Raw genomic sequence first — 144,179 nt, 5'->3', positions numbered from 1 at the left:
TAACAGAAGGATAAACTACAATAACAGATCATCTAAAATCTGTTCTTAGATAAGTGATGATAGAAATGGAGAAAATCTGAGATAATTAGATAATTCTGTCTCAACGCTAATTGTGCCATTCAATTTTCTTCTCTATGCGAAGGACTTTTATATATGGCACTTTGAAATAGCAATATTTTTAAGGCAATACCTGAATTAAGTATACATTTCTAGGCCAAACACTGCACAGTTTATTGAACTCAATATACTGTTCAGCAAGTATTCATAGCGTGAGAAACTACTGCCGCATTTGTCTGGGAGCTTAGTGCTTGGAGGGATCTTCTAAAACAGGGAGTCCAGTTGTCTGCTGTTGCAGGCAGCCTTGCCCTATTATCCCTTTATCAGACTTGTCAAGCTTCATCTTAAAACCGATTAGGCCTCTTGCAGCCACTGTTTCTGCCTGGAAGTCTGCTCCAGAACATTGCTTTATTCATGCGTAGAAATAATAGTCTAACTCCAGTCTAAAGTTTTACGTGGCTGGTTCACAGCCATGTGTTTTTGTACCAGCATTATCCTGTTGCTTAAACAGTTCTTTCCCTTTCTTTGTATTTCTTTCCAATGTTTTTACACAAAAATTATTATATGTCCTCCCAGACTTTGTTCAATAAAATAAGCTTAGCTATTTTAGTCTTCTCTCATAAGATAGTTTTAGATTCCCAGCATCTTTGTCTGTATCCCCTCTAACATATATTCATTTTTCCTGAACATGGGGGGCCATGATGATGTGCTTTGTTCTGGAAGAGCCTCATCCAGGCAGTGCCTCACACAGTGGCATTCGTGCACAGGGCTTTTGTGAGAGATTTCTGCAGGGCATGCAAGCTTTTGGCAACTAGGCCCATCATCCCAAGCATGCACAGTGCAGCCCAGCTCAGCTGAGTGTCCTATGTCATTACCTCCCTTCTGCTGAGGAAGCAAGCTGGAAGCAAAAAAAATAGAAAAATAATTAAAAAAATAAATTAAAAGAACTGGGACTAAAGGGGAAATTCAGCTCCAAGCATCTTCCCTTAGACAGGCCATGTCAGACAATCCTTCAAGCAGTGTGAGTATAGGCTCTATAATTTCGGAATTTGTCGAGCTATAACAAGAGGGTATTTTTTTCTTTATTAAATGTTTCCATAACCCTGTTCTATAAATACAGTCATAAAATACTAGGTGCAGCCAGTCCTATATGCTTGATAGGACTTGGAGTTCTTCCAGTTTGGCCAGATAATGTCTGATGCCAACGTTTTCCTAGGTAATTTTGAGGCACGTGCATTGAGTAAGCAGTAACAAATATAACAAGGGGTCTCAGATCCATGCTACCCAGTGCAGAATGAAGCATTCATTCTGAAATATTTTTAAATTAGGACATTTTAGGCTGACTAATGTTATTTAAAGGAGAAAGCTGGATCTGAATTGTACCCAAACCTACTCTAACCAGTGAGTTTCTTGGAATTGGGAAAATGCTTTTCTATATTTGTTGGATTCTGAGCCTGTGATAAAATGGAAATAGAGTGGAACTCTTGCCCATGAATGGTATTTAGAAGGACACCTTAGGTTCCTGTGTAAGAGATGCTCTAAGGGTATAAACAGCTACTGCTGTTTTGCACTTAATTATCATTTCACCTATTCCAGTTAATATCCATTGATTTATCTGGAGTAATCTCTCGCTTACACTAGTGGACAGTAAGAATATAGACATATAGGAAAGGCTCCAAAAAGCATTTGGACAAAACAAAATGCAAATAGTGTATTTCGTTTAGTTCAGTGTTTTTTTCAAGTTAATGTGGCTTTGTCTAAAGCAACCATCAGTATAAGGTGATATCCACAGCCATTCTAGTCCTTGACTGTATTTTCTGTTCCATTTATGTACCAAGTTCCAGTTTTGCTGTGTTTCTTTCTTGAATTGTTTTGCTACTCTATAAAAGTCAGTGAAGTGTTAAAAAGATAAAACCGTCCAGATTCTGAAGCTCATGACAACTAAATAGATCAACCTGGTTTTTAAAAACATAGATACTGAGCCAGTCAATCTGTTCTGTCACCTTGCTTTGCTGAATGAACACTGCTTTGCATGTGTGAGGCTATACTGCCTAAAAGGCAAACTGTACAGAGGACAGGTATATAGCTGCATCTTCCTCTGACACTTTTTGAGGAAAGTATATAAAAGGAAGGTCTGCACAGAACAAATGACAGACTCAGAGAAACATTGACAGCCTGGGAAAAATCACATATTCCCTACTAGTTTCCAAATTTTTTGTTTAATCTTTATTATTTATCTCCCATTGTCCGATACAGTATAATGAAGATGAGTTCAAGTATTTATCACAACCAGATTTTTCTGTAGGCTGTACCTAGTGAGAGATGTGATTACCTCAGTATGTTGCAGACCGTATGGAGATAAGGAGTTTCACAGAGCACCTTCTTGCTTATCCGCCCAAGGAAAGTCCCTCAGGAGAAGGGATTTCTTCAGTAAGAGGCACATAAATAACTACTAGTCCAGAAAAATTCTGCTGTCGATCCTGTAGTTTTGTTTTGGGATTAGGTGTTCTTCTTGAGATTTCCCCCTCATTTTCCATCTCCCTGATTTCTGAAGTCCTCTTCCTTTTGCCTGTCCCTAGCCTCTCCATCTTTCTCCTGGGATAAGAAGGTAAAAACAAACTTCTTGTGTCCATTCTATGTCCCTGCTTCGCAGAAGGAGAAAGTGCAGAACAAGAGAAGAGTTGCTGCCCTTCACTGTAGTTCCTTGAGGAAAGAGCTAAATGCTCTTAATTGTCATAGAGCTTCTACTGTTGCTAATGCTGGGACAGACATCTCAGCTGACATGTATGAGGCTCATGTTCAGTACTTGATCAGTAAAAGATCTTAATTAAATCACAAGCAGGCTTGTGCCTTAAAGGTCCATAAATAGAAATAAAAATATAAATAAGTCTTTGCAGACAGGACAGGTTGTATTCATAAGCTTGTTTATCCAGACATGTTCAATTTTAGGCCAAAAGACTTTTTATTCTATGGAGTGCAACACATAAGCATTATCCTTAATAAAACCTCCTTTCTGTTCTGCTGGTTTTATACAATCAAATTTTATATTTCTCAACTGATTTCTGCTGAACAATTAGTACTGGTGGAGTGGTTTGTTTTTTGCAAGTCCAAGAGTGAAACCAGGCACTTGGGGGCCTTTTGGTTCTCTCTTCTTCTTCTTGTCCATAAAGTGAGAGAAGACGTCCTACCTACTGCATGTTCCTATGGGGAAATGGAGATAAAATTAGTATACTTCCAAAAATACACATTTTACCTGAAAATAACTTTGAAACTGAAGGTGTTTTCAGGACTTGCCCTTCACTTTTTTATTTTTAGAATTAGTGGAAAATACCAAACTATGTCATTTAGGCTGACGGTTATTCTATTTCCTGAACTGGAGATAATGAAACAGTAGCAGGTGTTTATAGAACCTCTTCTGCAAGCTCATTATAATATATGCAATAATTAGCTCTCCTGGGAATGTACTTCCCAGCAGCCTGCACAAGTGACTCACACTGACTTCAGTGGGAGCTCCATGCAGGGAACTGGGTCCCTTTATATAATCATGGGAAAGAAAAACACTGTCATCTTTACTTAAGGAAGGCAACTTGAATCCGTAGATATAGCTGGCTATTTTTATGTCATCCTCCCATTTTACTCACTGCCATTGAATTCTGCCTACTCTTAATGTTCTCTGAGAGACTCTTTCCTCCCACATCCCCCGTGGTGTTTCATTTCCTCAGGCATCAAGGCCCATGTTTTTCCTTTTAGGCACATCAGCCCTGCTGATGATAGTATCACCCCAGAGGTATGAAAACAGAACTGGTTCCTCTGGCTCTGAGAGAGTCCCCTTGTCTCCTGAAGTCATCCCAGTAAAAGGTATTAGTTCAGAGTTTTCTCCTCCTCTTGCCTACTCCTGCTATACATTACTGCAGCTGCAATAGTTTCAGCAGATCAAATCCTGGCATATGTTGGTGTGAGAGAGCTGACTGCTGCTCTGTGTTTTGTTTAAGCCTTAGCTGTCATGCTGGCACAGTGCAGTTTGTGAGCCTGACATTTCGTGCATTGTATAAGCTACAGATGAGTCACAGAGTCAAAGATTCATGGGAATCTTTCCAGTAACTTCAATGGGCTTTGACTCAAGCCTCCAGCACCCTCGACTGAAACAGATGGTGTGTCTGCAGAAAAGCAGGCAGCCTGATGGACATCATTTATGGCTGTATGGTGTCATTGACACTGATTTACACCAGTTGTTAGTGAAACAGTACTCCATACACATGCAAAGCCTTTCCTGAGAGATGCTGCACCAAGTCCAGTCCCATCACACCTTTATTCTGTCGTTCCATCCCTGACAGTGGGGGCTGTACATGACAAAGCAGCAGTAGTTAGATGTGGCGTAACCCATTTCTATTATAATCTTCTCTCTTAAGTGTTGGGAACTGCGATTGGTTTATTCCCTAAAGCATGGGGCTTTTTGACCTTTTCACATTTTAGCATTTATTTTTAAAACAATCATCTTGGAGGGGATGAGAGAAAAATGGAAATGCTAACATTGATTTCAAGGGCACTACAGTAAAAGTCTGTTCACCCACAACACAACCTTTCTGAAGTCATCCTGTGGTAGAGGGCAGGAGCCTAAATGCATACTTTGGGGTACTGGAAAACCTTCAACAGTTGTGAAAGTACCACCAGATATTTCCTCTCTGTGTAGAAGTAAAATGACTCCTGTTATTAAGATCTCATCCTAAGAGCTGACAGAAGGTAAATTACATAGCAATCTCTTTTGTACCTCTGAAGCATGAAAGTAGGGTACATCCTGTAAAGATCTATATCTCTAGGCAGTCTACAGATACAGTTGCTGATTATTTCTGAAGAGACTTGCCATTATCATTTCCTTTTTGCTGTCTTATTCTAATTGTTTCTTTTCCAGTAAAATTCTTGAAAGGGTGATAAATTTCAGCACCTCTTAGTCTGGATGGTTGAGGGTTCCCCTCGTTCTGGCTTTGTCTGCTGGAGCCACTGACCCCCAGGCCAAAATGATAGCAAGATCTTAGAAAGAAGAACTCAGAATATTTTTATTCCTACCACCTGGCAAGGATCAGAAAGCTCTTCTATTCTGCCTTCTAAACTGTGGTGTTGTAGATAATTTATTGAGCTTGTAATTATTAGTGAGAATGAAACTGTGGAACTTCCAGTCCAAAAGCAGCTGTTGGTCAAGATGTGGAATGCAAGAGTGAAAATGTAAATCTTTTAAGTTTCTGAAAGTGAATGGAGGTATCAAACTAAAACTCGCTGTGGTACTGAGCACCGAAAAGCGAGTTCTAGTTTAATGGAATGTTCATTGTGAGAAACCACTTTCATACAGTTTCTTTTCTGCTTAAAACAACCACTTGCACCATGAAGTCTCTCACTGCTCACACTCCATCAGGCTCATGTTTTAGTTTTCCTCCTGGGGCAAAGATTAGAGGAGAATCCTTCTTGTCAAGAATATAAGCTTAATATCCAAATCAACAGACTCCATGACTCATGATCTTTCTCCTCTGGTCAGGCCAGCTGCTGACAACAGCTTCCTCCCCTCTGTTTACAACCTCCTCCATGGCAGCTAAGAGCACGGACCGTTCATGTTTCAGCCCACTGTCATGCTGATGATGAAAGAAGAGGAAAAACTATTTGTATGTCTCTAATAAACTGTGAGATGTGATGAAAAAATTCAAGATTTAAGTCACCATCAGCTTTAGAAAGAGAAATCTTAACAGAATCTGATGTACTTCTAATATTTAAAAGAAATCAGATAACTTTTACCTTTACTCTCCAAAATATTAATAAATTGCTTATTATTTGGGGGGATTGAAACAGTTAGCTGTTTTTATTGGCTTTGGATTATTTTTACTGTCTAGAACTATTTAGAAATGGAGTTTGCAACAAGTATCACATTTATTTATTTATTTTTCTTAGGGAAACCAAGGAAATTGAACAGAAAAGATTGGTTTTGAACAATACATAAGACATGTCTATGTGCATATATGCTGTCAGGTATATTGTATACATGATAATGATGTACTGAATTGCATCAGGTTCTTCCCTTCATCTATTACAAATTGGTCTTGGTACCTCATGGGAATACTTCCTTCTTGAGTAGTACCATGTTTTGCCAATTACTGAAGTTTCGGGATTTCTCATACATTGCTTCAAATCTGGTTTATTGCTTCAGATCTAAAAAATTACATTTCCTATGATACTCATCTGAAACCTCAATTTAAAAAATGCTCCACATGCAAATCTACTTGCAGATAGTCAGGAAATGTCAGTGGTGTTATACACACCACTGGGCAAACAGAGAGAGGAGGAAAAGAGTTACACTTTCTGAACTCACCCCTCTCGTTTCAAAAATGGTCGTGGGGGATTTCTTCAGAAATACGCTCTTATCTCAAGGCACAGTTTACTTATAGTGGGTGGTAGAGGTTGGCTATATATATGTTCCTTGTTCCTGCTTTAGAGTGTAAGACTGTTTCTCCTGCTTCCTCTTGTGACTGAAAAAAAAGCTGGCTCCCTCACAGTCCAAGCCAGCATTCCCATTAGTAGAAATAAAGAGTGAAAAAGAAGGTTGTTATCCACTTGTTCCTGTTCAGTGACACAAAATGAGTTAGTGGTTAACGTGCAGATGTGCATAGTACAGAAACATGATGGCCAGAAGAAAATTACACAATAAGCTCTACTGAGCTGTTGGAGACCTGTTGCTTGCCAGCAGAGCAGACCCTTGGTAGCCCTTGAGCGGAGCTCTGCTGCGGCTTTCCTCTCTGCAGGAGACATTACACTGCTCGTCCTTTCTTTTGCTGTCTTTTGACACTGCATTTGTAAAAGGACTTCAGTACCCAACTTCAGCAAGGACAAGTGAGCCATGCTCTGTATGAAAAAAAATCACAAAAGCGCCATTTCTTTCCTTGCTGAAGAGTACTTATTTTATCCAACATCTAAGCAGTAATTAAGGCATGTAAAGATCCACCTGCCAAATTGTTAAGTTTCTTGTGGCTCTTGCAGGGGGAACAAATGCAGCTGAGACCTTTGCAACCTACCTGTTTCTGCACACGTGTCTCATGGGTAACTGAAAGCAGTCTGACTGTCAGCCGGCAGAACTGCTACTGCTGAAGAGTACAGCAAGAACTTTGGCATGCAGAAACCTGAAGTGCCTGGAAGGTGCCCTTCCATGTCATGCTCACAGATTGACTGTCTCTGTTGTATGAGTTAAAAGACCTACTGAATCCAACCAGGGACAGAGCACTGTACTTCTCAATTTGGGCACCCCTACCTAAGACCAGACAAATAATGGTCTCTTTAGCCCCTGTGACCTGTTCAGACCCTCCAGACTTCCTCTCCAGCTTCGCTACACTTTCTCACAGAACTCCACCTAAGTAATACTCTGGAGCTATGTTTACAGGTATAACATATCACACATGCGAAAGCATCATCTTCTCAGCATTTCAATTCTTCGTTCATATTTTCTCAGCATTTGTGATTCTTTTTCTGTCTGTGTTGTAACATATGGTAGAAAGCTTGAAGAAGCTTTCTCCTGTTTTTCACTTGAACCATGGCCCTTGTGTGCTTTCACCAGAATAGAGAAACACTGATTTCTAATGGCCTAACATTTGTCTGGTTGAGAGGAGACAGAAGGCAACTCTTAGGAGCATGTGGTGGATTTCATGTATATTGAGGCAGTCTGCATGATGATTTCAATTGCTGTTCACACACGAGTCATGCATAGAAGCTATTCATTTTAGGTGCAGGTCATGTTCGCCTAATGCATGACAAGTTACATATGGTGCCATAGGTCATATATCATGATACTTTCCTCTTTTGTAACTACATGTACAATATTTTTAGTTCCAGTACATCTTGCAAAGAGATTCTTTTATAAAGCAGGAGTATAAAACTTTAGTCACTTCATACATAATGGAAATTGAGTGATTATAGGAATCAGGTTATTATTCTACTTCCTTAAATGTTGTAACTACATAACTGCATTGGTAGTGATCAGTCCATGTTCATTAGTTTAATAGTATAAGCTACCATGAGTATTTAACCAGGGTTTTTTTCTGAGGTCTTTGTTATTTGATTTATCATTGCTCAGGCTGTTAGGCATAACACTTTTAATAGTATCATCTCTTCTGCAATAAGTAAAATCTGAAGAGTTGGTAGCCCACGGTAAATAAAAGTGGAGTCCAAGGCCTGCAGACAAAGCAAATACTTCCCATGGAATACAGGAAGAGAAGAAGGAGTCTTAAGCTTTAATAAAATAGATGTACTCCTCACAGTGTACTCCATGCTGAAGAATGAAAGCTCACTGATAACACTGGAGTGCTTGCTTTCATTGCAGCACTAATTCAAATAAACTGCTATCCAAGCAAGCTCATCTTGAGTTAGCTTGTCAAGTGTGAGTGTCAACACAGTAAGACTCTAGAGCTGCACAGAATTACACTGCAGAGTAGCTAAGATTGTACCCTCACGTTACAAACATGTGATGACAAATCTGTCTTAAAATATTCCTCTCTCTCTCCCTGCTACAGCTGATTCAACTGTTTGTGTGATTGGACTCTAAATGGTGGCTCTTCAGAAGCTCCAGATTGTTCAGCATCTAAGAGACTTCCCTTCTGGGGCTGACAGCAGCAAGCAAACACAGGGACTCACATTTGATCAGCTCCCGCTCTCTGCCCAAGTGAAATGAAGTGAATGACTTCCTGTTTAGCTGGCACACAGAAAAGCAGAATTGTGCCCATTACTCATACTGGGCTTAAAGGAAAAATTCACAGTCAAAGGTCATCATATCTCATCAACCATCTTCTAGAAACTCTGATTGATAAAATCTTGTGCTCACTCTTTCATCCTTGTTTCATTTTTTTCCTTTATACTGTATAATATAGCAATCTCCAGGAGAGGTTGCACCATTACAGGCTTGCAGCTCTAGAGCTGGTGTTTATTGCTTCATTCACTGAAAACTGATTTGTGATTATCTTCTTTTTTTCACTAAAATACTACGATGTTATTCCTCCTTGTTAGGGGATATATTAAATTGTTCAAGGGGATATATTAAAATGTTTACTGTAGTGAAGGTTTAATGAACAGAAAATTTTATACTTCAAAATGGCTTTCCTACTGCCTAGATTTCCTCTCAGTATCTTAGCAGGGTCTTTGTCTTTGTTTCTGCTTTATTCTTCCTCCTTGGGACCTCAGTTAGTAGTTCACTCCAAGCTGCTGTTGTTAGCCAGGTCTAGATTAAAACCTTCAGGGGTTTTGACTTAGATGGCAAGATTAACTGCCTGCCTGAGCAACTTCTGTGGACTCCTTGGCCACCATGGTTTCAGATGACCCAGGCAGGGTTCCCATATTATTGACCCAATAAGCTGTGAAAGTTCAGTCTAACACATTAAAGTACAGCATGATTTATCAGTGGCCCTGCTTGCGCAATTACATTTAACAGTCCTATAGCACCTCCGCTGGCAAGAAGTTACTGAGCAAAATCAGGAGCCAACCTTCTTGACAAAATGTGTCTGATTTCTTTTCTTCAATGTCCCAAAGAATTTTAACCCCTCTTGTAAATAGATGTTATCCTTTTTTACTTTGAACAACTAATTGATTTTTAAATGACAAAATTTCTCACACCAGTTAGTGCATACTTTTTTGTTTGTTTGAGTGCAAAATGCTACCTTTTCTTGCTTTTTTTTTTTTTTTTTCTTTTGAAGTTATACCTGCAGAATATCCTATTTCATGGACCAGGCTGTCAATTGGAAGTAAATGTGTTTGTAAAACAAACCCTAAAATCTGCTGAGTTTATAACAGAAGCATGGTACCAACATAAACAGTTCTATCAGAGCACATGAAACAACTGTAATAACCTTGAGTTCTTCACGACAGAAAGTAGCAACAGTTTATGAAGCATTTAGATTAGTTTGTTTCCCTTTTGAATGAAATGTAGGTCTCCTTCCTCTCTACTAATAACAAAAAATAATGGGACTGGACATGAGGCAGTTGCTCTAGACAGTCTCAGGATCAGGACAGTCATCTACAGGGAGCCAGTCTATGGCTTTTGCCTGTACAGAATAAATGTATCACAGGGTGTTTGATTTCAACTAAATTGAAAATTCAGAATTGAAAACTCCAAACAACTATGAAAGGCAGCAAAAACCTAATTAGGTGGTTTCTGTTTTGCAAAAACAAACTTGCAGACTTCATGTAGTATCAATGAAGACACCCAACACTGTTACCCACAGAGCAACAGAAAGTAAAAGAGATCAAAGACAAATATTTAATTGTGTTCAGACAGGGATGCTAAATCTCTCAAGAACAGAATGTATAATACTGCTCACAAGTATTTCTGTTCTCTGAAAAGAAATCAAATGTTATACTCAGCTCTTATACTTTCATTCCAAAAATAATTACGAAAGTTTTTATATTAAAAACTACTACTTAAATATTTGTCAGCCTGTAGAATGAGTAGTTTACAACCAAGAGTTTAAAAAACCCCCACAGATTGACAAACTCTCTAAGCCTCTGTTGTTAGTGTAGAACAAATTTGATAATATCAGTAAATGTCAAACTCTTTCACAAGCTTGCTTTTAAAAGCCAGAGTTCCTAACTTTGGGGACAAAACATTGTTCTTTTGAATCCCAAAACAGTTCTTTCTGTCTTCTCCATGATGAATGAGGAATGAGTGGACACGTCTTCCCTGTGGCAGTTGTCACGGAGGTTAGGTCAGTGGTTAGGGCTGTGATTTTGGAACTTATTTTACTTTCTAAAATGTTTACTGTATTCTACCCTGCTCATTAGTTAGAGAAGCTTGGAGCAGATGTGACTCACCACCTGTATGGTCTTGCATGAAGATATGGGATTTCAGAATTTTTCAGTGGTTGATCTCCAGTTACTACTAAGGGATGGCAAGAAAAAGTTTTCCTGGAAACTGTGATCATCTGAAGACAAGGAAGATAGACTCGGATCTTATAGTGACTCATGTTCCCTCTGAAACAGACATGAAGCAATCTATGAGGACCTTCGTCCCGCACCAACTAAGACACAAATGCCAGTATAGCATGAGCAGGCCACTTTTTAAATGACATTAAAAGCAGCATATGTTATCAGCATTGCATGATTTACACTATCTGGATGTTGTCTTTTGGCTGAAGTTACCACTTTTCCTCAGCCACAGTGGACAAAGGAATTGAATCAGTCACCCTCTGTTCAAGTGAAAATGAAGTTCATTGTCCTTCAGAGGACCTCAGAATTGAAACTTTCTTGATTAAAAAGTCCTCCCAATCGAGGCAGTAGCACAGGACCTGTAACAGCACCCTGTTCTCTGTAGAGGCAGTAATGGCATATCAGCTGATGTCTTAAGACCAAAAGGGAAATTGCAGTCAATGTCATTAGTAGCTGTTTTCACTGGGAGCAGGAAGTAAGGAGTAGTCAAAGATGTATTATTTTCCTCTGCATGTAACTTTTATCTGAGTAACTGGAGCCTAAGGTGGCATGTTCTTGCATGTATGTGCTTGCTGTGGATGGAAAAGCTGCTGACACTTCCATCTCCTTGAAATCAATAACATGGCTCCCACTGCCTTCAGGGGGAACAGAGGCCAAAGCTGCAAATCCTATCGGGTAATTGTAAATGAAACAAAGAGTTGCAGTATGCAGTAAAACCCCATATGGCCGTGATTCAGGAAAGCACTCAGTGTTCTTTGTCAGGGAAGTAAATCATGTAGCAGCAGGAGACATTTTCAATGCTTTAAATGCTCCTCAGGAAAACTGCACACAGTTTTGATTGTGTGCATTTATGTACTCCATACCTTCATGGAATTTTTCCACCTTTGAGGATTTTGTTCCTCCTTTTTCTATGTTCCAGTGTCCATTTGTTTCCACAGCTGATCACTGAAACCCCAAAAAGGCAACAGCTGTGAATGTATAACCAGATCGCCCAGCTAATTAGTGGTTTTAAATGGACTTGGGTTTTCCCCCTGCTCCTCCTTCTTGTAATTCCTGTGTCGATGACACTGTTAATAAATTCTTAATGAGGGAGAATATTATATAAATGTTGGGTAAGCTAGGTCTCCTTTTATATTCAAAGCATAGCAAACAATTAAAATGTAACATGGGTAGAATCATAACTTCATTTAACTCATCTCAACCTACCCATTCTGCTCTGAAATGAATATATCCTGCTTTACATTTGATGTGTCCTGTTGTGTTAAATGTACCATATTGTACATGTACCAAAAGTGGCAAATTCTGTGGGTGCTCAGAGTTGTTATCAGAGCCAGATGCTGCACGCTTGCAAGACATGCCTCCACACAGCTCCTCTAGTTAGAAGAAAAAGAAATGTGTAAAATGATCCCACTTGTCCTTTCGAAACAGGTTTCTAATCCATTTCCTTGCAAAGAAACCATTGAAAATGCAATTTTCCCATTAAAGTTGATAATCTATTACTCATTTTTTCTGTAACATTTCCTGATTTATTCATGGTGTGATCATAATTAATGAGGGAATAGCAGTGCAATCTGTAAGGAAGTTTTAAAATTAGTTGGAAACCATTACTTTTAAAAACTGTTATTAGTGATCACTTCTCAACATTAATTATTGAAGCATACTGATTTTTTTCCAAGGATTTCCCCCCTAGATTGTGGGGGTTTTGTTAAGAATGCAATTTTTAAAGATGGAGTGTTATATTTAAGAATCACTGGCCAGGGGTTGAAATCTTCTGAAAGCCTTCCTCTGATAACCTTCTGTGAAGAAGTTCTGGTAAGGAGGGAAAAAAAAAAAATCCAAACAAAAAATGGAAACCCTGAAGATTTTTAAAGCACAACTAAATGTTTGACAGTTTGAAGTATAAATGAACCTAATTTCTTCAGTAATGTGGAATTTTTAAGGAAATATATATTTATGGTAAATTCTTATTTTTTGGAAAATTGGTGTGTGTCATCAGCTATCTTTCTGGTGGAAAAGTTTTGCTATATTGTGTGTGATACTAGCTGGCCTCAGAATACAGATAATTATTTAGCTCCTGCTTATTGCTGGGGGAGGACAGCTATGTAAGCTTCTGCTTATCATATCAGGGCCCCACAAGCCATGAATCAGTCTCCCTATAGAAAATAATGGCATTTGATTTTGAATTCTTAATGGTTTTGAAAATGCTAAATATTAGTTTATTTTTTAGTCTTCTGTTTTCTGCGAGTTTAACACTTTCATTTTCCATGCTTTGATCTGCAACTCTGAGGATATGCGTAATTTTTAAAGGGGAAGTGAAGTTTCTGCGTTGACCACATAAATGCAAGAGCTGGGCTTTTATGAAAGATAATCTAATATTATGAAACTAGTGATGAATCCATCAGAATTGGCATGGCTGAGAGGACAGCCTCAGAGTATGAGAAGTACCAGCTACTAATGAATGGACTGAAGGGAAGATAAATAATTCTGAACTCTGGCATTGCATCCCAACAGCCAAGCACCTGCATCCACAGTTCAGCTTAATTGTTCCTTTTCCTTGCAGGCACCAAGCAGATATTTTCCTCCATGCACCCTTTTAAACACAATTGGCTTGACTATATTGCTGGGCAGAGATTTAGATTATTTACCTAAAGTCAGTCTATCTGATGATTTCTATCCACTTACCACCTGTACCCTCCCCGAAACTTCTCTTTTTATGGTCTTTTAGATAAAGATTTGGTATTCATGTGTCTCTAACTCTAAGGTTATATTTTCTTTAAATATGCTGTTGGTGTGACAATGTGCTGAGTTTATGCATAACAAAGGTACATGTGCTTCTGACCTATATGCAGGGACCAGAGTCGTGGATCAGAAAGTAGAGCTTTTCCTTTCTTTTGGAAGTGATATCAGCTGTTTTCATTGCAAATGTTGGAGTGGTGCCTTTGCAACTCACTAGGTAAGCCTTGCCAATCTATTAGGTAAGTTGTTTAGCATGGACTTTGATTAACTTTTGTTCAAATTTAACTTTCTCTTGGAAAACCTAGCTATTTGTTTTCTGTTGTTGCTAAAGTTGTGGCTAATATCTTGAGATCTACATTATAAAAATGAATAAATAAATGATGGCATTGATATGGATTTTTGTTTGGCATCAGCAAGCTATATTCATGACTACCAACAGCTGAAGCAGCCAGATGTGTGTGTACGTGCGTGGTTTTTCAACCACATAGGCTTTTGCACAATAAATCCATTAGTGCTGATTGCTTCCCTTTCTCTAAAAGGCCCTGCTTTTTCACTTCATTTTGCTATCTCTAACTCTAATTCAGCAAATAGCTTTTAGTAAAATCCTAAAGAGTAGGACATTCGTGAATTATATAATTTAATGCATTAGTCACAAAATAGCAGATGAACTTGTTAAGGGTGAGTCATGGCTTTACTGCCTGCATCTTCTAGATGTAAAATGGATCTTTGTGGCTTTTTTTTCTTCTTTTTTTTTGCCTCTAACCTTCTTTATTCTGTCCTGAATGATAGATGCCTCATCTGTTTTATGGCTAGGAAGACATACTGCATGAAAAAGGCACCTGCTTTCTCCCTGGGTTTATTCTGCATTTTTAACTGTATTTGCTCATTACTATCTGTGAAACCTCACCCTTTTTTTTTCTGAATAGGACATAAATATGACTTCAATATACATTATGTTTAACGCAAGGGGAGTCTTTCTTGGCATTTTTCACCAGGTCTCAGTGTTCCGTGCACACCTTGCAAAGCAGGGAGAGCACCCCTGGAGTCGGGAGGGTCCGGCTGCCGCTGGCATCGTGTCAGAGCAGAGTCGGGGACGGGAGGCATGTGTGGTATGGTCTCTGGGTAGCAGAACGTCCTCCTCTCTTGAAGGCATAATTTCAGTTTCCAAATTATAAGTCGTTTTATGAGGGTTTATCACCCTGGGCTTGAAACGGACCCTGCAACTTAAAAGTCAACCTTTTCTCACAACAATTTGCATGCTACTTTGGAGTGTGGCAACTGAAGGCAGCTAGAAGAAGAAGCGATTCTCCCATGACCCCAACTATTTATTTCGTACATTTGCGAATGTGTTTGTACATTTCTCAGCACCCAAAGCTGCACATTGTGACTAAGCTGTTACAACACCTCCGTGCTAGCAGAAGAAGAGGTCTTCCTTCCTCTCCGTGTCCCTCCCACTGCCCAGTCCCCAGCTCTCCCTTCTGCCCACTGCTACTCACGGGAGCGGCCAGGGAGCTGGGGCAGACCGGTGGCTTGGCAGCACAGGGCCAGAAGAGGAGGAAGGAAGGGAAAGCTGGGGTGGGACAGAAGATGCCGTCCCCTTTTGATGGTTCTGAGATATAAGGCATGTAGCTTCACCCAAAGTTTCACATTTCCCATCCCATGGGTGGTTAATCGATACACGTTTCACATTGCCACACAATACAGAAAAACATTTTTTGAAGGCTTGAGAAATGAAACTGGGTTAAAATGAGAATTGAAGGCATGTGATAGGTTTCTCCTCAAGAAAGAAGTCACAGTTTCTCCTCAAGATGCCAGCCTTTTTACAGTCTCCCCAAATATACTCTAAAGCAAGAGACAACGTAGCTTCTTCATGGAGTGGGTCCAAGACATCCCTCAAGAAAAGGTCTGTGAGTCAAGCTCTTACTCATTTCCACGGACATGCCAAGGAGTCTGTTTTTTAAGGCATATACCTTCCAGGCAAATAATGCTATTGGAAATAATTGTAGTGATGCAGGTCTCTCTTCAAAACAAGCCAGCATTTGTTAGTTTACTGGACATAGCTGGCAGTGTCCTTTGATTAGAGGGCTGAGTCAAAATTCAGATTATGCCCACAGGTGCAGGAGTAGCTATGCAACAGGCTTTGCTTTTCCCAGGAAACATCTTGCTGCTTTCTCTTCCTCTGTGTGCCTCTTCCTATGCATTTTTGCCCACTATGTTATGTCCTTTTAAAACTTTAATTACTGAAGTCACTCCTCGGTTATCAGACCTGTTATCTCCACCATGGTGCTTTTTCTTCAGGAAAACAGCCCACGCAGCTCTTGACAGATCATTTCATACCAGCCTGCCTTGAGTACTCTGCCCACATTTTACTTTCTACAGTCAAGGCTAGTGATTAACTATTTTCCCACCTCTCCCCTGTCCAGTGGCACACAGGAAGCTAGAGAAGTGCAAACGTAGTTCATAAAAATAATACCTAAAGCCCCTCATTCCACACTGAGAATTTGTGTAGGGGTACAAAAAAGTTGCCCAAGGGCTCTTGAAGTTTTGCATAAAGCAACAAGTTAAATATTTCTAGTTCATATGTGCAAATGGGACAATATTTGAAGAGTCTGCAGCTGATCACCTGCATCCTTGAAGACCAGAGCCTGGTGTCCTGGGGGAAAGAATGTTGCCCCTTGTGCTTACATACACTTTATGGACTTTGTGAGGACTTTGTAAAAAGGCTGATTCTGTTAATGGTTAGCCCAGTCAAAAACAAGACTGAGGAAACTGTTAATGATGTATTTCCCTGAGAGTGCAGCTAGAGCAATTTGTAAAATGATGCATGATATCCACATGCATACGCAGACATACCCCGAGGAGAAGCGAGCAGAGTATCATAAGCAGCGTGCAAGGCTTCCTGACTCACTGCACCAATAATACAGTCGGGGAGCATTGTTTGGAATGGTTTCTTCCAAAAAACAGTGTTATCTAAGGACAAAATTCACTCCAGTCACAGTAGGTTTGATTTCATCTTTGCCTGCCCACACTTAGAGTGAGAGCAGTAACTTGTGCCAGAGTGTTCTTGACTCAGGATCATCCAGGTCCCTGCATGCTATTGTGTTGACTGGACACATTTGTTATGAAAACACTAAATCATATAGAGTACAGGCAAAGAAGAGAACTGGTTTGCGGCCCTATGGCATTCAGTCATTATCCCCATTTCAGCCCCACCTCTGGAGAAGACGGTCGCTTTGCTTACGGCCACTGCCTAAGTGCCAGTGGCTGCATACTAATGCCCACTTTGTTCCCTGCCTTTGCCTCAGAGGGGCAGATCAGGTTCTCACAGACGACCCCACTATCTCTGCCATGTTTGTCCTAGCCCTGCCACAGCCTGTACGTTACGTCAATATTTCTGCTAATTAGCAGGGCACAGTTTTGAGAGACCTCTGAACCACCATGGGCATCCTCTTCTGCAGGCCGGGGAAGGGCTGCCACTCTCCCCCATCTTTCACCTCCTGTCTTTGGGCCTCACTCAGCAACAGCAGCTGATGGTCTGTTCAAAGGGAGCTTTCACATCTGTCTTTAACCAGTGACCACTTTGGTCCCAGTGCTTTGGGTTTCCAGGAGCTAGAAATGCAAGTGCATGTGTAATGCTTCTTCCCTTCTGTGGCATCTTCTCCCTTTGCTGAAAATATCTGCATGTTCTCCTCATACTATAGCCACGGAGTACAGCAGACTTATGGAAAGCAGTTCCCCTTGTAATTTTAAAAATGCTTTTAGAGCCTCATTTTTGTTTCCAAAGGAGAATCACTTGGCTTCCAAAGTATATTTTTAAAGCAATGTGACTTCTGTGACCATCCTTCATCCACTGGATTTATATAAATAGTCTTAGTAAAAAAAAAATACAAGAAGGATTACTAATATGATGCAGATCATCATCTTAAAAGGTATCTGTCTCTTCCTCTCTCTTCTGTTACAGACTCTGGATTTGCTGAGTAGTTTCCCTTTGCATCAAAACGACTCAGTACTGCTTCTTGGCTTTCTGCCACTTTTCATTGCTTAACTCCTTTTGATAATTAGCAGCTCTTCTGTTTATTAGGTTTGTATCAGCTTAATGAGGCATCTCCACTGGGTGCTGTTAAATCTGTCTCTCTTGAGCAGCACTCCTCACTCTTAGTAACTAGTTTCTCCTGTCTCTGCAATTCCATTCAGTGAAATCCCAAGCATCTCAGCCTGAAGCGTAGCACGCAGTCAGTGTTACAACATGCAATAGTGCAGGGAAGAGGAATATCCTAGTCAGAGGTCGACCCCACAGCCCACTGCTTCCATGTGTAAGGCCAGGTCCCGCAGGGGCTCCTATGCAGGTAAATGGCCGTCCTGGCCCCTGTGGGCCTTGCACATCCCTGGGGATCTGCAGCACGGCAGCACATGAGTGAGCCCCAGGCTGACATAAACCTTTGGAAGAGAAGCAACATAAAAGCATCAACTTCTTTGTAAATTATTTGCATAACAAAGTTAGAAAGTTACTGAGTATCAGAGTGACTGAAGGAGGTGATATGGGCTTTGTTGGGGCAAGGCAGCACAGCCTGGAGAATTATTTTTGCTGCCTCTCATGCTCTGTTTGGACTGTTAGGCTGAGCGTACTTAGTCTGTTGTGTACACAGCTGCTGTGGGAATACATATGTAAATATTCACTAAAATAAGTTAATATTCACTAAAATAGATATACCAGCTTTGATAAATGCACCTCTTCTCAGTGAACCTGACCAGTTGGCATAAATTAGTCCAGATACTAAAAGCAGAGATTTCTCCTTTTGTGTGTACAGTAGATGCCAGTAAACTTGTCACCTTTGCCATGATAGTGATATCTATACCATAAGTAGACTATAGGCTAGCACACTGCCTGCACTGTGGAGATGGAGGAAAGGAGGGTTTTCCTCAGGACAGACTTAAAAATGAGAATTCAATCCTTAAACAAGACAAAGGTGGACTTGGATTTATTCAGTAACGCTTCAGAGGCTAGACTGCCTGGGACCCCCACTTATCTGCCATGGGAAAACAAGGGGCTGTGGGAGTCACGGCCCGAGTCATGTTACCAAGTGTGTAGCTGTCACACAGGCAAAGTTCCCGCAGTCCCCGGGGCTCTGCAGCTCCTCACTCCTCTCCTTCTCTAAGGCTCAGTGTTACAAAGCGACAGAGCAACTCTGGCCACACAGAAATCTCTCAGCTTCCATGGAAATTAACTGAAGTGGAAAGTGCTAAACACTTTCCAAAGAGTTACTTGACACTCTGCAAGCTGAAGCTGTAGCAGTCTGTCATTTATTTATCTTTCATTTGCATGTTGGCCATCTTGCTGAATGGAAGCTGGTACATACTTACAGTAAGGCTTCTCTGAATCACTCCAGCATTAAGATGTGGTGATGACACCTCGGTCTAAATGAAGGTGCACCTCTGTAATGGGCATATGGTCTGCAAAGCCCAACGCACTCTTTATCGTTCTGAAAGGCTGGGCCCAAGCCATCACACGTTGCTCCTTTTCTGGGGGCTGTCAAATAAAGGTGCTCAAGAAGTGATAAGCTAGAATTTGCAATAAAATCTGACAAATGGAGAAAGGAGGTGAAAAAGAACAAGCAAACCTAATTACCTGCATATCATAATTGGTCATTGGCATTCTTATGTTCCCTCCAGACAACCGAATCCTTTTAGAAGAGTAGATGTAAGGCTTATGATATCTGATGCTCGCCACAAACTGGAAAGTTTGGAAACTGAATCTCAGGACCTGTGCTTACTGAAGTCTGACTAATGCTTTGTGTCTTTGTTACATTTACTTGATCCACGGTTCAAATTACAGCCCAGAAACTGACCACATAATGCGATAAAAGAGAAGTTTATCTGTATCAGACATAACCTTTGCCCCTCTTGTGCCCAGTCTCTCTCTGGGTGAATTGGCATAGCTTGACAGGACATGAATGAAAAAGGGTAAAAACTATTTCTGAAACTTTTACCCATCCAAGAGCCATCTTTGCTCACTTACCCTAGTTCTGCTTTCCTTTTATTTACTACCAACTTTTGTGAAAGGGTTTTCTTTTTACTCACGTTTCAGGGAGATTTTTTTCATAGACCGTCTTTAAGTAAACTCACTAGCAGGCAAGTGCAGAGCAGAAATAACATGTATGATTCAGCCGACGAGTCACATGCGACAAATAATGAATTATGGATAGTAGAACTCCAGAGAGAAGTCACAAGGCCAGTGCGGCATTTAAATCCTGTTTACAACTTCAAATGAGGGCGCTTAGATTCAGTTCTTTGCATATTTGCCTACAAATTAGCAACCTTTCAGGTTTCCACAAGCCAGAAAGCAATGTCACTGATTTCCCTTTGCTAGTTCTTGTTCTCCATACCTTGCTTTCCAGCCTATTAAAAAACCCCAGAAAAATAAGAGAAATAGGAAGACATAAGTAACAAAGAATCAATAAAGGTCCTTTAGCTGAAACTTTAAAAAGAGCAACCATTGGTCAATGCACGCTGCAGAGCTGCCAGGAGTTGCCACCTTTGATGAAAGACGGCACAGAGAAGAAGCAACAGATGCCTGTGAGGGGCAAACTGCGGCAGCACCTCCCTCCCCACACTCCCCCTCAGCCCCGTAGCTGAATGAGGCATGACAGAGGTCCTGTTTATGCTGTACATGTAGTGTGGTTAAATGCATGGCTTTACTTTCCAAAAGCCTCAGTTGGTATTTCTCACAAGTGTTACAATCACACATACTAAATTCATACGTGGGCATGGGTAGAAGAGACACAAAGCATTTGTTGCAGAAGAGTCTGAGGCTTGAAATAAAAGTACCACCACAGAATGAGTTATACACCCACATTGGGACCAAGGTTTCATCTTTTATATATAGCAATCAGTCAAAATACGTAGCTGTTTTCTTTGCACCTTCTGGCACAGAAATTGGTGTGATATTGGTCTCACACAATCCTTCCTTTCAGGGTCATGCTGCTCAATGTCTGCTCTGCGCATACCAACCTCTGCCGCTCTGGCACCAGGGGCAAAGCTGTCTGATGCAGCAAAGCAAAAGCAGGGAGGCAAAACCAGCTGACATTGTGCTTGGACTGTGCTGTGTCCCTTGTGATTGTTACCTCCTCTGCAGATCGCCTATCAAGCCAAACTCTTTGCCATCCCTTCCTCCCAGTCCCTTCACTTCCAGCTGGCTCCACAGCCTGTTCTTCCACTTGTTCTTTGTCCATGGTTTATCACCTTCAGCCTTTGTTTCCCACTGTATTTCCTTTCCTCCCCCAGATAAAATTGTGATGGTCTGTTGTTTCCTTGCTCCTTCTCCTTTTTACTGGTGGACCTATTTGCGGTGTAAACCCCTTGGAGCAAAGACTGCCTTACTGTGAGTTTGTGCAGTGCCCACCGCACAAACAACCCGCTGCAATCTCAGCCCTTTTGCTGTTGCTTAGTGAGCCCATCCCCTGCTTAAGGACAGCACTGCCCCCCCTCCCACATGGATGTAACGAGGTGATTTTGACCCCTGCTGCAGACGCTGTCTCTGAAGGCCCAGCTGAAATCACGGCTGATATGGGAACTGCTTGATGATGAGCATCTTCTTCAAGCAGTAAGTAATTCTGTAGCAACTCCCTTAAGCCTTCACCTCTCTCTTTTATCCCACCTCTGCTTTTCCACAGCTCCATGGCCTTTCTATGCTATACCTGCAACAGCCAGTGGAGCCAGGTGCTCTCTGTTTCCTCTCCCAAGCCTTTACCGGCTCAGTGGCAGCCCCAGGCATAATTTCCTCACACTCCTAGGGTTGGTGATGCAGAAGTGGCATGGGAGGAGCAGGGACGAGCCACCCTGTTTCTCACCAGCGAGCAGAGCTGTCCCAGGCTGGTGGCCTTTCTCTGCTTGGGCTTGTGAAGCTGTTGCCTGCTGCCTCCTCCCCTGCCCGAGGTGAGGGAGCTGCCTGCCTCCTCTGACAGCCCCAGCTGGCCTGGCCTGCCCCAGCAGCGCTGGGAGACACGGGCTGGCAGCGCCTTCCCCAGCCCCTGCGAGCTGCAGGGCCAGCTCTGCCTCTCGCCACCCGGCACGGCGTGCTGGTGTCGGCTGCTGCCCATCGCCCGTCTGCAGGCTTTTGGGGCAAGACACAGGCTCGAGTGAGACTTCCCAGGCTTGGCTCTGCAGCCCTATGTCAGCCGGTGATGAGGAGATTTCGAGGCTGCCCCAGGGCTGAGGAGGCTTCGAGTCTCACTGTAGGGAGCAGAGCAGGGTCTCATTCGCTCAGGCTTGGGAAGACGAAGCAGAGCACTTGAAATTCCCAGGTGTTCGGTGTCCATTAAAATCAACCAAGATACTGTTTTCCTGCTAATACTCTGCTAATGTGCTGGGTTTTGTGGGGTCTTACAGCAAAGAAACATGCTGGCGATGAGTCTGTGAGAAGTGAGCCCAGAAGGCTGATGCTGATGCAGAAAAGGCAGTAGGATGCCTCCTTCCCTGAGACCCTTTACAAAGCACCTTCCAGTCCTTTGCAGGGACATAACACCGGCTTGTCATCCTGCCCCTGTAAGCAGCTGCCTGGCTCTTGATGTTACCCTGGGATCTCTGTCACTTCTCCTTCTCCTCCCTCCGTGTAGGGCGATCGGGGGATTTTGAGGGGCTAATGGAACCTATGTTTGCAAAAGCAGCTCCACCTACCCCTTGCTCCAGACTAGCCAGCTACCAGAGATAACAAAGTTGTCCCCTTGCTGCTGTAAGAAGTAATGTGAGCCCTATGCCTGTCTTGCACCTCTGCTGCACAGTTGATTTCAACAATTCTGTACCTTCGCAGGGCAGAGAGCCTGGTCACTGAGCTGCCTTCACAACCTGCTTTAAGCCCTGGCTCAGAGCAGCCAGCCACCCATCAAGGCGCCTGCTTGCAGAAAAGCTGTTGGAAAGCGAGGCTGAGTACTGCTCAGAGAGGCAGGCATTGCTGTAAGCAAACCATGCTTTATTTGTAGCATTTACTTTTACTCACGACATGACGTCACTCAGCCTGCGGCCTTATTGGGTACTTTAGGAAAATGAACACTTTTGGTCAGTACCAGCCAGCTGATCCATTCCTATTTGGAGGCAAATTTTGTGCTGGAAAATGTGCGCTCAGTTAGCTTACAGAAAGGAAACAAAGGCAAAGCTTTTCTCTATTACACAGAATGATTTTATTGTTTAAAATGGTGCAATTATAATTTGCCCGATTCATTAGCTCTCTGTAAAAGTCATACACCTTCAGAGACAACGATCTTTACATTTAAATTCTGTTTCTAACTGACTTGGTTTGACCTGTTTTGCTAGAAATAGTAATCCTGCTCATGAATACCATCTGCCCATTCAGACTGCTCGTGTACCAAATAATATCTTCAAGGCTGGAGCTTACGGCTTTAACTATCACATGATACACAGTCCCATGCCTCTTAATCAGAGCATCAAGTGATTTATTCAATGTGCTTTTTTATTTCCTGCCATGGCCTGCCCTCTCAGGAGTTTCCAAGAGCTTGAGGCAGCCAGAATTCGCTCCCAGGGCTGTCTCCATTCTGACTGGCAATGCTTTTATGAGCAGGAGCCCTTTCTGCTTTAGCTTGCTGTGTTTGTTTCTCTCCTTGCAAACTTCCCACGTAGCGGTGAACATTGTCATGTGGAGCATGTAATTCCACAATGAATGCAGGAAGATCTCCCCTGCTTCCAGAAATTGCAACCTGCTTTAAGGAAGGAGGTTCTTTATTCGCACCACACCTGGCACAATGGGACCCTGAATGGGCTAGCCTTCAGGCAGTACTGCAGCGTAACTGTTAATAGACTGACAAGACTGAATGAGTAAAACTACTTGGTGTTTCCATGTCACATTGCTTTGGAAAAGCTCAGCTTGTAATATATTTGGGAACTGGCATTTTTGTATTGACATGGCCGTGACCTGAAAATGGCATCTCATAGGCGAGCCATGTGTCAATCGGCATGCCACTGAACACTTACCCCGAGCTTGCTTGCGAGATGAGCAGCCACCATGATTTAGCTGCATACAGAACATTCATTTAGTCAAATTTTCTGCTGGAATTGTAACTAGACCTGGCTACCCAAAACTTGATCCAGTCACCAGACTTTAAATCCAGCATTTTTCATACCAAAGGTGCTCCTGACCTGTAGCAGCTCTATTGAAGGAACAATTCAAAGATCTATTCAGAGAAAAATTTGGCTAGCAATGGAGGAATATTACAGAAAGCAGCAAAAATCCAAATTGTTGGGTCCCTAATTTTAAATATTTGCTTTGTGTAGGACAGTGTGCAGTGACCTCTTATTTCAAATCAGCTGCAGTTAAGGTTTATACACCAGGCCCACATTTTACATGAAATTGCTGTTTGATAACGGTGCAGACTCACTGTGCATACAGCAAGGGACCAGGCAGGGAGGGACAAGAGGGGACCCTGCACGGTGGTGTACATTTCTTTTTAAGTCTGTGAGCCAAACCTTGGAGGGCAAGGGCGTGTAGTAAAGTTAGAGCACTAACCCCAATTCAGCCTCCTTCTAGGCATCGAGGGTAGACAATGTCCAGGGAGGAGGATATGATGCCATGTTCCTACGGGAAACATACATCTCCAAACACTTGGCAGGTCTTGGCTTGACTGATCAGATTAATAACAGGCAATGACATTGCACTATACTGATTCCAAAGAGTTTCTGGACAGCTATATAAACTACGTTTCCCTAGTGTTGATCACAACCTAGCTTGTCTTCATCACCTCTTGATGACGTTCCCACCAACTAACTCTCCTGGAACATCTGTGCTGCAGTCAGAGCACAAGAGGCTTTCCTTTTCTCTTGGATCACTAACGTACAGATTTCTGCCTTTTCTTTCTGTGTTATAGGCCTGCCTTTTAAAACCAAAGTGGCTTTTTGTGAAAACTTTGCTTGTGAAATCAAGGACCTTGCCACATCAAAGACCTGACATTGTGGACAGAGTCCTTGAAAGCATTTTTTTTGCATCTTAAAAGTTCTTACAATCCTGTAAACTAAGGAAGCAAGTCATTCACTCTTTCCTAGGGCAAATAGAGACCAAGGCTACTGAGGAAAATTTTGAAAAGCTGCACATTGATCTGACTTGTAGCCTGCGGCTAGAATCACAAGACCATCCTTCTTCCCATTTTAGTAATAAAAATCAGCAACTAAAAGCAGAATCAAATGAGACAAAATTGTCTCTCTTTCATTGGAAAGTGATTAAATATTAAGATTGGGGATGTGGGTTGCTGTTTGTTTTTATGTTAGTTCAGGGTAAAGGTAAGGAAGGGAACTTTCTTTACATCTCCTTTCAAAAAGGGTATCTCCCTGAATGTACGTGCACAATTTGATTCTGGCCATTTTATTGAAATGACAGCCTCCATATGTGACTGAGTTGCGTTGTATTTCTCTTACAGTCCTACGAGCAGAGTATAGGAGCTGTTATACTCTACACAGGGTCGGGAGGAAGGCTGTTGCGAGAGCAGTGGAGCATACAGCAGAGGATACCACCCACCCCCCAGCCTTTCTTGACTCTTAAATGACATTCTGCATTTACGTGCTTTAGGTGGAACATCACACTGGCGCTGAAGAAGTGGAGCCCTCCAGGGTGAGTCATTTGTGTACCCTGTGATTGTGGTTTTGTTTATCAGCCTGCCAAGATAAAGATTGGCATCCTTTGAAGGATGACTGAAAAACGCTGTATGTTGCAGCTAAATCAGCATTAGCTGTATGCATTAGTATTACCTTCTAATTTTTGTAATCTTCCTCATCCATCTTTTAGAGATTTTGTGTTAACAGAAACAGACATCTAGCTTTTTTAAAGGGCCTAGCATTTGCTATCATTGGCCAGGACAGCATTAGTGCCACTGAGGTGACACTTCTTGTGACAACCAAAGTATTAGAGCATGATTTCCTGAGTGTGTTCAGTACGAGTAGGATGTGTTAAAGCAGCTGGTATGCAGAGTGGATGCCACAGGGGAGAGCCACTGGTCTCCGGTATTGCCTTGTGAAAAATACATATTCGAGAACTGACCTGGTAAGCCAGCACTAGCGTAAGCAAAACTGACCTTGCTTATGCACTGTAAAGACGTTATTCCAGATGCAAGGGTCTTCCATCTGTCTCCACGGTGTTCATATCAATTCTGTCTGTAGTCACAGTGACTTGGACACCAGTCCCACCTACCTGAAGCAGAAGCTTCTTTTAAGTTTTCAAACAGGAGCCCTGTTGTACAATGGGAGAGCATGGAGTACTATTATAACCTGCTGGGCTACTCCACTCGGTTCCCCAGTGCCAGATCCAGTTTAAACTCCTTTTCTCAGAAGAGAGATGAAGGTGAATGATCAGCTTGCATTTCCTGCTGGTCATGAATAGCTGAGAGATAACTCTGTTGATTTTAGGGCACGTCAGAACTGTGTAGGGAGAGCCAGAGACTCAAAGATGGCTCCCGAAGTTCATGATGTTGTTGTCAGACACCTCTGAGCAGCAGCCTGAAGGGATGGCTCCATTCTCCACCTGAAACAGCTCTTTGCAACCTCTTTTAGATCCAGACTCTGACCATAAATTGACGTTCCTAGGTCCCAAAATGAAGAACAGCAACTGCAGAACTGCTGGATGAAGAAATGAGTGACTGTGACCCCACTGGGAGTTTGGCACTACTGCACCACAGCTCTGCCAGTTTGAAAAGGAGCACGGTGGTGGCTACCTGGGAACTTCTGTTTTCCCCTTGCCAATATCACTCCGAGGGTGGCTTGTGGCTGGGAGGCCTGCAGCTGGACTGCTGCAGCATTTGGAGGCAGAGTCAAATGGTACAGCAGCACTCCTGGGAAATGTGGGTAGATGAGCTCCCCAAGAAATCTCAACAGGAACTCAAACCATCTGTTTGATCCTCTCCCCCACCAAGCCCTGGAGAACCATAACTGACACCGATCTGTGGTGATGCAGACGTTAGAGGGCTGTTGTGGAAAGGGCTGGGAGGTGAGGGTCACATGACTGGGCACGATGCATACAATAATAGTCCATATAGTTCTCTTTTCACTGAACTACACTGGAGCTATTGTTACCGTCTTGCTGAGCATCTGACTGAACATATACAACAAACATTGATGAGAATTAATTTTGACCGCTTGTGTAACCACATATAACTTTACTCGTGTTTTCAACTAACTCTCTTACCAGTAGAAAGTGTTGAAGAAAATTGTTAAATAAATTTCTATAACCAATAATTGACATCTGATACCTAGTTTTCCTCAAGAAAGGAGCTGGAATGCACGAGCTAAGTAAAAGTTATTTAGAGATATGTTCACAAAAAGTGTAATGCCACTGTCAGGAAATCAGTACAGAGAGAATCCAGCAGCTTCTCAGGTACTGGTAATTGTATAATGTGGTATTTGTAATGAATGCATTTAAAGGCAAATATTAATGAACTCTTTTGATAAAAGATCACCTTTATTTTTCAGTCACAACATAGACTTGCAAACAGTGTAAACCAAAACTATTTGTAAGTGAAATTAATGTGCTTGTGGGAAAACTAAGCATTTTCTGTAATAAAGATAGCCAACAAAATACCTAGTGGAATAAAAGCTGATGAGCTATGTGATATTTTGTACTTCATTAATGTTTTGATAGATAATCATAGCTTCATTCTAAATGAATAATATGCACTTTGTTTTCTATTTGTTGCCAGAGTAAAACACTTCCAAAAAAATCCCCAATATCGTGGGCTGTGAAGTATGCACAGTGCTAAGCTGAGCTAACAAGAACATCCTGCAACTAAAAAGAGAAAGAACAGTCTTCTGTGCATCAGGAATAACAAAAGGAGTGAGAGCTATGATCGTTACATTAAGCCGTGCAGCCATTTACTAAGTGCTAATCAATGGAGACAGATTTAGAAGCAAACATAAGTCATTTCCAGTAACAGAGGTAAGCAGAGGGCTCGGAAATAGCATAGCAACAAACCTGCTCTGCCTGGAGGAAGCCATTTCCATCACTCGGGCTCCATTGCCGTCAGCTGTGACACACGTGGGCCGTGGAAATGGTACCATTTAGGTGCTGAGTGCGTGCAGCATTTAGTTTTTTCTGTTCCCAAATTACACATACTTGCAATCCTGTCTGAGCAAAAGCATCTGTTTAAAATTATACTCATGGTAAGATTTATGTCCTACCCGGAATGGAGTCAGCAAGTGACAAGCTGACTTTGTACAGCATGAATATAGACTTGAAAGCCTGACACTCTCACTCTCTGCCAGAAGAGCATTTCCAGACTTTAAGGTGCTGCAGACTTCTGGACCTTCATCAGGTGGTTGTGCTTGTCTCCCAGTATGTTGGGCACACCCTCAGGGGGAGCAGGATCTGAACTCTACCCTGGCTTTGGAACTCTGCACTCCTCAGCGTGTGGTTCCTCTGCCCATAATAGTGACCTGCCTGTCAGAGGACACCCCCCTTCCCACCCCGGTACAACTGCATGGGCCCTGGCACTTCCCAGTGGCCTAATTACACCCTGTACTAGACCTCAAACCCTGTAAATGCTCTGGTTTCCCATTCCATAGGCAAATGATAGCTCAAGAAGTTAGAGGAAAATAGGCTTGCACAAGCTTCTGACAGACCTGTGCATAGTTTAGACCACACCTGACACACACAGCTCTAGATTACCCTCACAACCTACTTCATCCTCGTGAATCTGGGTTTTCCTTGGTTTGTATCAGTCCTTTAGTGAGCCCAGGGCAGTTCCTTCCTTGTTCAGTTTAAGGCAGTTTCCTTGGCTGCTTCTATCATCAGTAGGGAGAGAAGGAGAGGGGCATTTTCAGGGTCCAGTTCACCTCACTTATGCAGCATACCCATCTTCGGATGGACTGATTTGTCTTCTGGAGGTTCCTATCTCTCCCCACTGGCCATATAAGAATTTTGTTTTAGACTGCATGTCTAATTTATTGGGGGGAGAAGTTAGATGAGAGGAAATCTCAAGCCTCATCTGCCTATTGCAGATGTCCAACTTCAAAGCAAAACTCTAAAGAGCCATCAAAAATGTTATGAATGCCCAGGCAGATGTACAAACAGATTTTCTAATCATCTCATGACATGGAGATACTACAGCACCGATGCAGGAGTTGTTTTAAGCTTCTGTGTCACACAGAAAATGCCACTATAGTATTTCATAGCCTCCTGTGCCAGGTTTTGTCTCCTTGAGATTGAGAAGCAGCTTTCTCTTGATATAAGAAAAGGAAGGACTTTTACATCTGGAGAATTTCCAAGAGCTTGCCAAAATTGAGAAGTCAAATTAAATAGTGATTACATGTTTTCGGCAGCTTTGCACCGGCGGTGATCTGTATCTTCTTCCTTCATACAAGCTGCTCCTTGCACAGAGATTGCCTGAATTACCCCTCAGATGACTGTAAATTTGTAATAAAACCTCTGAAGTTAAGGTGCTGTAGGTCTGGTGACCATAAGTGCAGACTCAAGCACAATACAGCTGTGCTTAGCTGGCACCTGCGCTGTTCAGAGATTGTATGGTAAACTTTGCCTTCATGGTGAGGCTTAAGAGACTGACATGCAGACTGAAATCAAAACGGATGGCACTTGCAGATGTATGTCCCTCTCCTCCCCTGTGTTGGCATAGTCCTTGTGACTATGCCATCAAACAGGTCAGCAAGCTGATCTGGTTGAAAACTTGCCCTAGAAAAATAGCAGATTGTTTTTCAGCTGGGTCAGTGGGCTGATCCAGCTGACTGCAAGATCAGACAAGCATGAGCACTCCCCTTCCATCACCTGAGCTTAGTGAAATTGTGCCTGAGATGTAGCTGTGACTATGCAGAAAGTAAAAAATGAATGTGTCCAGTAAAGATTTGAGGCAAATCCCAAGACCACATTGTAGCGACAGGAGAAACCATAAAGGTAATTCATTATATTAAAACTAATGGGTAAATTGGCATGGTGATATGTGGCAGACAAGCTCAGAGAATCAGTCTAAACCATCAATTCTTCATGAGAAACACAAATATTACACTGACAGCTCATCTCAGTGCTCAGGGAGGTGCACTGAGAGTTAGTGACTTCTCATTTCTAGCTGTGCTTTTGGCACTTGGCTGCTGCCGGTATGTTCACAGCGCAAAGGCAGATCACTGTCTTAAAGGGTTTGTGGCTCTGGATCTATTCCCATTTAGCTGAAGCCAGCACACCAGTGTCAGCCATAAGAAAGCTGGTGCCTATGCAGTTGGGATCACCTACATTTAATTTTGATCAAGTAATTTTGTGGTTTTTAACAAATATAATTTATTTATTGTGACTAGAATAAGGGAATCCTGGCTTTGCTGCTCTTGCAGTTGGAAATTCAAAAGGAAACATCTAAAATTGCAAGCTCAGAGATGTATGTGCAGATTTTAAATTATGTGATTTGATCACCCTTTTCCTTTTATAATGTGCTTAGAGAAATAACATCAGTTGCAGACCAGAAAGTTTTTTTAAAAAATCAGCTCAGATTTGCTCATTGAAAGTTGACTTGGCAGAACAAGACAGAGTTTTGAGTTCTTCACACAGTAGTCTCAGTTCATGACTGTGGCCTTAAGGCTGAAGAGTTCCCTTTTTATATGCCTATATACAACACTCAAGCAAACACAGTGGAATAGCATATTGCACAGCTTTTAGCCTCTTGCACCACTTAGCACAATCTTTTTATCTATCTGCATTGTTTACTCATCCTCTCGCACCACTAACAGTAAAAGCCTGCACGAGTTTCTTGTCTGTCTTTCTCTTCCATTTTTGTTTCTCCAGCAGCACTGCAGACACAGTAGCAAAACCAACTCAAAGAAAAACAAACCAAAGCAACTTTCAAATTCCAAACCTCTGCAGAACAGGCTGCTTGTGTGAAGCTGAAAAGGAGCCAGAGCATACCAGCAAGGAAGCTGTGATTGCATCCAGCAGCCTGACAGAAACTCCGAGGCTTCACTGCAGCAGTTTGTGCAGATGCAGCAGCATCCCTCTGACCGGGTCCGTGTCGAATGCTAGCAGAGGAGTCCCCAGAAGGAGGATGCTCATGTCATTCTGTGTCACTGCCCCCTTGCTTTTTAGTTGCAACTCTCTGAGGAAACCAGGTATGCTCTACAGGTTTTTAAACAGTTTTTATTCCTTATGATGATGCCTAATTTCCAAGGGAAGAGTAAGCTGCGTGGAAATGGGGAAGATTAGTGAGAGAAAGAAAGGTCCCCAAGGAGGGTCATTCCTCTCACCACGGAGTGGTGGTAGTCAGGTTTCTTGTGGGTGGGCGTGCAGGAAAATCAGCCTGAGTGGAGGTGTCCAGGGCATTTTCCTGGGGTGCAGGTTGGCAGGGAGGTTTCTGGCGAGGTCTGGCACGAGGGCTCGGGGGTGAGTAGCATCTGTCACACATGTTTTGGTGCTTGTCTGGGGACTGACCGGGACTGGGGACTGATATTTGTGTTTTGGTATCTGTACAACAGCTTGTGTGTCAGGTCAGCAGGCAGGGGAGCGCTACTGGCCAGTGGGGGAGAAGGTTTAGGATGGTGTGTGCTGGGTTGGGGAAACACTGACGATCATAGCAAACCCATTTGCACCAGTGTGACTCTGGGGTGACTGCTGAAAGCGATAGAGTGATGCTGACAAAACTGTGAACAGGATTTGGCCTTATAATGCAAAAATGAGAAGGTTTGGCAGAGGGCCTGGAGGGATGCTGGGAGCTAGTCTCTGAATGTATAAATGCATGTGTTTCTAAAAAAGTCTGTTCTGGTTGCTGGATAGATGTCTGAAGCCCTACTAGCACGCATCACCTTTCATAGGAGACAAAGAGGCTGTTGCCTTTCAGACAGCCTCCCCACTCAATTATTCAGTGCAACTAAATAACTACAGAGCTTCACTGAGTTACACAAAATTGTAAAACTGGCTCACTCCCTTGCCATGAAATCAATGCTATTTTCCCTTTCTGAATGCAACATTATAGCATCAAATGGGTGGCTTGGAGCAATGCTCAAGACACTCGGAGAAGGAACAGAAAACAGTAAGGCGAGCATGGAGGGGAGCTGACATAACACTGTCAGGAAGGTTCAGACCAAAGCACAGACTGCTGCTGGTTGTGGGGAAACGACAGCGACTAAAATAGAGCATGCTTTGTGTCCCGTTGTGTCTTCAGAGCTAGTGTCTGTCCAAAAATGCTAATCTGGAGACAACACCCCCTAAAGAAAAGCAGAAAAGCACAAAGGCTGGGTGTTGTTACAGTGCCTACTTCACGTGCCAGGTTTATTCCAAAGCAGGCGATGCAAACGCCGTCCGTGCTGGCTCTCTTGCACCCTTATGCTTGCTCAGCATTGTCATCATTCTTCTTGTCAGATCCCCCCACTGTGCCAGCGCTGAAGCTGGTATACATACCAGCAGGGAACCAAATGCCTCTAGGTGTTCTTTCTCTGGAGCTGTTGGTCTGGGGGAAGCAGTTTTTATCCCCATTAGAGCAGCCCTAAGGAAACATCCCATTTGCAGTGCTGACGTGGGCTCCCATATCACCGTGACGGGTGGGGAACAGGCACCAAACCAGCCCCTTGCCTCCCCCTGACACCCTGCCAGCCCCTCCTGCATGGGGGGAGCAGTAGCCACGAGCCCCCCCAGCGCCAGAGGAGTATCTGAGAGCAGCCCTGTGACCGCTCAGCGTCTGCCTTACCCGCAGCCAAGGGGCAACCCCAATACTCCTTAGCATTCCATGCCTGGAGGTGGGTTACTGCTTCTGAAGGTGGAGACATCCAATGCTCTAATCAGAAAACAAAACAAAACAAAACAAAACAAAACAAAAAAAAAAAAAAACAAAAAAAAACAACAACAACAAAAAAAGTGTTTGCAAACATTTACTTTTCCTGAATTACCTTTCCTTTTCCAGCAAAGACAATTCATGAAGAAATTCATGGATGGACTGGAAACAAAACTATTAGATTGCTAATCAGAAAGCACAGGGAGAAGTGCAGTACGAGTCTCATGCAGGAGCAGAAACATTTTAAGCAGATTGGTTTGTTTGTTGTTATGTAGAGTTAATATATTTGTAAAAGTCATGTTCAGCTTGCCAGAAAGTTATGATGTTTATCTCACAGTCTACTCATAGTGTTGTGATTAACAATTTTGTGTTGTTGGTCTGGCTTATCTATTTTTGTTTAAAAAAGCCCCAACAACTGATATGAATAGAGTGACATAATTTTTTTGATGAAAGACAAAGTTTTGCTGCTAAATCTTTCTAATGTTACATTGACTATAATGAAATTAATCAAATTTAGAAAGGCCCAGCTTTAATAATAATAACAACAACAACAAAAAAAAAAACAACAAAAAAAAACCCAGAACAGATTATCACAACAAATGCTTTATGTTTATATTTTGATATCTGACCTGAAGTGACCGAAGTCACAGAAATATTGAACAAGTTGGTAGAAACTATAATATATAAGGTAATTAACAGGTGCCATAATGAGGAAAATCAGTATAGATTTTGTAGAAAAATATCTCACAGGTCTACTGGAGATTTCTGGGAGGAAGGAGGAGAGGACAGTCACCAGTGATGTCTCAGAAATCTGTCCATGGGCTTGTGTTGTTTGACATAGAATTTATCTGGAAAAAGAAGTGTAGTTTGAGGTGAGAGATTTTCTTGATGGTAAGCTACTCTAGGTAGCAAAAATGAAAGTCAGCTGGGAAAAGGAGTTCAAACTATGAGTTATTGGGTTAAAATGGCAGAAAAAAAAAAAAAAAATCGATGTTGATGGCAGCAAAGGAATATACCCCAGTCAAAACAATCCTAACTTTGCATGCAGAGAGAGAAGTGCTGAAGAGAGAAGTCCCAGTACTTGGGTAGAAGAGTTACTGACTCAATTCAAGAACACACCCTTTGCTTGATTATTTACGGTAGAACAGGGATGAGTCTCTAGACATTGTTACAGACACATGGCAATGTGTAAGTGTAAGAGACTATGATCTGGTGTAACTCATATATTTGAGAGCCATGAGAAGTGCAAATTAAAGCTCAAAGTCCTGTATATAGGGTTTTATACCATTTGAATTTCTCATTAGGCTTCTTTCTCTCTTTGTAGTGGGAATTATTCTAGCTTCAATCATTCCTACATAATTTGATTTCAATCGAGTTTTGTTACATCATCCAAACTCACTTCACTAAAGGCAATTTAATTCTAGTTCAGCATACATTGCAACTAGTGATTTACCTCAACTGTTTTTGAGTAAATTTTAAACTGGATTGATTCCTTCTAAATGAGAAAGCCAAGGCTGGTCAAAGCAGACTCACTGATTCAAAACTTATAAGGCAAGTCTTTTTTAATTCTTTCATCTAGATTAGACATTGGACAAATTGGCTAGCTGGCTACCTGCTCTTCAATTCTGGAAATGGGAACCTGAACCATCAGTAAATGCAACCTTACGTCAGTGTTTGCTGACCAGGAATTACTGCAATGAAAAGTCAGGTGTCACTGGGAATCAATCTCCACTTGTAGCAGGCAAGCCTAAACAAGGATTGCAAACGATAAGTGAAGGCTTCCTCTGTGCTTTAAGCTCCTCTTGGAAGCATTTAATTCCACCGTTGCTTTCTACCCACTGAACGATGTTTTCCTTTTCTCTCTGTCTTTCTATACCACTGTAGTCAACTAGTCAAACATGAAGAATGCAGACATGAAATGTGACCGGCCTGGATTTTTTTGTCCTTGAGTTTATTCAACAGCTATCTCCTCCAACATTGATCTGGAAACGCATCTATTCACAGACTTTCTCCTCATGATATAGATACACCCACATCTAAACAAGTATGGTCTTTTAATGAATCCCTCAAATCATTCATTGATTCCCTAAGCAGAAAACTATTTCACTATTTTACTCACTCTTTCAGGTTTTTTTACAGTAGCACGGGAAAAAAATAGAGTAATTTGCTTCCTTGGGAAAACAGACTGTTATTCATTACCTGCTGAAAGACTGCTCATCTCAGCTGACAAAGATGCCCTTTCCATAAACCTCTCAGATTTAAGATTGTGATTTCAAGACAGCTCGCATATTATACGTATTACTCCACAGTTTTTATTATTGACTTTATCAGGCCATTAAAACATAGGCAGATTTTCCCAGACAGGTAAATACTCATTGGAAAGGAGAGAGAGAGAATGAGACATTAGAAATGGCCCACAAAACCTAGGCCTTGCATTATCTTTGTAATGCTTTCAGCTGAAACTTTGATGATGAGAGTGGATGGAGCCTTATGAAAAATGTGTAGTGGGTACTTAAGAAGTTCTGGGAATGGACAGTGGCTAATTGACCCCTAAAATGTTGGAAACATTGATCTAAATCCAGTGTCTGAGAATGTTAATATCACATACTGAAGAATTTGAGTACCAATGTGACCTCTGCAGGTCACAGTGCTGTGGGCTTGTTCTACTGTTCAGGAGAACAGTAGAGAAATACTACTCATATTCTTGTTTCTTGCTTCTTTTCCGTAACAAGCTAATAATCTTCTTCATGTATGCAGAAGGGAGAGAATTGTAGTAGAAATTCAGGCATAATTCTGCTGAAAAGCTTTATAGATTTCAAGTGAGATTCAGATATATTTTGTAGGATAGAGGGAGTTATCAGTGAACCAATGTTGATACGAAGAATCAGGCTTGATTTAAAGTTGTTCTGGCATGAACTGGTGTCAATCTACTTACTTTCATGGAGCTGCTGCAAATTTATATTGATGTAAATGAATTCAGAATGCATAGTACTTTACTAAAATACTCAGATTTAAAACTGAACAACAAAAATTTAAAACTGAACTGCTGTCATATCTGTAGCAGGGGCTTTAATTACTATAATTAAAGAAAATCTGCATGAGCTGAAAGATAGGTTGCAATTTGAAACATTCAAGTGAGAAGGACATTACCGTTCTGATAAAATCTTTAATTATACCTACATACATTTCTCAACAACTTTTTTAGCCCAAACAGTTTATAATCTTTTTTTTTAGGACACATGACAACTGCTTCAGTTCAGTTCAATTTAGGCTATGGCTAACTTCCCTTCCAAAGATTTTAATAGGCACCTTGCAAAATTCACTCAGATGTTTGTATGCAGTGGCCTATTCTCATCTGAGAACTCCTAGTTTCAGTAAAATGTATCTTATCAACCTGAAATGCTCATATTCTTTACACTTTAAAAGCTAATATTCCAAGGGTGAGTTGATGTACTATTGGCCATTGACTGAATTGTCACTGCTGCTGTTTCGGTTCTGCCATACAATCACGCAAGGAAAAGTACAGACTGCTTAGCTTCACAGGTCTCCTTAATAAAACCATAGGCTGCTTGTAAACGTCAAGCACCGTGTTGGCTCTGCCCTACTTCTGCTGCCCAGGAAAACTGGGCAGCAGCACAGGGACCACCAAAGGGCCTTGGAGTTATTGGCAGGCAGGAGTTTCTTGGGAGACACCAGTAGAAACCTGTGTCTTCCTGCCCGCTGCAGCGTTGAGGAGGGACACATACATGTAGTCATCCTTTGGCAGCTGGAAGATCTGAAAGAAAGATGAAATGGGGCTATCTCTTCTATTTGGTAAACAGGAAGCCCTGTCTCAGAGGTAAAAGACTTCTCTTTCTTCTTGGGTGCAGGAAGTGGAGCAGCTTCACGCAAGCATTAGGGAGTTCACTTCAGGGCAAGGACTCCCAAGCCCAGGGTTGGGAATCTTGGCTCACTTTCCTCTCCAGTAGCTGAAGTGTCAGCTGGGATAGGCTGGACCAAATTCTGCTATGTTCTCCAGGAGTTTAAAAAAAACTGGCTTAAAAGTAGGATTTAGTCTGCCTGAATTAGCAACTAACTGGCATCTAAGCTCCAGGGCAAGGAGAGAACCAGTTTTCCCAAAGTCCCTAAATCTTCTGTGGCCACTGAAAAGATCTGGGTGGCCCTTGAAGGCCACTTGTCTCTCTGAGCTGAGATCTGGCCTTTCCAAGGGTGGGCACCTAACCGGGGGCAGAGCGGCACGTCGGGCTCCTTGCCCTTCCTGGTTTTAGTGAGATACCAGGACTTTTTTTTTTTTTTTTTTTGTCAGGGATTTAAGACATTTTCAAGTGCAGAAGAGTTGTCTGTGGGCCTAACTTCCAGAGAAAGGCACTGCCTCGGGGCCTGCACTGCCGGCCCTTGCAGGCTGTCACTCTCTTGGTTTGGACCAGAGGTCCATTTAGCCAGGCACCCATCCGACAGGGACAGGTTGCTTCCTATTGATAAGATGAGGAGCAGCATGAACCACAGCCAAAAGCAGGTGCTGAGGAAAAAAAATAAGAAACACGGCCCTAAACAGATACCATGGGAAAGAGTACAAGAAGCAGAGCATGCAGGCAGATGGAAGTTTGTATCTGCAAAAGATTTAACTGCTGTTACCTCGTGTGTATCTAAACTTACTTTGGCAGGTGGGTCCTGGGATCCTGCTGTCTGAAGCATTCCCAAGATCTGGCTCTGTCCATCCGTGTAATCTTTGCAGGCAGCCTGACTTAAGTTTTACAAACTCAGTATGCCACTGAGGTAGCCAGTGGGCCCTGGACGGTAACTAGAAGTGCAGTCACAGAGTTGAAGCAAGTCCTCACTGGGAAAGGCTGCAGAAGTCAGGGAGCAGGAGGCCAGTGCACCAGGGAGGGGCGTAAGGACGTGAGAAGGATGCACAAAGGTAAGGACACTTGTGCGCCCGGTGTACCTTCTTCTGATTTCAAGAATCAGGAAATCTATGGCAAACCTGGGCGTGCATGAATATATGAAGCGTGTGCTCGTTAACGTCACCTGTAGCATATTGCTGCCACTTTCAAAAAATGATTGAGTGCCCTGGCCGTGCGAGGTGAATTCCTGGAGAGGGTGCGAGCAGTGACACGGCGTCAGGGCACATCATCGACTTATTTGCACGCGTGAACCGGCTCTGGCAGGGAGCTGACTGAGCAGCGTTCGGGGCAACCCTTTCTTCCAGGCACCTCAGCCAAGTGCCAAAAGCCAGCCCCGCGGCCGCAAATCCGCTCCAAGAATTTACTCAGCGCAAATCCCAAAGCAGAGCGCAAACCCTCCCGCAAAGCCCTTCATGTCGAGAGCCCTTCGTCGGGACACCGGCCACGACAGGCAGCGCCGGGTCCCTGCTCCGGCAGCGCCGGCGCTGATGCCGGCGCGTGTACGGTACAGGGTGATGTAGGGGTGTGTGACACATATGTTAAGAGCGGTTTTAAATTTTGACGTTCGCGAACGTCACGTTAACGCCGGACGGGTGGCAGCGGCCTGAAACCGGCTGAACCGTTAGGTGGGGATCGCCTGCCCGGTGGGCTCCGGAGCAGGAGCTGTCGGTAAGCAGGCCGGCCGGCCGGCAGACCGGCCATGTAGCACCCACCGGGGGCCGGCGCTGCCGCGACCCGACCCCGGGAGCAAGCGGAGCCGCCGGCCCCGGCCCCGGCCCCGCGGGGCCTCCGGCGGCGCCCGCCCGCCCGGGCCGCTGGGGGCGGGGCCCGGCGGGGGCGTGGCCAGGCGGAGGCGGTGCCCGGCTGGGGTGGGTGGGGCCCCGCGCGCCCCCGCCCAGAGCGATTCCCCCCCCTCCCGACCCCCCCCCCGTCCCGACCCTCCTCCCGCTCGCCCAGGCGGCGGCGTCGATTGGCTGAGGGGCGCGCGCGTGACACCCGCCCCGCGCGCCGGCGGGAGCGGAGGAGGCAGGTGGGCGGGGCGAGAGGCGGGCACTGCGTTGCCGGGGTGACGGGGGGCGGGCGGCGCGGCGGGGCCGGGCCGGGCCGGGCCCTCCCGCCATGGGCTGCCGGGCCGCTGTCAGCGGGATAAGAGCGGAGCGGGCGGCCGGGTCCGGCGGGGCGAGGAGCTGGTAAGGGTGGGGCGAGTGGGTATCGCTGTCTTCGGCTCTCGGTTTGCGGGGCCGGGTGGGCGGCAGGCGGCTCGGCGGGCACAGGCCCCGCTGCGGGTGTCGGCGAGGGGGCGGCCCACCCGAGGCCGGCGACGGTGGGGGCCGCGGTGCGTGGGCTGGGCCGGGGCGGGCTGTCACTCGGCGCCTGCCGCCTCCGTGGCGTGGAGGCGCCCGCTGGATGCCGCTGGCGGCTGAGGGCAGCCTGGCGGGCGCCGGCGCGGGAGGCGGAAGCAGCGGCCGCCGGTGGCGCAGGCGGGGCCCTGCCCGCCCCGGGGCTGCCCGGGCCGGGGGCCGCCGGAGGGGTACGCGCGCGCTCGGGGCCCCGCGTGTTTCGCGTGGTCAGGCGCCGGGGCTGGTTCCCTGCGTGTGGTGAGTTGGAACGAGGCGGTTTGTGGCCCCTTCCTCGCGTGTGGCCGCCGCCTCTGCCGAAAGGCGACGTTTGAGGCTCCGCGGGTGCGCCCGGGTGGTGTGCGTGGGGCGGTTTTCCGTGCCCCGCCCCCGTGTCACCGGGGTGCCGTGGGCTGTGCCCTACGGCGGGCTGCGCTTTGCGACGTGTTTGTGCAAAGCCGGAGCACAAAGCCTCGCTGTCCATGAGGCGTTTGTTGAAGATAAGAGATAACAAATGAAGAAAAGCAAATGAGGGCAGTTCACGGGAACGTGATAACAACAGCCGCTGCGCTTCAGCACCTGAACTGTGCTTTTTTAAATTTTAAATCTATTACGAGGAGCGGACACAGGAGCAGTGAGAACTCTTCTAGATAGTCTCTCAGCGTGGGAAAGAATGTGTGAACATACTTTAAGGAGGGGAAAAAAATAATCTAAGAATTGGACATTACCTGGTATCCCCAAATGAACTAAAGAGCTGCTTTTTGCTTGCTTATACAGTGAGAGAGAAGGCAGGAAAAGCAGGTGCATCACGGGAGGTGAGAATAAAACTTCATGTGTCAAAGAGAACAGAGCAATTGGAAGAAATTCAGAAAGAGGATCAGATGACTCAGTGTGGTGGCCTAGGAGCTGGAAAAGCATATAATATTGTTATAAGTGGGAACTGGCTAGAGAAGAAAGTCTGGATGGGAGACATTTTCTTTTCCTTTTTAGTTGTGCTACATGAATCATAAGCCTTCAGTATAAGGATCTAGAGAAACTTGGAGTTAGTGACAAAAGCTTGTCTCACTAACAGAATTGTACGGTTACCTGTGAGGTGGTGGGACAATCTTTGGCAGAAAAACCAGCAAGGAGATTTGTTTGAGTCATGTGTATCATGATCTTAGGCTAGGTATCAGAACAGAGATGTCTGGAGCACTTAACCCTTCCTGAAGGAGGGATCAGAATTTGCTCGCTTGGACAAGAGACCATGTCTGCATGGAGCTTTTATTACAACGGGGCGGCAGCGTGGTAAGGAGTCAGGAAAATACTCTTGAGTCTCCTTTTTGCCTTTAACTGTAGGCTCACAGACTAACAGTGCAAAGAAGAAAGTGTCCTCTTGGATACCTTAGAAAAAACTGTGGTTTAGTGGCTCTTAGTCTCTGGTGGATGTTTAAAGTAGAGTAAATGAAGAATGAGAATGCTTTCATGGATTTTCATAGATGAGGAAAAAAAAAAGTGTATTTTAATTTTACTTTTCTTTCTTCCTCATTGTACTTTGGACAGAGAATCTTACAAGCTAAGAACAAGTAGCTTTCAATGGCTTACTTCTAAAACCAAAGTTAATAGTAGGTGAGGTCTCAGGAAGTCAGTTGTCACTTGGTTTGTAACACTGTATACTGTCTCTTAAAAGGAGCTTTTTTTCATGTCACTCCCTTTTTGCTTTCCTTCTTTCCTTCCCCCATTAGTTTTTTTACTGTACTTGGACAGCTTTGCATTAAAAAAGTTTAATTGTAAGAAGTTGTTCTGTTAGGTTAGTAACTATTTAATTAAGATTCATCTTAATTGCTTCTTTTGCTTCCTCCTTTCTCTTAGTCCCTGGTAATTTTTTTCATGTGCCTCTATCTCAGTTTTTAGTGAAGTTTAAGACAATAAGAAAAGAGACTGTAAGCATCTTAAACAGTAGTGTAGGATCTGCTCCAAAGTTACTTAATATGTAAACATTAGAAAAGAACACCTATGTTAATACTTACTAAAAGTTGCTGCTTTTATATGGTTCTCTTTACAGTTAAGTTCAAAGAGCATAAGCAAATACTATGAAATATGAACAAACACTTCAGGAAGCTATCAGTTCTGTATTTTTATTGTCAGTGATTTATTTAATAAGGCCATGTGTGTCCTTATTAATATACAGTTGTACCCACTTGCAGATTGTGCAGGGATCTAATTTCATTTGTATTTGAAGAATTTTGCCATTGTCATGGTCGTCTCTTTTCAAATAAGATAATGTTGCACGCAGAGGAATTCTGAATAAAAGCTGGTTTTGATACTTGTCTTTTGCGGTCAGAAGGGAGCAGAGGGAATGTAAGGTGAGATGATTATTTTGTAAGAGGATTCTGTCGCACCAGGAAGCTCTTGCTGTCCAGATCATGCTTGCTTGTCCTCTGAGGGCAAATTTAAGTGCTTTGGAGTGAACAGCCATCATCAACAAGACCTCACTACTGTCAACTTTATTCCTTTTTGAGGAGATAGCAGTTTCTGTGGGCTTCCTTAGTGAAGAACTGTAGTAGCTCTTCCTGAGATGTCACTACTTCATATTGTTGATTCAACTTGATGGTCATCTTTTCTCATGTTTGTTGGAAAACTGGATTATAATCTTGGAAAAGGATTGTAATAGGCTCTGGAGGGAGGGCCCTATGTATATATGTATGGGATTACTTTGTCTCTTGCTTTCCTTTCCAGTTTGGAAATGGTTGTGAGAATGTCAGTTACTCTGGCAAATTATTGCTTGATGAAGACTCATAAGCCTGTAGATAGTATCAAGTTACTGAGCTGGCATCATCAGAGCTATCAGCTCCTGCTATAGCACTGATCTGGAGATGATATACCTGTTTTTAGACTGGGACAAGATCAAGTAGAAGAGATCTGTGGTTACTTCTGTCACCTGGACTGATTTGTCTGAGCTGGCTAAGCTGATGGAACAGCTTGTTACTGCTGAAGGGGGAGATCTCCTGTCTGCTTTCTTCCCTTTGCTGGCAGTAACAACTGTCTGATCCCTCAACGTGGCAATTCAACAACAACAACAAAATCCAGCTGAAAAAAGTAGTTTTCTGCAGGCCAGTGGAGATGAGTCACATAGAGAAGGAATTGGACGAGCACAGTACTGGAGGAAGAAGGGAAGAGTTGCTGGGGAGGAAGGGAAAAACCTTTTTGCTAGTTGAGAGTTGTCAGGTGGGCTGAGCTGCCTTGTTTAACTGTACCCTAGCTGCTCCTCAGGAGGTGGGGGCTTTTGCTTAGACTCAACAGGGTGTCTGCTTCAGCTGTCGTGGTCATTTGAAAAGAACTAATAAAGCAGCATGGTATGCACTAGATCCAGATTTTCTTTCCCTCTGTTTGGATTCAGGCCTTGCAGTTGAACAAATGTCTTTCTGTGACTTGTTGAAATTAGTGCGTGGGAATATCTTGTGTCCAGATAAAGCACTCTGTACAGAAGTGATATTGGAATGCATGAAGGGGAAGGAGAAGATGATGCTATATGCAATCTTGAGGTTTTTCTTGCTGTAAGCTATTAGCTGTTCATGGTTCATATGTGCAGCCTGGGGTCTGATTAATATCCCCTTTTTTCTGGTAAGTCAGTTTTTTTGGTGATAACTATTACAGTAGAAATGTGAGTCTTGCTAGTGTGATTTTTAGGTAACTGTGCTATGCTCCGTATGAAGATACATCTTAAATCTGATTGCTGAATGTGAAAGCGAGACAGAACAAAACCAAAAAATTAATGAGTTTATGTATGTTGAAGAAGGGAGAGGTATGTAATACTGTGATCAGTGTAGTGAAGTCCTGTGATACTGCTATGTTTTGGTACCTGTAACTGCTGAAACTTCTATTGTATCTTTGTTCCGGATATTTCTCTTAAATTCCACTAGCTTCTTTTAGTCACCACTGCACTTCATATTCTGTAGCTGAGGTATTTTGTGGTTTTGGTCTCTTACAGAAGAGCCGGACTTCCACTCTTCTGCTTTTCTGACTTATTTTAGTCTTCTTCACTCCCATAAATAACTCAGTACTGCCTGCTGTTACTGTGAGCGGGATTTTGCAGTGGCCACACAGTGGACGAGCACTGAAAGGGTTTTCTTCTGCACTCCTGAGCTTGTGTAGTCCACTGCAGGCATCTGGGGCTTGCCCTGTGACACTTGTGTGCTTGGGGTTTTTGAGCTGTGTGGAGCAGAGTCACTGTGATAATTACTCTTACATTGTGAAAGAGATTTTCTGTGCTTTCTGGATAATTTGTAAGGTGGAAAGCGGAGGGCAGAAGTGATGAATGGTGATTTGCGAAAGATGTGGAAGAGGAGTGCCTGTTAGACTGTGTCTGTGTCAGCAGTTGAGCAAGCATCTCACAATCTGGGCTAATCCTCACGTTTATGCATTCTTTGCCCTCTCTTCCCGCACCCAGCGAGTTGAGCTCCTTGACTTCAGTTAAAAGCATCGCCATGCTCCATGAAAAAGTATGAGAGCATGAAGTACTAAATGTGAGGTGGGAGGAGAGAGTTCCTGGTTCTTTAGACTTCTGACTAGAGAAAGACCTTGCTGCTTTTCCAAGAGGAAACTGGGAAGATGAAATATCAGAAGGAATTAATGTCAGGTAGTGCCAAATGCAAGGCTTCATTGGAAGCATTAAAACTAATACTCAGTTTTATTTTGGCAAACGCCTGACTTCACCGATTCCTCTTGAGTATGGTGGAGGCATTTACTGAAGATTTGTGTTCTTGGGGGAGATAAATCGCAAAAAGCATCTAACTAGATCTGTTGACCCCAGTAAGCAACTGATTTGGTTAGATTTTAGTGTATTAACTAAAAAAATGAGGAATGAGTAACAGAAACAGTAATCTGAAGGGTTATGTCTTAATTCTGGAAAAGAGTCAATTAGTAGGGAAAATACTTAAGATTTAAGAGAATGTTCCTGATAGTTCATAATTGTATTGCAGAAATTGATAGAAGTTCAGCAATATACTTTCATTATAATAGTTCAAGAGTTGAAATTTGTCCAGTTTTGATTCAGTAATTCAAACAGACACTGAAGTAGTCTTAAAATTAACCAAAAAGTCCAAGTCTTTCATCTTCCTATTCTCTTTCTGCTAGAAGGCAAGAGAGTTCAACAATCCTAATTTCAAAGAATTGAGAGCAAATATTTTTATGACTTGCTGAAGTAAAGACAAAACAGAAGCCCCAAAGTGTAAAATTGTGTATGCTACCCGAGGTACATATTTATCTTTATTACTTTCATCTTTCAATTACAAGTGGAGATTTGAGTCACTCAAGAGTGTGTAGTTTCATTCTTGGTTTGTGTGTTTCAATTAACAAAAGGTCAGAGGAATGCAGAATTTCCTTTGTGTGCTTGGATATATAGGTAAAATGTTGTGTGTGGGGTGTTTTCAACTCCAGAAGGTACTCCTAAATAATATAGGACCATTTTTAGAAGCCTAAATTACTTCATTTAGAAAGCCAGTTTGATTACTGGAGTCCTGCTATATCCCTAGCATTTGCAGAAAAAATGATATGTTGCTTGGTTACTGGAAATACTATTTGGCTATGTATGTAGCCTTCGTCTGGCACACTTCATTCGTCTTCCCAACTATCTCTCAGCAGTGTAAAATCTTGCTCGTGTGTGCATGTGTGATAGACATCTATAGTTTGGGTACTTCTTAGGCATAAAGTTTGGATGTGTTTTGCGTTGTGGGTGGATTTAGTTTTTTTCCCAGTGCTTCAGGTTTTTCTTAAATATTTGTCTATCTAGGAGTAGGTATACTGGAGAACTTTATACTCTTAGTCATTAGTATGTGAAATTAAGTATAATTATTGATTATACTGGAGTGTATACTGCTTGACTAATAGAGTGCTGTTTAAACTTCAAGAATAAAATAAAAATCCTAGTTGTTCCTTATTTGCGTTGCTACTGGAGAAAAGCTACCTGAAGTGAGATGTTACATGAGTCATTTTGCCTGCAGTTCTCTTGATTGTTGACTGGGTCTTCCGGGGCGAGTTCAGTGCAGGAGGGGTCAGTACAGCTGGAAGAAATATCTGCCTTGTAAAGCCTGAGAGAAGTACAGGACCTCTTTCCCTAAAGCAACAAAAGCTGTTTGCCCTTTGTAAAGAAGTTGGCAGGCTGACCTCAACAGGAATAACCGTGTATGAAACTGATATTTAGGTATTTTTTTTTTTATTCAATACCACCTTCAGAGTTGCTACCCGCTGTCTAATCTGCATCTGAGTGCTAATAGAAAACTTGGATTTCACTGACCAGTTTTAAAGTCCCAGAAGCAGAATTAGTCTTCTGCCCATTAATGACCTCTTTCTTTACACTCCGATAATTGATCTTCCCCTCTTATTTAATTGCTTTTAGTGGGTACTTTAGACACAATGTCAAAATTTATCTTAAGCCTTTTACTTCGTAGTTTTATTCCTCTAACTACTAAGCTTTTTGCTTCAGGAATAGCCTTTACTCCTATCCCTTCACAAGAGTATGTCAAGATACTGCTCAACTTCTTTGCCTCTTCTATCTCTCTGAGTATTGGTACAATCAAAATGTATAATATTATAAAGTACAAAGATCTGTGCGGTCCTTCAGGTCGTGATTTCAGTGGTACATTTGTTGTTTAAAATAACTTCCAGGTACATGCAGTGTGGTCTGTGTACTGTAGTGTGGTTACAACTACAGTGTTTTTTTCCAGTTGTACCTGAGACCACACTATCTGCTGTACTGTAGATTAATGCAAGAGTATTCGGGAAGTCTGCCTGGTTTGGTAGGCCTGCTCTGTTTAGTCTTGCTGCTGGAGAGGCCCTGAACTTCTGACTTACCTTCTGTAGTAGGCAGCTTCTTTCCTTTCACTCTATGGAGTCTGTGGAGGTTAGTCTTGATATTCAGATTTAGTTACTACTGTGCAGCCGTGGCTGTCAGGGCTTGCTTTGTCATCTGTTTTGGGGTAAGCATCAAACAAAGTTTGGAAAAGGATATTTAAGAGTATTACCTGTGTGTATTTTAATTTAGGGAAGAACTTGTTAGCACTCTGAGTAGTTTTCAGAACAAGGCTCACTTGGGAGCTATGCCATTTCAGCCTTTTCACTGACAGATGTTCTACAGAAGATCTTCTTCCTTTGGTTTTCTTTTGGAAGAACTTGCTGGTCTTTCATAGCTTATTTTCTACATAGATTCCATCTTGCAGCGGAATACTTGTCGGTTCCTTTCTCTGGTACCATGTGTTTCTTACAGATGTTGTCCTCTGGCGCTTCTGATAAGACCTGGAGCAGATCCTTGTTTTCAACTCTAATAAAGCTTGTCTCTAGCATTTTCATGGTACTGGTAACAGCTTGGTATTCTTCAGTTCATTTTAACTGGTTGCCATGATAGCAAGCATATTTCTAACACAGTTAGTGTTGCAATCATTATCTTTGAAGGCTTTTCCCATGCCTGTTCTAAGGCATGTTTATTCTCTGTGCCTGCATGCAGTGGTCTGAAATATGCAAACTTCAAATGAACTGGGATGTATTTAATGTGGCTAATACCTATATTGTAGCTACTGACTTTGGATAGTGTAAGACCACAAGCTAAGCATAAAGCATTGAGTATAGCATATGTACAGGATTAATGCATTACTTGAGCGTAGGTGGTTTTTGAGAGCCTGTCTTTCATTAGTGCTGTACTTCATCTTGCAGGTGAATCATCTCATCTTTTAACTTGATTTCAGGCTCAACAAGAATGCATTCACAGGTGTTTTACATTGTTTGACTAAGCAAAATTCCATGTTAAGTTGAGAAGCTGTCTCAAAGCACTTGTGTAATACACAGCGAGCCTGTGGGATTCTTTGCCATTAAGTGTCTCAGTGATATTTCATCCAGACTCAAAAGGAGGGAATTGTTGATAATCTGCTAACTTGTAAAGGGGATACAGATCTTCACAGCTGAAGGCAGAACCTGATAAGCTGCTGAATTTTAGTGAGAACTTTCCTGGCATTGATCATTTAATCTCTGGTGCTGCCTTCTTAGCACATAGTTGGTATTGCATTGCTCTGTTCCACTACAAGAGCTTGCATTGGTGGTTATTAGTGTGAATGCTTTTTAAAACTTTGCACTAAAGGCTCCTAAAAATCTTAACCTAATCAAATACTTCCAAGTAAGGGTCAGATATGTCAAGTAGGTATTTATATGTGGAAAATCTAGGATGACATAAAACTAAAATATTGTAATGTGCTATTTTTCTGCCAACAGTTTATCTTTTCCCCCTTTCTTACATAATGGTACACGTAGTCAAAGTTTTTGATAGTATGAATAGACAGTTGACATTTTATTCTAGTCCCCAAGGTAATAGTACTTTCCAAGAAGTAAATATTAAGCAGGAATAGGGATATATGTGTTAAGTTTAACAAATTTACTTTTTAAGCATCCTGAAAGTACAGCGACATAATAAACTCTACTTGTAAAATCCCTGTCATGAGTTAAACGGGTAATACAAATTAGTTTTTTGAAAGTAGACTTTAAAAGGATTGTGAAATATTCACATCATGATTTGTTCTTCATCAAGTAGGACAAAAAGTTATAGTTTAAGATAAATGTTGATTAAATGCTATTTGCGTTTCACTGCTGTGAATGTTTCAGTACCTTATGGTGCATGAAAAGCTGCATCAGAAAGTCACTGAATTGACCTTAATGAGATGTTCTTAAAAATTACTCTCCTGACAAAGTTAACTCAAAGTTGCTGCACAGAATTATACTAGGGGTTTCACGTAAGTCATGGAAAACTGCTGTCCGTGTTCCAGAATATATTACGTTGCAGGTGTGGTGCAGGTAAAGACAACTAACGCTCAAGAGGAGCTAGGATGAGAAAGGGGTGTTAGTGCTCTCAATCTTTAAAGCTTGCTGGGTTTGAGTAATATGTAGTTTGGCCTCTACCATACTCTAGTACAGATTTTGCTGTGTATTCTCTCCCTGAAGTGTGAGGCCCTGGTAGGCTAGGACTGTTGCTGAAGCTGTAAGTTTCGCCAGTAGCTTCATCACAACAGGTGTCAGAAGTAGAATATCCATTATAATCATAATGGTTTCAGTTTTAACCTTTGGAATTACAAATGTCTGAAACATCATGCAAACTGTGTATGCTCAGCTTTATTTGTAGATCTCTGCATTGCTTATGTAGAAAAATCTGCAGTTAGTCTGGATGTGAGCTGGCTTCCTTTTGTGGTGCTCAGATCCTGCATCACTTGCTCTTGCCTTGCCAAGGTCTTTCTTCTGGTTTTGGTAGTCTGTGTTTGGTCAACCTTTTTAATGCACCTTATTATATCTTAGTGTTGTCCTTGCCTTGGTTTCCAGTCACCTGTGCACTGCTACTAGTTACAGTCTTTTTATAGTCAGTGGCAGCTAATAAGTTAGAAAATCACTCTTTTGAGTTGAGAGTCTCCATTGGCCTTGTACGACAATCTTACATGTTTCAGGGCCATTAGTAGGTTTTCTGTTTAAGGGACTGACATCTGTCAGATACACAGAATAATGAAATGACGGTATGCAGTGGAAACACTAGAGATGTAAATCAGAGTTCATTTAATGGAACTAATGCTCTAAGATCATGCTCTGGAAACTGTTGAACAGGAAAACTGAATTGTAAGTAAATGGGATGTATTTTTTAGTTGTATGTAGACAAGAATATTGTATATTTCTTAATCTGTTATACCTTTCTGAGTTGTACTTCTATCACGTGCTCAGAGTTGTTGTTACCAATGCTAGGGAAAAGTGAGATTCTAGAAATAGTCATGTTGGGAAGCAGACTTAAACACTTATGAGTCAGACTATATCACCAGAAACAGATTAAACTCTAGCAAATACATTTTAAGTTGCCTTCAAAAAAATATACTGGCCAGGTTTGGGAAGTGTAGTCTGGAACAAACCTTGTGCCCAAAGAAATTACCCATGAGTTTCATTTCTAACTGTCAGAAAACCACTGAGGCCCTGAAAATACATGGCAAATGATAATTTGGGTGTAAGGAAGGGTTTGGTGGTTCTTTTGTTTTTTTTCCACTTACCTCACATTGTGTGATGCACCACAGCTCTGGGTCTCAATCAGAAGAGTGACATCTCTGAAGCTGTTTCTCAGAAGTTGACTTGCCTGTACATGTAATGCCACTTTGTGTCTCTAGGTGTCTGTAGCCTTGGATATGTTTGCTAATTACTTGTTTATATATATCTGATAGATGTTTTGGGAAGTGCCTGTTTATTTAATTTGGCTGAATCTAGCATAGCATTTGTCTGGTTTTGTTTGTTTTTTTCCTTGGTGTTCCTATTCTACACCAGGAGTGGCTAGCTTAGGCGTCCACATCAGTGTTTCCTGATCATACACAATTTGAAAATGAGTGTTTCTGTTTCTTTAAGGACTATTTTTTTTCAGCAAGCACAGATACTATTATTCCTTAAAATTTTGTTTTTAAGTGTAAGATATAATGCTTTCACATCTGTCTACTTAGAGATAGAAATTTTCTAATTCTCTGGCTGTATAAATGCTGAGCTTCATGGATTAAATTATGTTCTTCTGCCCAGGTATTAAAAAAAAGTAGACTACATACTTATGGGAAGCTTAAGATACTTGTAGAGCAGACCTTTCAGACTTTGTTTATTGCAGGACAAGCGTCCCACGCAGGTGAGGTGTGAGTTATACTTTTGATTTTTACATAAAAGTGGCATTAAGTTTATACATACATAAACACACTTGTGTATACAGCAACACTGTTGCTCCGAAGGTCTCAAGGTCTCAATATACTTTTCAGTGTTCATTAAAATAATACTTGTTTACTATATTGTAAACCTGACATACTTTTCCTTTATTAGTTAAAAGGACAGTACAAGTGTTATCCAAAAGTACTAAGCATTTTTTTTTCACCTGTTTCTTTATTCTAGGGAGACAGGCTCTGATTAACTTGTTTGGAAATAATATTGATATAGTGGATTACACAGACTAAACGCTAGTTACTGAACTCCTTGATGAAATCAAGGACTTTGTCAGAAGTAGAACTGTACCAAGAAAATTGACATCTACCTATGGTCTTATGATAAATTCTGTATGTTAAGAGGTTGCTTTTCATGTGCGACCTAATGGCTGGAGCAATACTGCCCTACTACATTTTAATAGGTTGTCTGCTTCTGTAACCCCAAGTAGTTAATAAATAATAGCAAAGTATGGTGCAAAAAGTGGTTGGAAATAAAGTTAGGAGTTGTGCAGAGCTGGAGTGTTGTCTGGTATATCTGTTTTGAGAATGAACCAAACCTGAAGTGTCCTGTTTTTGCTTTTGTTTGCTCATATTTTTGAATAACAGAGTTGTTGGATGCTTAGCAAATGTTCACTCCCTTTTATAAACCATGCTTTTTGCTGATTGCCTTGCATTGGTAAAACAAGGCATCAAAGTGTCTCGGGCTTTCTGTTGATGCTCTGCTTGAGTTGCAGGTTCCTTATTTCTTAAAAGGTTGTGTGTTGCTCCTGCTGTGTAACCTATTTTGACAGTGTCAGCTGGGTATTTTTCTAGCCTGTTTAAAGTTTTGAATTATATCAAAAGAACAGAAAAGGATGAACACCGATTTCAGTGATGTGTTAGTTTGAGGCTTTACTTGCGTTTTACCACCAAGTACAGACCTTGAGGCAGCACTGTAGGATGTGTTCCAGTTTTGTTCCAAGCCATCCTAGATATGTATTTCTCTATTGCACAGTCTCACGCTCTGCTTTATTTTTCTTCTCCAGTTTGTAGAGGAATTAATTGTACTATTCCCTTGGTTTTATTGTTAACCATTTTTTTTTAAAACAGAGGGCAGTCAAATTTGGTGTGTGCTACTAACAAGATAAACTTAGTTTCTGTAATAAACCTGCAAATCTATGCTACAATTGCAAAAACCTGTTATTGTTTTTAGTGTTAATAATATGCCGGTGCTCTTCATTATGCCTGTTGTCCTCTGTTAACAGGAGCTTGAGCTTAAATTGAAAGTTTAACCCCAAAGTAAATCTGATCAACAATGACTTTATAATGTTAGAATCATTGAAGAGGTCACAAGCATGTTCTCCAGAGCTTAAATGTTAAGTACAAGCAATGAGGCCGAGACAAGTAATTGCTAAATGGAATGAATACTGTATAAAGTAAATGCAGCGTTTATTGGCCAATGGTGACTCGTATTCCCATATACTTTATTCTGGAGAACAGATAAAAGGGTTTCCAGTCTTGAATTAGAGACTGGAAATAAATTGTATTGTACAATGGCTTATAGAAATTACATTTTTTCTAAAGTGTTAATTTTAATGAAAATGCAACTGCATTGTACTCTGTACTCAAAAGGACTTGCAGTCATGCCATGCCTGGTTAACATTTGTCTTTTACCTGAAACAGAAAACTAGAGAAGGTAAATAAATTAACTTAATGTAGATACACATTCTCTACTCCTCTTTGCAGGAGCTGTAAAATAGCTTCTTGTAAGTTTTTTTTCTTATGAGTATAGCTGTCATTCTGTTAGTGCAGTAAGATACTCATATAACCTGGTAGTCAAGACTGCTTTTATTGAAGATAAGTGAGCTTGGGAAATTAAGGTTTGCCAGTGGCTGGTGTGTGCCATGCATACATTAGTTAGATTATCACTTTGTTTTACTGGGGCACTCAAGCCTGACTATGCAGCCCTCAGTAGCATGGTCATATTAAACTGATATAACTATTTACTAATGAGCAATTTGAAGAAATTTGACATTTAATTGACAACAAATAGAGGCAGTTTAGGTAGTTCCTTTTTTACTAGTACTATAAAATTGTTTTTTTTAAAAAAAAAACTTAAAAAGGCTGTGGGGAGGTAGGCTTATTAGAGCACTAATTTGGGCTGTTGTATGAACTGGAGACCACCACCAGACTTTCTGCCTCTCTTCTACTTTTGCTGTAGCTGTTGGACAATAGTTACTGAAAGTAACAATTTAAATTGGTATTCTGGCATTTTAACTTCATTTGGTTTAGTACTGTATTTTATTATAATGCTGCTGTAGTGATTTAGTAATTACTACTGTTAATTGTATTACTGGTCATTTCAGGCCTTTCTGGGCACTGCATTACTGAAAACATAACCAAGTAAAAGGCCCAGTTCACCCTCATATGCAGTACTAATGCTTACATAAAGATTTTGTTGCATTTTCTTCCTTCCTCAATTTGCACTGATGTTAGAGATAATACAATCTAATCACTACCACTATATAGAGTTAGTATATTCATTATTCAGTATCTAAGACTGCTAAATGGGCCTTCTAAGTTCCATCATTTAAATTATTTAAAGAATAGTTTTGGTATTTTCTTTTGAAGACTGCAAGTTCACTGAAGTAAGTGCAAGGCATTCCTGTACTTAAAGATGCCCAGATGATGAGCAACTTCATGAAAATGGAAAGAAATCCAGAGAAAAAACAAGTTTCAAGTGCAGAAAATGGATTTATAGCACAAAAGCAAATAGAAAACAAGTCCTTAGAGCTGGTGGAGAAAGGGGCCAGAGGGCGGGTGTGATATGAATTGAATTGAGGATGATAAAGATGGTCATGAAGAGGGCAGATTATATGCGAATGTCACATAATTGATGTTTAAGTGATTTATTCTTTTTAAAGCTTGTGGATCTTTTCCTTTTAGAAGTAAATACTATGTTTGAGGTGGTTTTTGTGAAATATGATGATAGTATTCTTCTAGAGGGTAAAATGCAGTTTAAAAATATGAATTTTTTTCAGGGCTAGCTATCTGAAGTCCTGACACAGGATATTCCAAAACTGTAACCATCCCATTGGGATTGTACACAGCAGTGGTGAACTGAGATTCTGGTAGGTTTCCTTCTGCTCTCTTATGTCTTAGTTAATGTGTTTATTTCAGTTTTTGTTGTGTTGTGGTTTGGTTTGTGTGTGGTTTTTTTTTTTTTTTTTTTTTTTTTTTTTTTCATAGTTAAGATGACATCCCTAAAGTCCAAATACAGGTTAAGGCACTCTACATCAGCACAGGTGTGTTTTGTACAGCATCTGCTTCCATATTACCAGGTACCACAGAAATGAAAGATGTGTTACTTTAAACAAAAGAAAAATTCTGCAGTAAAGGAGTTACTACTTAAAGCAAATTGGTTGGCATACTTTCTCAGAGTAAGATGAAATGCTGTGCTGTGTGGGAGGTAGTATCAGTGTACCACAATCTGCAACAGAAAAAGAAAGTGACAAGCAAGCTGAAACCTTAGATTGGGGGTGGATTTTTTGTTTTTTTAAAAAAAACAACACCCCACCACCACCCCCAAAAAAGCAAACCCACCTCTGCAGTGTTTGCTATGTTACAGCATCAGCAGCAAGTTGTTCACTGAGTTGATCTTTGAAAAGCAATGTCCTTTAATGCTCAAATTTTGTCAGGAAACAAATGTGAAAGGCAAGAAGGTTGTCTGTGCATATGCAGCTTTTTTTGGAAGCTTAATTATTTCTCAGTTCTCCTTTGTATTGTTGTTTGTCTCTAGCTTCAGGATGGGATGAATAATGAGGTTATCTCTGAAACTGTTTCCAAAGGCATGTTTGTACTGTCAGTCTGTTTCAGAACTTAATTGCAGAAGAAGAAATAGGTACAACTGAGAAGTAGCTAGCACTTGTTGGAACAAATCCTTTTAAAAGCGCTTCATTATCTGTTATGATATCTTACTACGTTTTTTTTTTTCCTCGCTGTAGCGTGAGAGCATCTTAATACCTTACCAATTATGTATTAAATTCTTGCATTAAGAAGACATGCTTGATGTCTTTTCACATTAGCGTCAACAAAATAGCACTTTATCTTACCACTGACATTGAGAATTTACCCCTTTGCTAGAATGTGGCAATGTTTGTTAAATCCCTGTAACAGTGCAAGCAGTGCAGGAAACCTGGAGACTGAAGTTCCATGTGGAAGGAGACTAAAACATGATGGACAGCATAGTTTTACATACTCTAAAGTCCGGTACCACTGCAAAACAGCTAGATGCTTAAGCTATTCAGTTGCAATGAATTGTGAATGTTAGCTATATGGAGCTCTGTGGATGATACATGTTGTTTCCAAGCTCTCAAAGGGGAGCCAATTATTAGGAGCTTGCCTGGGGAACCTATAGTATTTCCTTCCTTTCATGTAATGGTGGTCTTTCATTTAATGCTCATGCTTGTCACAATTTTAAGTTTTGAGTTGAAGCTTTTCTTTGTCACCAGAGAATACCAAAATAATGAATTTAGTATTTTTCTTTCTCTCTTCCTGTCCCTATCTTTTTTATTTTCTCCCCACAATTAATTGTGGATGAGCATTCACCTAGAGACCTTTGTAGTTAAATGCTTGAGGCTTTTCATGGTTACAACCCTTTGCATTCCCATTGAGAGCAAATGTATTTGTGGTTCTTTACCATGTCTAGAGAATGAGGATTTAACATTTAGACTAGCTTGCAACTGGAGCACCCCAATTTGTGAACGTTTCATTAAGAGTGTGTTTGGACACTTCATCTCTGTATATGCCACATGTGTCAGTGGAATGAACTTCTGAGAATTTTAGGGCCTTGTTTGAACCTGGGCTTAGTTCAAATGTACTCAATGGCACCAAACGCAAATATTCTAACACTAGTTTAAAAAATTGATGTTAACTATGAAGACGACTAGTAAGGAGTCCTGTTACTGTTAAATGGCTAAATAATTAGCACTTGGTCAAGATTTGAAAATTATAGCAAAAAAAATACTGAGAGGTTGCAGAAATAAACATTGTCTCTGCAATTGTTAGTATCTCTCTTCTAGGAAACAGCAGAGGAAGTATTCAAGCAGTCAGATGAAATCATACATCAGAATTTAAAGCATGTTTAAGGAGCTTTTCAGTCTTGTTTAAGTAAATAAAAGTATCTCAGGAGGATTAGAATGTGCTGGTTTTTTAATTTTTCTTAGATTGAATACACTATAGAGATATGAGGGGAAGTGTGATAAGTAGAAACTTGAAGTTATCAAATGAAAAACCCTTTGACTGTTTGTCTTACAGCAAGGAATAGGGGATGTTGAGGGTTTATGAATGCACACTCTCTATAGCTATTGTTTTCCTTGAGTTATAGAAGTTACAGAATCTTTTTGCCCCTTGTGCAGAGCTCACTGAGCCAGGGCTGGTGTATGTGTTGTGTTGCTTTGACTTTTTTGCCAAAGCATGTACTGGGGGGTAACTGTCTTTCTATTTTTGGCCATTTTGAAGTAAATTGGGAGATTACTTCTCCCTATTATCTTAGTCTTTTATTCATTACTAATTACATCTCGAAACAATGTAGCTTAAAACATTCTTCTTGGGTGGGGAAAAAAAAGCATTGCCTGTTCTGATCCTCTGTTAGGACTGGAGGGGGTTAAAGGGTTAGTAGAGAAATAACGAATTGTTTTAGTGGACTGTACAGAGCAAATACAATGCTGTTCCTTTCCAATTTTATTAATTAGAGCTTCCTCAGTCTTAAAGGTAATAAAGATTGGCTATCTGTCAGGACAAAAGAGAACAGGTTTAAAATGTATTTATATCAGTACCTGACTACACGATTCAGTTTTTCATACTATCCATCACTTGTACCCAGAGCTGCAAGTGCTTCAAGTATTATGTATGCGGGTAGTGATCACTAAATATTCATACTGTTTCTAGAGAGAAATGTTTAAATTTGCACACATATTTTACATTAAAAAAACTAGTGAACTTTATTATGCTACCTTACATGCACGAATTACTTTCTCTGCAATAGGAATTTAGTTGTGCTGAATCAAAATCTTAAAAAGGAAAACTGGAGCTTTTAAAGCTCAAAAATCCCCCCCTTCAAGGACTCTTAAACTTCAAATACCTATCAAAAAATGTATTTTAAAAACAAAGAAATTGCATAAGAATCATTATGTGTTTTTTTTTTTTTTTTTTAAAAAACAGGTGAACCAAGGGTGGTATTTCCAGAGTATAATTTACTTTTTCTTCCAAAAAGAAGATAAATGTGTTAAATTGTCCAAGTAATTCTGGTAAGAATCTTCCTGTTACTCCTACAGAGAATGTCATATGTGTAGGTACTTAGTCTTGCCACTAAAAGGAGCTTTTGCTGATGCTAACAAACTTGCTCTTACTTACAAGGTCTTATTTTGATTCAATAATTGTGTGTAAATGTTTCTTGATCGAGAAGTATTAACCCACCTGTTATATTTAAATATATTGAAAGTTACTTGTCTCTTGCACGTTCTATGCTTGGACATGATGAAAATATTTCAGTTTTGAAGATGTTACTTCAGCTGTTTATAAAGACATAGAGTTAAATATGCTGTAGTATTTAAGTGGGTTTTATGTGGGTTAAATGTTCTTGCTTATATAGTTGCCATCACTGATTCTTGTTTTTGTTTGGTCTTCAGTGATCATCTTGATAGTTTTCTACAGCTGACTCTATGATCTCTTTGGTCTTGTTTGTTTTTGTTTTAAACTTTTCCACATGTACTAGTGCTGACCATGTATGATATGAAAGTCTTTTATAAGATAGAATTAATAGACAAGGTGTATGAGTGCCTTGTGTTCATTATCTAAAGTAAAATTAATCAGTTTGGGAACCAGTTTTTGTATTTTCTCCTGAACACATACAATCAGGATTGTACTTTGAGTTAATCACACTATAGTAGTGACTATCACTCACTCCGCCTTACTTGAAGGAAAACACCTTGAGGGCTGGTAACTCTAAAGCATTTTATTTGTGAAATTCCCATATTTATCTTTAGCTTTTTCTTTTTTCCCCTTCACACAGTCTGCATACTGTTGGAATACATAACAGGGTAGAAGATAATGTATTCAAATAAACTATTAAGGAACATGTTTTCTGTACAATGCTGTGTAAGAGCTGCCTGTTTTCCCCTAATGCTTCAGCTCCAGTACCATTTAGAAGCAGACGAAGATTAAAGCTCACATCTAGGTTACAGAAAGCTGAAAGGAAGTCACTAGCTTTCGTTTATGCAGTGGGAGAGAATGCTGTATGTCATGGTCTTCCACCTGATAGATTTATAAAATGAGTGTTTGGGGTCATAGGCTGTTAGCTAAAGTTTCACAGAAATAAATGAAATTCTCTAAGGTCATACTTCTCACTCCCTTCTACCCTACATTGGTATGTTGATTCCTCAATCCTACAGACACTTCATCCTTTGGTGGGGGGGAGGAAGGGTTACAGGGAGGAAACACTCCTCTATTTCCCCCAGTCATTTTTCCATAAGGAGTGTGTTTTCTGATAGATTTAATTTCTGTACTTTACTTACAGCTCAGACATGAGCAGTGCCAGTAACTCACTGGCACGAGAATTCTTGACGGATGTCAACAGACTGTGCAATGCAGTGGTCCAGAGGGCAGAGGCCAAGGAAGATGAAGAAGAAGAAACTCATATGGCAGCACTGGGACAATACTTGGTTCAAGGCCGTGGGTTTATTTTGCTTACCACACTGAACTCTACTATTGATCAGGTAAGTTTTTTCTTACCCAGCTATAATTTTTGTATCGAGCTTTGACTGTATGGATTTGTCTGGCTCGTTTTTCTCGATGCTGGTTTCTTGCCTTTCTATGGTAGAGTGTATGAGTTAACTCTGAAGACTAGAAATTCAAAAGGATATGTTTCAGTTGCATTCTGTCCTTCAGCAACAAAAGAAAAATTAAAAATAGCTAATCATATACCTGTTTGCTAGCTGATACTGATGATTGCTAAACTTTTGACTAGTTAAGGCTCAAGTGTGTGTGAAGCTCAAGTACAGTAGCTGGGTGGAGAGCAGCAATAGATTAGAATTTTTGAGAGAAATTGGTGTTTACTGAACCTGCAGTACAAATTGACAGTTTTTAATTTGAGAAGGTCTACCTGGTTTAAGGCAATAAAATAAAATTTAAATATACACCTTTTTATTTTATTTTATTTCCAGGCCATGAGAAATATTTTTGCCTTGTGTTAAGTAACTTGCTCTTGAACATAATAAAAAGTAAATATTTTGTAACTTCAGCTCAAAAGAGAAAGCATTTTAGAAGAGGTGATCAGTTTATACTCTTCTTTTATATAAAGACTAGCACACATCCTTGTAGCTGCAGATACCCATTTCATTCTTTCTCTTCTCCTTCCTCTTCAATACTATTGGATGTACTAAGCAATGGGTAGGATGAGATGTGCATTAAGTATTTCTGCATTGAAACTGGAGATCTAGGTGTTTAAAAATAATGAACCAAGTGAATCTGGACTGAGTTTATTCACCCCTTGTCCTATGTGAGGTCAGCTGTTTGTTAATGCTGGTGAAATAAATCTTGGAGGCTTTCATTTCCTTCATGAGGTGACTAGTGCTAAGACTCCAGTGAGGTCTTCTGCCTTGGTTCTGGATTCCAGGAGGTGCACTGTCTAAACAGTAAACCCACAAGATTGGATTATATATAATTGCTAAGAACAATCATTACCGCTTCTACAACTGCAGTTTTTTCAGTTGTCACTCGAGTTCTGCATAGTTGCTGTTAATAGAGTCTTCAGGATGAGAACTGCTGGAAAAACAGCTGGCTTTTGTGGAAGTAGAACATGGGGCATTCTGTGTGCTTCCCCTCCAATAAAAATCCACTTTGGAGAAGGATGAGAAAAGAGCTTGTGGTGTTCTCCATGAAACGTCAGCAATTCAGCAATTATTTCCTGAAGAAATATATATTTTTTTAAGAAGACAGGGGAAGAGGAACTTGATTAATGAGAAGTAAAATTCTGGAAGTGTATCACTGAAATTAGAAAAGTTAATGTTTTGCTTTTTCCAGTCTTACTACTGTGCTTTGAATGTTGTATTGCTAATTCCTATTCCAAATTAACTTGTCTTGCTCACAGTACCTTTAGTAGGAGAAAATAGTTGTGAGAATGACGTTGAAAAATCTTAGTTTTCAGGTCTAATTGTATTGCATCGGTAGTTTTAGGGGTTTTTAAATTTTCATTGAAATTGATAGTCTTATCAGACAAATTAACTATTAGATAGTTCTAGAACTATATATATAAAACTCTCTGTAACTCTAAGTTGCTTATCTCCATACATTTTAATTTCATTGCTACCTTGACTTTTTGGAGAAGTATGTTGCTTCAGCTGTATATCCCTGGATGATGTTAACTACCAAAATGCTCAAGACAACTTTTTTTTTTTTTGAAAATTTTCGATCTTTAGGATTGAAACTGTTCTGATAATGCTGCATAGCACCCAGTAAAGGAATTTTGTTTGAATTCTGTGCCTTCTACTTCTCCTGTCTAGATTGAAATTCTTACTGTTGCAGTTTTAGAATGCCAGTAGGAGTGAGGGGGATTTAGTGGTTATTCTGTTTTGTGTTTTTTTTTTTTTTTTTTTTTAACTAGGAGTAACCTTTTCTCTTTTCTCCCATAAAACTTCACCTTTCCATTGTGAGTCAATAACATCACTTGATAAATGTAAGCTTTTTCATTTGCTTAAAGGTATAATTTTGGAGAAAATAGAGAGCTTCCCATAAATTTCTTCAAAATTACATTTTCGTAACTACAGATGTTTCAAACTTGTCTTGGGCTTCATGTTGGCTTTGTTTATATCAACAAGTTATTTGCTTTTGACTTCTCTGTTTTTGTTCTTTGGGTGAGGAATTTCATCAGTTGGGAGGATTAGGAGACCTTTGTATAGGAGCGGTTGCAGAGGTGTAACACACATCTTTCTGATTGGCTCTATGATTATAGCACTCTTGCAGTTAGATCACTTTTGCAATGCATAAACCAGCATAAAGTCATGGGGAACTGAACGTTGAATAGCTTTGTAAAATAAAGAAGGTTAGTCTGGTTTCTTTAAAAGTGCAAAAACTTTTGTTTCTGTTCTGTTTCTAACATAGGAGCTGACATGTAGGGAAGAACTTCTGACCCTCCTCCTGTCACTTCTGCCATTGGTGTGGAAAATCCCTGTCCAAGAAGAAAAAGCAATAGGTATGATTTACCACTTAGAGTATTAAGGACCTAAGAGAAGTGATTTGTATATTACTACAGAGCCTAGGACTCCTGACTAAAGAGTATTAATTCACTGTAATACGTATCATCTTAACATAAAATGAAGATGTGGTTCTGCAGAGAATTTAAACTTGAAAATACCAATGTATTTTCACCACACAAGGAAGACTGAAATTGTACCGAGAAGGTAAAGGCTCTTGGTCAGTGTGAAAGACAATGCTCACATTGTAGCTGAACTTTGAGATTTTTTTCTTCCTTTTGGGTTATTTGGGGGAAAATATATGTAAAAGAATATATGATATTTTTGCTAATGTGAATTGTTTCATGATGAGTAGAAGTGGAACAAATACTAATTCTTTTTAAAAACAGAAAAGTGATATGTGCTGACATTAGATTGATCAGACAGAATGAGACAGACTTTTTCTTCTGAAATTGAAGAAATGGGAAATAGAGAATAAGCATAAAGCCGAACAGTGAAAGCAGTGCAATGTCATCACAGAGGCAGGCCCTGAAAACTAGAATAATACTGTGTGATTATGAACAGGACCAGGCTGCATTCCTTAGCAAATATGTTCTGTGTCAAACTGATGTGCTAATTGAAGAGTCAAATCAAAGGGTTCAACTGCCAAAGAGTCAGTTTAAAGTAAATTAAAGAAATGAAAGGGATGATACGAAATAAACTTTCTGCAAAAACGGAACCAGGAAATGGCAGCAATTTTTGTGTTGTGTTTTTTTTTTTTTTTTAAATAATTTTGGGCTCTTGCATTTGTCTGATGCATTCTTTTCCCTCTTAAAGGATAAAACAACAGAGGATGAAACAAATGATGTTACCTGACTAAGAGTTCCTAAAGAATCTTACCTGAAACTCTGCTAGTGTTTTTCGCTATTGAGAACTCCTGCAAATCAGAGGCTTTTGTTAATGTTTGTAGACTTGGCGTATTTAAAGTGCCAGTTTCACAGTGCTATTATACAATAAACTTTCCTGCTTGCTCAGTTGCATCATTCTTTCATGCTCTTGTAAGCATGACTGAATTCAAGAAACATTTGTGTTGTCTTGAGAGCTTTGACTTTTGCAGGTTTAGCTTAAAATGTTGCTGTGTAAATAGGTGTAAAACTGGTTGTTGTGTAAAACTGGTTTTGCACTCTGCATAATGTACAGTTTTTACTTCTACAAATTTGCCTCTCATAGTACTGATGCATAAACACCATGTATCCAATTGTGCACTCTTCCTTTTTTTTTTTTATCCTTGGACTGAAATAAATCCTCCTGTATTAGGCAGCTTTTTTTTTTCTATGCAGGAAATACCCTATGTTTGATAAAGTACACGTGGTTAATTTCTTCCCTCGAAAACAGATGCTACTTCTTCCTTAAGCATCACTATTACGACTTTATGAAACAGCAAGGCACAGTCATGCCTGCATATAGAAGCATCTTTTCTTTCAGTTTGATTAATGATTGTAGCTATTGCATGGGCTTTGGGGGTTTTATGGGGGTGGGGACTGTTACTAACGATCACATTTTTCTTAATACTGAACTTACTGGATGGTATATGCTTGCAGTTCTTTTACGCTAGGTATTTTACTGATCAAAGCATCCAGACAGAGTTCTGTCACTGCTTAAAAATGGTGATAGATTTTTATCCAAGAACGTACAGAGTTTTTTTCTCTGCCTGCTTTTTTGACAGTTTATGATCTGAGTTTACTAACACTAATGAACTGGTAGTACTTGCATTTTATTCATCAAAATCTTCTTGCCCATTGAATCAAATTTAAATTTTATATTTGCTATTATACACTGCATACTTGAAAATATTTTTTTGTCTTTTGTGGGAACATTCAGCACCTTAAACATTATTCTTTTCCATATCCCTCTTGTCCCTGACTATTTTAAAATCCACTACTTTTATTTCTGCTTTTTGTGTTTGGAACAACATTGAAATAGACTGAGGTCTGTATATGTGAAGATCTGCACTGTTTCTAAGTAGAGAAATCTATTTTTTTCAGTTACCATTAGTATGCTAACAATTTCTTCGTGCATTCTAAGAGGACTGAGTTCCTATAGCAGCTGAGTTGCAAAAAGGGACAACAGGTCATCAAGTTGAAAAAGGCCTTTTTTCCTCTCCTTAGAATTTTTCTTCTTGTTGTGGGATAGGTCTGTTTGGCAATGCTTATAGTGAGATTTCAAATAAATCAAATGGTATACACGAAGTAAATATTGCCCGAGTAACTGCCTAAAACTGCTTCCATAGCTAAGTAACAGAGGACACCTCAAAGATGGTATCCTGCTGATTGATATTTTACTTCTACTGTATTAGTATGTCTAACTTACCCAAATCTAAATTTAATATAACTAGAGGCTTGTGGCTATATTTTTCCTTTATCCTGTCTGTAGTAGGCAAAACTATTTTCAGACTAGGCTTTCTTCCTTTTGCTTATCAAAAAGTCCTTTCATCTACCTTGATAAGAAAAAAATATTAAGAGAATGGAATAACTACGCCTACAAAAACATTTTAGGAAACCCTCTCGCATGTTTTTATCTAACCCTTGTTAGAAAATGACCTAATTTTTCTAGGCTTTGAAAATAGCCAGTATGATTCCTAAACATGAATTGTTGCTGACTCTTTTCTACTGAAAATGTCAGACATAGGTATATGCAAAACCATGATTTATTGTTTCATATTATTAAGCTGGAAGTATTAAACTATAAAATTAGGAAAAATGCTTTATGTATTATAATGTTCCTTAATGTGTCTTTCATGTTCCTTTGTTATCTCTGTTTGAACAGATTTTCATATACCCTTTACAGTAGACATATGTCTGACCAAAGAGAATAATTCAAGCTCTGTGAAATCTACTCAGGAAAAACTAGGCTTAGGTGGAAGCACTCGTTCATCTCTTCAGACTTCTGTAAAACTAAATCCTCGATCTCGAAAAAGTGGACGTCTGCGCAAAACCACCCATCATTATTTTGTGCGAGATGCAAGAAGATCTCAGCTGTCCACTTCAGAGTCAGAAGGCAATTCTGATGACAAGACTACTGTGATAATGAAACAGAAACGCTTCCAGTTACTGCAGCCTTTTTTAACATACCCAGTTAGGGACAGCTACCTGGTAGGTAGAAGTGATTGCCTACCTGCAGAAGCGGTACCAAATTCTAATCCTGATGCCCCAAATCCAGAAAATTCCAGCAAAATTATTCCAGTATATGAGCAAAACCCAGAGATTTTGAATGAGCCAGCTGCAGGAATTGCTGAGAGCAACATGAATAATTCTCCTTTTGACTTATGCCATGTCTTACTGTCTCTCCTAGAGAAGGTGTGCAAATTTGATACTTTGAATCATGGTTCTACTCTTTCAGCTAGTGTGGTGCCCACATTGACTGAGTTCTTATCAGGATTTGGAGACTGTTGCCATGTAAGTAGTAACACAGAAAATGAAGTAGTTTCTGCAGGGTGGACAGAAGAACCTGTGGCTCTGATCCAAAGGATGCTCTTTCGAACAGTGCTGCATCTTATGTCTTTAGACATTAGCAATACAGAAACAATGCCTGAGAATTTACGAAGAAATTTAACAGACTTACTTAAAGCAGCATTAAAAATCAGAATATTCTTGGAAAAGCAACCTGATCCTTTTGCTCCAGGATACAAGAAAACACTACAGCAGCTGGTTCAGGATGACTATGTATTTTCTAAATATCGTCACAGAGCCTTGCTTCTACCTGAGGTTATAGAAGGGGTCTTACGGATTTTGATATGCTGCCTACAACGTGCAGCCTCCAATCCATTCTACTTTAGCCAAGCTATAGATTTGGTTCATGAGTTCATACAGCATCAGGGATTTAAGCTGTTTGAAGCAACAGTGCTTCAGATGGAATGGCTGTGTATGAAGAATGAGGGAGTAACTGGGGAAGCCTCAGAACATTTGAAATCCCTAATCAACAGCATCATGAAAATAATTAGCACTGTCAAAAAAGTGAAATCAGAGCAGCTCCATCAATCAATGTGTACAAGAAAGCGACACAGACGATGTGAGTACTCTCACTTCATGCACCACCACAGAGATCTCTCTGGGCTCTCTGTATCTGCTTTTAAAAACCAGGCTTCCAAAACAACCTTTGAAACTGCTGATGGAGAGGTTCATTATCCTGACAGATGCTGTTGCATTGCTGTTTGTGCACACCAGTGTTTGCACTTGTTGCAACAAGTTGCTTTAAGCAGTACTTGTGTTCAAATTCTCTCGGGTGTACATAATGTAGGAATATGCTGTTGTATGGATCCAAAGTCTGTGATTGTCCCATTGCTTCGTGCTTCAAAGTTACCAGTATTAAAAAACTTTCAACAACACATATTGAACATCCTTAACAAGTTTATATTGGATCAGCTGGGTGGAGCAGAAGTTTCTCCAAAAATTATACAGGCATCATGCAATATATGTACTGTTGACTGCGATCAACTTGCTCAGCTGGAAGATGCCTTACAGGGCAACTCTAGTGATGCTGGTCTTACATCTAGTTCCTCTTGCAAAGTTCAGGGAATTCTGCCTAGCAGTGGATCTGAAGATATGTTGTTGAGATGGGATGCATTGGAAGCTTATCAGGACATTGCTTTTGAAGAAGACAAACTACGTGGCATGCAGATTGCAAGCCATATTTGCCACTTAATTCAAAAGGGAAATGCAGTGGTCCAATGGAAACTCTATAACTGTATTTATAATACCGTGCTTCAGAGAGGGGTTGAGCTAGCTTGTCATGCTCAGCAACTCAGACTAACTACAGCTGATACACACACATGGAGTTACGATAGCCACTGTTTACCTTCTGAAGTACTTCAGATTTATTTGCAGACGCTCCCTGTGTTGCTTAAATCCAGGTTGGTTGATTTTCTGTTTATTAATGGAAAACATGCTAATTAAGTACAGAGCTTTGTATATTTGTAGCTGATCAGAAGGTAGGTTTTATTTGGACTGTAGGCAGCACTTGGATATTGCAGGGGTGTCAACAAGGTAAATGCTTTAATAACATAAGATGTAATCCTAGGTTCATAAACCGTTGAAAGTGAGAGCTCTCTACTGATGAGTTATGGTCTTTATCAAGCCAAAGTATGTAGAAACAAAAATCTGTTCTGTGTGACAGAAAAGGCTCTTTGCCTTTTCATTCCACATGCTAAAGTAGTCAGGAATGTGGAACAGATTGACTTTTTTTTTGTGGGAATTAGACTACTTATTTTTCTGATCTGTTTCCCTTCTTCTAGAATGGTCTTTATAAGTCACCTTTTAAAAATAAGGCTTGAGAGATTTACTTGTCCTGAAATAACCATTTCATAATTTACAAGATTAAGTTCATTTAAACATAGCTTTTTGAATGAAAAAAAAAAACAACCCACAAACATTCTTCCAAGTCATGAAACAGAAACTTTCCTATTTGTTGTTGGATTGATGAAATAGTTGTTTAATACAATATATGGAAGCTTATTCGGAATATGAATGTGTCCTTTTGTCCAGGAAAGATTCTGATCTTTTCTTTTAGACTCCTGATAACCCTACTGAGCTCACTTGAGTTTATCCAAGACAATTACAAAGAACAGACTAGTATTCTGTAAAGGCTTGTCTAACACATTTGTAACTTTTACCCTAACATAAACTGTATCAGAAGCTATTAATTTTTGAAAGTGCACTTAGCGGCAAAGAGGCAAGAAAAGTAAAGCTTAGATTAAGAAAAAAGTTAAGTTCTCCCATCTCCTACTGGCTTAAAGATGGGAATATATAAATAAGTACATGATTCATTTGATTCTAGAGCGTGTAACTCGGTTACAGTAAAAGCTGACCCTGTGGGAAAGAGTTGGGAGGGTAAGGATGTCTACAAGCAGAGTACACTAAGATGCTTACAGATCCTTACCCCAATTTCTATATGAACTCAGTATAATACTTGGAGTAGAAAGAAGGGAAAAGTATACTTGGAGACAAATATACTGAAAAGTTTTTAAACATTAGCTATCCTGGCATAGCAATTGCACAAATAGTTGTTTGAAAGGTATTCCTGAATTCTATCTGAAATACATTGTCCACACAACTAATAGATGTAGCTAGTAAAATGTCTTAAAACTGTAAGTTTGAGAAGGAATCTCTGCTTTCTAGTGAGGTTACAGAATGGAGAGAAGTAAAGATATTTACTAGCTCCAATCACTAATAAAAAGTTATAGGAAGGAAGTACCACTTAAGAGCAAATGTCATAAATACAGTTAAACACCTTTAATATTTTGAACATGGTACATTTTTGTGGACTACATTTTAGAGTTTAATAAATTATATCTCACCAAAAAAATTGAATTTTCTACTAACAGATGCATGATGCTTACTTGGGATTCTAGAATACTGCAAGCAAGTTCTTCTCTTTAATTTACAGTTTACAGTATTTATAGCAATTACCATAAACATGATCAGTCCTTGGTGTTACTCAGGTGTGTAGAACAGAGGGTTACTTTTGTATAAGATGTGTCATCTGAACTGTGTGAATTTGTGGCTGATTTATAAGGTAACTCTTATGCTTTCTCTTGCAGGGTAATTAGATACTTGTTTCTGAGTTGCAATGGAGTAAATCAAATGACTGAGTTAAATTACTTAGACACTTTAAGAAGCCATTCTTTAAAAGTGTTAGAGACTTTGATACTCTGCCTTGGTGATCAGCAGAAAGACCAAGCAATGCCAGAACTGGAAGGCCTGAACAGCGAACAAAAGGAGTCTACATCTGGCTTGCCTGCTTCTCTTTGTAGCCAGCATGCTGTTTCAGAAGTTCCTCAAAGCCTGAGCAAGTTTTATGCTGGCTTGAAAGAGGCTTACCCAAAAAAGAAAAAGTTTGTGAGCCAAGACATTCACATCAACACAATAAACCTATTCCTCTGTGTTGCCTTTTTATGTGTAAGTAAAGAAGCAGATGTCGATCTGGATTCAGCTAATGACTCTGAAGATACATCAGGATATGATAGTACAGCTAGTGAACCACTGGGCTGCAAATTGCCGTATCTGTCACTGGAAAGCCTTACTTTGCCCTCTCTGGAAAATATTCACAGGGCTGCAGATATTTGGTCCGTGTGTCGTTGCATCTATTTGTATAGTTCAGTTTTCCAGAGACAGTTCTATAGACTTGGAGGCTTTGAAGCATGCCATAGATTACTAATTCTGATAATTCAGAAACTTGCAAAAAGTAAGGAAAAGGAGCAAGAAAAAAGGGACAGAGTAATGAGTGGAAGCAGAGGGGTGACACGATTGGAGCTTGATAGTTCTGACAGTCTTGCTGGTGAAGAACAGCTGGTGTCTGAATGTGTCTCCTGTGACAGCTCTTTGGGTAGGGAACACGCTTCAGTTATTTCAGTTGCTGATCTTGAAGGGATAAAGATTTCTGTAAGAGAAGAGACTGAGTGGGCACTTCAAGGTATCAGACTTCTAGAAGCTCTGCTAACAATCTGTCTGCACGGTGCAAGCACCATGCAGCAGAAGATGGAAGTGGAGATGTTTCACCAGGTACTGTGCAAGTTCCCTTAGTTTACTTTACTTATGTTTGTTATGTACAGTATTGTTTTAACAGTAATTTATTCAAAAGTTCTTTTAAAGTTGAAAAAAGCTTATGCTTTTATTATGGTACCATATTTTTTGTGTAGAACTGAAAAGATGTAGGTAGATGATGTTCTTAATAGCTGGGTAGTGGTCAGCAGGCATGAGAGACTGGGAGTGGGTGGATGAATAAACTGGCAGCTCCTGTTACTGAGGCGGCATCTCCCCATGTGTCAACTTGTCACGTTTTGTATTTGGTAAGATGCTGGTAAAGACCTTGTACCCCTTTTCTTGTTCTCCAACATGATCTTTGCCTTCTCTTTTGGGTTGGACTCCTGTTCATGCCACTTCCCTGCTTCGTGTGGGGTCAAGAGTGCCTTCTGGAGTGGCAGATCAATCCAGGCTGGATGAGATTTTTACCTTGCTTTTTGAACTGTGCTTCTGGTTTATTTTTCATGTATAACAGTTGGGGCTAGCATGGTCAGTATGGCTAAGGGTTGAGCTCAACATCAAATGCTGTTTTCTGGATCAGTGTATTTTGAGTCCCAGGGAACACTGATCTAGGCAGATTAATATTTTGTTTTTCTTTTTTTGCATAAAATAGTCCTGACTAGAGGAAAGGAATTATTTCATCTCACCACAAAGGCAGTAGTGGATGTCAACAACTGTGAATTGCTGACTGACTTGCTTATATTTTTTTCTGGTTAGTTATGGCCTGCTTTTTCGGTTCATTTTTTTTTTTTTTTCCCCTGTGTAGTCTGTTTGTCCAGTGTCATGTTCTCTAGAGTGTCTGTCTGAGTTGATAGGCTTTGAATGGCGGGAATGATGGGAGAGACTTTGGGGTTTTCCTTGGGTGGTTTTTTTTGTTTGTTTGTTTTTTTTTTTTCTTTTGTGTTTTTTTTTTTTTTTTTTGCTTTTTTTTTTGTTTTTTTTTTTTTTAAAGAGTATTCAGTGGAAAATGTGTGACATAGAGGTAAGATTGAAGGAGGGCTGTGCAGGCAAGGTATGAGTGTTATACATAGTCACATGTTTTTGATGACAGTTCTGAGCAGAGCATGGTGCTTGAGAAGGAGGAGTATTAGAGGGCACAGGTGCTGAACGGGCACCTGAGAAAACTGTTACTTAAGCCTTAGAGGTGAACTAATTCAGTTTTCCACAAAAAGTTGTTAATTTACAGAAGACACCTTCACTGTGCTTTAATGTTTTAATTGCTATCCTGAATTTTACTTAGCGGTTTGTTACAAAAGCAGGAGACATTAAGTATGGGAGAGAAGTGGAAGCTGGAGTTCTGTCTGGGCTACTTGCTATTTTTGTGAACTTCGACAAGTCACCTTTTGTCTTATTAACCTCTAATGTGGTGTGGTTTGGATGTGTACTTGAAACTGCTTCAGAGATGTTTATTTTTGAAACAGTGCTTTCACTTGCAATGCTTGGGAAACAGCATATTGCCAGATTTTTGCAGTGTGCAGGTTGCTTAACCAACTAAATCGCTTCATGACAAACAGCATGAATGCTTCTTTATTGCAAGAGACTGGATAAAGTTTGATTTTTAGCTGAGAAATCAGATTAGTGTAGGTGGCAGAGGAAGTTCTTAAATGAAAGCACTAGACTCTTTCTGTTAGCCAAAACAGAATAACGTGAATCAAAATGTTTGTCTTCCCTAAAACACAGAATACCTGTGTGGATGATATCTTACTTCAAATAAGAGAGCAGCTTGCTCAGTCAAAAGTGATAGAAACTGAATTGGCAAAGCCTCTGTTTGATTCACTGCTTCGTGTTGCATTGGGCACTTTTTCGGCTGATCTGGATCATTCTGAAGAAAAAATTGAAAAGGTATGAAACACCAACTCGGTAGTATAATTCCAAATCCTGCAAGGTTTTCTCAGTCAGGTTTATGTTGTTTGGGACTATTTTTAAACTCGATGGGACATGTTTAAATGTGCTTGGTTACAGTGATTGTTGAAGATTAATTATCTGAATCTCATATATAAGTGTGTAAGTTGAATGCTGGTTATTGATATGCTCCATACACTTCTCAGAAATGAGTCATGCTCCAAAAAGGAGCAAGCTGTGTTATGCTTTATGGATGTACCTGAAACCTGACATTTTCCTCACTCTTTCACTCTTGAGAGTGTGAAAGACTTAGAAAGGGAGAGTTTCAGACAGGTGTATTGACTGACCTCGGTGGTTGCAGACATATGTTCACCTTAGAGTGACTGTCAAGGTGCATGTTTATGGTGATAGTGGTGTTTGGAAGCACATTTACTCTTAATGCATTGGTCACCTGCTTATCAAAGCTTTGGTCAGTAGTTAGTAAAAAAACCCGATCTTTGCAGAATCTATTCTTACTTTTTAAGAATCCTTCATTCTTTATTTATCTCCAGTTTCTTGAAAGTGTATGATTAATTTTTCTTGTGCCAGTGGGCTTGGAGAAAATAGTAATCTGGGAGGTTTTCAATTACTTGTTTTTCTGACCAAAGATGGTAAATTTGCTTGATGTGTTGTACAGGCCCATTACACTGAAAAGGAACCTGTGTCACAACCTGGAGATATTTCTGAAGAAACTGAAGAACCACAGTGCTGTAGCCTTAGAAGTTATGCTGAAGAGGAAGGATATGAAGCAGATAGTGAAAGTAACCCTGATGATAGTGAAACCAAGAATGAAGGTAATAATGAACTTTATGAATATACCAAGCAGTCTGTATGACGTTGCAAAGTTTGCTTGTCTTTTGAGATGTACAAAAAATAGGGTGATCATCAGAGACCTTTAATAGATAGACATAGTTTAACTTTTTTTACTTCTAGTAGGATGCAGTTACAGATGGAGAGATGATGAATATTCTTACTGAGTGTTAGAGGAACTGTTCTGCCTTGGTTGTCCTGGTTTATGTGACTCTTGCTCTAAAGTCATGTTGCTCAAATATATTATTGTGATCTAGAAGCGGTTTTCTTCAGAGGTGCTTATTAGTAGTTTGTTTCAAAGTGTTTGTGGTTTAAATCCGACTGGTAGCCAAACACCATGCAGCTGCTTGCTTGCCTTCCTGCCTGGGGGTTGGGGAGCGAATTGGAGAGGTAAGGGGAGACTTGTTAGGTTGAGATAAACATTTTAATAGTTGTAATAAAATAGGAAAAAAAATAACAATAATAGAAAATACCAATGGGCAATGCACAATGCGATTGCTCACCACCCACTGACTGATACCCAGCCCGTTCCCAGCTAGTGATAGTTGAAATACCAAGATCCTGCTGTTGCAATACCAAAAGTGAGAGAGAACCGCCTCCTTACCAACCATTCCTCCTTTATATGCTGGGCATGATGTTACATGATATGGAATATTTCATTGGCCAATTTGGGTCCGGTGCTCTGGCCGTGTTCCCTCCCTGCTTCTTGTGCATGGGCAGGACATGGGGAGTTGGAGAGTCCTTGATCTCTCAGGAACAACTGAAAACATCAGTGTGTTATCAGCATTCTTATACCAAATCACGTACTGAATCCAGAACACAGTGCTATTCTAGCTGCTAAGAATAAAAATTAACTCTATCCCAGTAGAAACCAGGACAAAAATCAGTGCTCAATTTTTCATTTAGTATTCTAGTAGTCTGGTAAAAATTACATAGTCTAATTAATCATAGAATCATAGGATACCAGGTTGGAAGGGACCTCAAAGATCATCTGGTCCAACTTTTCTTGGCAGGATCACAGTCTAGACAAGATGGCCTGGCACCCTGCTCAGCTGAATCTTAAGTGTCCAGTGTTGGGGGATCCACCACTTCCCTGGGGGAGGTTATTATGGCAGATTGTTCTCAGTGTGAAAAATTTTCCTCTTGTGCATTGGAATCTCCCCAAGAGTAACTTGTACCCATTACCCCATGTCTTTTTCAGGTGACTCCTTGTAAAAAGGGAGCCTCCATCTTCTTTGTAGCCACCTTTACTGGAACATGGTGATAAGGTCTCCCCTAAGCCTTCTCGAGGCTGAACAAATGCAGTTCTGTCAGTCTTCCCTCACATGGCAGGCTTCCCAGTCCCTTGATCATCTTTGTGGCCCTTCTCTGGGCCCTCTGCAGCCTGGCCACATCATCTTTGTATAGTGGGGACCAAAACTGAACACAGTATTCCAGGTGTGGCCTGACAAGTGCTGAGTAGAGTGGGATAATGACTTCCTCATCTCTGCTGGTGATGCCCTTGTTGCTGCAACCCAGCATCCCACTGGCTTTCTTTGCTGCAGCAGCACACTGTTCACTCATATTGAGCTTGTTGTCCACCAGGACCCCCAGATAGATCCTTTTCCACAGAGCTGCCCCCCCAGCCAGGTAGACCCCAGCCTGTGCTGTACTCCTGGATTCTGTTTTCCCAGGTACAAGACCATACACCCAGCCTTATGAAGTTCAGCAAGGTCCTTGTTAGCCCACTCTTCCAGCCTATCCAGATCTTCCTGCAAGGGTGGCTTTCCTTTCCGAAGTGTCCACTTCACCACTCGGTTTGGTATCATTGGCAAACTTCATCAGGGTACACTTGGTCCCATCATCCAGAGCACTTATGAAGGTATGAAACGGTGTTGGGTCCAATATTGACCCCTGGGGGACCCACCTTGTGACAGGTGTCCAGTTTGAAAAGGAGCTATTGACCACCACCCTCCTGGTGCAGCCTGGCAGCCAGTTCACCGCCCATTGCACAGACCACTTGTCTAGACCATAACGCATCAGATGTTTAGATGGTAACACATCAATTTAGGAGGAGGCTGCAGGGAACCATATCAAAAGCCTTGGAGAAATTCAGGTAGACAATGTCCACCGCTCACCCCACATCAACCAAGCAGGTTACTTGTTGTAGAAAGTGATCAGGTTTGCCAAGCACAATTTGCCCTTGCATCTGTGCTGGCTTTTTCCAATTGCATACTTCATTTGAGTTGTGATGGAATGTATCTCTCTGGAGTCATTCAATGACTGGTATGCACATCTCTTGCTGTATTCTGTTTGTGTAATTAATTTTGAACATGAATTTGCTTTGACTTTTTTCTTTGTGCTGAACATCTGCTCTTGTATGAGGTCAGCGTGAGCAGTAACAGCCTTTAACAGAACTGCATTCAACTGTTGCTATTTACCTGTGTGACAAGGCTTTATCAACACTTACACAACGTTTTAAAAGCATTTCTGAATTAATTTAACCTGAAATATTTACATGAAATGTATGTCTGCACCAAATAATTTTTTAAGTAATGTGTTTTAAAGTCTCTCCAAGCTGTAAGAAGAGAATCTTAAATATAGGGTTTTTTTTTCTTTTTTGATTGTCATGCAGGTATTCTGTCATCTGCATTTTCTTAGTTAAATAACTGAACAACTGTTTCTTCCAACCTTTTAACATAAAATCATTTCAATTTATATTCTCTATTGGCAGGCTCAGAGTTCTGTATAGAAGCTTGAGACTCTATTACAATAGTTTTACTGTCATGTTTCATGAATTGTATATTTCATCATTACTGTGTATGTCCAGTTCCCTGGAAATGAAGGCACATAGTTTAAGACCATGTGATGGGAGAAACTGCATCCTTGCCCTTCTGTATTAGCAGGAAAATATGAAAATCTGAAGCAGAATAGCAGATTATACTAATTTCTGAAAACTATTTTTAAGCTAGTAACTATTTTTGGCTTGTACCTATGAGAAGGTTGGAGAAACTATGTCCTTGGATGTTCTGATTAAATCATGCACACTGTATTCAGCTGAGTAAGTTTCTGTAAGAGAAGTTTTTTCTTTCAGGAGCAGATACAAAGTCAGAACCAGGATGTACTGGTCTCTCGAGTTATTTTAATGACCTAGCTGAAAGCATCAATCAAGGAGAATTAATGTATCCTGAAATCTGCATGTTAGAATTAAACTTGCTCTCAGCTGGTAATGCAAGTTTAGATGTGCTTGCTCACGTATTCCAAAGCTGCCTGAAAATCATCAGCCAGAAGGAGAGAAATGCCACTGTACTTATAGAACAGGTAAAAATGTTATTAAAGACAATGTCCTAGCAGTTGTGTATCTTTGTTTTTATAGCAGCAGTGTACCTAATAGTGATCTCATAACTATTCTCTCATGTTACTGAACTTGATAAGACCTGAAACAATGAAAATGACTGATATTGACAGCTGCATTGCATTTGTTACCAGAAACTATAGTTAACTAATGTATTGAAAGATAGGTGACCTACAAAGCTTTAGAGTTTCACAGTTGCCTTATTTTATCAAGACTGCTCAATCACTAGAGCTACAGATACACACTTAATGTCTGTCAGGCCATTGAAAAGAAAAAGAAAAAAAAGGCAAAACAAAAAAGCAAATATCTTCTTGTATATGTATATATGTAAACATTCTAAATTTATATGTATTCAATATGTACTTTTAGAAACTTTCAGTGATGTGTCTCAAATATTTCATGTTTTTATTATTAAGATTACATTAGAAATGTTGTGCACATGTTGATGCCCTCATGATCCTTTAGTTATTATTTAGTTTTGCTTTTTAATAACTAAATTGAGTATGCCTCTTGCAAGAGGAAAATATGGTTAAGTAATCTAAGCTTAAAATGCGTGTTTATGTAATAATTTGACTGAGAAGCAAAGTTAGCGCTTTCCAACTTAAACTAAAAGCAGGAAGGGAAAACACTGTTTTATTTCAGTACTCCGGTTCTTTGTGTGAATTATTAGCTTTAAATCACTAGCACACATATACTACTTTTTTCTGAACTTCAACTAATGAAATTACTTATAATTCAAAATAAGCTCTGTTTCATTATTCTTTGATAAAATTTAGAAAGAACAATCTATCAAACTAATCAATTTAGAGATTTTTTTACTATCTTCAATGAGATTTTTTCAAATTACCTTTAAGTTGCATTTGTGAAGGATGCTCTTAAGCACATGGCTTGGGTTTTTTTTTTGTAATCACTCTAATCTTGCGTAAAAAGGTTGAGGAAAGGTTGAATTTACTTTTCAGTATTGCATCAGTATATACCAACGTGCTGGTTTTGGTTACAACTCCTCAAATCCTGTAATTCTGTTATGGGGAGAAGACAAGGGATATCTCGGCTGCTGAACTGATAATGGCTCAAAGGTTTTTTTTTCTAGAATAATTTGGATTTCAGAGTCTGTCTTCTGCAACAGAACTGTACAGAACGTAAAAGGACATTCATTAGCAAATATAAAAAAATATTTCCATAATTTAAAGTAACTGGAATTGTCCTTATTTTAAAATCAATAGTAGACAAGAACTGATTGGAAGAAATTATTTCTTAGTTCTTTGAGCTGGTGTATATTCTTCAGTTAACAATTTTCCCTGGATTTGTTTAACAGGGAGCTGTTAAACACCTTTTGGGAGGATTTCTGAACATATTGACACAAACAGAATCTAATTTTCGTGGTGAGTTCCAGGTCTAAGTAACTTATATGTTGTTTTTCATAACTTAATGTATACAGATTCAAATTCTTAGTTCAAAATGCAAATGCAAAATGGACAAAGCAAATTCATTGGCATGTGTGAATTTATGCAGCTGCTTCACAAAGACTTTGACAAGTTGTGTAAACACACGGTTATTTCTGAGCTAGTGGAAATCTGTTATTTAAACATATGCTGGCAGATCTGAAAATGATAGTTGAAATTGCAAACCCTAGGGTGTCAGTGTTAACAAACGCTGTTTGGAAAAATAGCAGTTATCTTCCTGATTGAATCTGACTCCATCACAACATAAGTTTTTATTTCAATTTTCTTTATACCACACATCTTAGTGATGTCTTGATTGTGTTTTATTTCTAATCAGAAAACAGCTGGCTAATCCACAAACGTGGAAGCAAATTAAATCCTTGCCCTGAAGTACAGTGAGATTGCTGCACAGCAGGAGATGATGTAAACCCATCCCAGGACTTTGATCGCTGGCTTTGTGGGGATAGCCTTAGCAATGTAGAATCTAGGTACCCAGACTTTCAGACTCCACTTTGCAAACCACTTTGCCAGACTTGGTGTAGCCATCTCGATTCATTCAATGAAATTTTGAACGATAGTGTCAAAGTAGTTGAATCTCTCTGGAATTCATCTTTTAATCATTACTGCTTCCTGAATTTGAAATGTTTCGCAAAATGCTCTGAATTCCAAGTTAATCTTTTCTCATAATAGTACAGAACAAAAATTTTATAACCTTTTAAGAAATTATTTTCAAGAATATTTTGTCTCGTTATTTTTAGCATGTCAAATGGTGCTGGTAGACCTGTTAGTTTCCTTGATGAGTTCACAGACATGCTCAGAAGAGCTAACTCTTCTTCTGAGGATATTTTTGGAGAAGACACCTTGTACGGTATGTATGGAGTGGCACATAGCAAAATTCAGAGGCTTAATGAGAAAAACGTAGCAAAAAGAATATCCTTTTGTGTCTAAGAATTTTGGGATCTGATCTAACTGATCAGAGCAAACAAAATGTAGTTGTTGAAATAGTTCATTCTCAAAATGTGAAAAGAAAACAGGAGATAAGAATAAACAAGTGGAAGGAAATAAAAAAATACTGTGAAGTCTGAAATGGTACCAGACCAAACAAGGAGACACAAGTCAGATTTTTCAAAGGTAGATTGCAATAGTTGGCTAAGTAAATAGAGAAAGGTGTGGTCTTCCACTGAGGTATAACTTAATCTGTTAGCACATAACAAATGTGAGATAAGGTAGTGGAGTGACCACCTGCTGTGGTTCAGTTGATTCCTAAGCATGGTAACTTCAAGACTGATCTGCCCTGACTAAATCCCCAAAAATGTTGGGTCATAGTCTGTTGAAGTTGCTATTTCATGCTTTGTAAATGTGTGCAAGTTTGGATGTAGAAGTCCACCTCTGTGAAAACATGAATCCAAGTTTAAATGAAGAGTGGAGTTCTGTTTAGGTAGATGACACCTGACGATGTGATGTAAACAGTTTGATTATTTTTTTTTCTGATTTGTTTGGTTTATTTCTTCTAGGAGATACTACTCAAGGGTGTATTGAAGATTATAGAAACTAATATTTATATGAACCCGTTACAGTACCTTGCCTTCCCTTTGTTACATGGCACAAGTTTGAGTAGTAGTTCTTTACAAAAATCTGCTAGCACTTCCAACAGCAAAACTGCTGGACTATTAAAAAGAGCAAAATTTTCACAGAGTAAGAAAGAGGCAGATGGTGAAAACTTGAGTCACCAGGTGCTTTCTTCTTGGCATGTTGCCCCGATTCACTTGCCTTTAGTTGGACAAAACTGTTGGCCACACATGTCTGAAGGCTTCAGTGTCTCACTGTGGTTTCATCTGGAATGTGCTCATGAAGCAGAAAATTCAACAGAAAAGGGAAAAAAAGTCAAAAGAAGAAGCAGACTGGTAACTGTAAGAGAGAACAGCTTTGACAGCACAGGTGAGAATATAGTACTTCCTGTTTCTATTCAGGTAGCACTGAAGGATTCTGGTTACAAGTATTACTAATTGACATGCCATATACAAAAGGTTGAACTTTTTTTCTTATGATGGATATTAAACAGGAATGGTCTTTCTGATTTTTCTTTGAGTTACTGTATCATATACTTAAAACAGTTCCAGCCTTAGTCCTTAAGTTAAATTAATGCCTGGTTTCTTAGAAATTTAGCATTCTCATTTGAGAATACTCTCAAGAGTTCGTAACTTCAGTAAAATGTCTTTATGTTATTTCACGTTATGATGAAGAAAATACTGAAGTTGGAACATCATGGGAAGAGACTGCTCTCAATTTTATTTGGTCTCATGTAGTGGTGAAGCAAGGGGCTTTTATGTTTCTTTAATAGAGAGCCAGTAAATATCTGTGATTTAGGATTTAAATATTGGAACTCTTAGCTAAAAGATGCTCTGAATCCATTAAGTCAGAGCGTGAAACTGACTCAGTATAAACCCTCTAACTTTCCTTGTGTGTGCACCATTCTAAATGTCAATAGCTATATGATGTTTCTCTGTTTATACTTTTGTGGAGACTCACCTGCTTCCAAACTCTTTTGAGAAGAACCTTTTGGATTATAATTTGTAGGAGGAAAAATTCATTAAGTTATTTAAAATGCCTCCCAATCATAACACTTGGAATACCTTTTACTATCCTATTTAGTTCTTTACTGTATTTGAATAAAAGGAGGGAAAACCCAATCCTGAATCTTGGAACTCACAAGATCTGCTTTTGTTAGGTCTGTGCTTTTGCTTGGCAACATAAAAATATGGAATGCAAGATCATGCTTAAAGGGTAATATGATTCATGAAGAAAAATCTAAAGATTTCTTGGTACACACTAAGACTTCCAGGTCAACAGGGGAACATAATATTATGTGGCATGTTGAAAACATCATTGAATTAAGAGTGTATTCATGCTTCATGGCTTCACATGATTACAAACAAAAACATGTGAAGTGCTGAGCTAATGTTGAGCTCCTCTGTTTCAGTTTATAAGAGACCTAGGTCTCTGAAGAAAACCATGCATATTAGTCAGTTCACTTTTTTTTAAAAAAAAAAAAGGGGAGGGGTGGGGCAGGGAGAGAAAAAACAGACAAAACCCTCCATTCTCGGTAGTACCTGAACTATTTCTTTTCACACTTAATAGCTGGTGTGACAGGCATTGTTGTTGTATTGTAAGTGTGTATAAACATGTTTATATTTCTAGATGAAATGAAGTCTATAGGAATGGAATACCTAAGCCTGGGAGATAAACTTGTTGAAGATGGCTGTGTTCATATAATTTCACTGGGTTCCAAAGCATTGATGATACAAATCTGGGCAGACTTGAACACTGGAGCATTCATATTTCGGTATGGTGTATTAGTCCAAAAGCAGTCTTGTGAACATATGTATTGTTGCTTGCAGAGAGTACTGGGGGAGACTAGAGAACTAATTTCTATAGTAGAGTCATCTTGCACACTGATGTCAACATCAAGTAAGTTTATAGCATACAGATCTACAGGTTTACCTTAAACGGTTAATTTCTGGTCTTGCATGTTTCATGTATTCATGTATAAACAATTACCCAAAGATGCCAGATCAGTCATAATTGTGCAGTGCAGGGTAACAATTCAAGTGTTAATGAAATGACACAATAAATGTGTGAAGATAAGCAAAAGCTTTTGTAGCTGTAGGTTTTCACACCTGAGGTGTGAAAATTGCTGTTACTTAATACTACAACAATTTCTGTTTTAATCTTCTGAACATATTTTAGCCCTACTTTAGTTCTCAGTAGTGTATCCTTAAAGTGGGTCTAAAGCTGCAATTTTAGAACACTTTCATGGCATTCGAAGCACCTGCATTTTTTCACTAAATTGAATTTAGCTTCTCTGTAAAATATAGATTATGTCCTTAGCTGAAGTGTAAGCAGATTCATGCCAAACAAGTTAAATAACTAAGTTGAAACCATAATGTAAGGATTTTCCGAACACATGTTGAGCACTATAAATGTAGCATTGTGATAAAATTATCTGTAAAATTTAAGAAATGCAATCTCTAGTTGAGGCCAAAAAATTGCAGATTTAGGGCTTAAAATACAAATTTGAAAACAAACGCACACTTGTTTTTCTGTTGCTTTCATAGTATGTGCATGGATCCAAATGATGAGATGAAAGCTGGTCTGCTGGCACAGGCTGAATCTCCAGAGAATGTTTTCCTTGTGGGCAGGTGGCAACATTTGGCGATAACGTATCTGCAGCAGCCAGAAGGCAAGAAAAATATCCATGGAAAGCTGTTGCTGTGGGTTTCTGGTCAGAGGTAAAGAATGTTAGTTGTACCTTGGTATTTATCTTAAAAAGATGTAGGAAAACATCTGCACTATTTTGGTGCAAGCTGAAGTTATGATTGAGTAGTCTTCTGGGGGTAGGAGAGGAATGTCTTAAACCGTTATGAATTCCCTAGAAATGTCCAGAGTTGTCTTGGTTGCTTTGAGAATCTTCAGTTCATACCATGGACCAATGCAGACATCAGTGTTTTCCTTCATCGCCTTTAAGTGAAAGAGATAAGTACAAGATTTTGAGTAAGATCCAAAAAAAGCTATGGCATGATGTTAGCAGTAGGCATAATGTCTTTGGTTAAGTTAAAAATCCAAATCAAGGAGATATAGTTCAGGTACTGGCAATATTGTTCAAAGTAGGAATGAAGAGGAGATGGAGAGAAATCAGTCATTTTGCTCCAATGAGAGAAGTGGAGAGGGGGGAAGTTAACATTTCAGGCAAGATCTGCACTGGCAGTGGGAAGTACTACTTCTTCCACTGAAAATTTAAGGTCCATGGTTCTAAATGAAGTCCCTGATGCTAGGCTGGGCGTGCCTGTGCCTGCATGAAATATTCATTGGTTAGAGAAAAAGGAATTTATTAGATATCACAGTTCTTAATCCTTTCTTCCTAAAGTCCAGACTACGAAGACTTCCTTTGTGTCCCAAATATGAAGCGGGTGGTCAAAATGCTATGTTGTAAAACAATTATATATATCACAAAAATTCTTTACTATTCCTCTAGGATTTGGTCAGTAAACAAGCAATGTTATTAAAGCCATTCCTAAAACTCTATCTAGGAAAAAAGCTGTTGCACATTTTTTTCTTTCTGCAGTTAAGCCTGGAACTGTAAAATATAATACTTGTTTCACTTTTCTTGAAACTACAGGGAGTTAACTTTTAAGCAACTTGATTTCCTCTCTTCCATCGTCCATCGTTTAGTCTGTGTATCCTGATATGCAGTAAAGTCCAAATATGGAGATACAGGAGAAACTAAAAATACTACAATGTTTTGCACATGTGCAGTGAATGTGGCCACTCTATATGTAGAGTTAGTTGCCAATTTGCTAATAGCTAGGCTCTTCCAGGAAGCTGCAGATGACCTTTACAGTCCAATTGGTCTGTCTATTTAAATGCGCATAAGGTTAATTGGACGTTTTCTGAAAGCAGCAGGCTTATTGCCTGTGGCTGTACAGCACACTAGCTTTGACAGTGTTTCCTGGTATAAGCAAATCCTCAGCATGGTGTTTTCCAGCCTATGTGAACCACAGTTTTCATGATATACACTAGCATATTCAGAGGCCTTTGACTTTTTAGGAACAGGACAAATTCGTGAAAAATTGTAATATTTTACAAGTGGGTGTAGTGTTTTATACAGTTTCTTCTCTGCGGTCAGAGGGAAGAAGGAAGGAATTTCAGATCTAGGAAATCTTGACTGTATGGCAACCCTAGTTGGGACTCTCTTATTCTTTGTGCAGTATTTGAATACATACATCATCATGTAACTGAGTTGTCAGGTGCCTAAATGTTGAAGATTGCTTTAGTAATTTAATGTTAATAACAGCATGGTTTCTCATCTATTAAATACTAAAATCTATTTTAAGCCTTAGCTGGTTACCTTAGATAACAATTTTGATCACTTCCTAATGTTTAAACTTGTTTCTTTATATGCATTTTTAGGAAATGTGAGATTAATTTAGATTACGCACTACCAAGGAAATCAAGTTTATCATCTGACAGCAATAAAACATTTTGTATGATTGGCCATTGTACATCATCTCAAGAAGAATTGCTTCGATTGTCGGGTAGATGGGATCTTGGAAATCTGCTTCTATTTAATGGTACTTTTGTATGCTTTTTTTCCTGAATAAGTCTTCATTTCTTCTTTCCCCTCTAAGACCAAAGGCTTAATTTGATTTTTATTTTTTAACATGCCAAGCTTTTACAGTAAAAGCAACAATACATTCTATACCAGCATAATGTATCAGGGAAAAAGTAGGTGAATGTTTCCGTATTGGGTACTTCTTAATGCGCCCTTTTGCCACTATTCTCTTGCTTTCTTTTTAGTGCCGTAATTGGCAATTCTAGTTTCTTTAGTATTTCTTTAAATGTCTTTAAAAATAATACCTTGTGGTAGGGGATAGACAGATGGTAGTACTTGCTCTGTTTCTTTTCTTTAAGCACTTAATCTCTCCTAGGTGAAAAATGGATTTCACTTACCTGCTTCTAAACTACTAGTTTCAAATTACTTAAAGCATATTAAAAAGTAAACACAATCTGAACTACTGAATACCCCAAGTTAAGCATGATTATTTCTGAAACTCCTGAAGTTACTTGGGTTATTCTTAAGTGTATAATTCTCCTTCCTTGGAAAGTTTTGTCCATGGCTTCTGGGTGTTTGCTTTTAGTGCTGAAGGCTGGAACCCTGCTGGTCGTCAGCTGGCATATCTTAATGGGCAGTGGCCCAGCCAGGACTACTGCACAAATGAAGTCAGTTTGCCAGGGTGTGTGGTGTGTGCAGGTGTGATGTGTGCAGGTATAGTGTATCTGTGCAGGCTATAGGTGAGGTGCATGTCATAAATGTGAGCTCCACCTGGTGAATCTACATGGTCTGACTGCCACATGCCTACAGCCGGGGTAACTGATGTATCCCGAGAGCACTGGATTTACTGTTACACAGTTGTCATGCACCTGTACACATCACAGTCACAGGCTTGGGTTCTTCAGGATGTTTTTCTTGATTTTTCTTTTTTTTTTTTTTTTTTTTTTTGCGTTCTCACAAACAGATGACCTGAGATGTGCTGTCCAGAAATGGGAGGGAGGTTTGTTTGGCCTTCTACATACTACAGATTTTTATTTTTCACTCCCTGTTAGTTGTAGTGAGCTTTTGTTGTTGCATCCTTCTTGGGTCACTCTACCCAACTGTCCATGACGTTGTAGCATGTTGTTGCTGTCTGTAATCTTGATATAGATTGAAAACTTTGAGGAGGCTTGAATAGATGACTCTTCAACTTTAAAAAGTGTAACTGATTATTCACAGCTGTTGGTCTTCACGGGGACATTTTCCTGACTTAGTTTCAGTTCCCTTTGCCACTGAATTCATCTGGCCTGTGATGTGTCAGAAGTCACTGATCCACAGTAGCTAATAGCAAGCATTGGACTGAACTGATTGTTTTTCATCAGCAGAGCCTATGAAAACCAGCCAGGGATCTTCCTTGTAAAGTCTCTGATGCAGTCTACTAGCCAGTGTATTAATTTTGCTTTATTATATACTAAAGAGTTAACAGCTTCTTTTCTGGATTTTAGGTGCAAAGATTGGACCAGAGGAAGCATTTTACTTATACACATGTGGGCCAGACTTCACATCTGTAATGCCCTGTAAATATGGCAAAACATTGTCTGATTGCTCTAAGTACATAAGTAAAGAGATTCTACAGTGTGAACAAATTAAGGAGCTCTTCATGGCAAAAAAGGAAGTGGATGTTGGGCCTTTAATTGTAAGTTGCTACTTAAAAATAGTTCTTAATCTCTTAAAATTGATTAAGAAACTGGTAACGCGTTTCCTGCTGTCTCCCAAAGTGCTTCACTTTCTCAAAGCAGGCAGGAGCAAATCCAATTCTCATTAAAATCACTGCGGGGTTCTTCCCACTTATTTCAGTGGGAGTTGTACTCCACACGGGGTGACCATTTCATCTTGCTTTTCGTTGGATTCTGACAACTTCTAGATGTTCTACCATCTATAGTACTGCTTATTTATTTATCGGATAAGTAGGCACCTCCAACTGCCCTAGAAAGAATACATAGCTCTTCTTTCAATTAGTGTAAAGGTAGCTAAGGGCAGCTTAGTTAACCTTTCAATATTGGAAGTGTGAGGAGAGGAGAAAAGAGGATTTATCTGGCTTTAACAGGAAGCAAAAGACTTCATCCCAGTTCTTTGAGGGTTTTGAGGGAGTAAGTTTGAATCAAGTTTGGCTGAAAAGTCATTTTTCATCTGGCAGATCTTAGCTTTTCTCATCTTTTCTGACAGAAACAGCCATGCCAGATGCAGGTGTAAGTGTAATTACACTAGAAAAAGAATAAAATAAAAATTTTAAGTGGAGCCTGCTGTATTTGGGAAATTGTCTTCATGCAGTGGTAATTCCTGCTGTGTGAATTGTTTCCACTAGAGGGATTTTTCTGATCTTGTTGTACAGCAGTTCTGTAGCTGTAGGCAAAGGGACATTCTGTCTGTATGTGATCCTTGTAAGCAACGGTACTAAACTTTGAATAGGTTAAGAAGGAAAGAGTGGAGTAAGTAAAAAGCCTAACAAATTAGTCATGCAACTTCTAAGCTTATCTTGCCTTACAAAACCACCAAGTAACCAGAGAGAACTACGATGTGCTCAATGATGAATTAATGTCTTTGCTTTTGCATAGAATGCAGGTATCTTAAATGTAATTATCTCTCTACTTTAAATAACATTCCAAACATGATTATTTTACATTTTCTGTGAAAATGGGTCTCTTACTTTCTGTAGGAGCTTTGGGTTTGGTCTAAGTCTTTTCATCAGTAATAAAACTTACTCTATTGAGATCCTCTTATGGCAAAGCTGATTAAAGGATAGACTTAAAACAAAATAGGAGTGATTTTGAAAAAATAGTGGATAACTTTCTCTTTTGGACTTGCCACTTGGGAGAGGGAAATTGACCAATCCATCTGTATACTAATTTTCTTTTAAATTTGTCTGTAACATTGTTTTTATACAAAATAGTTATCATTCCTCACATAAGAGGGGGGGATCCTTGGTGGAATTTCTTAGTGCTTTCTTAACTTTCTGTACTGTAGCAATTGCATACATCTGCTAAAACTTATGAATCCTGTTGCATTTTAGTGCACATGCATCCACACGAAACTTAAGAGCATGCTAACGGTAAAATAGAAATGAACTGCCAAAGTTGCTGCTACTTGCTGTTAGATGGCTTTTGTGTGTGTCTTTGTTGGGTGTGGTTTGTTTAGTTTTTTGTTTGTTTTTTTGGGGGGGGTTTTGGTGTTGTTTTTTTTTTTTTTGTATTAAACTTTCTTGGAAAAAACCCTATAATATTCTCTTGTTTCAGGAGAGTCTTGCTGTTGTTTATACCACGTGCTGCCCTGATCAGTACACCATATATGAACCTGTAATTAGACTGAAAGGTCAAGTGAAAACTGTACCATCTCAGAGACCTTTCAGTTCAAAAGAAGTTCAGAGCAATGCATTGGATTCTCATCACCTGAAAACACTTCAGCCTGTTGAATATAAAACTCTTCAGGGTATACTACATGAAATTGGAGGAACTGGTGCATTTGTTTTTCTCTTTGCTAGGGTAAGAAGGCTGGAGGATGGGGGAGCGTGTATGTGTTCTCCTGTATAAAATTTTCCTTGTATCTTGGGTAGCAAATCACATACTCTAGCTACCTTGCTCTAGTCAGCATGTGATTTCTTTTTCTTAAATAAAATTTGTGGAAAATACCTGTGGCATAACACAGACTACATCATGCATTATATGCATGATAGGAAATTTAATTATAATTCTATTATGTTTTTTTAATAATATTGCTGGTATATAAGGTGTGATGTTACATTCTGATTGAGATATGAGGCTTCTAAATGTCAAAAGAGATTATTTTTAGGAGTGTCGTAGAACTGATTGTATTTTTGGTCTCTAATTTTTAAAGGCACTTTAATTGCATATCTTTAACACTTAAACACAGGCTATTTACCATACAGGTATGAATAAATGTGAAACTGTGTAGTGTGCAGAGCTTTAATTTTATCTAATAGTGGGAGCTTTTTTGAGATCTGTTGAGCCATGTTCAAAGGCTTATTCTAAGAAAAATGATTTCAAAAATATTAGGGTATGAGCCTTAACTTAGTTACTACTTAACTGTGACCTTTACATGGAGAGGCTAATATTTGTGGTAGGAGTCTCTGAAGTACTACAGTTAATTCCAAATACTAATGCAGGCCTTAAACTTGTTTGTTTTTATATGTCTCTGGTTCTGAAAGGTGTGTGGAGAGTAATCAATGTGCAATTAGGCTAGAGACAATCAGGTGTTCAGACTTCTGGTTATGAAGACACTGTCTGTTACAATTTTAACATTGATAGTGAAATCTGAGGAAAAAAAATATCTATTCATGTTGTTGCATTACATAAATTTATGCTAAGTATGTATTAAAGATCTTGCTTTAGACTATGGGCATTAGTGAAACAAGCAAACAATAGATCACATGTCAGACAATACATGTATACTACATGTGTATAACTAAGTGCAGCAGAATTAACAGGTTCACAGCAAGAGAACCTCTGGGAACTGAAATTCCATTAATGTGAGATTTTCTTCTTGTACGTTTTTACTAAAGATACTGTTTGCTGTCTCTTGGGATTCAAGAATTGTAGGAAGCAGAGTGTGAAGAATGGTCCATGGTCTTCATCTATCAAATTGCTTGTCTTTACGGACAAAATAAAACTTTAATGTTTGACACTTCCAGGTAGAGATAGTCTAAACTTTCATGAGCCTTAATTTTAAAGCTCTCCTTCAATATTTAGGAAACATACTTATCCAGGGCAAACACAGTTTATTATTCTTAGTGGCTTATGTATTTCATGACCTTGTGACTTTGTGGTATAGCAAGAATAACTCAGTGCCTTGTACTTAAATTTTACTTAGAACACCTTTTTTTTTTTTTTTTTTTCTTAAAAAGGGATTCTTGTAGTCGGATTTTTATTTTCTTAGCAGATCATCATTTACTACCACAGAAGGAATTATCACTTCAGATATAATGTACACACATATGCAAAAATTAAGGTTATGTACATAACCTCAGAATCTTTAGAACAGATTTAATCCAGATGTTATAATTTAACAACAGAATTTTTAGGGCTGCTTTTCTAAATGTTTCTCATTTAAACTTTTAAATTTGCCTTTTCAGGTTGTAGAGATTAGCAGCTGTGAAGACACTCAAGCTTTAGCATTACAACTTATACTATCTTTAACAAAATACAATCAACAGCGAATACAGGAGATGGACAATTGTAATGGTTATTCTATGATTCATCGAGTGTTGATCAAACCAAAATGTATTGTTGGATTTTGCATGCTGAAGGTAGAGTGCTCTTTAAACCTGGTGTTTTGTTCAGTTTTAACACAAATTTAGAAACTTCTCAGTGATTTTAATCATACGTTTGAATCTGTCTTCACAAAGGCAGAACAGTGATTTGGAGCAAGTTTGGTCTAGGAGTGTTTTGCCTTAAACTAGAAACTCCTGGTTCATAAGGGGCAGAAAAAAAAGTGTTGAAAGACCTTGATTTTGGAGGAGGTTAGGGGGTGGGAGAAAAGCAACTTTGTTTCTCTGAGAGCAAAGATCTTCAACTAAGCTTAAACTTGTAAGCAAATAATAAAAATATTTGATTGCACTTAATATTTAAAAAAAAAAAATATACTGGTATATAAGAATGAATCCTCTTAAGTATCTCCAGTGGGGTTACTAAATTCAGTAACTATTTTCAAAGTTAACCAGGTAGATATGTCTTCCCTATCAAGAGTTTGGTATATCTTTTAAAGATTTTTTTTTTTTTGATAAATTGAATAGGACACCTGTACTGCTTTGTGCTTATGACATTGAAAAAAATTTTTCCCCCTTTTGAAGACTCTCCTTGAAGGATGTTGCAGTGATGAGATTCTCTATATAAATCAAAATGGGCAATTCGTGCTGGACACAGATTCTGCAGCAGTTATCCAAGATGTTCAGTTGTTAGAAAAGCTGTTGCTTGACTGGAAGATATGGTCTAAAGCAAAGGTAATTACTTTCATCTTGAAAAGATTTTAAGTCTAAAAGTCAATATTTTTTTAAAAAAAGTGATATTTTGAGGTCTGAAACTAATTTCTCCAGTTCGTTGTAATTACTAAAATTTTCTAAAATTAATGGTCCTTATTTTCTTTGAATAGCTGGTAGTAGCATCAAGCTGCCATTATCAATGATGCTGATAGCCTTAGTGTATTAAATTCTGTAAATGTAATATATGTAAATGACTTGTTAGTTGAATGGATTAATTTTTTTAGGGAAACTTAAGACTGAGGAAGACCTACTTCCCTCCGGAGTTAAATTGTTGAAAACAACCATCCAGTGTCAATAGAGCATAGAGTATACACTAGTTTTAGACAAGAAGTAATTTTTTTGTACCTTAATCATTAAAATACACTTAACTTTGAGCATAATTTTTCTGATAGCTTCTAGTTCTGACCTGATGATTTGCTATCATTTAGTCTTTTTCTTAGATGCAAAAATAACTTGACTTGGTTATGTTCCTAAACTTCTTGTTTGTTTTTTTTGTTGTTTTGTTTGTTTGTTTTTCCTCAGTGTGTAAGCTTGGAAATATATTTTTGAAGCCATGCTCCTGTTTTGTTTTTGTTTTTTTCAGCAAGGTGTTTGGGAATCTCTGTTAGCAGCCCTAGAAATCCTGATCAGAGCGAACCATCACCAACAGATGTTTAACATTAAGCAGCTATTGAAAGCTCAAGTGGTGCATCACTTCCTGTTAACTTGTCAGGTTCTGCAGGTATTTTTGCTCTGAAGTCCTGCTTCGTGCTTGGCAAAAACTCAGTTTTACTTGGACTAAATGCTGTAGGAAAAACTACTGCAGGAGGCTGCACATCCAGAACCCCTTCACCTTCCTCAGCTGGCATTGTTGCTGTGAACTGATACAGTTCCCTGTTAGGTGCTCTATTTCCTGCTAGACAGAAAGGGCATGAGATTTTAACTTTTTTGGTACTATTTGAAAATGTAGGCACTAGGTTACTTGCCCAATCCATACATGAGTAGGACCTGAAATTAACTGTGACCCTTTCATAAAGAGTGGAGATGTCTCTTACTAGTTCAAGTCTTCATTGCTGAAAAGTACAAATACTGTGCAAGTAGCAGAAACTGTTCTGTATCTCACCAGAGGTAATAAAGCACCTGGCCTGTAGGGCTTAATCTGAGTACTCTGTTCAAAGTTATAGATCCAGTAGTAGCTTTTTCCATGGCATGGAAATAGCTGTTCTAAAAAGGACTTTAGGGAAGTGCTTCGCTTCAGCCCTTTCATAGATGCTTCTTAAGAACATGGTTTTGAAATGGCTTCCTCCTTATAGTACATACTGGTTTGAGAAAATATGTCTTCTAATCCCTTTTTTAAACACCGTATTTTCTATCTTACACTTCTTTTTATTCTGAGTTTCTCAGTCTAAGATATGAAATGCATTTATTGTTTTTCCCTCTAATGATTTTTTTAAATGTGTCTTTTAATCATTTTCCCTGCTGTAAATTTTAATTCCCTCATTTTTGTGGTATTCCCTACTTTTGGAACTTGTTAGTGGTATAGTTAACTTTTAAAATTGTATATTAATGCAAATACCTAGATACAAAACGTTGCGTAGTATTTTCCCTGTCTTTTGCACATGAGTCCAAACACTAATGTAGACAGCTATTGCAAAAAAAAATTAATTCCTTAGTTAAAAAAAACTACTCAAATTGGCCAACAATGATTTGGCAATTTTTTGGGGGAATGATGGAATAAGCCCTTCTCTTGAAAACCTCACTTAGTTTAACCTCATATATTCTTTTCATACAGCAGTGTCAGTTAAGGTGCTTGGGTACCAAAAAAAGGTAACATTTAGAGAAGTTAGAAACAAGTTTAATCATCATGCTCACATTAAAGTGAGGTTTCCCACAAGTTTCTTGAAGTCCTGTTCTAAAATCACTGTTCGGTTGATAAATTTTTTCATGTACCCATTATCAAACTATAGAATGCTCAATCAAGCAGAAATTATAAATACAATTATCAGTGAAATCTCAAATATATATGTTTATAAAAACGGCTATTGAAGCAGAAACACAGAAGACCTGATGTGGCACTGTTCAGAAAGTTCTTAATATGTTTGAAATGTTAGTATCAGCAACTATTTTAATTTTTCTACAATTCTGTAATACAATGACAGTAAACTACACTTTCAATGGTGATTCATGTCCTAAGGCTACAGCATGTTGAGTCAGAGTAGTATAGTATGCAGACATTAATTATCTAAAAATAAATTTGTATAACATCTCCAGTATTTTGTTTGTACCTGAATTTTGAGTGTACTGGACTTGGGTAACATTGAGTAGGTACAGTAGCTCCTCCTGAAATGAAACAATTCAGGCTCTATTACTTAAGCTTTTTAATCTTGTCTGTTCTACTACTACAGCATGATGATTCTGGAAAAAAAGACTATTTCTGTCAAATTAAAAATAGAACTAACTTACAGCTGTACTGCTCTTCCTTTCTAGGAGCATAAAGAAGGGCACCTTGCATCTCTGCCTCAGGAGGTTTGCAAGTCATTTGTGAAAATAATTGAAGAAGTACTTGGATCTCCTCCAGACCTGGAATTGCTGACACTGGTCTTCAATTTCCTCTTAGCTGTTCACCCTCCCACTAATACATATGTTTGTCATAATCCTACCAACTTCTACTTTTCCCTGCACATAGGTAGATATGTCACATTTAACTAGAAATAAACAAAAAGATAAAAATCTAGTCATAAATTACTATCTAAAAAAAACCCTCTTTCACTCTTATAATATTGTTTGATTGCCATATTGTAATAACCATATATGAAAATAATTGAACTATGGAGCCTTAGTAAAGTAAAAGTAGTTTACAGTATTGAGACAAGTTATAGTTAGACTTTGCTTGGCTTACTTGGAGAGCCTTCTTCTGTCTACAGCTGTAGATAATCTCTTTGGTGGTTGTCTTTAACTTTCTTTAAAGTTTGAGGCTGCTAAATGGTATGTGTAACATTAGCTGCCTGTATGAACGCATTTGCCTGTGGGCAAATCTTAGAGAAAAACTTTTAACTTACCTGTAAATGAAGCTTCTTCAGAAATATGTGTATATGGTCCTGTCTTCATCTCTACTTATTTCCTGTTACTGAATTTCTAGAAAGATAGAAGGCCTGAGGAGTGTTTTTAGCAAATGGTCAGTTGCACGGCAAGACATTATTGGCAGGCATTGGCAGTGCATTGCATGTAAATTATGCAAAGTACCTATGTGCTTTGAGGGGTGCAGATCTAGGGCAACAACTGTCTTTAATATATCTGTACTAGATGATCGCTGGCAAAAGTAACTGATAGGAGCTTTAAAAAATATTTCTTGCTCTTTTAAAAAATGAGAAACTGGTAGATGTATAGCTCATACTTTAATAGTAGCATTGTACAACCTTAGCCATAACTTTTGTAAAAATGGAAAGCATCATCCAAGTTTGAAATGTTTTCTCCTTTTGCAGGTGCCTATGTACTTTCAGTTTTAGTATTCAGTTTTAAAGGCAGTGAAGTTGCTTTTAACTGTATCTGTCCTCTAATACTAATAGATATAAAATTCTGAGTAATAGTAGAATGCACTTTTTGAGACTTTGAGCCCTATTAGATGAACCTGTGTGAGAACAGTCACCTGTTTTTGACATGGCCGAAAGTCAATTATTCCTGCTTGTATGCCTGCAAGGACCATCTGTAAATATAATTACTTTAGAACATGATACTACTTTCAGTGTTCTAAAGCAAATATTTAAGATATATCACTAAAACAGAAAATCATTCTTAAGTGCTTTTTCTCAGATGCTTGTGAGTTGAACATTTCTCACTAGCCTCCATTGATCAGCTTGAAATGTAACCTGACTACTATGAGTCTAAATATATCAAGAATGCAAACTTAAAAAGCTTTTATATAACTTTTCCCCTTTTCTTTCTAGATGGCAAAATTTTTCAGGAGAAAGTTGAATCACTTAAATACCTGAGGAATTCTAGCAGTGGTGGGAAGTCAATAGACAGTTCTGCATTTGTGATTACAACTCCAACTGGATTTACAGCTTTAGCACTGGGAGGTAAAACAATGCTGGAAAAACAAGGACATTAAGACACAGACCTTTGGCAGATGACTAGAGTGCCTTAGGGTTACTTTCCCACAAATATTTACTACAAAGCTCCCCCTGCCCCTTGGAGCTTGATGCCTGAATGACAGAGTAAAAAGGATGGCATTGAACATGCTACCTAAACTGCTCTTCGTTCTCGAGTTGAGACATATTGCCACACTGATGGCTCAGGCAGTGAAGTGGACCAGATAGCTGAACAATTTAATTTATTAAACAGACCTGCTAGACGTGTATGAGAATGCCTGGTTAATAAGGCAGTATTGATATAGTGAGCTGTAACCAGCTATTCTATCTGTGCAAAAAGCACTAAGCTGACACTTGTCTTCATTTGTGCATAATTGTTAACATCCGTCTAAATATAGTATTAAGGTATAACTAAATACCAATAGCGCAGATAAATATACTGTTCCCACATGATAGAGGATGGGAAAATATATCTGATAAAGAACAACCTAGATACCTTGGTTGCGTAAATGAAAATTTAATAGTTTTCTAGAAACAGTCTCATTATGTAGTGTGCTAAACACGTTGAGGTCTATAAAGATAACTGCTTTAATTAGTTTTTAATTCCTCTGCTATAGATGGTGAAGTAGTGTAAAGTTATTAGTTCAAGCTGGTAAATTTTGGTTGGCAGGCTGTCACTGTGATGGTTTTTGCATCATTATTGAATTAGTTTTTTGATCATACTTTTTAGAGATTTGCATAGGCAATCAATAAATCACCTGTGAAACAAAAGCTGAAACATGATTTAAGACTTTAAGCTCATTGACAAAGAAATAAATTCTAATTAAAAATGCATAATCAAAGCAAGTTTACCAACATATACAAAATAGGAGTGGGAACTAATTTAGCTGCTATATAGTTCAGATCATGTATGACTTAGCTATATTCTGTGTATCATCAATTGAGGTCTTGTAGCTACTTTGCTTAGGAAAGGCAAATTGAGTCTTAAAGCGCCACTTCAGTTGAATCAGTGTTAGTTCAAGTGTCTTTCACAAAAAGCAGTGATATAAAGAGCAGACACAGTACTAAATTGTGTATGGAATTAGTCATTCTCCCATATGGATTATATATGAAATCTAGCTCTTCTAAACTGAGCACTTTTTTATATCAATAGTACCAAACTACTTGAAAAATGATGATTCATACGTATCAGAGGAATACTCAACATAAATTTTTGAAAATAGGTGTTTGAGTGTTATGGTTCTGAATTTGAATTTCTAAATTTAGATAAAATGGTATGTTAGCTAGGTAACTTGCTCCCTGCATTTGGGTTTGCAATTTGTTGCACTACCTGCTAATGTATGTGCAAGCTTGGCTGTAAGATTGTTACAGCTATATGGATCCTTCCTCTTGTCTGAAGGCCAGCTTGGTCTGGCTATGTTTGCACTTCTGTGTGTGTACATATATATTTGCTTTATGTACATCTCATTAAAAAAACAAAACAAAAAAACCCAACCAACCAAACAAAAAAACCCCCACCACCTCCCCCCCCTAAAAAACCCAACCAACCAAACAAACAAAAAAAACCCAAACAAACAAACAAAAAACCCCCCCAAACAAACAAAAACAAACAAGCAAAACCAAAACAACTTCTTGAGGCATCATCATTGCACTAATACTAACTGGTGCATAGTTTTCAAAATACATCTGAATGAGCAAAGTCTCTTTTTCCTAGACTAACAGAAAGCTTCTGCCACTCTGGTATATAGACTGCTTTTCTCCTACAAATATATTTTTGAAATACATTTGTAATGTGCTCTGAAAGTTTGACTGTTTGAAGTCAAAATGTGCACTTAAAAGGAAGCCCCATTGAATAAAATATGCAGTGATTTGTTATAAACATGAAGTACATGTAAAGCCTTTGTGCAAAAGGATTAGTGAATAGTATTTCAATATCCACGGAAATGTGTTTATAGATTGGACCTCCTACACAAGAGCTCCAAATAGAGCAAATTTGTTCTATTTGATCCTGTTTTGGTCAAGGAGGTTGGGCTAGACAATCTCCAGAGGTGTCTTCCATCCTCAGTGATTCTATGATTTGCTACAAGTTCCTGCTGAGAGTTCCTGTTACAAGTTCCTGTTAGTTGAGAGGATCATAATATAAATCCAGAAAATCCAGTATATATGCAAAAATTATTTAGCATTTTCTGTATCTTTCAGATTTGTGACTTGCTAAATATATGGCTGCATGATAGTTTACTCTTTCTACTTGTTTGGCCACATCTGAACTATACCAGGTGTTGAATTAATTTTGCCATATGAAATTAACTTGGATCATCACTGTGTTAAATGTATGTGGAGTGTAACACTGCAGGGAAAAACTTGTTTCTAGTGTAGAAGGAATGCTAAAGATATCCTTTTTTCTCTAGGGAACACTTCCAGTGCTGTTGTACAGCAGAAGATAAGCTCTCGGGCACCTAAAAGGCTTTGCAAAAGTTTACCAGCATCTCCTACTTTCCCACCTCAAGTTCATCAAAAAAGACTGACTGAAAGGGTGGGAAGGAGTGTTGATGACCTGCAGATTATTGGCAAGCATGACTACACTGATCTCTGGGGTAGAACTGGTTTTGTGGGAAGTTCTGAAACCATAAAGAAAGTACAAGAACATTTTATTAGCAGTTGTGAGTCTGCAAACACAGTTTGTGACTCAGAGTTAACATCTGCTGAAATGTTTGAAGATATTGCAAAAGAGTTATCTGAAAATGCGTTTGAGAGTAAAGAAGATGATGCAGACCTGAAATGCAATGAAGGTGGTGGTGCTGCAGCTGAGCTATTGCTACATCGTCCGGATAATCTGAAAGGACTGCCTTCATTTCAGAAGAGTCAGACTAATTTTGCAGGGTTGGGTTTAGCATTTTCTGTTCATGGAGGAGGATCATCAGCCATTGCTCGCTGGCCGAGCTTTGCTGACAAGAATGTACTTCCTGAAGACTGGGAGAGTCTTGCTTTTTCTTCAGCTAATGAGAATACCCAAAAACCGTCTGAAAGCCTTGATGACAGGTAAGCAGATAAACAAAATAATAAATTAACAGTAGCTTAGTATATGAGCTTTAGCTTCACAGTTCTTGGTCTTAATTACTATTCTGCAAAAATTGGAAGCCTGAAAATTAAGGTAATGTTTTCAATGGCTGTCATAAACCAATTCATTAAGCTTTTAGTCTATAGAACTTTGTTTCGATTTTTCCATTATTTACATAGCAAACTTCAGAAATCAGGAATTTTGCTATTTTTGGTAAGGGTGGGAACTTGTTATGCTAGCTTGCAAAAAATCTCAAGCAAGTAGTTCTGGTCATATTACCCTTTTTGTTATCTGCCATCCAAAAATAAGTGTTAATGAAGAGTGGTTATAGAAGTATTGGAGAAATGTTTGCCATATTTTCTCCTCCTTCTGCCCTCCAAGAGTAGCTAACAATTATGCATTTTTTTATGTTTCCTGTTGTAGACAATAAACTGTGGTGAAACATATTCCTCTGTTTTCAGATGTACAGAAGACTGTCTTGTGCTTATCTGTTGTGGATTATATGACCTCTTGCGTGGAGTTCTCCTAATCCTTCCAGATGTCATGCTAGATGATGTAATGGACAAACTTATCCAACCTGATTATCTTATAGTTCTTGTGAACCACCCATCTCCTCTCATACAACAAGGAGTCATTAAAGTAGGCCTATATAAAATGTTTTCAGCTAAAAAGTTGTGAACTAGCATAGTTAACATGTTGGAAACAGTTTGTCAGTATTTTTTGTTTTGCTTTCTTCAGTTTTCCAGGTTTACTTCTGAGTTTTAAGATATTTCCACTCTCACAGGTTTAAAAAAAAACAAAAAAACAAAACAAAACAAAACAAAAAAAACAAAAAACAAAAACAAACAAAAACAAACAAACAAACAAAAACAACAAAAAAACCCAAAACAAAAACCCACAAAGCAACAAAACACCACAAACATAGAATCTTTGAATGGATAAATAGTCAGTTATCTAAGCCAGCTGCCCTAGGAACATATGACAGCATTACCGATGTAAATAGGAGTGACAGAGCAAAAAGTTGGTGACTGTCTCTTCAACGTTAAGCACATGATGCACTATGTGAAATTAATGTGCAAGAGAAGTTAGGGCTTCTGATGCGGTTGAGTTTCAGTTATTCCGGGGAGTCATCCACACATTTGTGTCCTGAACATGGATTTGAGGCTTCAAAATTTTTTCAGAGTTTTTTGTGGTTTGACAAGGATAGTGGATGATAACTTTATGTAGATGAAAAACTTTGAGTAGATTTGTATTTTAATTTGAAGAATAAGATTATATGGCTTTATTAACAAACTGATCCCCAAAATCATGCATGCACTTGTATACACACCAAAGTTCAGTATTTTAAGTATAAAAAGTTTCAATCTATTTATGTATGCATTCTGTAACTGTTACGTGTGTGATTTCATCTCCCTCAGATGGCTCAAAACCTGAGTCTTCAGACTAAAAGGATAGTCAGCTGTCAGTTGTCACAAAGGCAATGTAGATTGCAGTTACAATAGTGCAATAAGTGTTTTTAATCTGGAACTTCAAAAATGTTTGTTTTGAATTGTTCAAATTGCAGACAAGAACTTAACTTTCCAGGGAGTTATATTAAATGCTTAAATATGCATTTATTTTTAGTTGTTGGATGCATATTTCAACAGAGCAAGGAGGGAGCAGAAGGAGAAATTCTTAAAGAACCGTGGCTTCTCCTTGCTAGCCAACCAGCTGTACCTTCACCAGGGGACTCAGGAAGTTGTAGAGTGCTTTCTGGAAATGCTCTTTGGCCGCTCTGTTGGCTTGGATGAAGAGTAAGTAATGCTTTGCTTTTGTATCCTGTAACTTAATATTTGAGCTACAAGCAGTGCACTTTGGAGGCAAGGATGTGATAGCTTTCAAATTTCTGTTCGCTTCCTAGCAGTCAACAACCATAAAAAAGTTCCTTCAAAACTGTTTTGAAATGTTTTGCTTGTAGCTTTAACTTTCAAATATATTAAAATTCCTATGACTATTGTATGGCCCTTAAGCTTTTTGTAAGCAGCTTCATCTGATGTGTGCTGTCAGCTGAGATCTTCTAAACCTTCAGCCCTTCTGAGGGCCTCAAAGGCCTTTGCACTTCAAAAGTCCCGTAATCAGTTTAACTCTTCCCTATTCTTTCTGATACTACATGAAATTCTGAGCTATATCTGTAGAAGTTTTAAGTAGTAGTCGCCAGACTTCTGCTGCTGGATTTTGGTACGTGATTAAGGAAAAAGCTTGATGCCACAGCTGTTTCCTTGGCTTCGCCCTGAGTTTAAATCCCTATTTCTTTTAGGGAAAATCCCACAGATACACTATTTCCTTGAACCAAAGAGCCACCTCATTGACAGGAAATATTATCTTTAAGCAGACAATTGTCTAGGTAAACTATATTTTGTATAATTAGTCCCACTGCTTAATGATTGTACAGGAAGAACATGCATCTAAGTGTAGTCATCAGTACAAAAATCTTGCAAAAAGCTCCTTTGCTGCCACTGCAGGATTTGTAGTCAAATTCTGGCTGTTGGCTTGATCTTCACCCCCCAAGAAAATATTCTTCTAACTGCAGGATTTAAACCTGGCTGCTTAGGTAGCCCCAAAGCAGAAAACTTATTTCCTCAAGATTGATTATAGGGCTGGAAAGGTAATTGCAATGTCTCAGAATGTTAGGATTGTGTATAGTAGTTGTGTGATGGGGCTGATAACCTTAGAATAGTAATCCAGTTTCCTAATGCGCAAGTAATACAAGGTCTAAAGCAATGTTCTGAATTCTACAATGGCAGTAAGTCAGAAGTTGCCAGACTCAAACTTCAGCAGTAATGGATACAGGGTATCAAATCTGTTGTTAGTCGGTGTATTGTTATATTGCTGCCAAGCTGTATCTGATTTCTTTATAAAGTCTGTGCCAGTTGTAATACTTACTACTGGAAAGATGATGTGTCATTTTTCTACCCTGATTAAAAAACCCCTCTGTTTTCATGAAATCTATGTTGTAGAGAGCTGGTAGTTAGCTGAAGCTTCAGATATACTTTTTAGGTACTTAATTTCCTTGTGGCTCTTTGAAATGTTTATTTTGCTCTTATTTCCCTTAGACAGGCATTGTTACTGAAGTGAAATGTAGAAAATTGCCATCTACCTCTCTGCCAAAACACTGGCATAGACTGGTAATCCAGTTGCATATACCAGGTTGCTATTTTAAGGATGTCACTTATATTTATGTTAATAGATTTGATCTGGAAGATGTCAAGAATGTTGGACTCTTTCAAAAATGGTGTGTCATTCCTGTTCTGGGTCTTATAGAGAACTCTCTGTATGATAATGTTCTGCTGCATAACTGCTTCTGTCTCCTGCTGCAAATCATAAATTCCTGCTCAAAAGTTGCAGACCTGCTGCTTGATAATGGTTTGCTCTACGTGTTGTGTAATACACTGGCTGCTCTCAACGGGCTGGAAACAAAGTGAGTATTGTATTAGTTGCTATTAAATAATCCAGGCACAACCTTAAGTCTAGAAAAAATTACTGTTTTGTGTTTATTCTGCTTTCTAAAACTGTCAGAAAGCATGTACAAAATAACACTGTTTTTGAGGTTTTCAGCTTTAATTATACCTGTAAGTGAAAGCTAATGTTTAGATACTCAGTTCAAACAATGGAATATAAAATGCTCTTTCCACACCTTAAACTATCAAGTAAAATGACATTTTAAAATACAAGTTTGTCTCACTGTGTGCAGTTTGGATGCCTTTCCTAATAACTCACCTGGACAGTAAGAAAAAAGCCCAGGAGATGGTAGCATTCTGCTGTGTCTAGCCAACGTCAAAACTGCAGGAAAAGTCTTTACTATGCTGCTTGTAACTTTAATATTTGAGATTTTGAGTAATTTAAATGACTTCATCAATTACAAACATTCTGTACAACGAAGGAAGGAGAGATGAGGTTTTGTTAATTTATTTAATTAGTTGGTATCCTGAAGAAATAGACAGTTTTCTTTTTTACCCCAGTATAATTTCAGTTCAGCATGCTTACAAAATGAGATTATCGTGATTTTTTTTTTTTTGAGAAATACAGGATTTCAGACTTGTTCTTTAACTTAGCAATATGATAATAATACATCACTGTTTTCCAATAATTCTTTGTTGCAATCTTAATGTTAGAATGTCTCAAAGATTTGCAGGCATCCAATCGGCCCAAGTTAACACTAAAGAGATGTCTGATGACCATTTTCTAGCCTTCAGCAGTAACACTTTTATATGAAGTACAATGTAATCTTAGGTACGGTTGGTAGCAGTAGCAAGGGGAATCGTAATGGGTCTTGTTATGGGTTACCATCTACTAGAATTGTCATGTTTCTGGTAACTACAACTTTGTTTGCAGCATTCCCTTGAATGACTACAAGTTACTTGCATGCGATATACAACAGCTGCTGGTAGCAGTTGCAATTCATGCCTGCAGCTCCTCAGGTTCTCAATATTTTCGTGTTATTGAAGATCTCATTGTGCTGCTGGGTCATCTTCAAAATAGTAAAAATGCAAGGATGCAAAGTAAGTTATCTGCTTATTTTTGGGGTCATGGGACTGGAGAAGTAAATCCCTTCCCCACTGCTTTTTGTTTAAATTAATATTCCTGCTGAGGGAGAAGGGGGAGTTTGCTGGTGATGGATCTTCTTTCTCTGAGTGGTTCTCATAGTAGTTTTCCTCAGGAGCCTGCCTGGTGATAAAGAATTGTGTACTGCTAATCTGAACTAACAGCGACTCTAAAAGTTCACTAAGTGTATTTAAATGGAAATGTTCTATACAGTTTTATTTAGCCTATTTCAGAATAATCAAATTCAATGGATTTTCCATGAGAACTCACTTGTGTACTGTCTTGACATCTGTGGAATTGAGAGTTGTACAGTTCTTGACACATGTTGTGTTTTTTTGTTTTGTTTTGTGTTTGTTTTTTTTCTTTTTTTTACTTTTTACAAACATTTGGTAAAAATTGTTGAAGCTGTATGAAGAATGTCATGTGTCCTTTGTATGTTTTTCTCTGTAGATATGGCAGTTGTTCTGCAGTTAAGAGTTCTTCAAGCAGCTATTGAATTAATAAGAACTACAGCAAACCAGGATGCTCAGGAGCAGGCCAGTTCAGTCCCATCACCATCTGCACCACATCGTGCAATGTTTCAAAAGCGTAAAGGCATTGCTGGTGAGTAGCAACAGCGCAGTGTTCTTCTACTTTTCTCCTGTATGTATTGCTTTCAAACTGTAACTTCAGTGATACGACAAATGTGTCCTGTTGCTTTGTGTTTTCTGTGGATTGACTTTATATATTTTACTTTAATTTTTTTAGAATAGTACAGCCTGTACCCACTTTCAACTTGTGGAGTTTTTGTATTAGGAGGGAGTGGGGTACAAAAATGACACCTCAGTTATCTTATTCTCACTGCAGTGTCTAAAGCCAAATAGTACCTTCTTTTGGGATTCTTTTCAATTCACAAGTTGCTTAGTAAAAATGTTTCTGAAGTAATTCATTAGTGGTTTTAATAGCCAACTTCACAGCAAGAAAATACCAAAATAAAGTTAGTGCTTGTAACTTTAACACAGCTGTGATGTGGGGATTGCGTTGCTGCACAGTTTTTAATTAGTGATCATCCTGAAGTAAATACCTGGCACTCTAAATTTATAGTTGGGAATGCAAGATTCCTAGATTCCACTGTGGTTGTGATTGTAAAACATTTGTGCAGTTCTAGCTTTATCAGTAATACTTTCTCTATATTTGACAGCTTGTGAATCATTCTGTAGAGGTTTGAGTCTTCTGGCTGGAAATTAATTTTGTATATCTCTCATAGAAATAAAGCTGCATTTCAGACTTTGTAGAAGATATAGTTTAAAAGCCTGATGTGTATTTGAGTTGTTTTTTTTTTTTAAAAAACAAAACAAACCACTAGTATTCCCTGTTTACTGTGGGAATGTTTCTCTTGATATGGTCAGCTTTTGAGGCTCTCCTCCATCAGCCTAGTAAATATAGTGAAAATATTTTTATATTTGTGAATCTGGTAAGGCACCCAAGAAAGTTATTCCTCAAAGCAGCAAGTACAATCAAGGCCCACCAGTTCACTTCAAGAATTTTAAGAGATATTATTTTAAGTTAGAGATACTACTTCTGTCAAAATTAGTTGCAATGGGCATGGTACAAAATGTGTTTGTTTACAAGCTGTTAATATAACTGAGTCCTCATTTGTGCTGATAAAGCTACTTTCCAACAGCCAATTTTTTGTTGTATCATTACTTTTTAATCCTTTATCCTAATTATACAGTAAAAACGGGAATAAAAGTAACTTTTTTAGAATCTGCTTTATGCAAAAACCCTTGTACAATAAATCTGATCTTGAGACTAACTCATTTCATAGTATCACTTCCTGTATTTTATATGCTTATTTTTAAATAGAAAAGCCTGTAAAACAAAGAGACAAACACCCAAATGAAACACATGTTCCCTTCAGTATTAATGCATTTCAAATGTTTTGTTTCCTTAAATGATGTGAACTCCCTGGTTGAAAGCAGTTGCTGAGTGATTAATCTTTTGTGCGTTTTAGTAGGATGCTATTAATACCTCTCTACTTACAGGCTCCAGAAAGTTTTCACCTGCTCAGTCTGATGCTCTGCTGATGAAAATGCGCTCCCTAGCAAGCGAGGAATTCAACATGATGATGCAGCGCAGAATGAGCCAAGAAAATCCTATCCAAGCCACTGAGACTGAGTTTGTACAAAGGTTACAGAGGCTGACTGTTCTAGCTGTTAACAGGCTCATTTATTTAGGTAGGATTTATTTTTGCTCGTTTCTGTTTTGACAAAGCCAATGTAGGGCTACATGAAAAATGGATTTTTGCTTTTGCAGTGAAGTATTTGAGAGGAAAGTAATACTACTGGCACTAGTTTCAATGGATTTAACCATAAAACATCATTCTCCTGGTGATCTGTGTCTCAGTATTATGTAACTGACAATCTGGATACAGTTTTTATCTGAATGAATTGAACAAGTTATTTTAATTCAACATTAGTCCATTCATGTGTTAACTGACTGAATTATTACCTAAAGATTTAACTCTGCCAAAGGGGAGCATCTGCTCTCTTAAAATGCATCAGTTTGCATGTTTCTATGAAACAGCTACGTTTATTTGCTAGACTTGATGACTTTGGGGGCTACTTCAGATTCCACAGAAGCAAGAGAAAGAGTAAGTCTAAGTATAGTAGTAAAGGCAGTATTTGATTTAATGCCAAGTAAAGGATCTTAGGGTTGTCTGTCTTGAGATGGTATTGATCAATTTGTGCTGCTTAAATTTTAAGCATCTACTGAAGAGTGCCTTGATGTACTGGGTATAACAGAAAACACATGTCAAAGCAGACTTTCAGCATCCCGGCTGGAGGTTCCTGAAGAGGAAAGCCAGCAAGATCTGCCTAGCAGAACAAATCCTTTTCTTAAAGAAGTGTTCAAACTGTTGGTGGAAGGAATCAAAGTATCCATTGTAAGTAATTAGATGTCCACATTAAAGCATACTTCATAAGGTTCCTTTATCAGAATCTTTTCATGCATAAAGTCTTCTGTCTATAAATGCTTTTCTTACTGCCTCTCTCAATTCAGCTGTGGCATTAAAAACCCTGTTCAACTTCCCAGTTATTCTACAGCAGTAAAATAATAAATGCATCTGTTCTGATTTTTACCTTAAAATTTACCAAAATTCTGTGTCTTGAACAAGCACACAAAAGTTAAGTAGACTTCTGAGTAGTCCACGAATTTGCTTTGTCTCTTAAACCTCAGTGCTTGTTTGCTGGAGCCTATAAAATAGGTTCTGCTGTGCGTTCACAGATGATAGAGAGTTTCTGAGCAATATGTGTCTATATTATATTTTAGAGATGGGAAGGGGAACTTTCCATTGTGTGCTTTTTGTGGGCTTTTTTGTTGGTGTTTTTTTTTTTTTTACAACAGTTGCTAAAGGGCTGAGAGTTTTCTCTTCTAGCACACAGGTGTTAGCTTGTCAACCTTTCCAAGGTTGGGTAATTTGAAACGGTTTTATTGGAAAAGTTAAATTACTGCTTCCTGCCTCTATTTCTCATAGGTTGTCTCTCTAAAAAGTAGCTCAACCTAATTTTCTTTCTAGCTCTGGAAAATTGTTTCAGGTCTGCTATCTTTCCGTTATGCCAGACTTGCAGTACTTTTTGAAGATGGCAGGTTTCTTTCTGTGAGCACAACCATCTTAGTCCAGTGCCTGGTTTCTAATCTTTTGAGAAAATCTGTTCAGAAACTAGTGATTGATATAGAAGGGCTATTAATTAAAATAGGCAAACAAAAAAACCCTCTACATCAGTTTTCACTTTTTGCATTATTGTATAGTCCATCTAGCTGAATATTCAGTTTAGCTAGGTGTTGCATTCCTAATAATGGCAGGTTTAGAAAAATAGGCTTATTTTATTAGAATTAACAAACCTTTCTTTCAATTTCAGTAGAATGCCTTTTAATGTGTAATAATCAGTAAATTGAAATGAATCACTTTATTTTGGTAGAGAGTTCTTTATTGTCTTATGTTTTGATCATATTAACTGTGTTTCTTTTGTAACATGAAAAACTTGGTAAAAGGAGGACCTAAACATATAATATTAAAAAATTGTCTCTCTTAGGGCACCAGTAGAATGAACACACCAAAGCAGCAGTGGAAGAGAATCCTCTTGTCATGTAAGGACACGTTCCGTACGCAACTTGGGAGGCTTCTTGTGCACAACTTGTCTCCAGCAAGGCCACTGCAAGAGAGAAAGCAGATTTTGGAGATGGTACCTGAAGTAAACCATCAAGAGATTATGCGTGACTGTCTTACCCCGAATTTGCAAGTAAGCTCAAGAGTGTTTTGGAGAAGCTTGTAAAACCTGTATTCAATTTTTTTTTGTTAAAATTTTACAGTTATTTAGAACTGTATGTGGCTAAAGTTGTTCACCACTGTTTTAGCGATGTTTAGTGTAATGATGAGGTTGCTTCACACAATGCCCATGTGTACCTCAGCAATTGCTATATTATCCTGAGGGTAGATGGTTTTCTAAGAGGCAAGATAAGATTATGTCTGGGTATGTTGACTCTGTCACATATCAAACATCACATCTCCTGTGTAGTGCAGAAAAAGGCAGTACTAGTCTTAATATGAAGAATTTTTCTGAGGGTGCTAGAAGTTAAGGTACCTGAAAAGGCAGATTAATGATGGAATTACCCTCACCTTGGAACTCGAACTGCAGACTTCCTGAATCTTAGAAGAACTGATTGCTACTAGATTAAGAGGCAGCCAGTCCTCAATCATAGCACTACTCTCTCTTTTCTTATTTAGCCTTTATTAATTCTTAAAGTAGGATTGTGTATTTTGTGTTCTTAACTCAAATATCTGACCAGTTTCTCCCTGCTTTTCTGGGTTTGTCAGGAAAAAGCTTTTTGGGTTGTATTCTGTTATTGCAAGCTTGAGAGAAAGCATTTCTTAAAGCCATGATCAGGAATTGGGTAGGAATGTTGCTGTTTGAGTTCTTCAGGAACTGCAAGAATGAAATAAATAATGTAAGACATCCCACAGTTTGAGTCACCGTATGCTATAAAGTACTTATTGAATGAACCTGTGACGCTTATGTTTCTGATCACATATACATTATTCAGTTAAATTAATACTTTCACTGGTAATAAGAGCTGATATACTAGCAATGGTTTCTCTAGGGGAGTGTCACGTTGAGTGAATTCATGGCCTCTGTCTAACTTCATTGTCTGTCAGCTCTAATATGATTAATCAGACAAGGTGTAGCACTCCTGGCTGGCAGAATTAGGAGTGTCTGGCACATATCTCCTGAAGTATCAACAAGGCTGCAAGAGCTGAGTACTTGGAAAATAAACTTAGCTTTCTTGTAAGCCATTTGAAAAGTCAGAAGATGTTGGGGGAAGTTTTATCTTGTAGAGGATTAAATTCAGCATGTTCTTTCTAGTTTTATAGAAGTTCAAACATTAAAGCAGACATTTTCTTTAAATCACAGAAAAATGAGTAGAAGTCTGTCCAGGGTGACTAGAAAAGGGAATGAAGTTGGAGGAAAAAACTGCTCAGCGCTGTCTTGTGGCAATGAGAATGACCATACACCTAATTTTCTCCTCTTCCCTTCTTTTCATCTTCTAGCATGGACCTAAACTAGTGCTCTATTTGTATGAGTTAATGCACAATCACAGTGATGAAATCACCAAAGAAGAAAAAAGAGCAGCAGGAGACTTTGTGAATACATTAAGATGTTGTGGCTATAAATGCATTCCCCTGAGCCCACGACCGAAACCAGATCTAATAAAAGCTTTGAAAGAGGTTTGTGAATAAAAACTTTACTTAAAATACTGGGTATAGTTAAGGCAATTTTCTGTTACATGGGGTCAGAGTTTTACTGGAGACAGCAGTTTTGTTTGCTTGGTGCATGGCTTATGCTTTTGGGGATTCTCACTGGGTTCTGAATATTTGTCATATATACTCAGTGCTTCACAGCAAGCTCACGTGCTAATGCTTCTTGGCTAAACATATTATTTAACCCAGGTGAAGGTGAGAGTTTTAATAAGCTACTAGTGTATCTCATTGTCAGAAAAAAAAAATATTTTTATGGTTCCTTGTGAAAAAATATAAAATTGTATCTACATATAATAAAATTGTGGTAACTGAAATAAGGTCTTGATGGTTTTAAATGCTGTGAAGACACCAGTTGAACAGTTTTGTCAGTCTTCCTTTTTTAGATCGGCATATCCTTTAACCTCTGCTTCCTTATTTTAACCATCTGGGAAAAAAAAAAAAAAGTAACGTATAAAACTTCCATTCAGGATCAGAAGAAATATGAGATGGAAGAAGGTGTAAACAAAGCTGCCTGGGAGAAGACAATGGCTAATAACCGGCAAAAGTAAGTGCCTTCTAGAAGCAGCTGCAAGAACTCTGTAAGCATGTTCTCTGTTCAGCACACCCCATCGCAAAGTCGCCTATATGATTATTACAGATGTTTTTCAATTTAACAGCACGGCTAGCTTTCAGTTTTTTATTTGACTGTTATAAAAACAGCCCAATTATAGGTAGATGCATTTTGATAGGTTGTATACCAAATGGCATTGTGTGACCTTCATAATACTGAATCACTTTTTGCACTTTTGGCATTTCACCCTTAGTTTTACAGCTGTTGTATCTGTCCAATCACCTCTCCTGTTGCTGTGGTCTGTGCAGTTAAATGTAAGGCGAATGTCCCTGCAACTAACCCTGATCTTCAATGAATACAATATCATTGCATTCAGCACAGTATTTGAACACTTTTGTGAGCTATGTAGACTGCTGCTACTCGGTGTAATGTGAATTTTGGTAACTTGTGGTGGATTAAGAGGTTCATTCCATTAATTTACATTGCAGGCTTCACTGTCAAAATCAGATCTGAGGTGTGCACACAACATTAGTCTCTGTAGGCACCTGTAGTAGCTCTAAAGGCCAGTTTAGTCAACTCTGTCCAGATAAGTGATAAGACTTTACTATGTTGAGTAACTTAAGAGGTTTGAGCAGTGGTAAATTACTGTTCTTCAGTTTTTTATTGTAATGAGTATACATTAATAAAGGATGCTAATACATAGCCATTGATCTTCTAACTGGTTTATCTTGTCTTTGGCCACAAGTAATAGCTTTTTTTGAAGGCTAAGCAGCAGAAGGTATTCAGTCCCGTGAAAAGTATGTAGGCTAAGGTGCTCTGTATCTGCTGTAACAAGAACTATGGATGTCTACAGCCAAACTGATTGTATTTTATAAGGGGTTTTGCTTTCCCTTTTCAGTGTGTTTGACATTTTAAAACACAACTCTTCTTCTGCAGTCTCTTTCAACGTCTGGATACAAAATCTAAAGACATTTCTAAAATAGCTGGAGACATCACACAAGCTGTGTCTCTGTCGCAAGGAATGGAAAGGAAGAAAGTAATCCAGCACATCAGAGGGATGTACAAGGCAGAGCTAAGTGCCAGCAGACATTGGCAGGAACTGGTTCAGCAGCTTACTCATGATCGGTAAGTTGTTCTCTCATCTCAGTGAAAAAGCAAGAGAGCGACTCGATGCCTGACGCATGCTTCTCATTCTGCTTACAGGCACAGGAAATGTAGATGAGATTAAAATTAGAATTACTTTTTCTAATCATCTGATGGTTAAGGACTTGTAAGATACTTGATCTATTCTCCTATTTTTTTGAGAGTAGTTAAGTAGTAGTTCTATGCCATTTAGACAGGCTTTGTCAGATACGTTTTGCTGTGCCTAATAGAATAAAGAATGTCATAAATCTTTCATATCTTGTATTGCATTGGTGGAGTAACAAAACATTTTATGGGTAATGTTATTCACATTAGCATCCAGATACTGTGTTCACTAATCTGCATAGAACAAAAGAAGTTAAGTCTTGACAAGAAACAAACAATGGTATTTTTACCACTGCAGAACGGATGTTATGTCAAGTTTGCAGCAGCTGAGTTTTCAAAATAAAGTATTGGATGCATCGTATTGCTGTTTTCATCAGAATTAGTAACTTCAAGAGCAGTCTTACAGTAGTAGCTCATAATTAATCAGTCAGTGGGATAGTTAATGAAAATAAACTACAGAATTCAGACTTTTGATACTTCTTTTGAAATAATTGCCCAGTGTACTACTGTGAAATTTATGCTTTACTACTATTTAAAAAAACCCAGAATGAATAAGCATACATACTGACTCTGCTACCAAACTCAAACATGTTTTTTTTCAGAGCACTCTGGTATGACCCGGTCTACTACCCAACTTCTTGGCAACTGGATCCAACAGAGGGCCCAAACAGAGAGAGGCGTCGCTTACAGAGGTGCTACCTAACTATTCCAAACAAGTACCTTCTCCCAGACAGGCAGAAACAGGAAGGTAATGATAACATCTTCTAAGAGTATGTCTGAATTGTAATGACTACTAGTGACTATTATCTGTGGGGGTTTTTTATAGGTGTGATAAAAACTCCGTTATCTTATCTATTTGAAGACAAAACACATTCTTCTCACTCTTCTACTGTAAAGGATAAAGCTGCAAGTGAACATATAAGGTGAGGTTTGGGTAACACTTCTCCCTTTCCCACCTTCTCCCATTCCAGTGAAACAGTTCTCCTCACCTTTTTGTCTAAATAGACATTAAAAAAATAATCAAGTGAGATAAGAAACAAATGTCAAAAATGGTAGGTTTTTTGCTATACTCATAAGAAAATATCAGAGCTAGAGCTACCAACATGTACATTTTCTGAGTCTTAAAACAGTCTATCTTCATGACTTCAAAAATCATCAGAAGCAAATACCATCTGGTGTGATATGGGGATGGGACTTCTTTCGTTACTTGTCATTTAGATATCTAAGACAGGCAGTGCTACTAGATCTTGTAAGTCTTTCCATCAGTGTTCAAAAGCAAGCTGTTTTCATCCTCCCTGCCTTTGCCATTGTATTACTCAGATCTGCAGTTGTGTCAACTTACCACCTATTACAGGCACTAATACTGCCTAAAATAACTGCAGAGAACACACAGAAAAATAAATACAAATATACTAATGTGCAAGTCTGGAAAGTTGAGGTTCTATTTTCTTTCCCTCCATGGGATTTGAACCATTAGAGTCATGGTGTTGAAAAGTCTTCAACCGTAGCCTTTGAGGCTGTTAGTTTTAGGTACATGCTGAAAGGTACATAAATCCATAAGCAATAATGCACTTTGAAATATTTCAGAGTTAATCGAAGATGTGTAAGTGTAGCACCTTCTAGAGAGACTGCTGGTGAATTGTTGCTAGGTAAGTAGAATTTTCAGCCCTCAGATACCTTTTTTGTGTAAGATTCTGCTGTGTATATAAACTTTTTTTTTTTAAGTAATTGAGCTGTTGCCTGATTGCTTATGGATTATATACTTTATAGATCAGATTTTCCTTTCTCCACCACTGTTTGCCTGAGTGCTACTTGGACTGTAGTTAAGTTTTAAAGTTGCTAAAAGATGTGGAATGATAAATTCCATTTCTGTCAAGCACGGTTTTGTCCAGGTACTATTATTAGTGATCTTAACTCCTGGACATTGTTTATATAACACTAGGATGCATTATACAAACACTAATATCATGTACCTTTTTGCAACTGTGTTTTCCTGCAGGAAAATGTGGCATGTATTTTGTTGAAGACAATGCTTCAGACACAATTGAAAACTCAGTAAGTATTTGAGCATATTGTCCAGCTTTAATTTTTCCCAACTATGACTATCTCTTGTCTGCTGCCACTGGTATTGCTGCAGTACTAATTAGGGGTCTCTGGACAAGGCCAGCCAAACTGATTAATCTGGGTTCAGTGTTGCTTCTGTTGCCTGTGGCTGTGGAAGCAGTGGTGATAGCAGAAAACAGGCCTGGGGCTGGGAGGGAATGAGGAGAGGGTGATGTGGGGGAGCTTCTGCACCTTGCTGTCCATTGCTCTGAGTTCATCAGCGTAAGCGTGCGGAGCTTCCTTTGGTCTACACCTGAGAACCTGCCTGAGTGGAAGCTGGAGCACTAGGAAGTACAGAAACTCACAAGTGTATGAATTGGGCTGTACTCTACAGTATCTGATTTTGAATTTTTCATTACATAGGGTGTTCTAGCTCACCCCTTATCCTATATGAGAGAAAACTGTTTCATGGAGGAAACTGGAACTGACCTAATCTTTCTGATATACAAATGCTCTGAAGTGTTACTTAAGTTCATATATCCAACAGACACTAAAAAAAATAAACAAACAGGAAAAAAACAAACAAACAAACAAAAACAAAAAAAAAAAACCAAACGAAAAAGCCCAAACCATCAAAAAACCCCAAGATATGGGTTATACTGCTGAAAGTTTTACATTATTTTCAGGGAGCTTTTCCTTACATCCACTAAGCACACAGCTCCTGTGCTTTACGATGCCACTAGTTGTTTTGCTGCTTTGTTACTCATAGTAGTTACTCATAGAACTTTGAGAATTGGGATTCATGGCAAAGCTTTGCTTGCACTGGTTGGCTGTCCCAATTGTTTAGCTTAAGAGCCAGAGAAAATACAGCATTGCCTGCTAGCGCTGGATGGGGAACTGGAGCAGCCGGGGAGCATGTGTGATGTTCTGCCCACTGCCTTTGGAAGAGTGGAGGATGGGAAACATGAAGAAAATCATGACAATATTTTAAAGCAGCACAGCAAAGTTAAAGTTTGCCTTACAGTATGCTGTATGGTTATTAATTGGCTGTGTTGAAACATTTCTTGTTTGGGAAATCTACTTAAAATAACTTTTTCAATTGCAAATTCTGCAGAGTTTTCATGGAGAAACTGAACCAGCATCATTTTCTTGGACCTATGAGGAAATTAAGGAAGTTCATAAGCGCTGGTGGCAGTTAAGAGACAATGCTGTGGAAATATTCCTAACAAATGGCAGAACCTTGCTCTTGGCTTTTGATAATACAAAGGTAATGAGTCACTGATGCATAATAATATATCAAAGCATTTTGCTGTGTCTTCATAACATGTACATTTGTGCATTAGTTTTTAAGGAGACCTCTTGCATGGACTAGTTAAATTCTGCCTAATACCTTTGAAAAAACTGCTCAGCTAAACTTCTAGATAAACACAGTAATGTTGTAAAACACATCTCTGCTGTATTAAGATGTAAAAGAATTTTAGTAATGCTAAACATTATTCCATTACAGTAGATATCTGGAAATTTGTAAAATGATAGAAACTTATTAAGTCTTGGTAGTTTGAAGCTTTTTAAATTATATGATTAAATCTATGGTATTTCCTTCTAGGTCCGCGATGATGTGTACCACAACATCTTAACTAACAATTTGCCTAACCTTTTGGAATATGGAAACATTACTGCTTTGACCCACCTGTGGTGCACAGGACAGATTACTAACTTTGAATATCTGACTCATTTAAACAAACACGCAGGCCGTTCCTTCAATGATCTCATGCAATATCCAGTATTTCCTTTTATACTTTCTGACTACACCAATGAAACGCTGGACCTAAATGATCCATCAGTATATAGGTAATATGAAATGTTTGGAACTGATTATTTCCAAATACTTGAACTGATCATCCAGTATAGCTTATTAACTTAATTGTACTAAACTGCACACGTACATGAATGGAACTATTCAGGGACAAACCTCATCTATAATAACTTGGGCATTTACAATAAGTGGCTGCTTCACCTCAGATATTTAAATAAAATGCCTAGTATTAGGAGTCTGTGTATTCAAAGGATGCTTTGAATTGGACATAATATATTGTCTTAATAGGATATGGATAATCCACAGATTTAAATAAAAGCTGTGTGTTTAAATTGATGTGGTTAAAGGCTTCAGGCCAGTTACTGAAAATTAAATAGAAAAGGAAATAATACTATAAACCAGTTGGCCAGTTACAATAATATCATATTGTTTTCATTGTCAATAGATCCAAGTGAATTGTCCCACCCTAATAAATTTCTGTTAAGCCGATTTAACATTCTGTGTGCACAAAGTCTTTGCCTTTTTATGATGCCTCTGATTTGACAGAGGTACTTGCTTGCCTGTTACTGTGCTGTGGGGTAGCCTGTGGGTCTGAGTTTGCCTTTAGCACTACATATGGCTTTTTTATTTTCTGAACTCTTTTGTAAAATAGTCTTAAGTTTTGCTTATCCTTTTCATGATCTTAAAAGCATTATTCTTAATAATGCATTATTAAATGGTGTGACTCAACATCTTTGTAAAAATGACAAGATATCAGTACTACTTCTGTTACAGAAATCTGGTCAAACCAATTGCTGTGCAGTCTAAAGAAAAAGAGGATCGTTATGTGGATACTTATAAGGTAATTCGGATAACTTTTGCTTCTTGCCTTTTTCCTCTGTATAAATGATATGGAGGCTTTAATTTTTTTAACAGAAATTGAAGTGGAGAAAAGAAACCACAAATCCAGTATTTTATGTCTATGGAATTCTCATTTCCAGTATGCTCTGTTTCCTGGGAATTGTTTTATAGCATGCTTGGAACCTGTATTTGTCTGTTCCTGTACCTGTATAAATCAATTCAGTGTTTCCATGTGATACTGCTGAGGAGGTTAAATTGGTATCTTATATAAGAACATACATCTATTTAAAGACTGGGAAGATAACTTTTTGCTGTTTATTTGAAATTACTTCAGTGCAACTTGGGGCTGTTCTTTGATAACAGCAAAGCTGTTTTCCCTCAAGTACTGTTATTTTAACGTGCCCTACTATGATTACAGTGCTTTTTGATTTTTGCTCTTTAGAATGTTTTAAAGGCTGTAGAAAATAATAACGTGCTAGGGAATGAAAGCATCTGCAGTTGGACCTTCAAACTTCTGTCTATATTACCATGGTCTAGTGTACTATTTGCAAATATTTTTTCCATTTCATATTGAAAAGCCTGTACAATGATTCTGCCATGTTAGAAAACAAGAGGCATGGGAAGAAGGCAAAAGTAATAAGTAACAGAAAACAGGTAATTTAAATGGGCTTAAGACTGATAACCTGACTGGACTGTAAAAGCAATCACATGTCTTTAGACAAAGTGTATCTGATTCCAAATCACTTTTAAATATACGTACCTCTAAAAGTTTTAAGCTTTATTCCTAAACAACTTAGGCAAGCTCTGATTTTTGTCATTGGAATGCAGTCTAGGGGAGGTTTGATTATTTTTTTTTTTCCTACTACTTTTCAAGTATTTGGAAGAAGAGTACCGTAAAGGAGCACGAGAGGATGATCCAATGCCCCCTGTACAGCCATACCACTACGGATCTCATTATTCTAACAGTGGAACTGTGCTTCATTTCCTAGTTAGGCTGCCACCTTTTACTAAAATGTTTTTAGCCTATCAAGGTAAGGTTACATTTGCTTGCACTTACCTTTCAGATCTGGGCCTTGTCCCAGTGACACAAAAATGCTATATGTTACTTTGTTTAGCATAGTATATCAATTCCAAATAGCTGAGAGCAGTAAAATTAAATCTGGTATGCTTTCACAGCAGACCCATTCTGAAATTATCAAGCTAGATCATAAAGTTGTACATCTTATATTTATACCTTAGTGTGTGCAGAATAAAAAGCTGACCTATATTTGACTTGCAGCCCATGTGTAACACATAGTAATTGAAATAGCTGAGAACATTTAGAGCTCTTCTAACTGAAGGGTGGTTAACTACTTGAAGCTGCAGGTATGCAACTGTTATCGTGTCCATCATCGATGTAACAAATTCAGTTTGGATTTCTTTACAGATCAAAGTTTTGACATCCCGGACAGAACTTTTCATTCTACCAATACGACCTGGCGACTCTCTTCATATGAATCAATGACTGACGTAAAGGAGCTGATCCCAGAATTTTTCTACCTTCCTGACTTTCTAGTTAATAGAGAAGGTATACTAAGAGGATAACAAAACTATATACCTGGTAAAGCTGTACAGTTGAGCCTATGGGTTGAAACTGAGATCGTTTGTATCCCTTGACTGAATATGCTAAGTAGGAGATGTATGGGAGAAATCTGGCACAAATTTGTGGGGTATGCTAAAAAAGCTGTTACGTAAGAATTAAGGGAAGTTTTTTCATAATTGTCACAGGTGCAAAGGAGCTTCCTGTTGTCTGATTTTTCCATTTGAATGATTAGGTGCATCTTGGATGTGTTTGGGGGGGACTTGTTAGTGATGCTGCTTTGTTGATCAGCAATCACTGTGTTTAATGGTTACCTTTCATAGCAACCTATAAAGAACTTCTTGATGCTACTGTCAACTAAAATGTCGGAACATACTCCCCTGTTTCTAGGTTTTGATTTTGGAGTACGTCAAAATGGTGACAGAGTTAACCATGTCAATCTTCCACCCTGGGCTCGTAATGATCCTCGTCTGTTCATCTTGATTCATCGTCAGGCTTTGGAGTCTGACCATGTTTCCCAGACAATCTGTCACTGGATTGACTTGGTGTTTGGTTATAAGCAAAAAGGCAAGGCCTCTGTTCAGGCTATTAATGTCTTTCATCCTGCAGTAAGTATTCGTTAAGCAGTGTGTTTTTTCATTGTACTTAGTAATAATGGGGGAAAGTTCGGTCTGACTTGCTTGGAAAACATCCAGCATGAAGCAAGATCTCTTGCTCCTGAAATGTCAACGAATAAGAAAAGACTTTAACCATTTCAACGTGGGACTGGTTTCAGACATGTTCAAACGTGTTCCGTGAGTTCAGTGTTCATTCTGTACCTGGAAGAGCTAATAAAACAGTAGTGTTTGGAGAGGTGGCTTTTTCTTTTCAAGTACCATCCAAATGCTTTCCTTCTTTCCTTTTTTTGTGCTTAAGTGTTGATATAGTTATTACCTTAAATTTCAGATGCTCAGTTTGTGTGAGTATGTTAATTGTTTTTTAAAGTGGAAAGTCAAGGCCTTTGTCAGTGTGAGGAAAAGTATGTGATACACAGTTAGAGAGGCATGAAAAAGGCAAGCAGAGAAAGAATTTCTACTCTTCTGAAATAAGAGGGTTCTTCCTCCCTACTGGAGTTTTAATACATTAATTAAAAAGAGGTACAAAAACCAAACTTTTCGATTTTGTTTATCATCAGCAACCCTTCTGTTTTTGCACAGATGAGTAAAGGTCTACTAAGAAAACCTCTTTGACAGAAACTAGTAATGGAAAAGATGTAGGAGCAGCTCACATGATAAATTTTAAAGCGATAGTTATCTCCAATAAAGGAGTGGTGACAAGGTTACCGTTCTTGCTGTGCTGACTAGAGCGCCACACGTTGTGAGATGGCTTTTGGTCCAAGTTTTAACTAAACAGCTGAAGAGTCTGCCTCTAAATTTGCATGCATGTGTTGAGAAATCTTTCCCAAAGACAAACTGGACATGCTTATTCTTGTTCCTCCCCTCCCTTTTTTTTTTTTTTTCTGTAGACCTATTTTGGGATGGATGTTTCTGCTGTTGAGGATCCTGTTCAGAGAAGAGCCCTTGAAACAATGATAAAAACATATGGGCAAACACCTCGCCAGCTGTTCCATACAGCACATGTTAGCAGGCCTGGATCCCGGCTTATCATGGAAGGAGAACTTCCTGCTGCCATGGGGTTACTAGTGCAGTTTGCTTTCAGAGAAACCAGAGAACACACTAAAGAAATAATATATCCAGTATGTCATTTTGATTTGCAAGATGGTTTAATTAACATTCATATCCTGTAATTATTGTACCCTTATGTTGACAGCTTCCTTCCTAAAACTGAACTTACTACCCATATTGTACTTTAAAGAGAATACGCAAAATTAGCAAAGTGATAGCGAAAATTATTTTCATGCTGTTGTGATATATTTTGTGTCAAACTAAGATAGGTCTGAGTTTATCTTGGTTATAGCAAATAGGTGTTGGAAAGAATTTCACTTAACCAGTTTTATACTTTCAATGAGGAATTCTGGAATCTGTGTGCAAACCTATAGCAGGTAAACATGTACTGTGCTTTCTTCCATCCTCAACTTTTTCATTGTCCATAGAACAGTGCAACTTTCTTCACTTCAAACACTTGTTTTCCCTAAAGTCCAGTGAGAAACTGAATCCTTGCATTTAAAGAAATTGATATTTTTCACTAAATTACCTGAACTACAAGCTTGCTATCTCAGCCCTTAAAGAAGTGGGAGAGCCCCCTTAAAGCTAATAGTTCAGCTGATGATAGTAGAGCGCTTCACACTTGTCTTTCTGGTATTTTTATAATACTTCAGCAGTCTTTACCATGTGATTGCTTATGGGGATGCGATATGAATGATTCTCCCTTACTAATGAAATAAGATTTTTCGGAAAACTTTTTACCGCCTTCTAATTTGAACCTTATTTGTGCTTGTTTTAGAGTCCGTTACCATGGATAAAAGGCTTGAAGTGGGGAGAATACGTTGGTTCCCCAAGTGCTCCCGATCCTGTTGTCTGCTTTAGCCAACCACATGGAGAAAGGTTTGGCTCTCTCCAGGCTTTACCAACTAAAGCTATCTGCGGCTTGTCCCGCAAGTTTTGCCTTTTGATGATATATAGCAAGGAGCAAGGTATGAATTTGTGCTTATTCTCTGCATGCACAATACATGCAAAAATGAGCTGTAAAAAAAAAAATAAGTCTAATGCTACTAATATTCTCCAGGAAACTTCCCAAATGTAGTTGCTTCTGCCAAAGCTTCATTGATAAATCCAGTAACAGCTTCCACATGTGAAGGATCTTTCCTGGAGAGTGGATTTTACTTGTAATTTTCAAAACTCCATAGAGACATCCTGTAATTAGGTTGATATTTTTAATTGAAGTGACTGAAGCATGAGGATTTAATTTTAGAGCTTGCAAGCAGATTCAGTCCAAGAAGAACTGAAGAACAGATGAAAAGAACACATGGCAGCAGAAATGAGAATTAATGAACAGTTTCTAGAGGCATAGAATGAGGGAAGTTATCAGTAAAAAGCAGAGGTGAAGGATCTTCTGCTTTCAGATAAACTCCTCAGGGGAATTCTTATTGATAATGTACAAACAGGTTTTCACACTCTTTGTTTTCTTAGTAATGTGTACTAGTGAAGGGTTTTTTTTAAGAAAGAAATGTCTTACTTTACTTTTGTTGACTAAATGTAATGTTCTCATTGAAGTTTTGAACACTCATTTCTTTAGCTGGGAAGTATTGTCAGCCTCTTCCCCTCTTCTCCACTCCTGATAGATGCAACATTTCTTCAAAAAGACTTTATCCAGGTTGCAGAGTGTCTTTGGACAACACTGAATGTTTACATCGTGTCTGAAAACTATGTTTGGTTATAATACGTGACAGATTAAGCCATAGCCTAACAGAAAATATCTTACTTTGAAATTTTGGGGGGTTTTATGCTGTAGCTTGTGGTAAAATATGGACCTGAGATTTTTATTCTTGACTATCAAAGTGATCAACTCTTCAGTTACATATGTGACACAACATTATATGCCTGCCTTCAGGTGTGAGAAGCATGCACAGCACTGACATTCAGTGGTCAGCTATCCTGAGCTGGGGATATGCCGATAACATTTTACGACTGAAAAGCAAGCAAAGTGAACCTCCAGTAAATTTTATACAGAGTTCACAGTTTCATCAGGTAAAAAAATCAGTCTCTTGGTCTTCAATTTAATGTTGCTAGTATAAATGGTGGCCTGACTTGGCAGTAAGTACTCTTGCTTTCATTTTTCTTGGAGGTGAGCATCCAAACACAACTGGCTTTAATCTCTTTGAATCTCCTTTCAAATGTGTCCCTCATTGCTCCAGTGTATCTCATTCCTGGACGTGCTTCTGTACTAGGCAGAGATCTCTTTTGAATGCATTTGGGTTTTGTAGCATTTCCCTCCTATAGAATATTGCTGTGGATTTATAAAAACATAAGTTCTGGGCCAAGAAAAACAAATACTGGAAAAAATTATAGATGCCTTGCATTAGAAGCAGAACTCCACTATAGTTTAGGATTTCTCTGAAAAAGATTATCTAAAAGATTGTTAGGGAACACTATGTAATCTCCGTTACACTCCAGTGGTTGGTGAGATTCTACTGAAAAGATTTTGGCTGCTGTGGCTGTAGATCTAGAAGTCTTCAGTAGCTCACTGCTCTTCAGCTGTGAATTCTGGTCTACACAGAATTTCCCTCTTTACTTTGCTTCTGAAGCAATAACAAATATGACCTAGCGCAGGTATAATATTTGGATTTCTTTAGCTCAGGTATTTTACGTGGCTTTTGAATCAGTTTGACCAAATGCGATGGCATAATGAAAATTGCAGTTAGAATAGTTTCTGTTCTGATTTTTCTCTGGCTTTGTCTTGTCTTTCCAAGGTAACAAGTTGTGCTTGGGTGCCAGACAGCTGTCAGCTGTTCACAGGTAGTAAATCTGGGGTCATCACAGCATATATGAACAGATTCACTAGCAATATGGTAAGTTCCATTGGATAGGTTTTATAATTAAGAATTTAGCTGCATTTGCTATTACAGACACTTTTTTTAAACAGGAAAAGCGAAAAAAGGGGAGTATGATACGTTCAGGACAATTGCTAAAAAGATCAAGTGCTTGTTTAGTATTTATTTTTGAAGGATCTTCTTTGACAGTGTTGAATATATTTATCTCAGTATTTGTGGGTTTTCTTAAGCTGTTGATCACATACTGCTAGCCCTTAGTCAGCCCTCATCGTCTGGGTGCATAATTGATTACACATACAGCTCTGACTGTATTCAGGCTATAGGGCTTGGAATTGAAGCTCTCTGGCACAATGAAGCTCCCTACATTAAGAAGTAACTTTTTCTGTGAAGGAGACGGAGCCTTTCAAGGCCTTAACCGAAACTGTGGAATGCATTTCCCCAAAGTAAACATAATTTCAAATGCAGAAGGCACTTATACTACAGAGAGCCAGGATGAAATCTCAGACAGTGTGTGTATTAACCACAAAGTCTCTTCACTTTGTCATATTTCCCAAGGGGAAACACTGTGAGGAGGGAAGGGAGAAAAGTAACTTGCATGACATAACACATTAGTGGAAGATATTGAGAAACTAGTAGAAATTGCCCTGATACTATGTGGTAATAAGCATGCTATGAAAGCATAAATAGAACTCGAAATTCATCTTTTGGTTCAGACTGCGTTTCTGAGCTTCTGACTGACTTTCTCCAGCATCAACTTCTATTCTTCATGGTTTTAACAAAGAGTTTGCAACTTTCTTGACAGGTAGTTTTAGGTGCGTCTCCAGGATTAACCATAGCAACAACTAAACTGATTTCTCAAATCTAGTTTGATACAGACACAGGTATTGGCAAACACATTTGTAGTATTGTACTCCTTGATACTCTTGAATTACTACATTAGCATTAACTAGAGCGAACCTTGGTATGATCTGCTATGCCTACCCAGTATCCTGTTTTCAGTAGTGGCAAACAGCAGATGCTTAGATTGGGAAGAGCACAAACATACAGTCATTTATTTCTTCCTTGGCTTTCTTCCAGTCTTTGGTGACCTGCCACTCAGACCTCCTGAACTCGGCAGCACGTTTAGTTTAAAAAAAAAAAAAAAAATTGAGTAGAGCTTGAAGCCTGGAAGCTTCAGTCAGTTGGATCTTAAGTCAGGCACCTTAACTGCTCAGCAGAATTGTTACTAAGACTTGGATTGCAGTTAAAATTTTTTGAGGTACTAAAACAGAAATTCAATATACTTGCCTTCCGCAATGCTAAAAAGAAGCTCTGGTAGTGGAGTTAAGTTCCCTGCATTTCCTAGAAACAAGTGGTTTTTGTTCAGCTGCACAGATGTTGTCTTTGAGACCATCTTTGCTGAATTTCTCAGCACCGACAGTTTTACATGCCCCAGGCAGACTGACCTTGTGCCTGTTTTGTAGCTCCCGTTGAGTCAGTTACCCAAGTCAGGGCTGCAGGGAATGCAAATGTGCTTCCTAGCATCTGTTCTGTATGCATCTTGTCAGCCGTTTAGTGATAAAGTGAACAGTCTGTTATAATGCAGTACTTGAAACATTAATATTTTGCCCTGTTTCACATTTATATAAATTCAATGCATAGGCATAAAACAGATATGTTGTTAATTGGATGTGGGAATCCAAAGGCACGCTGTCAGAATTCAGAAATACCTCCGTGTTATACTTCGGATGCTCTGTTTTTCCTAGCCTTCAAGATGGTCAAAAAAATAATGAAGTACAGCTTTAAAACCGTGATCTAACTTGACAATAAGTCATATCTTCATGAAAACCTCAGTCAAGGGTTTCTGGTTGTACAAATTACTCTGGCCTTCACTTGTTGTCTGTTAGAGTCGTCTTGCAAACAAAGAGAGCACTTTAATGATCTGTTTGAGTAACACTGCGCAGCAATCATTTAAATTCTCCGCCCAAGTGTTGTAGGTGATCATTGGAGGTAACAAAGAACTGCTATTTACAGGTAGATACATACCCACATGTTCTTCCACATCTAGCTACTGTTGTAGTGGTTGTCATCTAAAAGCAAGTGGGAAGTAAAAAGGGTATGGTATTTTAGGCATGAGGGTGATTATTTCATAACTTATTAGGCCTTAATACAGCTGGTACTAAAATTCCAGCTTGTCTCATTACGATATTATTACAAGGACACAATGAAAAATCAATGAACCATTACTACCAGTACTAGAGAGAAAAACAGCTCCTTCAGCTTATCCAGTTTTCAGGAAGTCTGAATCATTTCAAATGATGTAACTTGAATAAGAAGTGTTATTCGGTGTTAAATTTGCTGCTTTAATTTTTATCTAGCAGTTTCTATATTTAAACTTGACTTCCTGCATATTTTTCCAACTTGGTTTCACTGAACGACTTGGCACCAACTTGAGGAATTCCCAGTAATTTACTGTACACAGTGTGATAACTGCTGAGCTGGGTTTTCCTTCTACGTTTCCAAGTGCTTCCTCTAGATGCTAAAATACTGAGGACTGTCATTTCGCTGTTATGTGGAAATAGCAGTCTTGCAGAAAACAAATCAGCCAATTTCAAGGTGCGTAATTGCGACAGAAGTAGCACAATAGTTGTTCATTTAGATTCATTGGACCACATCACAATGTTTGCTTAGACTAAGGCACTGGAAGCAAAGTTGAACAATAATGATATTGTGTGGCTTATCTTATTACAAAGCATTGCTAAACTGATGGCATTAAAAGCAATGGGAACCATTTTCTGAAATCTAGGAATTAAACTTGTCCCTAGGCTTATCCTTTTCAGGAAAAAAGACATTAATTTTCTTTTTCATAAGAGTTCATGTTTTACCTTGCTGTTTTTTAGCCTTCAGAGATAGAAATGGAGTCACAAGTCCATCTGTATGGTCACACAGCAGAAATAACAAGCTTGTTTGTGTGCAAACCCTACAGTATAATGATAAGTGTCAGCAAAGATGGAACCTGCATCATATGGGATTTGAACAGGTACAAGTATATATGTAACTTTTTCCAATGGCTTTCTTTTAAATACTTGCTTTCCAACTTTTGGATATTCTTACCCTTTTAACTGAATTTTTTCCCTGTGTATCTTAATGTGAAGTCAAACCCTTTCTGTTCTTCCCATGAAGGGTGCTGAAATTCTAGAATTAATATGAAAAATACCATCATGCAAAAGAACCCTTTCTGTGTTGGAGTCTGAACTTTAGGCTTGTTCTCTTTATTTTCTTCAGGCTGTGCTATGTCCAGAGTCTGGCTGGACACAAGAGCCCTGTGACTGCAGTTTCAGCCAGCGAAACAACTGGTGATATTGCAACAGTGTGTGATTCAGGTATATTTGGCAGTAGAGAAAGCTGTTTTGACATGCAGACCAAATAAACCATGAGACTTGCTATTAACTTAGTTATTGAGTGTGTGTTAATCATCTGAGGATGCATTTGGTCAAATAGGAGTGCTTTTTTGTTGTTGTTGTTACATAGTAGTAACATATAACTTTCTCTAGAAATGATTAGGCAGGTGCTTGAGTAAATGTAGAGATAAAAAAGCCAACGGCTTGATCCCTTTATGAAGAGACTTGTAATTTCAACAGATTCCTGGGAGATGAAAATTCTGTGAAGTTGGCTGCTTTCATTTTAAGAGATTTGTTATCAAAAGTACAGTCCTTCAGGGGCATACAGTCTAATGCAGAGCAACAGAATTTTTGTTATTCACTCTATCACATTAAATGCTTCCATATCCCCAGAAGCAGGTGCACATCCTGCCCCATCTTATTTTAAAGATGTTTTTTGTACTATCTTGTTTTCCACTTAGTACTGTTTCTGGACGAGAGCATTAAGGCCTATTTGAGCTGTGAGGTTTTGAGTATTTCGTACATCGGAATGCTCATTGACTTGAAGACTGACTGTGTGCTACAGGACTGTATCAATAAAGCAGGGCCAAGTCAGAGTCCTCGCACCGTTTTGCTGTCTGTGATGGATACCTGTGTACTGTGTTAACTTGAGACTGGGGGTGGGAATAGGCTCCATCTAAATGATAGATGCCATTGATCCAAGGAGGTACAGAATAAAAAGGGAGAGAGCTTAACTTCATTTATCCATATTGTTAGAAGAGTTATTGACCCAGTTCTCCCTTTGCTTGGGCCAATATTCTTTCTCTTGCCTTGAGTAAGCTAGGCCTTACACACTGAAGTATCTTTTAGCCACCTTTTCTTACTGTAGTACTCCACACACGGAAATCAAACTTACACTGTCCCAAATCTAGGGGGGCGGGGATTGAGGAGCAAAACAGAACACTCTATAGTAATAAAGGACAAGGGGAAATTATTCTGGCAGTTTCAGAAACCTAATATTTTGATTTTAAGCTTACGTGGAGACTTTTAACTCCCTTTCTGTAGCTCACAAACCAATTTTTTTTTTTTCTGGAAAAGATTGTACTATTCTTTAATTGGCAAGGGACATGGGTTTCAATCCCTTCTAAGACAAAGCAGTAGCTGGATTATTAGTTCTTTGATAGAATCAGATAATCCCAGATAACCAGGTAAGATAACTGTGCTTGATACTTTTAAGTATTTTGCTTGAAATGCAAGCCAGGCTACATGAACTAGCTGTTTAAAGCAGATAGTATGAATTCTCTCATAGTGCTTCCCTGTTAGTACATGAAAATTGGTCATTAAAAGTAAAATCATATAGCATTTTGTAAATAGAATGTTCCATAAATATGAAGTGGTGTTTTCTAAATCACTGCAGTGGCTTGGTGGTTTGCATGCTCCCTGTCACAAAAGGAGGGAAGAGATAATTGTTTACTGCAGTACGTATCACTCTGAGTCATTTAACCTTTTGATCTTTCAAAAAGTTGAACTGTTTAACACTTAAAGATTATGTTGCATAGACCTAGCTGTGGTCTAGATTTATTTTTTAATACTCCCATGCTATGTTCTGTTGCAGTTGGAGGGGGTAGTGATTTGAGACTTTGGACAGTTAATGGTGATCTCGTGGGACATGTACACTGCAGGGAAAGTATTTGCTCTGTTGCTTTCTCTAACCAACCTGAAGGAGTGTCTGTCAACGTGATTGCAGGGGGGCTTGAAAATGGAGTTGTGCGGTAAGCATTTGAAACTTTTATTTATTAAAATACTTTATAACTTAGGCTCACAGTTTGAGAGCCTGTAGCCAAACACCATGCTGATATTTGGCTTTAAAGAATGTGGAGAAGCTGTCATTCAGCTTCCGATCCTAGTAGTTGCTAAATAAGTTATGTTTATCACTGAAATATTTGTAAAATAAAATGTGAAGAAAAATGTCTTTCTTTCAGACTGTGGAGTACGTGGGACTTGAAGCCAGTACGAGAAATAACATTTTCAAAGTCAGCCAAACCTATTATAAGGTAAAAAGATCTTAAGTATGCAATAAATGGATTTTTTTCTTAGAAGAAAGAAAAGAAAGAAGAAAAAACAAAAACAAAACAAAACAAAAAACAGAAACAACACAAAACCACAACAAAATAGCCTTGAGTGTTGAATGTGGATTTGACATGAGAACGGGAGGTAAACACCCATATCTAACGAGCAATGCAATCCTGCTAATTATTCATGAAAGCAAAATGAGCACAAGCACACTGAATTTGTAATGACAGTAATAACTAGGTTCTGCTGCTGGCAGATAGAAATGAGCAGGATTCCCTTGAGAATGGAACAATAGCTACTCTTCTTATTCTTAAGTTTAATATTTTTCTCCAGAACCTGTGTAAAAATCATGAGATAATCTTGATTTTGTCAAACTCAAATAGACAGCTTTTCCTCCCTCGGAAACAGATGAAAACACTGCATTTTCTCTGACCATATTTTTTTCTGATGCTGGAGGGAAATGGTGGAGAAAGGAGTGAAGGAAACTTAGAGGAACCTGGAAGCTGCCATTTTGGCATGCTTGTGTAATTTTCCAAGTCCCCTTGATGATGATTTATATAAGCAGAATTATTCTCATGCCAAAATGTTTTCAGAACACAGGCAAAGGATTGCGTCTTTGATATTCCCAGTGGTACAGTAGTCTGAACAGAGGTCTTAGAGTTATGCCAAAATTTTATCTGAATGTTAGCATAGTAACAAATAACTGAAAAATTTTGTTTTGACCATTGCTGAAATATCACTTAAAACCCAAACCACTAATCACTTTGTTAGAAACAAAAAACATTGTCTGATAGCAGTTCCTGTCTTTGTTACCTCCTTCAAGAACCATATTTCACAAAGCTTGTTGATAATGATTTAGTAGCTATTGAATAATTTAAAGTTTCCTGCTTAAACGAGACAGAAAATGGATGCTGACCTTCATGCTCTCTAACATTACCTGTGGCATGACTGAAGAGCTTTACTACTGTTATAGCTCAAGAAATGCCTGGCTGAACAGAACGCCTATGCTAATCTTTGGCTATACTCTTACAGGTTTTTAATGTTTTCTAGCATTTTAAATTGCCAAATCCAATATAAAAATAGATTGTTGTCTTGTTTTTCAGCCTTACATTTTCCTGTGATGGTCATCACTTGTTCACAGCTAATAGTGATGGAAATGTTATAGCTTGGTGTCGCAAGGACCAGCAGCGCTTGAAGCTACCCATGTTCTACTCATTCCTTAGCAGCTATGCGGCTGGGTGATGACGATTTTTGCTGCTAACTCATGTTTCTGATGCACTTTAAATCCAAAACAGATTATAGAATCTTATTTAACTGGATTTTGAGGTAGTTTGAATGTCTCTAGAATGAATAGATTTTTAAAGAGCAGCAGTCTAAGGTCATTGTAAAATTGCGTATGTGCATGCACAAACTTGAAGCATATCCAGGTCACCAGGAAGCTCTGCTCATACACTCCAATACCAGCAAAGTGACTCATAAATGCTCTAACATACAAGTCAAAATGCTGCAATATAAAACATAATGGTATTTTTTTAAATCACTTCTTGGACAGAAGTATTTAAAAAAATTGATTGATAATGCTTATTCCCCCTCTTATGTTGTAAAATGTCAGCAGCATAAAGTTCTGTAAATATCTATTAAAATGTCAGCATATGTATATCTGATCAGTTGACCATGGTATAGTTAGCTCTGGGATAAGCAATCCAAAACTCAAGAATCCAAGACCACTTAAAATTGCTTTTTTTGAGAAGCAAAGAACTTAGTAGGTGCTTTTTGCACCATCTTATGGTATTGTAATGATAAAAATTTGAATTTCTGTTATCTTTAGATTTGTAATTTTTGCCATCTTCTCTGTTAGTATAATAGTCTTTACAACAGGCAAAAATAATATATTTGTCTTAGTGATGTGTAGACACCTCATGGCATCACGAAGCAATAGTTAGATCATGTATTGGTTTTGTTTTCTAATTTCATGTTAGCTCCCTAATTTCATAACACCTAGCTATTGCAATTCTGTGGCAGAATATATATTATATACACACACAGCTTATCTTCCAGAGCTCTGAAAAAGAAAGGTGTTAAAGAAGGCACAGATGTGCTACTGTTCTACTGTTATTGAAGTTCAGTAAACTGTAAAATGTTTGAATCTAACTGCTTGAATAATCAATGTTCAGAGGCATCAGATGATTTTGAAGTTCATACAGATAAACTGTGGAAATATGTTGTTTATTCCTAGGTGCTATTTTTTGAGGGGGGAAAAAAATAAGCCTCCATTGTGAAAGGCTTAACGAATTTTGAATTCTTAAACCAGATCACAAATTAAGATTTCAGTCAGTGGATTTGAAGACCTCTAAACCTACAACCATGAATGAGTGCCTACTGTAGTCATGCGAATGGTAAAACAAGAATGCTACGCAAGTCTGATGTAGTTACTTTTTTTGTTTAAATTGCTTTGCTTTTTCATCATTTACATGCTCTGCAATTGCCATACAAACTGCTGTATCTTCTCATGTTTAAGGTTCATCTGCCTTCAAAACACTGTATATGAAATTGTCAAGTTGTGATGAAGATGACATACACACACATCTTTACACTTCCTTTGCAAATTCCAGTCTTCAAAGATTCTTGCAACTTCCCAATTGAAGAACTTTTCAAACTAGAGAAACTTAAAAATATTCTCATAGTCTGTGGCACAAAGGCTGATCGTTGGTTCAGTTAAGCAAGTGGCTACATACAGTATGAATTGAGTTTTGAACTGCATATATTGTAGCAGCATTGTATGGGATGGCTTTAGTCATGTTTTTCACTGTCTAATTGTTGATGTAAGGTCCAAATACAGACTGAAAAGCTTCCTGGCTCATGTTGAAGTGATGTGCTTTATTTAAGATGAAAAAGTACAAACATTGTGGGGTTTGGGGTGCTTTTGTGCTCCCTGGTTTGGGGTGTTACTCACAAAAGCTTATTTTTATAAAGTAGAATTCCACTTGTTATGAATCAATATGCAAAATTGCTGGCCTTGTAAAGAGTGCAATATTATATATTTTTACGTAAAAGTAAAAATGATTTTTTTGAAGCAAGGAATATTTATTCAGCTTAACATTCTTGAACTATTAAAATAACATTGCAATAGTATCTGTGCATGATGTACTGAAATTTCCTGTAAATGTCACATTCCACACTGCCTTTGTATATACACTGTCACCTTGTTGAGTAATAAACAGATCTTTGTACCAAATGGTTGGAGATTACGCCAAAACCATGTATCTATTAGTTTCACCTCTTGATCTTGCACACCTTGCTCCAGATCAATTTCTGCTGGTTCTCATGTCTGTGTATTTTAAAGTCATGAAGTGGGGAAGTTCTGTTTATGGCCTACAGCTGCCAAACTGAATATGGGGGTGGGAAGTCTTAAGAATATCACTTCATGTGTCCTTCGTTCCCCTAGGATGTGTGACTATACTTCAGATGAAGTGATGGCTCTCAAGGCAGAGATGTTCCCCCTCCTTCCTCAAAACCTGACTGAGCTAAGGAAAGCCAGAAAAGCAACTCCTGTCTGGATTCAGAGAGGGCAGGAAGAAGAAGCTGCTGGGTGGAAAGTGGGAGACTGAGATCTCTGGGAGGCATCAGAGGCTGCAAGGCTCTTCGTGTTGGAAGCCAGGATTTGAGGGAGGTTCACGGGGCAAGGACTATCTATCTGGTGCCACTTTCAGGATTCTGGGGTAAACCCAGATCATTCTCTTCTGACAGTGAAGATACATGGTGAGAAAGGGAAGGGGAGGCAAGAGCCAGATACTCACTTGTGGTGAGGAGAGGGTGTCTCCACACCATTACTGAAAAAGGGAACCCTGATCTCAGGTTTAGAGATCCACAAACCCATGACAGTGTCTAGGAGAAACAAAAGAAAATCACTAGAGAACTGTTATCTGTGAACTGAATTAATTAAACATGATAACATTGTCTGCAGGAAGAATGGTTTCTGTGAGGAAATAAAAACACCTTTCAACTTTTACTCTGCAACACCAACTTTAAGGATCTTCTTTACATTTAAACCACCTCTATCTTTGGAGAAAGAGTTGAAAGAGTTCCTTCATACTGAGCAAGAACGTCTCTCCCCACACACTTCCAGGATTTCCTGATTTGCTATTATTGCAGAATTGACTATGCATTTTATGGAGAAAACCAGAGAGCAGGAGGGGAAAATATCACCTTGTGTGCTACTAAGAAACTGCTCGCTTACCTTTTACTGTTCTTCATGCCTTGTTTTATTTAAAGCTGTACTGGCTTGTCTTTTTTTCTTGCATATGCAAATAGAAGTCACACTTCCATATGCTGCCACTCTATCACAAAAAAGAACAAAAAAACCCCCACCCAACCATAAAGCAAAGACTATTTAAAATCTCTGCTTGCCTTGAAAAATATCTACAAGAACACTAGTTAAGCTTCTAGAGGTACAGACAATGCTGTTTTCTTTGCTATTGTAGTAAGTTACAAACTACTGACAGATGACCTCTGTGTAGAGATTTACTTGATGTTACTGCTCTGGAGTGGGGTCAGAAAGTCACTGGTTTTGCACCTGGGTTTCTATAATAGGCTGTGTTGTATTTCACAATTTGGGCAGGTCACTTTTGGGAGAGGATTAAGAACTACGTGTGACTAGTCTGATTGGACTCTTAAATTGTCCTGGGCTACCCGGCAGAAAGTAGTTGAGTAAAAACATGAGCTTGCACACTGATTCCAGCTTTGAGCTAGCATTCCCAGGAAAAAAAAAAAAATTTCAGATTCTCTAACACAATTGAATAAAGCCCATATATGTCTCATTAGGGGCTGCTTCATGTAGATTCAGTGAATAGAAATTTGTGCTAACTCTTACAGGTATTGCATCCAAAGCCTATAGGCCAGCTCTGGTAGGAGAGTCCTGATTGTGGTGGAACATAGGAGTTTGCAGATTTTAAAAAAAATCTATATATAGTATAGGATGAAAGCACATTGTAAAAGACATTTCCCCCCTTATGTTTTAACTTAAAGAATAAAATTGTTAGAATGTAGTGTTAAATATCTTCTGTAAATCAGTGACAACTTCCTGATTATATGAATTGTCTAGCATGTGCTCTTTGTCTAATAACATAAAAATCCTTTGTCCGGTAAATAGAGCCTTTTATAGAAAGATGATACAATTAAATGTGAATGAAAGAGCAGCAGCACAGACCAGTTAAGTTTCCAATTAGTTTCTGAAGCCCAAGGTAAGTTTATGAACTTGCTTATTCAGTAACATTTACCTTCTTCCTGCTGCACTTCCTTCTCCCAAGCCACCACCCTAAAAGCCATCAACTCCATCTTTGAAGAGGCTGCCCTTGCTCCAAAGCACCTTTAAAAATGGGGCTCTTCCCAGTTCTCTTTTGTACAGAAAATAAATGTGACTTGGAAATGCTTCCGCTTGCTTAAGATGCAATGAGAAAAAAGTGCTGATGGCAGGGTAAAAGAAAAGGGTGACAAATGTACATCTCCAGAGTGAACAGCCACCTTCTTGGGGGACAAAATAAATGAGATTGTGGTGATGGTACTCCCGCCAAAGTGTTAATTTTATCAGGTCAGACAACTTTTTCAGTTAAAAATGTTAATGGGCACTTTAACTGCCACTGACCTTTATGGTTCACTCTTAAATTTGTAATGGAGGAGTATATAAAAATCGATCTATAAAGCAGAATCGTTTTATTCTGACGTACTAGCCTTGACAAGGTGAGTCTTAGCGTTCCCTTTTCCCCAGTGGTTCCTTTTTTCACCGTGGACTAGGTCTTTGGGGTTTGGGTTGTTTGTTTTTTTGGTTTTTTTTTTTTTTTTTTTTTTTACTTCATGCTTCCTTTGCTCGGTGTGAGAAAGGGACAGGCACTATGGGCTTTTACCCCAACCCCCTGTGTCGTACAGGCAATGCCCGTTCGACGTTTTACGAACACCTGGACGATCCCGAGCGCCTGCTGGAACGGGGGCCGGGAGTGGCTGTAGCAGTAACAGGGAGGCGAGCGCTCGCCGGCTCGCTGCTGCCGGGTGCCGCTGCCCCGGCACGGAGGGAGGCAACGCTCGAAAGCGGGACGTGGCGGCGCCTCGGGTCTCCCTCAGGGCCGGGGCCGCCTTCCCGCCTTGCGCCCTGAGGGCGGCCGGACGCCGCGCGCGCGGGGCGGGGGCTGCGCCGCGGGAGGCGCGAGGGCGGTGGCAGCCGTTGGCCGCGGCCGCCCCGCCCCGCCCCTCCTCGCCCGTCCGCGGCCGCCGCGCCATGTGCCGCTGCCGAGCGCCGAGCCGCGCTGCCAGCAGCCGCCCTCCCCGCCTGCCGCCGCCCCCGCACGGTGAGTGCCCCGGCGGCGCCGGGCGACACCCCGCCGCTGCGCGGGAGAGGGTGTCGGGTAGGGCGAGGCGGAGTGAGGGCGGTTGGACCGGGGGCGGGCAGGGCAGGGCAGGGCAGGGCGGCCCTGGCCAAGGCGTTAATCGGGCGGGCGGGCTGGCAGCGGCGCTTCCGTGAGGGGATTTCTCTATCGCTGTGACGGCTCCGGTGTCCTGGGAAAACCCGCGGCTGCCTTCGGCAGCCCGCCTGGCCCCGCCGGCTGTTGGTAAACAACGCCGCTCTCCGCCGCACGTCGCGGAGTTACCCCGTTATCCGCAAAAGTCAGCGCCGAGCTTCGGGTTTTGTCGTTGTTGTTGTCTGCGGGGGAGGTGTGGGGTGGGGGGGGGGCATCGGCATCGTCCTTCTCCGGAAAACCTGCTCTGACCCCGGGTGCTCCTTCCCGCGGGCGGTGGTCTGGGGTCTCTGCCCAGCGCGTTATTCCTTCAGCTGGCGGGTGGGAAGCCGCCAGCAAGCGGCTGCTGTTCCTCCTGACTGCTTCGCGCTGATGGAGGAATAAATCTCACTGCCCGGGTGCTGCTGGCGGTAATTCCTCATGTGCGGTGCTGGAAACTGCTGCACAGCAAAACGGTTAAGGTAGCGCAGTAAGACAGAAAACTCAGAATAACAACTTGAAAAATGTTTCTGTCCTGCAGGTAACGAAGTGCCAAGCTTCTCAGAGGTGTTTTCCTTACTTTATATGTTACAATTCCGTTCAAATGTGTTTTAAACAGGATTTAAGTGGAATAATCAGACTTCCCCATATATTTATTTAAAAGGTCACAGCTATCCTTTCAAGTTAGCCAAAGAGGTAAAATAGTAGGTAGGTCTCATCTTGCTGTTTCAGACTTTCTGGACTGTACGTGCACGTAACCTGCATGCTGATGATAAATATATTGCATAAAAAGATTGTCCTTGTGAAATGTCACATTGTTTCAGTCATTGTTTCCATAGATTTTTAAATGTTGAGAAGCAAGATGATATTTTTGGATAAAAAATTTGGGCAAGGTGGCAAGAATTTTTGGAACTTGATAGTTGGACTGGGTACAGTACCTATGTTAGATGAAAACTGAGCTGTAGAAATTTGGCTGTTCTGCAGTTACACGATCAGCAGTTATTTTTGAAGTCACCGTATTTATGGTATTAAAGTTTATTCTCTCCTTATCGTGACCGATAGTCTTGCCTTTAATCATTACTGCTTATACCACAAAGCTTCTCCTTAGTGGATGGAATACAAAGTTGTAGTAATTTTCCATTATTTATTCGTGCAGCCGCGGGATAGAGAAAGCAAAAGGATTCCTTAGCCTCCCTCTCTGTTTACAGAGCTGTATCAGGTGGGGTGAATTTTGGACTAAGAACTGAGATAGCAGGGGCAGTTGTTCATATCTCTTTCATGCCCTGCAGATGAAGGGGAAATTACCTGTGTTGTGTGGACAGTGATGCTAGCTCAGATATCTAGTGCTTTTAGCACAAGGGTATTTTTTAAGTTTCTCTTACCTAAACAGCAACTGTAGAACTTTTTTTTTTTTTTTTTTTTCCCCCTGAAATGCCTTTGATATACCGTTTTGGCATCTAAGAGCTGTTAGGCTGTAAATTTTTGGTGTGTTTGCAATTGGATAATGAAATGTGGGGATCTTTCTGCAATTTAGAATGTGATTTGCAGGTCATTATTCAGGGATGATTCCTGAAAATGTCACTAGGATTTAGTTGCGTGGTTGGGTTAACTTTTCTATTGCGCTGCATGGCCCAAGAAGTACAGAGCTTGTGCAGAAAGTGTTCTTCTGAGTCACGAACCCCAGGTTTTCTCGTCTAGTAATTTCAGGTCCATCACTTTAGATTGCTGAAAGAAAATAGAAGGGAACAATTGGGTTTAGAGCTTTCTAGATTGATTTCTACAGGTCACTCTTGGTATGGCATTTTGAGGTTGTACTTGGAAGTGGAGGGGGGAAAACTTGCCGTGCAGCTTTTCATCCCTGTTGCTTGTAGAAATCCATACTGAAGAGCTTGAAAATTATATTTTGCTTCCATGTTACTCACATTTTCAGACTTTTTATGCATTTTACTAAGAAGTATTTATAAAGTTTGGTGAATGTAGGTTGCACTCCTTACCTCTGTGCAAGGTCAAGCTATACCTGCAAATATTTATTCAGCTTCCTGGGTTATCATAAAGTAAGTTGGCTTTTGAAGTGCTGTTGGGTACAATCTAATCTAATCTAAAAACAAATAAAGAAAAGTTGCTCTTCACAAGCATTTTTATGAGCCCTGGTGATTAAGATCTTTGGCACAATTGAGTTAGCTGCACCCAGAAAAAGGATGAAGTTTATGTGGGGTAAAAAACCTCCAAACCCCAGAAAATTCAGCTGGCTGGGAGGCTGTCACTACGCAGCTTTTGGGAGCAATGCTTTAGGAAACGGCTGGCTAGCAGGGTGTGCCAGTCAGCAGAAAATACTTGGCTGAAAAAGGCCATGTAGCTGCTGTCACTATTCTTTGTTAACGTGTTCAGTGTTCTCCTTAAAGAAAAGAGTCACAGAGTCTTGATAAATGAGCTCAGTGTGCTGCATAAAATACACAGGATAAATGAGCCCCTATATAATCTAGGTATACTGGCATGCATCAGTAACATGTTGGCTGCACGTAGTCTGATCACTAACATAGTTACTGTAACTACGGTGATTATCAGGATGTGTGTATCTATCTAACTTAATAGGGATCTGCTGGAAAAAACAACCAGGAATGAATATTAGTGAACCCAGCTGAGTAATTTCTGGTCCACGGCTTTTTAGGTAATTTAAAAGATGGAGAGATTGAGCATTAAAAAGCACAGCCAGCAGGTCAAGGGAGGTGATCCTGCCCCTCTACTCTGTGCTGGTGAGGCTCCTCCCCACCCCTACCTGGAGTTCTGCGTCCAGCTCTGGGGTCTTCAGCACAGGAAAGACACAGACCTGTTGGAAAGGGTCCAGAGGAGGCCACAAAAATGATCAGGGAATGGAGCACCTCTCCTATGAAGAAAGACTGAGAGAGTTGGGGTTGTTAAGCCTGGAGAAGAGAAGGTTCCAGGGAGACCTTACTGTTGCCTTCCAGTATTTAAAGGTGGCCTATAAGAAAGAAGGTGACAAACTTCTTAGTAGGTCCTGTTGCGATAGGACAAGGGGTATTTATTGGCTTTAAACTAAAAGAGGGTAGATTTAGACTAGATATAAAGAAGAATTTTTTTACGATGAGGGTGGTGAAACACTGGAGCAGGTTGCCCAGAGAGGTGGTAGATGCCCCATCTCTGGAAACATTCAAGGTGAGGCTGAACAGGGCTCTGAGCGACCTGAACTCGTTGAGGATGTCCCTGCTCATTGCAGGGCGGTGGGACTAGATGGCCTTTAAATGTCCTTTCCAACTCAAAACTATTCGTGATCCTATAGGCTGCCCCCCAGATACAATACAAAGCTAACTGTGCCTTCCTGGAGGTCTAAAGGCCTCGAGAATACTTGATTGTTTAAAAGGAGCTGTATTAGGCCAGAGGGTTGGAGCCATTTGTCAGGCTGCAGTCTCAAAGGAAACACCAAGAGACATCCCACGAGAGGGTGTGTGAAGGAGGAGGCTTCACATTTCAGGGGATGATTGTTCAGGGAGAGAGTGCACAATACTCTCTTGTTATTAAAACTTATTTTCTCTCCAGAGCTTTATTTCTAAGTAACAATATTATTTGATGAAAGAATATTAAGCTTAAGGATATTAAAGAATATCACAGGTCCTAAGGAGAGCAGAACCAGGTCTCAGCCAAAGCTTTGTTGGCAAAGAGGACCAGTTCATCGCAGCTGGTTTGAAAGTGAGTACAATTCTCATTGTCAACATCGCTTCATACGTAACAGGGCCTTTACTGATGCACAAATATGTACTGTATTTGTACTGTCTTTGCAGAGAGTGAGAGAAAGTAGAGGTATATGTAGCTCAGTAAGTGAAATGTGAAACAAGATAAATCAGTTTTATAAAGTTCTGGAACCAGAATTGTCTGTATGAAAAAAAGAGATTAGATACTTAAATGGATGCTAAGTATTTCCATAAATACAGTAGTTAAATATTTAAGTGCATGTAAAGGCCAGGGTAGGAGCAGGAGTTGGAACAGAACAAATGTTTGTGCTTCAGAGTATAAACAAACCTCTTACTCAGGTTAAGTGGAAATTTTCTCCAGTGGCTGAAACATCTAGTGCCAGACTTCTTCCTTTTTTAAAGTTCTTTTTATGAAGCCTCTTATTCTAATTGTTTTCTGATATCATGAAATAGTTTGACAGAGAAGATACATGTTTTCTTTTTTAAATTTTTCCCCATTTGCTGTTTCAGAATCTAAGTAAGGACATATTATGTTTGTGGCATTGTTTTGGAAACAGTTTAGATTTTTTAAAGCATTTTTGTGCCCAGTATCCTTTTTCAAATTTCCATGATGGTCTTAACTCAATTTCTTGTTCAGTAGATACTTAAAAACTAGCTGGAAGTGCTAGAAACGGTGTTCTTGCCAACTTTGCAGCCAGTGACGATTTAAATTATCTATCTCTAGTGTTTACAACTTTTATGGTTTGAGTGAATGAATTGCCAGAAAAGCTTGGGAAGTCTGGAATTCTCTAGACTGTTCATGAAGTTTCAGTTACTTAATTCAGTTTAATTTAAATGTATTATTCAAAATCAAATTTCCAATTTGCCTCTAGTCTTGGGCTTTGGCAAATGTAGAAATGTCTCTGTGACTTCATTTAGCTTTGACTTTTTTGGCTCTGTGGTCATTAGTAGTCTACTGTGGAGATTATAACAAAATTTAAATGATTCATACTTGTGGGGGTATCATTTTGTAAACACAGATAAATGTGTTTGTTCTTATCTGTATGGATAGGTTAAGACTTAAAAGCTAGAGGGCTGCATCAAACAAAAAGTCCACAGATAAGCTGTAGTTCAGAACCTCCTGCTCTTGTGAATGTCTCGTATCCTTTCCGCTTGTCCGCTGCAAGTCAAAACACATCTGAAAATTATTTGGAGGCTGCTGGTTGGTTGTGGGTTTTTGTACAGTACATGGCATTTTATGCAAAGCCAGTTCCTTCACATGTATTTAATCCCATGCCTTGTGAGGAATATGAGTTGAAAGATTGTAAACAAAGACCAAGACAGGATTAAAAAAAAAAAAAGCTACTGTGTTCTGACACAATTTTAGTTCATCAAAATGCACACAAGGGGGAAACTCATGTTCCATTCAAATGACACACACGTGTACAGAAAAATTGTTCTTTGTCTTGGCATATATTAAAGCTCTTGTTTTATTTGGCACAATTAATATATATTAAGGTAGCATTTCCCCTGCCTAGACTTAAACAAGTGCTGAAAAAGATTGTTTTGCTGCTTCAAATTAGTGTTGATCATGGTTCACCACTGTATTTGTATTCCACCATCCCTTGTTACAACACAGATTACTGATTGTAGAAAGGAGAAGAAGTGGCTATCTTTGCCTTTGAACATCTGTGTTGCAAAATCAGATCAGTTAAAAAGTTATTTCATTCTCTTTGTGGTCTGGATTGTGTCCTTCCATTGATTCTAACATGCTTAAGACATTGTATATACAATTTCTTTTTTTACAAGAGTGTTTCCTGTGTCCTACTTAATATCCTGTTTGTATCTGATACCCCAGTGTTTGGATCAGGTAAGCTATTGGGGTTCAAGAAGGGAAATTTGTGTAGTTCTAGGTGTTCACTTCATGTCCAGAATTAAGCTGGAAGTAGTCATTTTGAAAGACCTGAACTTAAAACTCTTTTGGTAGCAATACAAAATGCCTCATTTTGTGTGTTTTCTCCTGCATCCCATCTGCTTCTCACACCCTGTGTCCTTTGCATTGCTTAACTTTGTATTGGTTTCTAACGCTCGGTGCTAGATTAATCTTGCTTCAGGTGGCACTTGTGACATACCATATATACAGGACCGTAGGTGAGAGTTTGGCTGGTTGAAACCTTAGCACCTAGTCTTACTAGGTAACATAACTAGTCCAGGACCTGTCTAGGTCATCTGTATCCTGTCTTATGTTTCTTTCCATGGGCGCTTAGCCCAACTTCGAGTGACTTCCAAACAGTAACTGCTACTTGTGCTGGACCACCACTGCATAATGGTGTCAGCAAAAGGTCTGCTAACATGCAGACCACCTAGGGTATATATGTTGTAAATTTATTTGAAGTTCAAATATAGTCATCGTGACTAATCTGGTAAAGATGCCGAGGACTGAATGATAAGGAGCTGATTTACCCTCAAGCCCTCGGGGAGTAGCAGTGCAAGAAAACCAAGCACTGACATACCTTAATTAGATGTCCCTCCCCAAGAGCTGCAGATGTATTAAAAAAAAAAATAATGCATTCCTATATTGTATAGTATACTGTCCTGGTTTTTAGTCGTCATCTTTAGATCTCACTGGGGTTGTGTAAGCAAAAAGTTGGAAACCACTGCATTTTCTTCTTCATCTATTACCTCATTTCTAAAGTCCTTAAATCTATAGTCAGAATTTCGCCTCGTTCTCTATCTTAAAATTTCTCTCTCTCTGATGCTGTGAGAGCAGTGTGGCATTCATTTCCATTGCACACATTTCTGAACTTTTTTTCATGTTACCAGGTGTAACTGGGGTATGGAGCCAAACTGCCTAATGGCTGCAAGGTCAGTTTGTGAACAGCTGTTCTGCGTTGGCAATCTGAACCAGGGCAACCATTTCTACACCGAAATAATGGCCATGTACTCTGTATTTGTATGTTGTTTGCAGAATTCAGATTGAACACTGGCAGTGGAGGATGCAAATATGTAATGCAGTAAGGTGCTATTGAACAAGAGAGCAGAAATAAATGTTGTCTGGTTTGTATTTGTGACCTACAGGCTGGCAGTGTCAATGTGGTGTGCAAGGGTTGGTTAGATTTCAGGTAACTGTTCTCTCACTAATTGCTGTATTTGCTACCTATACTTTTAAATTGTCTCAACTTTGTCTCTTCTAGGAAAAACAAAATGAAGGAACTAGTGTCAAACAGTACAGCCAATATATCTCAAGCCAGAAAAGCTGTGGAGCAATTAAAAATGGAAGCATACATGGATAGGATGAAGGTAAACTTAGACTTATTGTTGATGTTTTGAATTCACTCACTAGTTTGTGGCACAGCCTCCCTTTAATATTGCAGAAGGACTCGATCAGCTTAAGTAAAAAGTCTGTGTTGAGCTATAAAACAATATTCAGTGCTGTGAATTGGTTACGTACTACCTGCTTGGTTCTAGTGAAGCGATTTCTGAAGACTGGCTTCTAGTCTGCTTCTGTATGAGTGCCTTTTACGTCTGTCAGAAGTGGTATTTTGTGAAATACTTAAAACCAGCTGGCAGATGAGCAGGTGCTCTTTGTCACCCATAGCTGAGTGTAAGTGCAGCTCAAGTTTCTCTGTTTTTCTCTTTTTTAATATCTGGAATAAGTCTGTAAGATACTGCAATACTTTTGAATAATAATGAGAAGAGCTGAATTGCTTTGATTTGATTTGTTTTAGCACAGACGTTATTGCACAAAAAATATGCATGATTGCAATGTTCAGTTATGATTCTGCACACTTGATAGCCTGTTGTATGTGAAGATTTGGTTTTATTATGCCTCTACATGTATGTGGATTAAATATTTTAACTAAAGGCAATATTAAATGGAAGTTCTCAACATTTTTAACCAGAAAAGTCTGTGGATTATTCTTCCCTGTCATTCTGCCTTCTACTAGGCAAAAATTTTTTACATTAATCGAGCACTTAAAAGCTAATAATGTCATAGAAAGTTTTAATAATGCAATGATCATCTATTTTTTTGTTCTCTCTTTGCCTCTGAAAATAAGGAATAATCATTTGGCTGAAAAATCCAGCCTCTACAAGTAAGAAGAGTTTAGCGATGGAAAGGAATGCATTTAAATAATCAGTTTGCAAACAACTGTAACTGAGTTGTTACAGACTATAACTGTTTGTAACTGAGGTTACAAACCCACTGAGACAGTTTAGAAGTGTTGTACATTAAATTCTTTATGTAGTCTTAACTCAGTCCGACCATTCATCCTGTGTGCTGAAGTTCTGCATGTAGTCAGCATTGGGGGCAATAGTATATAATTACAATTTTTAAATAGTGTCAGATAATAAACTCATTAATCAGAAAGTATTTGTCATTCAGAAATATTAGTGCAATTCACATGAGTAGTCAATCTTGCTCATATGAAAATATAAATTTCATATCACAGTTTTTAGCAATATCTTGTCATTGAATTTGCAGAACTACAGTTTCTATCTTGCATAGTGTCTTGACAAATTGATTGTGTAATAGATGCCTGTTCACAGGGACAGATATTCCTATTTCCTTCAGTAAGGGGAGGTCTGCCTTTTCAGTGTTCAGTGGGGTCAGTCCCCTGATTCAGGTCATATTGCAGCAGCATGAACCACAGAACTGACAAGAAGGGAATGGGAGTGCCTGAGTGGCAGAGGAAAGGGTTGGAAAAATATGGCCCGGTTTATTGGAATTTGAAATTGTTGATACTTAGTAGATTGTCTTAAACTTGTTTTTATATAATCAGTGGTAGCTTTCACTTACCACATCATTAGCTAGGTTATGCAGATAGCTTCATTAGTTAGATGTATAATGTTCTTAATTACATACGTAAGAAAGACATAAGTTATTTTTACGGTTTAGTTTAATTAAAAAGAACACAGTTATTAGCAAGTGTGCCAGACCTAAAAAACAAAGAGCTTGAAAGTGCAATTATTTCACCTTTCAAAACACCTTGGGACTGAAAAAGCCCCAAAGAAAATCTGGTGTGTTTCAGTATTCTGGGATTTCCTATAGTAACATAAACCAAATACAATTAGCGAAATGTTTATTGATTTCTATAATTTCTTTTAACAAGTATATGAGAGATTGTGAGAAGAGGTCGGTTGTCTCTTTATTCCCTCTAGATTTGCTTTGCCTTTTAATCTTGAAACAGCTAAGTCTCTGTTTCATTGTAGCCAAATTTTACCAAGATACTTTCCAGCGGTTTCAACAAGAGAATTTGAGTTCTTGGAACATAACTGTAAAGGCAGAGAAATTAACTTATTTCCTTTTTTTCTGGTGTTTTGCATCTGCTTAAACTAGTTAGACATTTAACCAAAGATCAGTGCTTTCAAAATGATTTAATTAAACACTGTTTAGCAAGTAGCTATAGCCAAGTAGTTATTCCCATAATAGACAAGACCACATTGTTGACGTTAAAAAGGTGCCTGTGTTGTTGACTGGGGAAATCAAAAGTAACAGCTCACTTTTCTACTACAGAGGCACTTGGTTTTCTATGCACAGTAGCTGCTAGAGCCAGCAAGAGTTGGGTCTGCTCAGTTAAAATCTTGTAGTTAGAAACATGTAGTTGCTCTTCCCCTGCTGTGTTCTGGATTTTTCAACTGATTTAAAAATCAACTCCTATAGCCAGCCAGAGCAGCAAGCAGTGCAGTGTTTTGAGGTTCCACAAACAACTCACTGTTGAGGTATGAAAGAAACAGGACAACTTAAAAGGGGGGGATGAAGTTATTGGTGCACTGATTGGTAGCTGGAAGGAGTATTACTGTGGTGGGTTTTTGTAAACTGTAAGAATGCCAGAAGGATTGTCATTTGAACCTGCCTTACTTGCCCACAGAGGAACAGCTAGAATTATATTGGAGAAGTAAGTAGAAACCAGGAGGAATAGGCTCCAAGCTAGGAAACATCAAATTAAACTAGATGAACAGTGGCCTCATGACTAGTCATATAATGCATCTTCTAAAGATGCAAGCAGTAAAGTTGAGAAAACAAAGGTAATATTGGTGTTTTATCAGTTGTCCCCAGAATAACGTAATTTAATCGCTTTGCAAGCAGAAGAGCAAGGAGGAGTGCATTGACATTTAAGAATCTTGGTGTATCAGTTATTATTCCATTTTAATTTTTGTTAAGAAGGTAGAAAATATTCCTAACTGGTTCTGAGTAGTGTTGGGAGAGAAGCAGTGGGGTTGCCAGTAGGTGTGTGTGAATGTCTTTGTTTTAGAGGTAAAGGATAAGCAGAGTGGGTGTCGTAGCAAGGATGGTAATTAGTCACAATCCATGACAAGACAGATGACATAGTAATTGCAGCATTTTGTCCTGTCAGTGCAGCTTATAATTATTAGTGCAGCTAACAGGATTATGTTCTAACTTTGGCTGTTTTTATCACCTCTGTTATTCTGAAATATAATGGTAAAATTCCACAGTCCTCCTGAGACTAATTCTTTAAAGCATCAGGGTTGAGTGTTTTGTTGTGTTTTTTCCTTCTGGTAGTTTGACAACCAGATTTATTTTTCACTACCCAGAATAAAAATAGTTGTATAAAATGTGGGATTGGCATGATACCTATATACTCCATCCTCTCTATCTATGCACTTTAAAAGATTAAAAAAAAAAATGAAATGTTAACTTTCTGTTAGAATTCATCAATCAAACTGGAATCTCATTTTTTAGCCACTTCTGCAATACGTATAAATTACTTTGAATCTGCAGACCAAGCTGTATTGTGTAGGAGAGTTGAAATGATAAATGTGTTAGCTTCATTTGAATATTCAAATTACACGCATTTATTTTAATTCTTGATAAAAGCTATTCTGAAACTGTCCAACAGCATTCAGCTACTAATAAACCTAACGGTGAGTAAAACCTATGATAGAGTGGCCTTCATTTAACTTCCTCAGTGACGCAAAGAGGACGATGAGCACGTTTGTTTTGTACAGTAACAAACCACAGTACTGGCCGTTAGGCAACCTCTGTGCGCCGACGTGCGCTAAAGCAGCCGTCTCTGCTGTGGCCTTAATGCGATGCTCAGTGCAGAGGTCTTCTGCCACTGTTGTTCTGAATAATAACGCTGAGCAGGAAACTTGCTGGAGGCAACACTGTAGTTTGCTCTTTTTTTTTGGCCACAGTTCTGGCTCGGCCAGCACTGCACACAGCCACGGGAACCGATGCGTTCATTGCTGGAATGGGATCAGCTAACTGAACTCCCCTTAGAGAGTGGTCACTATCGCACCGTGCAAGCCTGAGCAACTCCACGTCTAGGGGAGAAATGGCCATAATTCACTCTTATAACTACCGTAATGACCACAGGAGGATTTCTCCTCCCCAGACCTTTCTTTTTTGAAAGCGTGAAAATACATGGCCTAGTACAGGTTTAATTTGTGACAATGTGTTGAAATGTGATCATGTTCCTCGGTCCCTTGTTGCACGTTTATTTTCGTCTAAATCGTACTAGGGTTTGTCTAAAAGCAAACTAATTGGTGATTTAAACACTGTGAAGTTGAAGAAAGTGCTTGCTCTGCTTCATAGCATTCCTACCAGCACTAGAGGACAAGTTAGATAGAAAAATTTATGTTATGCTTTTGCTAGTGAAAATCCTTTTTATCGTTATGTGATGTCAAAGCACAGTAATATATAAACAGTTACGAAGTGATATCACTAGGTTTATCTCTTATAAGAAAGATGATTGAAATTGTACTCCTCTTGCATTGGATGAAAAGCAATGTACTTGGGCCGATGTTGCTTATCAATACATGGAACAAACAAGATACGTATGGGAAGGTTGGTCTGTTGAAGTCCAGTGTTGATTCCCTGCTTCTGTAGGGTCAGTCTACTTAAAAAGGTTGTTGGTTTCATGAATAAAATGACTTATTAATTAGCTTAATAATTGAAGATGAAATGTGCTGGGGATAAACCCTGTCTCTGGGACCCAGAGAATTAGACTAGGTCTCCATTAAGTTTTGTGGTCGTAACGTTTATTATGACATAGCACTGAAAATGTCATCGAGCTTTTTGTTAGCGCCCGCAGTTCTGAGTTTGACTTGTTCTGTTTGAATGCAAGAGGTCAGGACCAGCTAATAATTAGAGCACAGAACTGCCTTAGCTTGAGACATGCAGCTGAGCTTGAAGTACAATAGAAAAGTTAAAATGTATCTGTTCAATAATTATGAATGTATTGGTGATTGTCATTACTTGAAAATACTTCCACAAAATGCTGTGCTGGTATGTTCCACCTAACGTTACTGGAAGCATACTAATCTCTTCAGTGGATACATTCTATGTTTATGCTTTGCTGGAGTACAGCGTAGGGCGTTAGCAAAGAAAAGTATGTTTTCTGTCTTTTGATCCTTTTGGGGGCTTGACACCAATTTCATAGTCTGTCTACATTGTGCCTTTCGTCGGAGAATCTGCTTTTTAAAAATTCACAAGTAAATTTAAATTAAAACTGGGAATATGATAGGATTCCTAAGTTTTCTGTTTGTTCATTGCAGTTCTACCCCTCTATTCTAGGCAGTGCCCTCACACCCTAAGCCTCATTCTTTGGTCATTGCCTAGCAAGTAGCTAGTTGAAGTATATCTGAAAATTACAGTCCTTTCTTTGTACTTTGAAGTCTGTCATTTTCCACACGTTTTTGTTTGACCTGCTTCTCTCTTGAGAAACACTGGTCTTTCTGAATATCTCTGCTGATTTTCTCAGCTTAGTGCTCAGTCTCCTGCTTCGCATTGGCTCATCGATCTGTTGTTCACATGTAGTGTGTCTCTGCCCACCCTTTTGTCTTACAGGCCAATTCAAAGGCAAACTAATTTTAAATAACCTAAACACCCTTGCTTCCTCTGCTAGGAGGATTTTCTGTTCTGGCATGCCAACCGTAGGTACTTCATGGGTTTAAGCATTCTACAAAGGCATGTTTTAGGGGATATTTAAAAAATAAAAAGTCAGTTATTTTCTTATGGAGGTTAATTTAAATTTCACACAAATCATGATTCAACATCCATTGACCTTGTAGGTCTAATCTGAAGCCTACTACAGGCTGCATTCATGCCAAAGCGAGCAGGGTGTGGGGAAGCTAAAGCTAACAGTGGTGACACACCTGCTAGAAAAATACCAGAAACCTGATTTGTTTTTCCTCTTCACTGTGGTTGTGCAAACGTGCTGACCTCACTGTTTGACTTGGGAGAAGCTGTCATGGTGCTCAGAGAAAAGACTTTTTTTGTAAAGACTTCCTATCTCATTTTCTCAACTATCATAATACTGAAAACACAATAATTAAGCAAAGTGAAGAGATACAGATAATTGTAAATATCTTGCTGAGCAGAACAAAATATTTCGTATATACATTCTAAATTCTTGAAAAAATGAGTCACAGTGGCCTAATGTCACCAATATTCTTATGGCACAAAGCTGCAAAGGTTACAAGGCTTCAGCTATGGCTGAAATGGTTTAATATTTCATTTTTCATTTCATGCAAAATACCTCGTATGTCAACACACTGTTACCTTTCTGTAGGACTTTTCAGTAAGCACAAACCAACATTCTGAACTTTAGAATTGTTAATTTTAGAAGTATAAAAATATTAAGACAAAAAATATTGAAGTAATGCTCAAATTTAAATTAATCCTATGAATACAGTACTACTAATAATAACTTACTATGCAGAAGATACTAGTCTGACTTGGCTAAAAAGAGCAATATTTCACTTAAATGAGAACTATGACACATGATGATCAAGTTTTGCTCCTGATTTATTATTTCTTTTTAATCCCAAGGTCATGTGCTTAAAGAACCTTTTGTTTGTTTGTTTTCCATCCAGAGGAGCAAAGAGTAGAGAGAGTATTTGTGGAAATCCTTGCAAACAATGACTGGGAATAAGTGCTGAAGCAGGCAACCCATACAGAAACACAAGATTCAGGGAGAATCCCTATTGGTTATGGGCCATTAGCATATAGGGGTTTTAATGAGTATATGCTCCTGACCATCCTTCTGATGGAGAGGAACAGCTGACCATGAATCATATAAATTGATGCCATCTGACATCACCATGTTAAATAAAATGCATATAAGGATTACTAGGCCTAGTAAGAGAAAATTCAGAGTTGTGATCTCTAGTAATTTAAAGGATAAACCAATCTACTCCTATTTTATGAGAGCCTCCATTGTCATGTGTTATATGAAGAATATTTATGCAATGCTGATTGGTTCAGAATTAAGTGTTACAGTAGTTCTCTCTTCTCTTCTATTAGGTATCCAAGGCTGCAGCAGATTTATTGGCATATTGCGATGCTCATATTGCAGAAGATCCCCTTATTATTCCAGTGCCTGCATCTGAAAACCCCTTTAGGGAGAAGAAACTCTTTTGTACTATCCTTTGAGTCAGTTTTCGATTAAAAATGTCTTCTGCCAAAATTTGGTATCAGTGTTGCATGCTTTTAGTTTTAGCATTTTTCCTTCAGATGTCAATACTTAGCCTATAGCTACAATATTTTTAGAAGGTAATGCATTTTCTGGTAAAAAATAAAAATTTTAAAACAGAATCCTACAAAATTCAAGGTAATCCTTATATTTCAGACCAATGTTCAAGTTTGATTTCAGTTCTTCATAAAGGTTCTTTTGGTCTTAATGAAAGTATTAAGTACAGTATCAAATTGTAGATCTCTTTGCCAGTCATAGATTTTTCTGAGACCTAAATGGGCTATACTGATTCTGAAGCTATTTTTAACATTCTTGTTTTCTTTGGAAGGTGAATTTAACTCATTTGGCTTTACAAATTTATATCTAAAAAGCGTAGTGTGACCTTTCCTCCAGTAGCACTATGTAGGAAGAAATGCCGGCGATTTACGATGTTTGGAACGATGAGTCTTACAGAGTGAGTGGTGTTTATAAATATGTTTTGTGAAGACTGTAATAAACTTGACTACAAAACCAATATCAGTAAAGCAACACTGTAACTACAAGCAAAATGAAGATGTATAGTTACACACCAGGACTGCATCAATAAAACTGTAGAAAAATGTGGCTGCTTGTATCTTATTTTAAATGATAATGATTCAAATTATTTTTGGAAGTAAACTGAACTGTAATATATCAGCTGTTCCTAAGGGTCTTAGCGGAGAGTGTAAATCTGCCCTGATCAGTACATGTTCTGAGCAGCTCTCTACATGATTTTTGCCCATAACAGTAAGACTTTATGGGGATGGAGAGTAAAGGCAAATGAGTGGTGGTGCAGAACATGCGGTGAGACCACCGCGCCATCAACAGCCGCTACGTTTGTATAAGCTGTAGCCACAGATTAGTTGTGAGATAAGTTACCAGCAAGTCGTTTGTGGCGGTTCTGGGAGGTTTTTTGTTTTGACTTTATTCCAGGTGCAGCAAGAGGAAAAGAATGACGTATGGAATATGACTGATCTGTCTTCTTCGGTAAGTAAAAATAAGCTCAATCAAGGTATTGGATAGAAACAGCTGTTACATTGTAGATCTTTTTTTTAAAGTTCTCCTTAAAAAAGAAAGTGAAAGCTCCTCTCTGATGTATTAAGAGAGTTTCCTCACTGCAGTACTTCGTATGTACAGTGTGACAATATGCTGGAAGTGTCACTCCTTGGAAATGCCTGTGAAGTCAGCCCCACACCTCAGGCAGGAGACAATCTTGTTGGAGCACT

At 39.1% G+C, this 144,179-nt stretch overlaps 2 protein-coding genes across 8 annotated transcripts; both read left to right on the top strand.

Annotated features, from left to right (window-relative positions):
* The first annotated feature begins 30,800 nt into the window (after nucleotides 1-30,800).
* On the top strand, nucleotides 30,801-125,560 carry LYST (lysosomal trafficking regulator). 4 transcript variants are annotated; one of them, XM_033008896.2, is made up of 54 exons: nucleotides 30,801-30,819; nucleotides 52,454-52,543; nucleotides 55,635-55,720; nucleotides 56,989-57,187; nucleotides 59,571-59,661; nucleotides 62,468-64,550; nucleotides 66,237-67,197; nucleotides 68,899-69,060; nucleotides 69,737-69,893; nucleotides 72,983-73,209; nucleotides 74,559-74,625; nucleotides 75,444-75,553; nucleotides 76,200-76,623; nucleotides 77,884-78,028; nucleotides 78,801-78,974; nucleotides 80,653-80,813; nucleotides 82,279-82,469; nucleotides 84,067-84,312; nucleotides 85,920-86,093; nucleotides 86,637-86,786; nucleotides 87,409-87,546; nucleotides 89,292-89,490; nucleotides 90,749-90,880; nucleotides 93,301-93,931; nucleotides 94,412-94,589; nucleotides 95,574-95,743; nucleotides 97,177-97,407; nucleotides 98,322-98,488; nucleotides 98,982-99,134; nucleotides 100,556-100,747; nucleotides 101,276-101,454; nucleotides 102,605-102,811; nucleotides 104,119-104,295; nucleotides 104,796-104,872; nucleotides 105,815-106,003; nucleotides 106,729-106,874; nucleotides 106,953-107,049; nucleotides 107,714-107,775; nucleotides 108,126-108,181; nucleotides 109,284-109,436; nucleotides 109,776-110,020; nucleotides 110,760-110,826; nucleotides 111,700-111,856; nucleotides 112,252-112,392; nucleotides 112,795-113,012; nucleotides 113,909-114,139; nucleotides 114,847-115,036; nucleotides 115,954-116,090; nucleotides 116,813-116,911; nucleotides 119,773-119,912; nucleotides 120,158-120,255; nucleotides 121,868-122,024; nucleotides 122,235-122,306; nucleotides 123,429-125,560. In XM_033008896.2, exons 4-54 carry the CDS (start codon nucleotides 56,996-56,998, stop codon nucleotides 123,565-123,567), a joined length of 11,340 nt encoding a protein of 3,779 aa, XP_032864787.2. In that variant the 5' UTR covers nucleotides 30,801-30,819; nucleotides 52,454-52,543; nucleotides 55,635-55,720; nucleotides 56,989-56,995; the 3' UTR covers nucleotides 123,568-125,560. The 4 variants fall into 4 exon arrangements, with proteins under 4 accessions (XP_032864787.2, XP_042651748.1, XP_042651749.1 ...); XM_042795814.1 differs by lacking the exon at nucleotides 30,801-30,819 and adding an exon at nucleotides 38,463-38,568; XM_033008904.2 differs by lacking the exon at nucleotides 30,801-30,819 and adding an exon at nucleotides 38,959-38,976.
* Nucleotides 125,561-128,561: 3,001 nt separating this feature from the next.
* GNG4 (G protein subunit gamma 4) lies at nucleotides 128,562-143,538 on the top strand. Of its 4 annotated transcripts, none has more exons than XM_042796214.1 (3): nucleotides 128,562-128,663; nucleotides 135,691-135,796; nucleotides 142,767-143,538. In XM_042796214.1, exons 2-3 carry the CDS (start codon nucleotides 135,701-135,703, stop codon nucleotides 142,893-142,895), a joined length of 225 nt encoding a protein of 74 aa, XP_042652148.1. In that variant the 5' UTR covers nucleotides 128,562-128,663; nucleotides 135,691-135,700; the 3' UTR covers nucleotides 142,896-143,538. The 4 variants fall into 4 exon arrangements, with proteins under 4 accessions (XP_042652148.1, XP_032865497.1, XP_032865515.1 ...); XM_033009606.2 differs by lacking the exon at nucleotides 128,562-128,663 and adding an exon at nucleotides 128,792-128,924; XM_033009624.2 differs by lacking the exon at nucleotides 128,562-128,663 and adding an exon at nucleotides 129,368-129,518.
* Nucleotides 143,539-144,179: the final 641 nt, after the last annotated feature.

Source organism: Tyto alba, unplaced genomic scaffold (assembly GCF_018691265.1).
Source record: "Tyto alba isolate M040663 unplaced genomic scaffold, T.alba_DEE_v4.0 Super-Scaffold_22, whole genome shotgun sequence".
Classification (NCBI taxonomy): Eukaryota; Metazoa; Chordata; class Aves; order Strigiformes; family Tytonidae; genus Tyto; species Tyto alba.
The sequence above is the reverse complement of the archived record's forward strand: the minus strand, read 5'-3'. Positions and strand labels throughout refer to the sequence as shown.

Coding starts and splice junctions, on each gene's coding strand:
- GNG4 (XM_042796214.1), top strand. CDS start 135,701: ATGAAGGAACTAGTGTCAAACAGTACAGCCAATATATCTCAAGCCAGA. Junction 135,797..142,766: donor CATACATGGATAGGATGAAG/GTAAACTTAGAC, acceptor CTCTTCTATTAG/GTATCCAAGGCTGCAGCAGA.
- LYST (XM_033008896.2), top strand. CDS start 56,996: ATGAGCAGTGCCAGTAACTCACTGGCACGAGAATTCTTGACGGATGTC. Junction 86,094..86,636: donor TTGGATTTTGCATGCTGAAG/GTAGAGTGCTCT, acceptor CCCCTTTTGAAG/ACTCTCCTTGAAGGATGTTG. Junction 110,827..111,699: donor GTTATGTGGATACTTATAAG/GTAATTCGGATA, acceptor CTACTTTTCAAG/TATTTGGAAGAAGAGTACCG.